We start from the raw sequence: 124788 nt of genomic DNA, 5'->3' as shown, positions 1-124788 counted from the left end.
TGAATAAGAAATCTGGATATCTGTTTATTGTCAACACAGATTGCCTACTACGTGCCAGGCATTGAGCTACATGCTTTATGGCGATGATCATCAATCCTCAAACTGTATTGAGACAGGCTGGGACCTGGGACCCTTTACTGCAGTGCTGCAGTGCTTGTACCTGGACACACCTCTCCTCAAGCAACAAAATACAAAGAAACTATATGGGACTAAAAATAACTGCCTGCATGCTGCAGTTGGGACAAATTCTGGACAAAAGATACAAAGAGACCAAAAACCCAACTACCACTTTTGAAGAGCCAGGAGCAAAAGCAGGGTACTGTGTGTGTGTCCCCTGAACACAACACACCTAAGGGGTGAGCAAAACACCTAAGCCACAACTCCAGCCTGATCCCGGACACACCCCTACCCTCAACCCATATAAAGAACAACCTCTCCCCGGCCCCAGCGAGCGAGCAAGTAAGGAAACCTGTTGTTTGTTCTCGCTCCCCCCGTGCTGCAGCAGGGGCCCCATAAAGCCTTGCCTGAATTTCTTGTCTGGCCTCTGATCAATTTCTATTGATTAAGGAGGCCAAGAACCCTGGTTGGTAAGAGTATGAGGTAGATATTGTTATTATATTAGTGAGAGATAAATATGAGAGTCGCCCCCAAGTCTGAGTCCAGAACGTGTTTTGTTGACACTCTACAGCCTCCTCCCAAATTTCCTTACACGTTGGAAGTAACCAAGTTATGGGCAACCTCGGAAGTGAGAAGTCCATCTCAGACAGTATATGCGAGAGAGAAACTGAAAAGTTACAGAGATTTTCCATTTAAACAACCTTTTACACACCTTCTCTCTGCACATGAATTGGGATTCATTACTAAAAGCTGCTTAACTCACTGTGACTTAAGAACTGATATACTGTCTTGGCCCCTGTACCACCAGGGAAATATCTGCCTTTAGGAGGGAAGTCATTTGAATTTAGAGATTTGAAAATAAAAAATAATAAAAATGTATATCATTCCAAATAAAGACTGTGTCCTAGATTCATTCTTTTGTCAAATGTCAGCCAGATCAGAAATTTTAGGTAGGAACCTTATTTGTAAAATAGTGGTTTAAGTACACACTTACTAAATACTATTTTCTATCATGTTAGGTTTCATCTGCTGTAAGCCTTGTTATGGTAAAACTGCTCACATTATTTCTTTCCATGGAGCTCAGAACCCCCATCTCGATACCAGGCCTATCTATCAACCTAACTAAATTTCCAAGCACAAGAGGCCACGGTGATTTTCTTCTTTTCTCCACCACCATGAGGTGGGAAATGGGGAGGGTAATTTTTTCTGGATTTAATGACCACACACTGTCTTAGAAAGCCATGTTCAAGGATTATTGAGAGAACATACCTGCCAATTTTTATGAGATATTGCCACCAACCTTGAATACTTTGAAGGAGTAGGTCCTGAATCTTAGGATATTTATTTATATTTATTTATTCTGGTCTTTGGATCTGGATTGAGCCCTTGTTTTAAGAGAATAAGAATTTGTTGGACCATTTGGAGGCCTGGTTCTATGTTATGTAGATGGAAATGTCTTCAGGCAGCCAAGTAGCTTTTCAATCTCTCCAGAGACCTGTGCAAAGTCCAAGTGCACCCAAGAACAAGTTTTGAAATGATACAAGAGCACCCTGCCTGACCTCTAGTGTTCCCTTTTGGTGGTAGGAAGGTGATAATGGTGAAGGAATAACAGTCATTCCAGGTAATGGGAGAGTTGATGCTCATATAATACATGGAGATAAATAATGTTTGTCTTGAACTGATCTAAGCCAAGTTGTGCACCTAACACTATTAGATTCCTTTTGATAAATATTAGTGACTTCTAATAGTTAGAGATGGTTGAGAAAATATATCTTTCCTTCCCCTGCATCGTTAAAATAAAAGCAAGTCTCAGACTGACTTCTGTCACACATATTTAGTTGCCAGCAGGTATGAAACAAGGGCACGAGCCCTTTTGTATGCCTAAAGAGTCCCTTGGGGGTCCTGACAAAAACTTGACATAAAAAGTTTACCTCAAGGCAAATGTGACCATATTCCAGCTAACCGTATTAATCTGAGTCATGTGATCAAAAATCTACTGGCTAAACACAGGACCATTAAGGAGTGAGATCAAGGTAGTCAATTGTCTGGGTCAGGGATGAAGGCTAGTCTAGATTCTTGTATCTTATCCACGCACCTTCCTCTGCGGTGTTTCAGCCTATCCACAGTTCGTCAACACCATTCATTTCACCAAAGAAACATAATCTCTAACATCTGTTCCACAACTTAAGAAAATTGCGATATTGAACATTCATAAATAGAGCTGAACCTTGTGTTGGCCACATCTGGAATACATCCTTTTGATGAAATACTAGCTAACCTTCCCTGGAGTGAGTACTGATTAGAGCACTTGACTACACCTAGGGAATAGACTTAAGCTAACATTACTGTGATGGAAGAATATTTTTAGAGTATAAATGAATATCAAAGATTTGGAGAAGACATTTTGTTTATTTAAAATTCCATACAACCTATTTAGTAAGTTCTTTCTCACTGTATTTCAAATATAGTCTAAGGTATTAATTTATATAATGCTAAGATCTTAAAATACAAAGTAAACAATATTGACACTTTCTTAAGAGTTAAAATAAAGTAGAATCTAGCCCATTTATTTACTACTCCTCATCTAATTTCTTAAGGAAATAAGACTGTGGTATAGAGAAAATAACATAAACTTTGGAGTCAGATAGTCTTGAAGTCAAATCCCGATTTTCCACTTTCCCACTGTGTGAACAAGGATACTTTGCCAAAGCAAAATCTCAGATTCCTCATCTGTTAAATGAAGATAATTTCTATGTCATGGAGTAGTGAGGATTAAATGGAATAACAAACAACATGTTCTTGGCACATTAGAGATAGATATTAAATAGGAATTATCATTATATGTATGATCAGGATGACTTTGAAAATAAAAACAACAAATTGCTAGTAGTCTCATTTTAAATAAGTGGCAGAGTAGGATCTACAATTCAAAAGGCTTAACCTCCAATATTGTTCTTTGTTCTGAGTGTGGCGCATTACTGTACTGGGTTTGTAAAGGGAAGTAGGGCAGAAATCTATTCAGTCTCTGACTGTAGAATACTCATGTTTTTGGCTTTCTTTTTTCCTGCCCTGGTTGCCTTTTTTAGAAAAATGTTATTGTTTAATAGCATTTCACCTATGGGAACTGTATCACAATTATAGCATAACAAAATGAGAGGAATATAGTTAATATCGAAAATAAGTTTTTATTGTGGTTGTGGTTTGTGGTTTTATTTAGCTTATTCTGTTGCATTTTGCTGGGTGCAGAAAATGAAATGTATGCCTATACCCAAATTTCTTAGGCTCTATTCCTTCTCTTAATAAACAAACAGATCAGTACTACACTCCTCTACTCCATGGGTATAAGAACCACTTCTCTGAGAGTCCTTTCTTGAGGACAGATCTTCAATACACTTGGAGTGAAAGACAGAGAATAAAATTGTTGGGCTATTGATTTACCAGCATGGTTTAAAAGGCCATGTCTTACAACAGTTTGCTTTAAAAGGCTATAATCTTCTCATGCGGAAACTCAAGACCTAATCTGTTAAAACCATTTTTAACATTTTAAAACCACAAACGACACAGCTTTGCTACTGATTCTCATTAGCCTGATGAGGAATATGTTGACCTGGGACCTTTTGTTTTAACTCCATTTGGGAAGGAGAGCTACCCAGCATGCATTAGTACAAAGCAGTTACAAAGGTCATTGCAGAAGTGAGTGCAATGATTACTAATATCCGTTTTGCCGTTTTACCTAAGCACAATGTGTAGCTGCTGTGTTATAGATTAATTGCAAATATTTTGAATGTGATATTTCTTTTTCTTCATAAAAAAGTACAGGTGAAGTGATTAAATAGTTGAGTTTGACAGCAAAGTAGAAATGCATTTTTCTATGTGACTATTATCAGAAGATAATGAAAAATAAACAATAGTAATGCTTTCTTTATCCATTCCCAAGGAGCTAAAAGAAGTTCCCCATTTCATGAAATTGTCCATGGTGGTCAGCCATTTCTTAAAATTACTCCCCGTGCAAAAATTACTCCTAAGAGTAAGAGTACACATGGGGATGGGATTCCTAAATTACTCTTTTAAACTTTGCTAGATCCAGCTGTGAATTACTCATAAAACTATGCACTCTCAGAGAAGACCTTAAAGATGTTCACCTAATGCAGGCACAAGTTTGCTGTTTAATTTTCTCTGTAGCATTATTTGCAAATTTTCCTTCCGTTTTCTCTGCAACCTCTGTAGTGGTGGAGAACATAGTACTTGGTGAGGTACCACCATGACCCTGGAGAATCACATGAAGCTGTGCAAAAAGCACTAGGCTTAGATATAATACTAATGCTGATTGATTATTACTAGCTCCGATGACCTTTGAACCTAGCTTTGCTTATCTGTAAAATGAGGGAGTTGAGGTACGATAGGTCTTGAAGAAACTCTTTACTTCAGATTAAATGGTTCTGTAATGTCAGTATCTTCAAAACCTCACTGTTTGTTTTTTCCAAGAATTTTCCAAAATTTCCAAAAATTTTCCAGAAGCAAAGATGAAAGCACTGCCATATCCTGCCCAGCCTTTCACAATGAGAGTTTTCTAAACTCTCTCATTGTCTAGCTTCTTTCTCCATCCCCTGTGATTCCTACAAACCAGAAATTAGAACTATTTTGGGGGTAAGTATACATAATAAGTGATGCTGAATATTACATTGTATCACAGCAGAAAGCTTATTTTCTGGTTGAGCAGCCATGGGTGTTGCTAAGATTAAACATTGGACTGAGGGACTGACAGACCGGTTGTTTTGTTGTAAAGTAATTTTCCCCCTTTGCAAGCCAGAGATATTCACAAAAGGGTTATATTTGCAATTTTTCATGTTCCCCATCAATCACTCACCTCATTGTTTTAGGTGATCAATCGTACCTGGATCAGTAATATCATTAGGGGTTGCAAAATGACAATTATGTAACCCTATAATTTCTTCTACCTTATTAGCTGGCCTTCTTCTGTGTTACTCCTTTCCCAAGCCAGGTAAATTACCTATGGGCTGTATCCCGTGACATCCAGCCTATTACTTTGCTTGCTTTTAAAATAGCACCATACTGCCTATGCACCTATTGGCATTCGACCAGATTTCTTTGTTGTACATATATTCAAATAATCACTCCAGGATGTTTTCAGTTGCATTGATTAACCTGCAGCCCAGTTTAATCAATCCACATATTACAGCAGGTCTCGATTCCAATTCATTGATTGTTTTAATTAGGCAGCATTATAGGGCTCATGCTATAGAGGACTTCACCCTTATCCTCAGCACCTTAAATGGGATTGCCATTTAGTGTGTGAGATAATTTATTTGCTAAAATATATGCTTGTGACTTATTTATAATAATACCATCTTTAAAATTGGAAATGACTCTCACCTGATAATCCCTCTGGATTTGTGGATCGGACATTCAGTTCTAAGTCACACATTTCTGTTTTTGTTTTTTAGGGAAGCAGCACCCACTGTGAAGGATAAGTTGTCTACTTAATATCTTTCATTTCAATAGATATATTTTATACCATAATGGATTTTTAAGAAAGACTTCAGGGCATATGTTAATGTAAAATTTTAAAGTCAATTTTCTCATCTCTGTAATTTGTTTGATTTGTCAATTAATCAAATAAAAAATAAGTTAAATAGTTACACAATGCACAGCTGATTTCATTAGTTTCCAGCCAAATTTGTATTATGACAATGACTTCTTAGGCAGGCCTAATTATTTTCAATTATGTAAAAGGTTTAAGGCACCAATGCATTCAAAGGACCTTTTATGTAGAATGACTCTCACTTTTTTTGGCTTCATGTGAACATAGGTGGTTTTCATTTCCATTGAAGTAGTTAATAGGGTTAACCAGACTTAATAGGAAATTTTTAAGCATGCCGAATGTTGACTTTTTGACAAATGGTCTCTCCATTTAAATTGCTCAGACTATATAATTGTGCAAAAGCAATTTCGGCCTTTTCAACAGCATAGATTCCTTTCCTTTCCAAATTATGCTTAATCATTTTCCTGAAAGTATTTGAACAAAAATCACCTCTTCTGCTATTTGTTCCAACACATTGCTTAGAGCTCAAAACATTAAATAGTAGAGACAAATTTAGGGTAGAAGACTGAATTCCTGTAGCGACTGGGAAACAGTTTTCTTTGACAGAAAATACTCTCTTCCGTTAAGGCCACAATGGATTAAGTTGTAATTAGTGTTCCCATTTTTGTGGAATTTCAAAAACAAGATGGCATGCTTTACCTAATAAACTGGCTTCCTTATTGGAAACATTTTAATTTTCCCGCGTAAGTTAGTGAGCATTTAAATCAAAAGAGTTGAGAAGGCAGCCTGTCACAATTTATGGACAGTCAAAAAAAGAGAGAAGGAAGGAGGTGAATAAACAAAAAATAATAATTTTGAAAATGCCTTAAGCATTGACATTGTCATAACTTATTTTGAAGACCAAGATAATTGGCTTCAGTAGACATGATATCGTATGCAAACATTTCCATATTTCTGACTTAATGAAAGTTAAAAAATGATGAAAATATAGTCCATTCTTACCACAGTTTAAATACTCTTTTTCTCAATGTTATGGCCATTCTCAGTTCCCACTGGCTAGAAGAAAAAGATAATGTGTTGAGTTTAATCGTAGGCACTACGCAAGACTATAAGAACTATAAAATATAACTGTAGGGTATATTATACTCAGGAATTTTGAAATATTTGAGGTGAAAGTAAATTTCTTCAATAAACAAAGATTTTCATCTAAACTTCAATGATTGTAAGAAACGAAGGACAACTGCAATGCAGGTAAACTCATCGTCATTTAATAGAAAGTAGATGGCTTTGGAGTTAGCCAGATACAGATTTAAATCCTGAAATTCCTGCCTACTATTTGAGGCAATTTACTTATCTCTGTCTAAACCTGTGTCAGTAGCCATTATTCTATCCACCTCAGTCAATCAGCTGAAAACTAAGTGAACTGATATTTATAGAAGAAATGAAGAAACTATGTATATGTTGGCATAAATAGTTCAATTAGGGAAATACCAAGACTTAAAATAAATTTCTGGCTTTAGAAGTGGAAAATGTGGTAAAATTCTAAGAATACTGGAAGAAAAAAAACAGAAAAATATGTATTTACCTTGATATAAAAAGAAAGGTGAAGAGTCCACAGCTTTTGTTGCTACAATGAATGAGAGATGGAATTTTCCACTTCTGCCTTCTATATGCCCATGCTGACACTTGCATAAATAAATTGAATGGATTTGTCTTTGCAATAAGGAGGTGAGTTGTGGTGGAAATAGACTATTATTGGATCAGTCTTACCAAGAGACAAATTTAGGATGCTCTGACAAATTTGAAAACATCTCCCCAAATCACATCTGAAGAATACTGATGCTTGTGCAACAAAATACACCAGACAATATGTGCTATTACAACATCTTCTTATAAACCTTGCTTGTATCCAATGGTTTATTCGCATCACAATAAATGGGACTAAAGTTTTCTTCTTTTACACTCTGTGCTTCTAATTGAAATATACTGAGGTTGTAAAAATTGTCACTGCTATATAGCAAGCTTATGTATTTTTGGTAATCAAAGTCAGGAAAGACAGAGTTGGACATTCTAATCTTTATCTTAGGAAGCTTTTAAAGAGTATTTTGGGGAGTAGCCAATGAATATCAATATGTAAACACTTTGTCTTTAAATATTTCATAAGGTAAAAATCTTAATCCAATTTTATTTCCTCTTTAGAAAGAAGCTTATTAGAGAAAACTTATGTTCATTTCTTTATGTTTTATATAGTAAAAATGGTATTTTCAAGATGCACAAATTAATTTTATTTTACCTTAAAATATTTTATTCCCTCAAAGCAATTACTATATATATTAATGGTAATTCTGTCCACAGTTTTGTTTCTTTGCTTATCATTTAATGGATTATTAGACATCTATTGACAATAAATTCCTTTGAATATCTTTCTGTTTATTTGGCCTCCCCTTAGAGTGGCCCATTGGCTTGCCCCATCTGATGATGTCCTTTCTGCTCTCTTGCTTGGTAACTCTCAACAATTACCAAGTGACAATAGGAACACCAAATTCTTTCTTCTCTTTTGTCTCTAACTTAATGTTCCCCACAATCTGAAAAAGAGTAGATATTTCATTTAATAATGAGTTCTAGGGTCTTATTAATTGTCTTAGATTCCTATTGCAAATTCTTAATTATACCTTAAACTCTATTATTTTAATATACTTTCTGTAGCAATTGACACTAGGAAATTTATCAACACAGAAAGCACCCAGAAAATGTGTATCCCAAGGAGTTTTGTTACACTATTTTCAACCAAAATGAATTAAGCAGCCCATCTGATACTGATATTAAAAACACTACAAATGAGGCCTAGCTTACTTTTCTAGAAAGTACCACCTACATGTTCTTTATTTTAATGCTGTCTTATAGGCTTAAATGTTTGATATCATATGATCCCAGGTCCACACTGCTTCTCATTATTTAGCAGGCTTGGGGTCATATGACATAGCTACTTGATCTTTGGGTTACTATTCTGATGAATTCTGAATTTTCACAGATCCAGCTTCTCTTCCTTCCTTCCTTCCTTCCTTCCTCCCTTCCTCCTTTTCTCCTGTCCTTTCTTTCCCATGTAATTCCCCTAATTAATCAAATTCACTGGTGCCATTCTTCAGAAAGCTTCAGACTGGGGCTATTTTCTGCCTTAGCATAATAATGGCTGGATACAGAAATCTATCACAAGACACAATATACTGACTAACCGACCTTTAGTCCAGACTATGCTGCAACTTTTACTACACGTGTCTGGGATTATTATCATTCCTGAATCAATTACTTGATTTTAGAACTCTTACTTTGTTCTCTAGCTCCAAACCAGAATTTCATTCATCAGGAGGATAACTTCATGTCTTTCCTACTAGTAGATTATTAATGTGCTTCTCACTCAGTGGTTTCAATAAGAGACCACTGGCTAGAGGAAACAGGATTTGAGATAAATTCTAGTAGTTTCACATGGCTACACATATTACCACATTACTACACATTACCGCAGACTTACTTAAAATAAGACAAATTTATTATCTTACAGTATCAATATTGGAGGTCAGAAGTTCAAAATGGGTATCACTGGGTTAAAATCAAGGTGTTGGTGGAGCTGCATTCCTTCTAGAGGCTCTAAGGCAATGTAGTGGGTTGAAATGATGACCTCCAAAAAGATATGTCCACATCCCAAACCCCATCTATAATCTGCACTAATATGGTAGCCACTACTCACATAAGCCTGCGGAGCACTTGAAATATGGTTAGTCCAAACTGAGGTACATCGTAAGTGCAAAATACACATCAGATATCAAAGACTTGGTATAAAAAAAAAGAATATAAATAATCTCATTAATAACCTTAGTATCAGTTACATGTTGAATTGGTAATATTTTGAAAAGATGAGGTTAAGATATATTATTAAAATTAATTTCACCTATTTCTTTCTACTTGTTTTAATGTGGCTACTAGAGCATTTGAAATTACACACGTGGTTTGTATCTTATTTCTATTGGACAGTGCTGGTTTATATCCTTGCTATAGTTCTTAGAAGCGGAGGGACTAATCTAAGTACACAGCAACAGCAAGGAACGTTCACCTCCTTCTGTTCTAATTTCCTGTACTCTTCCTTATTTTTCCAAATGAATTAGGCATTGGAGGTTAGACTGCTAGCGTCGGGGCAATGACTTTCTCTTCAGAGTCTCAGTATTACTGATTTGAAACTCAATAAAATGCAATCAGTAAATGAACGAATGAGTTGAACGAATGATCAGTTGAATGAATTTTTTGAATGAATATTGAGCAGCACCTACATCACACATTTAAACATTTGTCTTTATCACCGATGAACATTTATTACAGTATGTTTTGAGTATATATACATTCCACAATCTTGTGAATATATAATCGGAGAAAAAAATCATTTTTATTCAGTGAAGACACCACTCTAGCCTAGTGCAAAATGTTCTAACCTTACAATATCAAAAATGACATATACCCTAAATTATTCTCTCAGTTTCAATTAGTCATTTGCAACTTTTTTTCTTACTAGCTTATAAGCAAGTCAACTGAAGTAATACTACTTGTCAGCAACTTTGCATGAAAACAAAGTTCCCCAGACCCTTTAACATTTACTGGACATATTTATCAAATAATTATATGCACAAGAAATCTTATGGGAAGTTCGTATGACAAACAACATAAACCAACATTCATTGATTTAACAAATTTTTATGAGTGTGTCCCATGTACCAGTCACTATGCTAGTTCATTTTTATGCATAATTTCACCCAATGTTGTTTAGAATATTCTAATAAATCTTATCATCAATTCCACATTTTACTAATGAGGAAACTCGCAGAATTTAACTGACTTGTCCGTAGTGGCATACCTAGTGTGTAGAGTAGAAACTGTCAAAAGAAAATTTGGAGAGCTTTAGTTGATATGAATATTTTATTGAACAAGAAACAAACTGTTGGCAAACAGGGAGACTTCAAAACCAAAAGTGCTATGCTCTCAGCCGTTACAGCTCAGTTTACAAAGCGTGAATGAGGAAGTACGTTGTTTTCTATTGTGATTGGTTACTAGAAGTTTACATTCCTTTTAGGGTAGTAGCACTGCATAAGCTTGTTTGTAGCTGATTGGCTAGGAAGTTGCTTGAAAGAAAGCTTGAGTTTTGGTCGAGATCAGAGTCAGCATTTCAGGGAAATCAGGACAGTTTAAGTTTGGGTTACAAGGCAGTGGGTGGTTGGATACTCAGACTGTGGCTCCATTTTGGGTTTTCTTTAACAGCACAATTCAGTCTTCATGCTTATTCTAAGGCCCTTGTTCTACTACAAATTTTTGACATGCATTAAAAATTTTACATAATTTAAATACTTCTTTGATAATCATTTCCAGGAAAGCAATGTTACGTTTAAATATTAAATACATACTATGACCACTGTGTATCTTAGCAAATGGCTTCATCAGCAGTTGCAGAAGGTCTGGTCAGCAGTGACCAATGGCAGGAGGGTAAGTGAAAACTCACTTCTCTGAGGGATATCTTCAGTTTTTGCCATCTCAGTAGCCCTTCTCCACTCTTTGTTTGTAAGTTTTTATTACAGTCCCTAGAATTTCCTTTGGAAACCATACACATCATGTTTGAACTTAAGATATGTGAATTTCTGCTTCAAGCCACTGAGTTGTGACAGTCAAGAAAAATATTATGCAATGGAAAGAGAACTCAGCTAGGAAATGAAAATCATTCGGTCTAATCCAGGCTCTGCCACTAACTGGCTATAAGATCTTGGAAAACGTACCTATTTATCCAGATGTCTACACCCATAAAATAAGGGGGTTGGTCTCCACATGATCTCTCGGAGAAATCCAGCTGCTGGTTCTGTGATCTTGCCTAAGAGAAGGTCTGAAAATTCAACCCTCAAGGAACAGTTAGGAGTTTATTTCTATGAGACCCAAGGTGATTGAGAATCCAAACCAAGCAACTGTACCTCATTTTTTAAACTGTTTATTGAATAACAAAGAATCAGTATTGATTTGATTGATAGCAATTTATAATGAGAGAAGAAAAGAGAAGGTTATAGAATATCACAGAATCAATTCAAGAGAATTTGCTGGAGTTGAAGGACATAAGTCTCCAGATTGAAACCACGTTCTAAATGCCAAATAAATGTATGAAGAAGTCTGTTTTCTAGACAAGTATTTGTGTAATTTTGGTACCAAAGGAAGAAAAAAAGACAAGGTCCTAATAATTTCCAGAGGGAAATAGATATGTCATCAATAGGGGAGTGATCAAATTGGTACCAGCCTTCTCAGCAATAACACTGATGCAAGATAGTCATGGAGCAAAGCTTTCAGAGATCTGAAAGAAGCAGATGCAGGATGAGAATTCTATGTCTAGACAAATATTCAGTCAAATGTTTGGAATAAGCACATGTTTAGACACAAGTTTTCAGAAATATCACTTCCCACACACTCTTTGCTCTAGCAAGACAACTAAGTAATTCAAGAAAGGCAAAGATAAGTTCCAGGAAAGATCTCCTTCCCAAGATGAAATCCCAGGATGACCACCTGAAAGCTATCCTAAAAAGTGACTTGTCCAGATGACAAGTAAGGGAAAGAGTGTCCCAGGGGAAAGTCAGTAAAACAAACACTCTGTAGAATGTCTGATAAGCTAAACAGTTTAAATACAATGTTTGCATAAAGAGACATAGTGGACAAAAAAGGAAATTAGAAACTCTTGATAAATGAAAAAGCTGCCAAAAAATAAACTATTTGGCTTTCAAGTAAGCTACATTTACATAGTTTATTGATTTAATTAAATAGAGTGATTTAACTATACTAGGAAGTTGGTGGTTTAAGAGACAAAAGAGTAAATAAATAATTTCTAAAATTGAATAATTGAATAATAGCAGTACAAGACAGCATTCAGAGATATGGAAAAAACAAAAAGAATCAGCTAAGAACCAAAAGTCACAAACTTCCAGTTATAAAACAAATAAGTCCTGGATGTAATGTATAGCATGGTGACTATAGTTAATAATACTGTATTGTATATTTGAAAATTGCTAAGAGAGTAGCAATTTAATTAAATTGTTAATTAAAGCTTCTTATCATAAGAAAACCAAAAATTGTAACTATGTGAGGTGACAGATGTTAACTAGACTTATTGTGGTGATCATTTCACAATATATATGAATAGCTAATCATGTATAACTAAAACTAATATAATATTATATATCAATTATATCTCAATTAAAAATAACTAAAAGAAATAGCTGAAAGAATTAAACATGGTTGCCTGTATACAGCCAAACTGGAGGCTGGGGAAGAGCCTGTACCCTTTCATCAAGCTTTACTATATTATTTGGTGTTTTCACCATGTTCATGGGGTATTGTGATCTAAAATATTTTGATTTTTTTCACTGAAATTATGATATTAGGAAAGATTTTTTAAAGTACTTTTGATGTATGAACACAGAGTACACAATTCTCTATATAGTATGATCTCAATTTTGTAAAATAAATAAAATAAATACCTGATATATATATATATATATGTCTTTTAAATATATATCAGCTATTTGTTTTATTTATTAAAATATTGAGTTAAACATATATGTATTGTATATATTTTACTAAATTGGGTATTATATATGTTCAATTTACTAAAGTTTAATAAATAAAACAAATACAAGACATATAAAAGAAAAACATATATATATCAGATATTTCTTTTATTTTATTTATGTTACTAATTTTAGCTCATACTGTGAGAAATGTGTATTCTGTGATATAGGTATATATTTAAATATACGTATATATTTAAACTTTATATGTTTATTTATTTGAACCCCATATTTGATGACTGAGAACATTGAGAAAGCAGATGAGAAGAGTTTGGAAAGCAAATTTCCTGTGGAAGAAACTTCTGATGCGACCCTAGTCTTTAATGTCTAGGAGGCAGGGAATTTTGACATTGCTGGTTAGTAGAGTTTATACTAGGCCAGAGGTAGGTTTTTCCCTTGCAAAGCTAGCTTTGAACTGCTGACAGCAGCTAAGAGTCCAGAAGCATTAGTTACTAGGTATTTTGGGCTTTGCCAGGTGCCTGCAACTTTTTGCGGTTCTGACTCTAAAAGAATTTCTGTGGAGACAGGGCCAAAGGCGTGGGCCTTTAGCCAGCACAGATGGCCTCAGAATACAGGTTGCTGCAGTTTGACCTTAAACTTGTAGTGCAACCTGAGGGCCTCAAGAGCTATGCCTTCAGCAGGTGCTAAGGCCTCAGACTGCAGGAGGCTGTAGTTGATAGTGGTGCAGACACAGTTTGGCCTGCCATCACTGGCCAGGCTAAAGTGGACTCTTCCCTGCGTATACATGGCCAGTCAGCAAAGTTACACGTGTGACACAGAACACCAGGGACCTTCTAGCTAGAAAACATTAAAATACCACGTGGTTGAGGCTTAGGTGGCCGGAGGTCATGTTCCATTCTGCCTTCACGGTACAGGTTGAGACTGTGGAGGACTTGACCTTTAATTGTGTGTCTGGTCCAAAAGCTCAATATAGAAAATGAAAATAGAAACGGACGTTTGGGCAAGTTTCAAAACAATTATTGTAGCTGAGCATGTGGGTATCACAGCAGCCAGGGGATTTATGGGATGGAAGAGAAGAAGGAGATTGTCTGGACATCAGAGGACCATATGGCTGGGACACCTGCCCCCACTGGGACCTCAGGGCACCTGCCTCACGACAGCCTCAATAGCAGCTACAGTTGAGAAATTTTGAGGGTGTTTTTTCAGCTGAAACAAATGTGGCTCTAAGGTGAAATCCTTTTCTAAGAGGCAGGGTTTTTTTTTAAGCCGAATTAAATCCATTCCAAGAGGCAAAGGTACTCAGTAGGTACTCAGTAAATGTTTGTTGAATGAATAAATGATTCACATTTATTATTAAAAAAAAAAAAAGAGGCAAAGGAAGGGTGCCACTACACACAGGCACAAAATTCCTCACAGAAGACCTAGGAGTCAGTACTAACAATAAAGCTCATCCCCAGGACTGAAATGCTTAAAGGGAAAAGGAAGTTAAGAGGGTTTGAATACGTTGGGTGAGAAAGAAAGGATTCTCAGATAACACCTCGTTTGTGTGGAGGGCTGCTGCCATTGCAAACAAAGATGGCAGCATCGTCTCAAGGCCACCCTCCTAAGGAGATGTTAGGCTTCTGGAATGTCCCCCGCCCCACATATGGTAAATTCATAGTGACAGAATTCATCATTTGCTGGGTGATTCCTACCAATTACATTCACAGGGTGTGGATTCCAGAAAAGTAGACTGGCCGGCAATGCAGGCAAGCTGAAGCCAAGATGGTTACCATCTACCATCTGCCTTTCTTCCTCAGATACCAGTGTGATGGCCTTTGACAACACTATGTACTGAGTTTAGGGAACAGGATTGTTACCATGGATCACTGCTCTAGGGGTGAAGGTTTGGCTTATATTGTAAATTTAGTGGGTGTAGAATTAGGGTTACTTTTTGAGTCTTATTTTAAAGGGTCCTTTTAGAGTGAGAATGATGTGTCTTGACACTGAGCTAAGAATTTCTGAGGCCCTAAAAGATCCACACCCTTCCCAGGTTGTAGTTGATGAGAAAAAATAAATAAAACAAAAACCAACTCTGCTCATTTGTGGTGAACTCCTCTGACAGAACTGAGAAGAATTACAAATTGGGAAGGATGACTTTTGGACTTTTTATTTTTTTAAGTCAAAGGGATTTGATTTTGAGCCTTATTTCCTTTGGATTTAACTTGCAAGAGTATTTATTCTTTGAACTTTAATTTCTCCCTAGAAATTTAATATTGGCAGAGGGCTTAGGGGTAAAGTTAAGGCATCTTTATTGTTGGAATTTTATGAATAAGTCTTTATGCATTTTATTATTGGAGTATTATACTGTTACCATTTAATCTCATTGCAAAACTTCTGATAACCCGTATAGGACAACATAGCTAGACATAATTTGGCTTGAAAATTAGAATAATAATGGCTAACTTCTTGAGAATGTATTTGGTACTAGGTTGAATCTCTGCATCATATACATTAGTAACTACACATATGTTACAGAATAGTATATGTAATGTCATTACATATATATTACATAATAATTACATATATCTGTACATTTATAAAGACTAAACTTGGCTCATACTTTTCTCCTTTTTGAGAGCCAGCCTACTACAGGGATTTAAATTCTACTCTGCTCCTCAAGGGCCAAGTCATCCACTAGTGGAACTTGGTCTCCCCAGGTCCAAAATTTCCTGTGGTCGAGTGCGTAAGTGCATAATTTTGGACTTCAATTAGCTGGCCCTTTGGTTTATCACACAAAGCTATGTTCTCCGACTTAGTCTTTATCAGCAGTAGAATTATTATAGCCTTCACCTTCTATTCTTTATTTCTCAACTGATTTAAGAACCTGGGCAAGGAAGACGGGTGTCATTATTCAGCTCCTCTCAAATACGGCTGTAGTGTGTATGAATGTGCAATGCATCAATATTTAGGTACATATATAAATGAGTATATATGTATATATAACACACAAAAAGTATGCATTCACATATACTATATATATGCACATATGTATATATATAAACATTTACCAATGTGTAATGTATGTATACCTGCATATATGATATGTAAACATATATATAACAATGTACACTCACACATATGTATATACATAGTCATGTATATAAATTAAATATATCTGTTTTATCTGGATTGTGGGATTACTAGTAATATTTTATTTCTCTTCTTTACACCTGTATTTCCAGCTTTTTTCAATGTATATTCATAAATCAGAAAAAACTTAGTGTTTAAATGACTAAGTTCAGTTGTCACCATAACTTGTGTCCTGTTTCTTCCTCCTTTATACAGAAGTTACCCTTTTCTTTTCACAAAATGTCTTTATTAAACGACTGAGAAGGGCTTCCCTGGTGGCGCAGTGGTTAAGAATCCGCCTGCCAGTGTAGGGAACACGGGTTCGAGCCCTGGTGCAGGAAGGTCCCACATGCCGCGGAGCAACTAAGCCCCTGTGCCACAACTACTGAAACCCACGTGCCTAGAGCCCGTGCTCTTCAGCAAAAGAAGCCACTGCAGTGAGAAGCCCACGCACTGCAAAGAAGAGTAGCCCCTGCTCGCCGAAACTGGAGAAAGCCCGCGCGCAGCAACGAAGAACCGACGCAGCCAAAAATAAATAAATAAATAATAATTAAAAAAAAAAAAAAAAAAAAACCGAGTGAGAATGCATTTCAATGTATTTTACTTTATCTGACTTATACATTTTGCTCTTTGGTCACCCTGATTACAGTGGGACTTCCTTAAGAGGAAGAGTCCTGTCACCGTAATTCAATGCATATGACAGTATGCATTTTCTCCTGTGCATATAACAGTACGCCTTGCATACGGTGAGTACCCATTAAATACTTATTGAAATTTGATTCTACCACCCTTTCCAGGCAATTGGGTTGTACTCCAATGAAATAATTGCTGGAAACAGGAGAAAAACAATCCCCCCAGACACACACAATGAGGTAATTCCAGGCAATTGTCATGCAATAGTTCAATGCGTTTGTTAGAGAAGGCTTAAAAATAAAACCATAGTCCCTGTAGCAGCAGATTTAGATCAGGCTCTAAATCTGAGTTAGATCAGGTGCACCATATCTGATTCAAGGTAAAATAATGGGAACATGTTTGAAATCAAGCCTAGGCAGAGTGATTATGGAAACGTGGTGAGATGTGCTTAATATTTCCTCAGAGACCATAACAACGCCTCTTGCCAAATCAACAAATCCTGTTATCCTGTCTCTTGAGAGACTAGATGATTGAGTAACAGGCTGCAGTTGTGACATCTTTAAGCTTGGCTTCTGTTTGAGCAGAGCCTGTCAGGTACCACGTGATGTGAGGAGCTGATGAAATCTCCGTAGGACCCTCAGAGCCGCCGACGCCAGCCCTGGGAGCACATTGAAATCACTCAGAAGCTGTAAGAATGACTGACGCCTGGCTCTCTGTCCTCTCTCAGCCCCCCACCCCTGGCTTCCTACGTAATTGACCTCATGTGCAGCCTGAGTGTCCAGAGTTTTAAAAACTCTCCAGGTGATTCTAAGATGCAGCCAAGAGTGCGAGTCAATTCTTGAGGGTCTCTTGGAAGTCTTAATGCATTTTTTTTTTTTTTTCCTCTACCTACAGATTGTCCCAAATAGACACACCTCCTTCCTGGAGACTCAAGTGAAATCACACAGGTTGGTTCCTGGTTGGCCTGGAATTGTAAAGATAACTTTTTCACCTTAAAGCCTTCATTTCTAGTTTAATGGTGCTGGGTCACACAATTCTCCCTCTGAAGAAAAATGGGCTTTTGTTGCACAGTGTTAACCTGTTCTATGGATGTGAAAGAGTTGGGGATAAACAGTATGCTAAAAGTTAGGAAGAAAAATGTAAATCCTTTTAAGTATGAAGACTGTTTTTCCTGCCTCACATTAAATGGTTTCCTAGATTCTTACCTGTCACAGCTGGATTTTAGAATTCCTTGATTGAGAAAAAGTATAATATAAAAGGTATTATACATTTTAAAAACTGTAAAAAGGTATAAATGTATTTATTAATCAAGTAGGGAGCTACATTTTTTTTTAAGTTAAATGCATGCGTGTCATTCTAATTTTTTAGCATACAGAAAGTGTTTAGTACACGTGAGAATTCATGGACTTTTTACAATAATTCTGTGTCTCCTCCAGGGTTCATTGCCCAAAGACTTGGGTTGCTGTTCAATGTGTCTGCACATGGCAGTAGTTTGATTTGTCCATCTCACCATTTCTAAGACACTTATCACCATATAATCTGGCCCATGGTGGTACCAAGGTCTAAAAGGTCATTCTCATCCCTGTTCCCAGACCCCAGAGCTGTTCAGGCATCACGAATCAGTGTTTTTTTTTTTTTAACTACCACTGAAGAAGCTTTCACTGATCTGTTTTTATGCTTAGCCTGGGAGCAGTAAAAGTTATACTCAAGCTGTAAGTAGTTGGTCCTTAACTATCCTTTCTAACTTCAAACCGTGTCAGTGACGTTACATTTCCTGTTCGCCATAAGGGAATGAGAGACCTATCAGAGCAGTCATTTATGTGATGAAATATAACTATATTGTTGAGTAAAAGACAGCTATGGGAAGTTAAATAAACCTACAGTGTGTTAAATAAAACTACAGCTTGAAAGAAGTTTGCTAGTTAATGTAAAGAGCTGATCAAAGCTGTGATAAGGATGAAAATCAAGGACAAAATTGCCATACAAAGGGTTTGAGAGCAGAGACAGTACCCTTCCTTTAAATGCATATTAATCATGGGCATATGTAAAATGGAAGCTGCCCTAGTTCTATCTTCAAGGCTGTGGGTATCCTTGAAAAGCTTTTATCATTCTCATCTTTCTTCCTCCACAAAGATTGATGTTTACTTACTGTTGGGTAATGTTTAATTTGTATTTGGATCAGTTGTCAATGACACAAAATTTTAATTTTCACATAATTTTTTGAAGCTTGCAATCTAGGGAACAAATATATACCGAGTCTCAATTTCTTAAATGACTCTAGTAAATCATCTGTACTCGTGCCATTCCAGGGACCACCTAGTTAAATTGTACATTCTCCTTGCCCTAGGAAAATCTAATTTTCCAGGCAAAATTGATGAGCCCCAGATCTTGGGTGTTGCATTGGATAAAATTATAAATAAAATCATAGGTGCAAGTTTCAAAGGTATTTAACTAGAAAATTTCAATGAAGAAATTGTCACAGGTGATTTTGAGAGTGTAAAGCACTGATTTAACCATTATTCTGCTTAAAGGGAAAATAGAGACAATGAGAAAGTATTCACATACTTTTATGTCAAAAATTTCAGTTATATCTATGCTTATTTCATAGCCAGTTTTTATCAAATCTGTCTTCTGATCGAGGGAAACTTTTTCCCCCCTCCTAGTATACCTTCCCATGTGGAGGAGAGTAAATTGGTGCCACTCTTGGACCCTCTTTGCCCTTTTACTGACCTCAACCTAGATGAGCTAAGTGACTTATCTGACTGGTAATTAGGGAAGAACAAATGCCTTTTGTTCTTCTTGGAAGTGAACCTACCCACAAGTTAGCTTCTGTTTTCTGTGCTGTGAATCTTACCCAGGAATTCCCCTCCAGGTAGAGATAGTTGCCCCGGTCCAGTTGCCCATGGAAGGGTACACAGTTCTAACTATTTAGCTGTTAAGTGTCATGAAGTTCATTTGGCTCCCACAGAACCTCCACCTTTGGCTTTGTGAATATTGATGGTGATATACTGGCCTCCATTTGCTGCTTTATTTTTTCTTTTTCCAATTTATTCTGAACTCACGTAGAGAGAAGGAACACATACACTACTAGCATGTACTGAAAAAGGTAAAGAACTGTGTTATATTTGTAAGTTTGTTTTCATAATTTAAAAGAACCGTTGTCCTGTATTCTGTGTAACAAAACCACCTCAAAACTCAGTGGCTTGAAGCGGTTTATATTATTTGTCATGATTCCTTGCATTGACTGGGCTCAGTCAGGCAGTTCTTGCCTCACATTTCTCGCGTGGTTGCAGTCAGCGCATGGCTGGGGCTGGATGTCCACCATGACTTACAAGCCTGGCACCTCAATTGAGATCCAAGATCAGCTGTCTCACTCCACTGGCTCTTACACATGGCCAGGTAAGGGCTTCCTCACATAAGAGGAAAAGAGGGTCTCCTGGTATTTAGACTTCTTACTTTGTGATTGGCCTCTCCTAGCACATGTGATTCAAGAAAACAAGGCAGATGCTGTAAGGCTTCTTATGACCTAGACTTGGAAGTTATGAAGCATCATTTCTGCTGCATTCTATAGCATTTATGAGGTCAGTCCAGATTCAATGTATCTGGACTAGCAAGGGTACCAGTTCCAGGAGCCTTTGTACATAGACATGGGGGCTTAGCCACAAACTGTAATGTTGGAAACATAAATGTTTGTTATAGGAAACTTTATTTATTATGATGGTTATTAGAGAGAATTGTGTTCGTTCACTTAATTTTGTAATCGTTTGTTTTAGGAAGCTGAAATCTCCTCACTAATCTTATGGTGATTAAATGCCGATTATTTAATTCAATGTATTGTTGAAATTAATGTATTATTGATTTCATTCAGTGTATCATAATTTATTCCATCACTTAAAAGATTTTAATTTTTTTCCATTTTGAAAACTATATGAAAGACTTACTTGTGTATGTTATTTTTTAGTTAAAATAAGTAATTCTGCCAGCTTAATTTTAAAGCACAGCATGAATCTATTTCTTCCACAGCAAGAAAACCTTAAAAATGTAAAATGCTTACATGGTCACAAGATGATGGTCATCCCTGGAGCTGGGGATGCTATAACAGTCTCTAGAGTTGGACACGTGGAAAAAAGAACCCAGAGGGCAGAGTGTACAGTAGAATCTTGAATGAGCTAATAGCACTCCAGAAGCGTGTGTCTGGGTGAGAAGAAGACACCTAGTTCCAGCTGATTCTAACACCAGCAGGTCTATCCAATACCTGTTACATGGAAATGTTTCCAGAGCACAGCTCAGCTTCTCTGGAAGGACTGAGAAAGAAGGCGGGCCCCCAAAGAGCAACTGAGATTTAGGGTCAGTAAACAGGGGCAAGGCAGGAACCATGCTATTAAGACTGGAATTTATTGCAGGAGTATGGATGTCACAGTTTTATATAAGGCATTTATAGCCACTGTAATATATAAAGCACCAGATATTAGTGGTTTTTCATCATTGAACTTTATTTTTCACTTAAGTTTTAAATGAATGTTACTGATTGATGAGTGTCTCGCCTTCAAGCAATGATTCAGAAACAGATACTCTTTCCATCTTAAGACTGTCAGTTTTATCATGAAGATTTCAAGGTTGTCATGCCTCTCTGCATAAGCAGTCAAGGGACGAGAAATTGAATGAAGGGATCATGAGTAAGAGACTTTCATGGGACAGGGATGGAAGGGACACACAAAACTTCAATCACACATAACTCGGTGGCGTGGCCAAAGCCAGCTGGGAAAGAGAACACCAGCCAGAGATAATGGGGAACGTGATCTAGCTGTGGGTCCAGGAGGAGGAAAACGGGGCTTTGTTGAGAGGTTAGCCAGTCTTTGCCACACTCAGGACCTAGAATTAGTGAAAGAATCAGAGAGTCTTGGTATGGACCCTAAAGGGCTCTTGACATTGATATTCTTATGTTTCCTCTTTCTCTCTGGGGCAAGAAGAGCCCCACAATCTTGGGAAGGGCTAAATCAACAAGGAGGCTTAGTGATCCAGTCTTATAGCTTAAAAAGACAAAGTAATGCTATGGAGGGATAGTGCATCTACAAAATCTAATTCTGACCAACTCTAATTCTACTAATCAAGAGGATATGATTGGCAGATGACCTAGAGAACCCAAAAAGGGATCAAATAAGCACTGCTGAAGTATTGATATGAAATAGAGAATATGAAATAGCTGCTCATAGAGACAATGCCATCGCATAAGAAAATTGAAATTTGCTGAGTGCCTATGGAACTAAGAAGAAATTTCTTCTGAAACCTTAACATTTTTCCACCTCATTAATTTTCCTAGTGAAGACAGGCAATGCTGGTTGACCTATGGGCATTTATTTTACTTTGACTACCCACATCAGCCTTGATTTTGCTACCAGCAGGATAAAAAGCCACCACTGACATCAGACTTAATCTTCCATTTCATTCAATCAGCCTTAAGAGTTAAATAAGAGTTTTCTCTATATAACTTTTCCCTTTTATACTTTTTAGCATATATACATTTTATTTTTATTTTATTTTTAAAATTTTTTTCTGTTTTAAAAAAATTTTTTTTATTGAAGTATAGTTGATTTACAATATCATGTTAATTTCAGGTGTACAGCATAGTGATTCAGATATCTATCTATCTATCTATCTATCTATCTATATTTTTTCTTTTTCAGGTTCTCTTCCCTTATAGGTTATTACAAAATGAAGCCTATATGCATCTTAATTTTTATTTTAAATGTACTCCACTTCTTAGCTTTAAGGCATTGAAACTCTTCTACAGTCACTTGTCATTTGCTTTGGAAAAATAAATTTCCTATAACTTGGAATGACCCCTGTATACAAGAAGCACAATGGGACCCCAGGCAGAGGGACAACAGGGGCATCCCTATAGCCAGACTGAGCAATATCTTCATCTCAGAGCAAGGTGTGAACTGGCTTTTGCAACCCCTTCACAGGTCACTCATAAATCTGTGAGTCCCAGAATAAAGTAACAACGTAGAGAAGGACATGTTCCTTGTGAGACATCCAAAATGCCAGCTGGTTATTTTCTTAACCAGTGTTCATCGAATCCATTTGCTAAGCATTGTGGCTTTACAGCAATTCACGAGGGAGGAAATGGTTGCTTAATTGCCCAGAAGAATTTCCTAGAGATGCTTCAGTAATAACAACTTGTCTTTCTTTGCCCATGATCCATGAATAACAAAACAATTGAAAATGAAAGTCACACTGAAAATATGACAATGGCATCTCTAGTCAAAATAAAGCACAGCCTTGAAATAATTATTTGAATAAATCACACCCCTCCCCCTCAAAATGACCATAATTTCCATAGCTCAGTTTGAAGCTTTCTAGTACTGGAGAATAAAGTGTAACTTTATTTTCTTTACTTCATTATACGTGAACACATTCAGCCAAAGGGATAAAGTGTCAAGAAACACCTTTTTTATTCTACTCAACTATCTCCCACCCCAGCTTGTGTATCATTTTCCTTAGAGGTGTTGGGGGAGGGAAAATTTCCCCCTATGCTTTTGGGGTTTTTTTGGCTGGTCTGATAGTTAAATTGACACAAGAAAGATTAACAGGAGAAAATCAAATTTAATTTTGTACGTACGGAGGTCTCATAGATATAGGACCTAAGCAGTGACCAAGGCAGGCAGCTTTTATACTTTTTTAGACAAAGAAACAATACATTTGTAAGGAATTGACAAGGCAAGGAAACTTAGGTTTGGGTGCTTAATAAGTGAAGAATCTAAGCAGAGTTTGTTTACTCAACCTTCTGGGCCCTGAATTCCCTGTCGCTGGTAGTAAGGATGTCTCTGTACCCTCCTGGTGCAGGAAGGGTATTTTTCACATGGGAGGTTTTATGTCCTGCTTTCTGGGGACAAAGGAGAGTCAGAGTTTTCTTGCACTGGCTGTTTCTTAAGAAACTTTAGTTCTAAATAATCAATATGCCACTTTGGCATATTTGGGGGCGACTTGCCCTGAACCCTAACAGGAGTCCTGGATTAAGAGTCAGACTACTCGGGTTTACACTCTTTCTCTGTCCCCAGCTAACACTTTGCTTCTGGATCCGTCGCTCCATTTCTCTGACTCTTACCTATAAAGTGACGAAGATAGGATAGCTCAGATTTCCAATTAATCTTATGATTCTATAATTCTATTTTCTCCTAAGAGAAAGTTCCTAATTATTAGCATGAGAACACTTTGCAAGCTTTAAAAGGTATTATAAAATATTCAATTTTATTGACTGTGTTAGCATTCTATAATGTAGACCAAGTCAACAGGTGTTTGTTCGAGTATGACTAGAAAATGTGCTTTCTTTTGCCATTATGTTTTCAAACTAAATCTTCAGCCTCTTTGTCTCCAGTCTTCTCCCACCATTTCTAGAAATGTAAATTCACTGTCTTTTTCCAAAGAAACCCAGAATTGGTATCCTTGAGGATATCCTTAAGAATAATGGCCAGAAGAATCAGGCTTATCTATCTAGACTGAAATAATTGAGGTATGGATGTGAATTGGAACAAGAGGAAATGAATTTTCAGAGCACATAGAAATGTTTTAATATATTCCAGAATGAACTGTATTATTTTACCAAGGTATTGTTTGCCTTTTGATAGAGATAACACCCCCAAAATAAATATACCTCCTGTCACTTTTCTTGTGATCTGTAATGAAGGTGAGCTTCCTCATGATAAATGCGTATTTAACAGTAAGTGACAACAGTATTATCTCTCGTATTGTGTGCTAATAAGGTCACCTTCCAGACGGTCCACAGTCAGGACCTTCATTCCATGTAACAGTACAAAATTGGCTTCTTGGTGAAGAAAGTTAAGCTAAGAGAATTTTTCTGCAATTTCCAAGGGAAAAAGTGATGACGGTAATATCATCTTCATTTAATAGAAATTATGTTTGAAGCATTGAAACTTCAGCTTCTTCAGGAAGTACTAGCTCCTGAGTTCCCAGCGCTGTAGTAGATGTTTTTTATATATTATTTCTAATCTTCACAAAGATAGTTGAGCTATAAATTACTCCCATTTTATAGTTGCTGGAACTGGCACGTGGAATGTTTGTTTTCAATGACTCATAGTTAATAAATGATTGAACCAGGATTTATATCCAGAACTGTCAGACTCCAAAATCTTTCAACCTCTTGACCACTGCTGCCCACAATTGTCACCACCAGCCTTATGTGGCTTTTGTGACTTGTCCAAAGGGAGATTTTAAAGACTTAGAACTAAAAAATATAAAATATTTCATTAATAGAGCTATGGTCTGAATGTGTACTCCCCAAATTCCTATGTTGTAATCCTAATGCCCAATGTAATGGTATGTGGAGGGTGGAGTCCTCATGAATGGGATTAGTGCCTTTATTAAAGAGACTCCATAGAGCTTCCTCACCCGTTCCATCATGTGAGGATACAAAGACCTGGAAGAAGGCCCTCACTCAACCATGCTGGCAACCTGATATCAGAGTTCAGCCTCCAGAATGGTGAGAAATACATTCCTATTGCTTATAAGCCACCGGTCTGTGGTATTTTGTTATAATAGCCTGGACAAATAGAAATAGTTTTTATATTGATTACCTATTGAAATAATAATATTTTAGGTATTTGGGTTAAATAAAATATGTTATTAAAATCCATTTCATCTTTTCTTAATGTGGCTACTAGAAAATTTAAAATTATGTAATGGTTTCTATAGCCCACATTCTATTTCCATGGGCAGCCTTGATCTATACAACATTACTTTTTTTTTTAAATAAATTTATTTATTTATTTATTTATTTATTTTTGGCTGTGTTGGGTCTTCGTTGCTGCGCACGAGCTTTCTTTAGTTGCGGTGAGTGGGGGCTACGCTTCATTGTGGTGTGCGGGCTTCTCATTGTCGTGGCTTCTCATTGTGGAGCACAGGGTCTAGGTGCGTGGGCTTCAGTAGTTGTGGCACGTGGACTCAGTAGTTGTGGCTTGCGGGCTCTAGAGCTCAGGCTCAGTAGTTGTGGCGCATGGGCTTAGTTGCTCCACGGCATGTGGGATCTTCCTGGACCAGGGCTTGAACCTGTGTCCCTTGCATTGGCAGGCAGATTCTTAACCACTGCGACACCAGGGAAGCCCCAAAACATTACTTTTGTAAAGATCCAAAACACAGGTCGTATTCTCATCATTAAAATCTCAAAAGTTTTGGCCAAAACCAAAATTAGTGCTTAGAAACCTTTATTGAAATTAGAAATTTCTTCCTAATAATATCTGTTAATAAGGCTTCTAATTAACTCAAGTAATTCAAATTAGCTTAGTAAGTATAGTCATTACTTTTTAAATTATCTTAAGGCAAGGATCTGGAACTATTACTCATTAAAATTAATTTCTAAATAATCTGATTCACATTGGTAGGTTAAATACCATTAAAAAAAAAGATGATATCTCTGTTCCTTAAGGAATTCCTTTAAAGTAAAAAAAAAAAAAAAAAAAAGGAAAGAAAAGAAAAAACTGGTCCAGCTGATAGAGAAATTGTCCAAGATCCATGGGAGCTCAAGTCAATGAACCTGTAGCAAATGTATTGTTGGTTTTGAGGCCAGTGTTATTCAATTCTTCTTAAAATAGGTATCCATTAAAAATTCAGCCCCAATTTTGGCACATCATCTTGACTGGAATAGGGATTAATCTGAAAAATTCTCATAATTGAAGCAACGTCATAGAAATCCTTCCTAACATTTCTCACCTTCCTATATTCCCCTAACACTGAAAGGAAACACCTCTCACAAGCTGTGTTTCTTAATCAGACTTCTGGCTGCTAAGCAATAAGTTCCATCTTCCCCACCCTGGACAGCTGCTTCATCTGTGAACTTGGACTTCAAGCATCAGAGCTGTACTCATTGTTTACACATGCATAGCTCCTCTGCTTACACTCATCTATTGATTCATTTGGAATTATATTTTGAGAGTCCACACTGTGCCTGGGAATGTTGTAGGTGCTTGGGATGTGTCAGTAAAAATAAAATAATCTTCCCACCCTTCTGGAATTTTAAGAGTTATATTGTAAGAACTTCCTGGTCTGGATTATAAACACCATGGAAGATTCCAAAGTCCCAGGACTCCTGGAAGAAGAATCAGATTTATAAAATAAATGCATATTCTCATCAATCAGCTGGATTTATATCTGTTCGGTGGGCACGGAGTTAAGCCCTTTTATATGTATTATCTCAGGTAATAGGTGTTAAGCGATGTGTGCTGAGAAAAAGCCACAGAAAGATTTGAGTTTACTTGAAATGTTTTTGCATTCTGTGGAATTACATGACAAGCTTGTATAAGATATGAAGTTGCAAACAGCATCAGATTCTTCAAGTAACAGGCATCACGACAAATCAGTGGTCTTAGGACAGAGAAATGGAGAAACCAAAGAGGACCATATGGCTTGGAACACTACCCATGCCCTTTAACCTCTCTTTCAATAGACTCAGCTTAAAAGTCATGTGTAATACGCACATCATTGCCTGATGATCTGAAAAATGAAAGGGAAGACATTGTCCTAGCTGCATAGTAGATATCCCTAGTCTAGTGATACAATTGAATGATTTAGTCACAAGTTCTGGTCAGATCTTGTCTTGGCATTGACTGACTGTGTGACCTCCAAAGAGTGACTTGTGCTTCCGGAGCCTCTGAGCTCTCACTGGTAAAATAAAGGTGTTGACATGATTGCCAGTATCCTGTGCTACTAATCCTGTACATTACAGATTCACGGCAAATATTTCTCAAGTTTGACAAGAAAATATTTTATCAGTCTCACTCTCTCCTTCAGTAAAATCCTACACTAGAAAAGCAAAGATTTTAATGATTTATAGAAAAACACAAAACTGAAAATAAAAAATACTTCTTCATTTAAAGTAAAAGGAATCCAGCTTTGGAACAAGAGTTCTCTTGGTCATATTTTACAAAGCACTTCTTTTTATAGGGCCCCTTTCATTAGTTTCAATTAAGAGCCCGGGGAAAACATATTTTTTGAATTTTAATTATTATTTACATATATATATGGAGAGAGAGAGAGAGAGCGCTCAACTTTTATGGGAAAAGGTTAAAGGTATGAAGATAGTTCTATTCAGTCCTTCTGAATCCTTTATTCTTTATTTGTGTGAGGATAAGTTTGTACCAATTCCCTGGTGAAAAACGCACCGTGGAATTGAAGAAAGAAGGGAGGTCTGTTTGCTTTTCTGAGATGCTAATGCAGTCCCTAGGAAGTCACCTGTCAGAGGAGACAGTGATTCACTTGAACATTTGCCACCTTAATCTGGGATTTTATCTTCATTTTGCTAAGTTTTCATGTCACTGTTATTGTTAGGTTCTTTTACAAAGTTGCTTCATGAACTTTTATATGTGCCGCACATTGCTGTATCTATAAGGAAAAGATTTTGTCCATTTTGTTACCGTTCGTTCACTTGCTAACTTGAAATTTTCTTTGAAAAATAATTTTACTATTCTTATTTTTAACTCAGTGTTTTCATTTGTTTTGTGTTTGGCAATTCACATATATTTGAAATAAAACTACACAGAATTTTAGTCGAAGCAGAAAAATTAGAGCTACTTAAAAGTCCTAGCACAACACCCCTGTCACTTTGGCTGCCTGTCTTTGGCTACTGATATAAATGTCTGGTGGATGCAGATAAGGACAATATGAAATGCCAGGTAGAAGATTCACTAACCCCACAAAGGCAACCACGGTCAACAGCGATTGATGCCAGGCAGAGTTACTTAGCTTTGTTTAAAAGCATATTTATTATCTTAAGATAAAAAACACACGATCTAAGGAGATGGAGAATACAAAAAGTTACTGCTAAATTGTTTTGTGAAAATTATGAACAGATTATTGTTGCCAGCAGTATTACATAAAAATACTTTCAGAGCATTTTCTCCCACATTGGGAACTATCTTCTTTAATTGCAAATTTAATGTTTTCTTGCTTTTAAATGTGTACACCTTTGATTACTTGTGAACTTAAACGTTATTTAATAGGTTTACTTCTTCCTTTGAGAATTTCTTGCTCAGCTTTTTCTGATTTTTGAGGAGATTCTTATCCATTGGCGTGAGTTCTCTGAGTCTGTTTTTAATGGAGATAATATTTAGAAGCTAGTAAGTCAAATTATTTTCATTCTCAGAGATCCCTATTTTTTTTCAAATCACACCCCAAGTTTCCCAGTTAAATACACCTGGAGGATGTAGAACCAAATGTTTATTCCATGGATTTTGGAGAGAATTCCCATCTCTGTCCTTTATATGGGAGCTAATCCAGGAAGCTTGTTGCCATAGCATAGGAGACTATGACAAAGAGGATGAAAGTATCTTCCCTTCTGGACAAGAGACATCAGGAAAAGAGGGGACAGAGCAGTACAATAGGAAGAAGGGGTCTATCCCTCACTCCAAACCCTCAGTGACTCACTTTCCAGAAGAGAAATACTTTTGTCTTTAGAAATACACAGGTAGGCAGCACATGTAATTAGGCCAGAAATGTGTTCACATTACAGATACTGAAAGAGATCATAAGCCCCTTATGTTACCTACAAGTATTGTGATCTTCACAAGTCATTTTCCCTTCTGTGTTCTTTCCCAACTCTGTCTTCTATCATCTCACAGCATCAGAGGGGATGGAGTCCTCAGACTGGCCCTGACTTCCCAGCTTCCTCCAGTCTCCACTTGAAAGTGGTGAGGCTGTTTCTTCCTGGGACCAGTGCCTGCTGAGTGCAATTGGGTCCCCATTAAGCAGTTTGAGCTTCATGTGCTGGCATCCTTCACAGGAGTCCCTGATTCTGGCCATTTGTCCCTGGTTTCCAAATCCTTGCCTACCATAGCCTCGTTGACCAGATCCAGGTAACTCTCTGCCCTTTCAACAGGCATATGGGCAACCCTGGGTCCCTTGCTTGACATGCATAGGGTGGTGGGAGCCAGAAGCACTTCCTGAGACTCTTTGTCACTGTCAGATGGCAGTTCTGAGCCATCGTTCCAGTATAATGGTGGAAGCAGCCACGTGTAAGTCCTCTCCTGGGGTACTGCAGTTACAGGACCCCTACTGGTATATGAGGAGGTGAGCCTCTCTTCATATGGTCTACTCCTTAACTTTTTGAATGTTTAAAATTAGCTCTCCAAGAAGTAGACTCAAGGGATTTGGGGAGAGGGTGGGAGATAGTGATCAATCTTTAACAATTCTACCTTCCTTCTCTACTTGTACTTTCTTTGTCATTCTCATAATGCCTTGAGCCAGAAGGTGTGCACATATTCTCTCTCTATAGAATATCTCCCTTTACCCTCTAGGACTTCAAGATTCATGGCTGAGTATGTAGGTGCAGTGTCACTAATTGGAAATAGGCATTAACAAGGGCAAAAATAACAACTCCATCACATAATTAAGGATAAAAGCTGTATCTGTCATGTTTATAATAAATATTGTCCTAAAATTGCCTTTTCATTTTCATCGATGTTGTTATGAACAAAACTTTTATTTTTATGTAGTAAAATATGAAGATTTTCCTTTATTATTTTTTTAAAAATACTTTGTATGTTTGGGAAGTCCTCCTCTATTCTATTCCTCCTCTATTCAGAGGTCAGAAGAATATTCATATAAATTATGTATAGCATTTTATAATATTATTTTTGATATAAAGATATAAAATTTATTTTGATATATGGTATGAACTAAAAACCAAATGTTATAATCTTATAAATAACCATCTATTGTCCACCGACTATTTGATGACTAGTCCTTCCAACATTTGATGACTAGCCCTCCTGTTGATGTTTCCTTTATCACAAACAAAATTTTTTTTTAATTAATTAATTAATTTATTTATTTTTGGCTGGGTTGGATCTTTGTTGCTGCCCGTGGGCTTTCTCTAGTTGTGGCGAGTGGGGGCTACTCTTCGTTGCGGTGCGCGGGCTTCTTATTGCAGTGGCTTCTCTTGTTGCAGAGCACGGGCTCTAGGTGTGCGGGCTTCAGTAGTTGTGGCTCGTGGGCTCAGTAGTTGTGGCTCGTAGGCTCTAGAGTGCAGGCTCAGTAGTTGTGGTGCAGGGGCTTAGTTGCTCCGCGGCATGTGGGATCTTCCCGGACCAGGGCTTGAACCCATGTCCCCTGCATTGGCAGGCGGATTCTTAACCACTGCACCACCAGGGAAGCCCCACAAACAAAATTTTTATGAATTATATGGTAATCTATTTTGTATTATTGATATGTTGAATTTTAGCAGTATTATTCAGGTTTGATTTTCAATCTTTCTAATACTGGTTTTCCTTTTTTATATTAGCCTTTCTTTTTTATTCTTTAAAATGGATATGGTGTTAAAGTCTAAATAAATCTAGCTAGGATTGATTAGAATTACATTTAACCCAAAGGTTAATTTGGGAGGAATTTATTTCTTTAAAATATTGTTTTGCCATCAAGAAATATGGTATGTGTCTCTCTCTACGTATTCAATAAAGTTGTAGTTCTTTTTTATGTGTGTTATATAGTTCTTATAATGGTTATTCTAAATATTTCATATTTTTGCCAACATTTTATTGTGGCTTACAATTTGATTTTAATTGGTTATAGTTGATATGTTTAAATATATTCTTAATTGCCTCCTTTTTAAAATTTTCACTTAAAATTTTAAGTGAACAAGTCATATCATTTGCATACAATTATGTTCCTCCTCCAGTTCAATAGGTAACCTCTTATTTTTTATTCTTATTTTATTTTCATGTATTTCAGATGAGTTTTAGAAAAACCTTAGAGATGGAAGTTATAGCTAGAATCCTTGTCTTATTCTTGATTTTAATGAGAATATCTCTAACAGTACATCATTAGAATGGTAAACACTAATTTCTATGTAAAGGAAAGTTGACAAAGACTTCACAAATGTTTTAAGACCTATGTATGTGTATGTCACACACATACACATGCACGTACACACTGTTTAACCTGAGAGTTTTAAATGTACCCCCCCCAAATTTGGCATTAGTCCTAGAGAGTGACCATTGGTTCACTGAAGATGGATCCGCAAACTGAAGTGGGGTGCACTAGTTTCCTGTGGCTGTTACCACAAATTACCACTAATTGTGTGGCTGAAAACAGAAATCTAATCTCCTACAGTTTTGGGGAAGTCCAAAATCAAGGAACTGGCAAAGCCTCACTCCCTTTGGAGGCTGCCAGGTAGTTCTTTGCCTCTTCCAGCTTCTGGTGGCTAGCCGTAGGACTTGACCTGTGACTACGTCACCCCAGTCTCTGCCTCCATGGTCACCCTGCATTCTCCTCTTCTGTCTATCTTATCTCCCTTGCCTCTTTCCTATAAGGAGATTTCTGATGGTATTTAAGTCCCAACCAGATAGGTCCAGATAATCTTCTCCTCCAAGATCCTTAACTTAATCACATCTGTGACCATATAAGATAATATTTACTCTTTTGTCATATAAGGTAATACTTATAGGTTCTAAGGATTAGGGTATGAACATATCTTGGCAGAGGTGGGAAGGGTGGTCACCATTCAAGCCACTACATGGAGATAAATGAGTTATTGGCAAAGACCAGATATATCTTTTTCCTAGTGACAGAAAAGAGTAGAATCTTCATGCATTAGTCTCCTCGAGCTGCTGTACAAAATACCATACACTGGGTGGCTTAAACAACAGACTTTTTCTCAGAGTTCTGGAGGTTGGGAAGTCCAAGATCAAGATGCTGGCAGGGTAGATTTCAATATAAGACCCCTACTCTTGGCTTGTAAGTGGCTGCTTTCTCCCTTTTTGCTCACATGACATCTCCTTTTGGCATCCACAGATCTCTCTCCTCCTCCTCTTTAAGGTCACCAATCCTATCAGGTTAGAACCCTACCCTTATAGACTCATCTAACCTTAATTAGCTCCTATATACCCTATCTCCAAATATAGTCACTTTGAGGGTTCAGGTGTTAAAAAATTAATTTTATGTGGACATAACTGAGTCCATAACACCCCATACTTCCTATAAATCCAGTAAATGTTGTTTTATTAAATAAAACAGAGTCACTATTTTCTTTAATGTTGGGATACATTTGGATAAAATGTCAGTAAAAGAATGATTTCAATATAAAATAATAAAGCTATCCACTTTGGGGAGATAATCTGGTCATTCAATTTTTTTTCAAAAGACAAGAAGAGCAGAAGTGTATATACCTTATAAAACTTATGGTGTGAAAAGTATATGTAGAGCTTGAAAAATTAATGAAAATTTCACCAATATTCTGAATAGCATGGCTTAACTTTAAGGGAAAATCTCAAGCACCAAGAGCTGATTCTGATTAGAAGGCCAATGAAGCACCCATGAAGTATCACAGACTGACTGTTCCATTGTACAAAAATAAATAAATAAAAATAATTAAGTAAAAAGTTTAAAATTGGTGTTTGAATCAAAATTCCTGTTACCCAGTATTTTGTTTATTTTTTGTAGTAAAATTAGATTGTCCTTTCAAAAATTCCTTTTAGTTTATTTTGTTGAATTCTGCCTCTTGTTGATTAATTCTTGAGATTCCTTTGGTTCTCATGTCCTTATCTGTTATTGAAGACTCTAATTTAGTCATTTGCAGATGGATTCTTAAGTTCTCTGTTGCCTTTTTCTTTTTATTTCTTTTTTTAATGTTATTTCCTTTTGGTCTTCTCCTTGTTGTAAAACCCATCTTTAGTTACACACATACATGTACCTCATTTCCTTGTAAAAATCCAAAGAATTACAGATCAGACTAAAATTGTCTTTGAATCCCCACACAGATTTTGGTTCTGGCTCCCTTTCCCCAAAGGAACCCACAGTGTTTTACCTTCTGAATATGTGTTGTTCTCTGATTCATCTAGAGGATGCAGTGTGTATGTTCCTCCCTCTGTTCATTGTGTACACTTACTTATTCACGTACATAACCATCATTTCCTGAGGACTGGCTCCTACAATCTGGACACCTCACATGGTAAACTGAGCGACTTGTACATGGATGGGGGGATTTTATATTACAGATTCCTGATTCTAATCCCTAACTCCTACCTTCAGACAAAAAAGAAGGTTTAGTATACACAACAATTCTCAAGAATTTTACCATTACCCTTGGTATTGAAACTATAAATATTTTTCTCTTAGCTACTAATTTTGTTTTGAAAAAATTTAAAAAGAGAGAGATAGCAAGAAAGAAAGCCAAATTGTGATTGCCTATATTGGTAGCAAAACTCCTAAGCACAAAATAGTTGTAAGAGCACTTTAAATCATACAAGCAAGGAAATGGAAACTGGTTAAACAAAGTCATTAAGGCCAATGCCCACTGAAAGCAGACACAGTGAGCCCTGTAATAACTCCACTAAATGTTATCTCTAAAGAAAGTTGCATTCATTGTGTTTAATTTACCTCAAGTGCTTTTAAGAATAAATTCCCTTGTACTGAGTTTATGGAATGTGGAAAGTAAACAGTCCTTGGAGAGCATATTGGAGGCTGTTATAAGATACACATATCATCTTAAACTAAACCTTTAGCATCTGTTTCAGGCTCTGATTACAAATGATGAAACTGACAATAACTTTTACACTTACTCCATAAAAAGGAAAGGTGGTGATTAAGGACGTTGTGTGATCTTTATTCAATGCAAACTACATCTGCTGTGTTTTCTCTTATACCTGGCTGTCTGGAAAATAAGTCACTCTGCTTCCTCCAGAAGGGAAAGGGGATTCTTGCGTCCTTTGAGATATCTAACTTAGCTTCTGTGCTTTCCCTCTTTGAATCCTAAACCAGATCATTTTCTTTTTTTCATCGTAAACCAGATAAACTCTCTCATGTAAACAGTTTACCATTAATAGGGTTTGAAAATTCAGCTCCTGTCATAACCCACACATGAGAGATTTCAACCTTTTGAGGAATGATATCAAAGCCATTCTATATTTTGCTCAGTGGATATGCTCACCACCACCATATGCTTTTCTCCAAGTCCAGGGTTTTGCCATTTAGGTCAATTTCAATAACAGTAGTGGTTGAAACCTTTGCTGTACCTTGGAATCATCTGGAGAGTTAAAAAATAATACCAGTGCCTGGGTTGCTGAGGTTCTGATATAATTTTCTAGGATGCAGTGGGAATATCAGGTCTTTTCAAAGTAGCTAAGCTTGAAAACCACTGCATGTATAGCAACTCTCTGACTTCACTCATGTTGCTCATTTGAGATATTTCAAGATATTAATCATTCAATTAACATACTACAGTCTAATTTCAGCCCACTATTCTCCTCCCCCTTTCCCCTTCTTTTTCGTACTCACTACAACCTTCCAAGTTAAAAGTCTGTGGCATCAGTTGCTTTAATTTATCTGCTGATTGCCTGCACTAGACCTAGTCACCTAAAGAACATACATTTGACAAACTTATTGATTGTACAGCATTTACTAGTCTGGTAAAATCAACTTGCAGTAGGAAGTCCATCTCAGCTTTAGCTAGGATTTTGGTTTACAAAACACATAATACTGCAAATCTTAGGTGAATACAGCCAGAAATTTTGCTAAAAAGAAAGCATGTATACTATTTGGCAAAGATCCCAATGGCCGCAAAGAAAACCAAAGGAAGAAAATGATGACTCACAGACATGTTGGTTCAATGAACCAGCCTACAAGGTGGTTCAGTGAGTCTTCTGAAAACGTCTCCAGTATGAATCAACTCTTTGTTTCTTGATAATGACTGGAAGAGTCCAATGACACAAATATATTCTCACATGTTATTTCTGTCAGTTACTCATTGAACAGATATTTATTGCTCTTCTTGTATATATAAGACCTATTTCTAGCTACTTGCTGTACATGCATGAATTAGATATTCCACAGAGGCTCAGAATTTGTCAGGAAATGTGTGTGTGTGTGTGTGTGTGTGTGTGTGTGTAAATCTAGCAGGGATTCTAAAGTTAGATTGAAGATATTTACCGTAATAAGTAAATGTGTTGGGAATAGTAATAACTTGTAGAGGTTTAAAAAAGCATATGTAATGTTGCATTCCATTATATTTGTAAATTTTTTTTAAATCTATTTTTTAGTAAGTTCAACAAAATCTTCATGATATTGATAGGTTATAAGTGTTAAAAGGTCAAGAAAGATTGTTGTAATGTAAGACAAGTTATAATTATTCATCTAATGGGATTAAAAACAAGATAGAAATTGGAGTAGAAATAGAGTGCATCATTTGGGATACTCAGGGAAGGGTCCAACTAAGATGATGTTACAAACTCACCTTAGCCAATTTTGCCCATCAGTGAAGTTTGGTTCTTTGGGTAAATATCTAGTAGCCTTTGGTTGATTAGGGATAAGTAGGGCCTATAACTCCTCCCTCCCTCTATTATCCTACCAGGTGGCATATTAGGATGAAAACATATCTTAGACTAAATTCTGTTGAATGTGGGAACATTTGTTGACAAGTAGGGACAAAAGAATAATACAGCTTCTTCTTAGGGCTGAGGCAAGTACCACTCTCTGCCCTTGACATTGGATGAAAGTTCCACTTTGAAGGTAGAAACGTACATCTTCTGTTAGCAGGACTAGCCAGCTCCCAAAATGTAGAGGGATATGAGACCAATGGTCTCTAGAATTTAAATGCTGTACCAATGATATTACTTTAGTCAACAGAAGGGCCAGTTTTTTAATCCTATACTACAGTGTGGCTTTTTGAAATTGTCATAACTCGCCACCTATCTTGAGATGCACTGATTTCATGAAAAAAAATTTTTTTGACCATCCTTTATGCTGATTTACAAACTCTCTGGTATAGATTCAAACAGCAATATATGAGGTGCTAAATATCTAACTCTATAGTGTCAATTATTTATTAGGACACTTTAAGATGTTAACTAACCACCCATATGGTATAGATTAAAGACAACTTGGATAAACACATGCATCTGTTAACCAAAATTTTAGAAATCAAGACCTGATTGAACTAAAAAGGTGCTTATCTGGGGTTTGTTAGGACTGCAGCCCAGGAGACACAGATTCAAGAAGCACTTGAATTGTGTTCCACCAGACTACAAAGGGCAGGATACTTATAAAGACAAAAATTGCAAGGTTAGTTACATGAGTTGTTTATCAAGAATTATAATTGGAGCTGGCAAGAAGCAAGGGTGATTGTTAAATAAAAATTGGTGGGGGTCTGAAATGCTTGCATAGTTACAAGAGGAGACCTTGAGACCATCGGGTTGCAGTTGGCATGTGTCGTTCTGAATACAGCTGTGAGTGTCCTTGGATTTGGTGCAGATGTGTCTGAGATCAGATCCTTAATGGCTGCTCAATTCCTTTTTTGTATGCCTGAACCATGATTACTCCATTATAATTTCAATTTGTCATCACAGCTTACTTTTATATAAAGTATATTATCACACATGCAATAAAGTAGATAAAATATTTGAATTGAGATGTGAAGGGTGAGTAGGAACTTGCCAGTTGCACTGGGATGGAGAGAGCATTCTCTATAGAATAAATGGCAGGCTGAGGTACAGAGCAGAGAAGAAGCATGATGAAAGTGGTTTGGTACACTAGGTACCAAAGGGTAAGTGTGTAGGAGTGATTGATTGGTAAATAGTACTAGCTAAATTATGAAGACCTCATACACAGTGCTAAAGTTCTCCAGTCATTGGTGCTAAGGAGAGAAGTTGGTTATGGACCAGATGAGTGAGTTCCATATGGATTCCTCCCATTAAATACCACAGGAATCAGGCTTGGTAGGAAGGGTCTATTTGAAAAAGAAGTAGTCTAGTGTGGAGGTTACAAGGATGGGCTTGTCATTTACTAGCTGAGTTAAATCTCTTCTCTTAAGCTTCATCTTGTCATCGTAAAATGAGGATAACTATACTATCCACAGAGTTAAGAGTTGTTCTACTTTACAGATGTTCCAGGTAAATTATGGAACTGGTTATTCATTAGATCTATGTGCTGGGGAAGACCAAATATCACATTTCTTAAAATAGATCTTTCTTGGAGTATAATTGCTTCACAATATTGTGTTAGTTTCTGTTGTACAACAAAGTGAATCAGTCATATGCCTACATATATCCCCATATCCCCTCCCTCTTGAGCCTCCCTCCCACCCTCCCTATCCCACGTCTCTAGGTCATCACAAAGCACCAAGCTGATCTCCCTGTGCTCTGCTGCTGCTTCCCACTAGCTAACTACTTTACATTTGGTAGTGTATATATGTCAATGCTAATCTCACTTCATCCCAGCTTCCCCCTCCCCTCCGTGTCCTCAAGTTCATTCTCTATGTCTACGTCTTTATTCTGGCCCTGCCACTAGGTACATCAGTACCATTTTTTTTTTAGATTCCATGTATATATATGTGTTAGCGGTATTTGTTTTTCTCTTTCTGCCTTCACTCTGTATGACAGACTCTACGTTCATTCCCCTCACTACAACTAACTCAATTTCGTTTCTTTCTCTGGCTGAGTAATATTCCATTATACATATGTGCCACATCTTCTTTATCCATTCATCTGTTGATGGACATTTAGGTTGCTTCCATGTACTGGCTATTGTAAATAGTGCTGCAATGAATATTGTGGTACATGTCTGTTTTTGAATTATGGTTTTCTCAGGGAATATGCCCAGTAGTGGGATTGCTGTGTCATATGGTAGTTCTATTTTTAGTTTTTTAAGGAACCTCCATACTGTTTGCCATAGTGGTTGTATTACATTCCCACCAACAGTGCAGGAGGGTACCTTTTTCAGCACACCCTTTCCAGAATTTAATGTTTCTAGATTTTTTGATAATGGCCATTCTGACCAGTGTGAGGTAATACCTCATTGTAGTTTTGATTTGCATTTCTCTAATAATTAGTGATGTTGAGCATCTTTTCATGTGTCTCTTGGACATCTGTATGTCTTCTTTGGTGAAATGTCTATTTAGGTCTTCTGCCCATTTTTTAATTGAATTGTTTGTTTTTTGGATATTGAGCTCCATGAGCTGTTTGTATATTTTGGAGATTAATCCTTTGTCCATTATTTTATTTGTAAATATTTTATCCCATTCTCAGAGCTGTCTTTTCATCTTGTTTATGGTTTCCTTTGCTGTGCAAAAGCTTTGGTTTCATTAGGTCCCATTTGTTTATTTTTGTTTTTATTTCCATTACTCTAGGAGGTGGATCAAAAAAGATCTTGCTGTGGTTTATGTCAAAGAGTGTGTTTCCTATGTTTTCCTCTAAGAATTTTATAGTGTCCGGTCTTACATTTAGGTCTTTAATCCATTTTGAGTTTATTTTTGTGTATAGTGTTCGGTAGTGTTCTAATTTCATTCTTTTACATGTAGCTGCCCTGTATTCCCAGCACCACTTATTGAAGAGGCTGTCTTTTCTCCATTGTATGTTCTTGCCTCCTTTGTCATAAATTAGGTGACCATATATGGGTGGGCTTATCTCTGGGCTTTCTATCCTGTACCATTGATCTATATTTCTGTTTTGTGCCAGCACTATACTGTCTTGATTACTGTAGATTTGTAGTATAGTTTGAAGTTGGGGAGCCTGATTCCTCCAGCTCCATTTGTCTTTCTCAAGATTGCTTTGGCTATTTGGGGTCTTCTGTGTTTCCATATGAACTGTAATATTTTTTGTTCTAATTTTGTGAAGAATGCCATTGGTAGTTTGATAGGGAATGCATTGAATTTGTAGACTGCTTTGGGTAGTATAGTCATTTTCACAATGTTGATTCTTCCAATCCAAGAACATGGTACATTTCTCCATCTGTTTATGTCATCTTTGATTTCTTTCATCAGCATCTTATAGTTTTCTGAGTACAAGTCTTTTGCCTCCTTAGGTAGGTTTATTCCTCGGTATTTTATTCTTTTTGTTGCAATGGTAAATGGGATTGTTTCCTTAATTTCTCTTTCTGATTTTTCACTGTTAGTGTATAGGAATGCCAGAGATTTCTGTGCATTAATTTTGTATCCTGCTACTTTACCAAATTGATTGATTAGCTCTAGTAGTTTTCTGGTGGCATCCTTAGGATTTTCTATGTATAGTATCATGTCATCTGCAAACAGTGACAGTTTTACTTCTTTTCCAATTTGTATTCCTTTTGTTTCTTTTTCTTCTCTGATTCCCATGGCTAGGACTTCCAAAACTATGTTGAATAATAGCGGTGAGAGTGGACATCCTTATCTTGTTCCTGATCTTAGAGGAAATGCATTCAGTTTTTCACCATTGAGAATGATGTTTGCTGTGGGTTTGTCATATACGGCCTTTATTATGTTGAGGTAGGTTCCCTCAATGCCCACTTTCTGGAGGGTTTTTATCATAAATAGGTGTTGAATTTTGTCAAAAGCTTTTTCTGCATCTATTGAGATGATTTTATTCCTTAATTTGTTGATATTATGTATCACATTGATTGATTTGCCTATATTGAGGAATCCTTGCATCCCTGGGATAAATCCCACTTGATCATGGTGTATGATCCTTTTAATATGTTGTTGGATTCTGTTTGCTAGTATTTTGTTGAGGATTTTTGCTATGTTCATCAGTGATATTGGTCTATAATTTTCTTTTCCTGTGATATCTTTTTCTGGTTTTGGTATCAAGGTGATGTTGGCTTCGTAGAATGAATTTGGGAGTGTTCCTCCTTCTGAAACTTTTTGGAAGAGTTTGAGAAGGATCGGTGTTAGCTTTTCTCTCTAAACATTTGATAGAATTCGCCTGTGAAGCCATCTGGTCCTGGAGTTTTGTTTGGAAGATTTTTAATTTCAGTTTCAATTTCCTTACTTGTGATAGGTCTATTTGTATTTTCTAATTCTCCCTGGTTCAGTCTTTGAAAATTGTACCTTTCTAAGAATTTGTCCATTTCTTCCAGGTTGTCCATTTTACTGGCATATAGTTGTTTGTAGTAGTCTATTATAATCCTTTGTATTTCTGCGGTGTCAGTTATGATTTCTCCTTTTTCATTTCTAATTTTATTGGTTTGTGTCCTCTCCCTTTTCTTGTTGATGAGTCTGGATAAGCGTTTTATCAATTTTGTTTATCTTCTCAAAGAACAAACTTTTAATTTTATTGATCTTTGCTATTGTTTCCTTCATTTCTATTTCATTTCTTTCTGCTCTGACCTTTATGATTTCTTTCCTTCTACTGACTTTAGGTTTTCTTTGTTCTTCTTTCTCTAGTTGCTTTAGGTGTAGGGTTAGATTGTTTATTTGAGATTTTTCTTGTTTCTTGAGGTGAGATTGAATTGCTATAAATTTCCCTCTTAGAACTGCTTTTTGCTGTGTCCCATAGGTTTTGGGTCACTGTGTTTTCATTGTCACTTGTTTCTATGTATTTTTTTATTTCTTCAGTGATCTCTTGATTATTTAGTAGCGCACTGTTTAGCCTCCATGTATTTGTGGTTTTTACAGTTTTTTTCCTGTAATTGATTTCCAATCATAGCGCTGTGGTCAGAAAAGATGCTTGATATGATTTCAATTTTCTTAAGTTATCCGAGGCTTGATTTGTGACCTAAGATGTGATACATCTATCCTGGAGAATGTTCCATGTGCACTTGAGAAGAAAGTGTATTCTGCCACTTTCGGGTGGAATGTTCTATAAATATCAGTTAAATCTATCTGGTCTATTGTGTTTTTAAAGCTTGTGTTTCCTTATTTATTTTCTGTTTGGATGATCTGTCCATTGTGTGAGTGGGTTGTTAAAGTCCCCTACTATTTTTGTGTTACTGTCGATGTCCCCTTTCATAGTTGTTAGCATTTGCCTTGTGTATTGAGGTGCTCCTGTGTTGGGTGCATAAACATTTATAATTGTTATATCTTCTTCTTGGATTGATCTCTTGATCATTATGTAGTGTCCTTCCTTATCTCTTGTAAGAGTCTTTATTGTAAAGTCTATTTTATCTGATACAAGTATTGCTACTTCAGCTTTCTTTTGATTTCCATTTACATGGAATATCTTTTTCCATCCCTTCACTTTCAGTCTGTATGTGTCCCTAGGTCTGAAGTGGGTCTCTTGTAGACAGCATATATACGGGTCTTGTTTTTGTATCCATTTAGCCAGTCTGTGCCTTTTGGCTGGGGCATTTAATCCATTTACATTCAAGGTTATTATCAATATTTATGTTCCTATTACTATTTTCTGAATTGTTTTGGGTTTGTTTTTGTGGGTCTTTTTCTTCTCTTGTGTTTGCCACCTAAAGAAGTTTCTTTAGTATTTGTTGTAAAGCTGGTTTGTTGGTGCTGAATTCCCTTAGCTTTTGCTTGTCTGAAAAGCTTTTGATTTCTCCATCAAATCTGAATGAGATCCTTGCTGGGTAGAGTAATCCTGGCTATAGGTTTTTTTCTCTTTCATCACTAAGTATATCCTGCCACTCCCTTCTGGCTTGCAGAGTTTCTGCTGAAATATCAGCTGATAACCTTATGAGGATGCCTTTTATGTTATTTTTTGTTTTTCCTTTGCTGCTTTTAATATTTTTTCTTTGAATTTAATTTTTGTTAGTTTGATTAATATGTGTCTTGGTGTGTTTCTCCTAGCGTTTATCCTGTATGGGACTCTCTGTGCTTCCTGGACTTGGATGACTATTTCCTTTCCCATGTTAGGGAAATTTTCGACTGTAATCTCTTCAAATATTTTCTCAGACCCTTTCTTTTTCTTTTCTTCCTCTGGGAGCCCTATTCAAATGTTGGTACATTTAGTGTTGTCCCAGAGATCTCTGAGATCGTCTTCAATTCTTTTTCATTCTTTTTTCTTTATTCCGCTCCTCGGCAGATATTTCCATCATTTTGTGTTCCAGCTCACTTATTCATTCTTCTGTCACAATTATTCTGTTATTGATTCCTTCTTGGGTATTTTTCATTTCAGTTATTGTGTTGTTCATCTCTGTTTGTTTGTTCTTTAGTTCGTCTAGATATTTGTTAAACATTTCTTGTATTTTCTCAATCTGTGCCTCCATTTCATTTCTGAGATTCTGGATCATCTTTACTATCAGTACTCTGAATACTTTTTCAGGTAGATTGCCCCTTCATTTATTTCATCTTGTAGGTTATTACCTTGCTCCTTCATGTGTGACATATTTTTTGCCATCTCATTTTTTTTTCCTTTTTTTAATGAGTGGGATTGTGTTCCTGTCTTACTGGTTGTTTGGCCTGAGGCTTCCAACACTGCTGTTTGTGGGCTGTTGGGTAGAGCTGGGTCTTGGGGCTGAGATGAGGACCTCCTGGAGACCTCACTCCAATGAGTATTCCCTTGGGTCTGAAGTTCTCTGTTAGTCCAGTGGTTTGGACTTGGAGCTCCCACTGCAGGAGCTTCGGCCACACCCCTGGCTCATGAACCAAGATCCCGCAAGCCACACGGGGCAGCAAAAAAAAAAAAAAGGAGAACAATAACAAAGTAAACAATAAAATTAGACTAGGAAACTAACAGCAATGTTAGAAAAAATATAAAAATAAAAATATAGATCAAACAACAACCGGAATGTAAAACAAAATCACAATAGTAAAAAAAAAAGGAGAAAAAAGGTGGAAAAGGCCTTGGCTGTGGAGGGCAGTGTCTAAGCAGGGGTGAGGTTTGGGCAGTGGGCAGGGCCTATGCTTAGTACCCACAGGGCTGGAAAAGCTAGGGGTGTGTGTGGGAGGTGGGGCTTAGGCTCAACTGAACAGAAGGGGCCTCCTGCCTCTGGTCTCAGAGGGTGGGGTACCCCACCTGGGAGCCCAGCAGGCTTCCTGGGCTCAAGTGGGCAGAACAAATGCCCTTCTCTCTTCTGCTCCTCCAGTCTGGGAGGGCCCCTCCCACCTGCCTCTCCTGATCTCCCTGGCCTCCCTCCTATGCCCCCAGGACCCATGTGGCGTGGCCAGGAGGGGGCTTTGGGGGGCAGGGGACGAGCCTGGGAGCGAAGCAGTCTCCCTGAACCCGAGTGGGCGGGGCTAATGCCCTCTGCTCCTTTCCGCATAGGACCCGACCCGAGAGCCAGGCAGAGTTCCCCCACTGATTGGGCAGGAGAAACGCCACTTTCCCCGATCCGAACCCCTGAGAGTCCCTCCAGGGAGGGGAACTCTTCCCCCTTCTCAGCCACCCCTCAGGGACGCCAGTCCTGTCCAGCCTCCACTTCTCCTCCCCCCTCAGTCCTGCCACATCCTACCAGTTTGCTTGGGGGTTCTTCCCATCTCCTTGGGCGTTGGGGCCTCCCGCCAGCATCCGGCAGATGCCCTGGTTGTGGGGAGGTGTGAACTCTGCATCTTTCCACACCACCATCTTGACTCCTCCTTCCCAAATATCACTTCTTGAGAATAATCATTCTTGCTTCCTTGGCCCTCCACATGCAAGGGCTTATCAAGAATATTTCCTTGTTATTAGGCTATCAATTTTCACAACAGAATGTCAGTCTTATCCCAGATTTGGGGGTCACTAAACAACACTCAACAACATCACACAAGGGTTGCACTCCAGATATTTTTCTGAGTACAATCTGGAATTTATTGCTGCTTAATACTTACCTAAAGGTCAGTGAAGGGCAATAATATTTACAGCTGCTAGATTAGAATTTAATACATTTGTTTAACTCATGCCCCACTCCTAGTACATTTTGTAGAGATTTCCTCTAGATATTTTAAAATATATCCTTTGATTAAGCCAGAGGTGCAAACACCCAAGGTGTTTATAGAACTGTGCTTCATGTCAGGTGTAATACCACTGATCAACACATAGGAACATAAGAAACAGCCCTAGGAAACCTATTGCTATATTTATCCTTAGGATATTTTTCATTATATTGCAAGGTGTCTACTTTCTCAGGCCCCACAAGAACAAATTCTCTCTGGTCTCAATATCAAGACAAGTCATGGTTCTCCTCATTAACTAGATATATTTTTCCCTTTAGAAAACTGTGACTTATTTAGCCAATCACGTATGTCTCTTTGCATTTTCTGCTAGACCATTTAGAACCAAATTTGGGGCCCACTCGTGGCAATTGTACAGGGCCTCACTGGGTATATCTCAAATGGGTATTACTCTCACTCTTGGCTTCAGCTTATTTTTCTTACTTACATTTTTCTCTGTAAAGATTTCCACATCTGTCATTTCTTTATTTTGTAGTAGCATATGTACTTTATAATATGATTTAAATACTTCCTAGAAAAAATATCAGACAAATGTATATACAAATATATGTACTATTGCTAACTAAGGATCTGGGTTTATTCTTCAAGGCATTGGGACATTATCAACTATATTTTTGGTGGAGACTGACATCCTCAAGTTTGCACTATAGAATGAGTGCTCAGGCACCACAGGAAGAATGGACCGAGGGAGATGGAGTTAGTAATTTTATCAAAATATAGTTTATCTTATATCAGCATTTCCTTGGTGTTTGTTAAGAATGCACTGTCTGGGCATAAGATCCAGGACTCTGCTCTTGCAGTGGCATTTTGTTCCCACTTTAGTTTGAGAACCACTGAAAGAGTCCTATAGATCCATTAAGAGACCATTTTGCGATGCCAAGCAAACTACAGATGATGGGAATCTGAATAAAGGAAGTGACAGTGAACTTTGGAAAAACATCATTTTTGAGAGATGTGGAGTTCTAAACTAATTGTTTTTCCAAATTCCTAGCCTTGTCCCTATGGAGGTAAATACCCATGTCTACAGGGCTGCTTGAAATACTTTGGCAATTATAATGGTACATGTAAGTAACAAATGTGATATCAGAAAGGAAACAATTCAACCCAAGAGTTACTCGCTTTCCCTTTTGCTTCCAGTGTCCACTCACTGCTGGGTGTGGTCCTTCATCTTTTAGCTGAAACCTGTCAGAAGCGGTTCGCTTAGGGAAGCTGCTAAAATGAGAGAGACTAAGCTCTCCTTACAGGCAATGGAGTCCAGAAGATTTCAGATTCTACAAGAAACAATTTGCTATTATCAGAGTGGAACTCAACCAAGTTTTTACCCCTGAAGCTATAGGGGATGCCTCAGGCAGTGGGTGAGCAAACTGTCCTTAACAGTCTCAGATTTTGGTGAGATAAAGTCTAGTCACAGACGTGGAAAATGCAGGCAGGATTCTGAAAAATCCTGCCCATTTTAATCCTAAAAGATCCTTTTGTAGGAATGACTCAAGCGATTGCTCTTCAAAACTAGTGAGAAAGTTAAGAAATCACATTCACTCCTGCCAGGCCCACAGGGGGGTCCCTACAGGATTTTCTTTGTAAGTAACAGACTTTATTAGAAGTGACATTTTCTTTCTTCCCTAGGTGTTCTTTCACAAGAAGAGATGGCCAAGTCTGAATTACAGATAAAGCAAGCTTCTGACACTCCTACGTTTTCCCCCTCTTATTTTATATACACACTGCCTACTTACCCATGTTTGTGATGAAGTAAGCCTCATTCTTGTACTTCTGTAGATTGAGGGAATGTTTGAATGGCATAAAGGATATACTTTCTTCCTTTATTGTAAAATCTTTAAAACTGTGTCAGGGGCTCTCAGAGAAAAAAGAATATGAGGAAAGGGGATGGAGGGAGTGTTGGAAGAAGAATTGGTGGAAGAAAAGGACTATTTTCTTATGAAGACTTGAAAAAGCTTCATGACTAGAACAACAATTTGTTCATCCATTTGTTTTTCTCTATACTTTCTTAAGGAGAAATATCCAGTTTGAAGACAACAAAAATTTAAAGCAGAGATGGAAAAACAAATGAAGTCTTTTAGTCTCTATTTTCTGTTGTCTAAATCCTGTGCTGGGGGTTGGCGGGGTCGGGGGGGTGCACATCCTCAAAAAAACCACCCAGTGGAGCTAAATGGCACCCCACGATCAGTATCCAGTAAGTCAGGAAGTGCAGCGTTCAAAGGACTAATTCCCATACCATCATCAAGCTAATGAGACTGGAAGAGACTAGTTAACATGCCAAACCCCTAAGCCAGCTGTTTGAGGGTAAACCACCAGTAGCAAGGTGACAGAAAGCTATCTCCCACTCATAAGCTAATGCTTCTTCAGCCCTTCAATAAAAGGCTGCACCGCCGAACAGAGGACTGCAATTTATTTTCTCCTAGAAATATACCAAAAATTGCCTTTTAATTATTTGCTACATTTTCAGAAGGAACTACTATTTCCCAAGCGGTAAGAACCATTCTTTTGACAGAGAATTCTAGTTGATTTCCCAAACTGCTGACTTCTTAGGCAGAGAGGCCCAAATAACTTTAATTCTAGAATTTGGGAACACAATTCTAGTAGTGACTAGAATTCTTACTGCGGACACTGTTCTCCTCTCAAGGATCCCTGGATTCTTGCCGTCTGTATGATCGACACTTAATAAACTAATATGTGAAATAGCGGTTAGCATTCTCCACTGTGTTGGCTTAGATCAGATTCCCACCCGGGATGTGTAAAAGGAGACGTGGAGGATCTCTATATGATTTTCATTAACAAGGCTCCTACCTAACATTTTCGAGCCCCTACCATGTGCCAGGCAATATGTTTGTTGCTTTGTATGCACTTTTCATTTATTTTAAAATAAACTGTAGAAATGTGATGATTTGTCTCTAATCTAATCAAACTTTCAGATACATCACGATCACGGGGGGGGGGGGGGTTGGTTTTGAAAACACAGACTTTGGGGTTTCTAACTCAGTAGGTCTCTGGTGGAATCTGAATATTTGCATTTCTAAAAAGAAATTTGCATTTCTAAAAAGATTATCTGGGGAACCACTCTTTGAGGATTACTGCACCCTTACATGGGGTTATCCAAATTACGTACCCAGATAAAGACCACAGAGTTAACTGGAGGAGGTGATTCTCATACACGTTGTGTGCTTCAAAGTTTAAAAAAATTTAAAAATTTTGTATTTATCTAAATTACAACGAACGTAAGGTTAACCAAAATATAGTGTCTCTTTCCTCTGGATGCGGAGAAAAGAGTGTTTCCATCAATAACCTGTTAGGTGAAATTTACCAAAGGCTCTTTGATGAATTACATTTGAGAAATGAGCTTCTATTTAATATATGTCCAGAAAAAAAAAATTGAAAACCTGAGGTCCAAGAAGGGGGGAACAGAAGGAGAGAGACTTAGGTAGTAACAGTGTTAGAAAGCTGTTTCTGGAGGCAGAGTGGTCCTGTTGCCCTATAAAAGTCCTTTTGAGCTGAAAACTTATGTATTTCCCAAGCTGACGTGTTAGGCAATAAATCAGTCTGTAAGGAGGTTAGCATTGCCTAGAGATACTCAAAGATATGAGATTCATCAAAACTTAATTTCTTTTCCCTTAGCTATCTTGAGTTTTGTTTTACTTTGCAGTTGACTAGATCTTGGGTTCAGATCTAAAGCTCTGGTGATTTATTAACTCTGTATGTGTGTCTGGATAAAGACGGAAACTGCACATAAAAATGGAAACAGACATGCTTGGCTGGAGGGAGAGGTGTTATTTTTCAATTGCTCCTCTTCCCAGCAGGAGGGATGTGAGGTTTGAATTTCAAATCAGTCTGACTGTCTTAAGGCAAATATCATCACACAGTTCTGGGGAAGGGAAAGACGGAGACCCAAATATCACTGGAGTACCTAATAATACCCACCTCAGAGGTCTGTGGTCTTCTCTGTTTTCATAGCAACCCTGTGAGACGGTAATCACGTTTCATTTCCACAAACAGGAAACTGAAGCTCTGGAGGCTGATGACTGCCAGATAGCACCCCGTAAGATGTGGCAGAGGAGTAATTTGAGTGCAAATCTCTGTGGCTATAGATACATGCTCCTGCCTTTATACTCCATGGGCAGGATCTATCAGAAACTCCATCCATTTCCCCTCAAGAGGCAGGGTTGAAATGTGTAAGAAGTGTAGTGCTTTAAGACAGCTATTGCAACCCACCCTGCTGTACCTTTGCACTTGTCCTAGCTTCCTGTTCTGGTCTACATGGATTCTGTGAATTCTGTGGGAATCACAGGCTTTTGATCTAACTCTTTACTGGCTTAAATAGGAATTCTTAAAATATATGTGAGAAACTGCAAGAGAAATTTTAAAAATGTCTGAACCTCAAACCACAAAGCTGACTCAGCAAAACTGTGACATTGGGGTGCATAGGGCAAAAAAAGAAGGGGAGTGGAGAGACAGAGCAGGAAGGAAATGGGAAAGTATCCTGTGTGGAATTATTAGTTTTGTCTTTTTAAGTCATACTAGAGAAATTTGTATGAATATCAGAAAAGACACAATCTTTGATGGAATGGAAAACATAAACAAGGACAAAAGAGATAAGTAAATTGATGGAATGATTAGAAATAAGGGGAAAAGAAAATAATAAATTAATACATAGTGTATTAATACATACAAGTAAAGTGAAATAAATAAAATCAAGTAAAGTATTACCCTTTAATAGGGCAGACTATAATATTTAAATTTTTTTTAAAAATTATGCTGTTTATAGAGGACAAAGTATTAAATCTGAGTTGAAATTAGAGATGGGAAAAGAGATATTATTCAAATGTAGTTGCAACCACAAAAAAAGCAAGAGTGTCTATATTAATATCATATAGGGAAGAGTTTAAGGTTATATTCACTTACCAGAATAAAGAGGGAAATTGTATAACTATGAAAAGCAATGTTTATGAAAAAAAGAGCATTAATCTGAAATAGTCCTACACAAATATAAAATTAAAACTATTTAAAAAGCAAAGGGGACTTACTAAAAATAGATGTCAATATAGTTTTTTTTACATAGAACAGATTTTATACGTAAGAAGTAATAACACTCAACTGTCAAATTTACTAGTTATTTATAGAACTCTAACTTGAGTAAAAAGTATTTTGTGTATATTCATTGAACATCTAAAAATCCTGTTTACCAACTTAAAAACAATAAACCTTAAATTTAGAAAAGTATAAATCTTACAGACCAATTCTCTAATCCTGAGGATATAAATTTAAGGGGGGGGGAAATTTTATTGCATAAAAATTAGAAAATTAACTTTGAGATAGTGGTTGAATCAAAGAATATTTAAACCTAAAAGGACAAATTAACAAAAAAATATAAAGGAGGAATTGTTATTACAAAAATCTAGTGGACCTATCAAAAGCTCTTTTCATAGAAAAATACATAACATTAGACTTAAATATTTGCATTATTAAAGATGAAAGATTAAAATTGAAATAAAACTGTATTTTGTCAGTCAAGATTTTGAGTGGGAATCATAAAAATTCACAGAATCTACTCTAGTAAATAGAAAATAAATATATAAAAGCACTGTGATGGTTAGTTTTATGTGTCAACTTCACTGGGCCGTGGGGTACCCAGATATCTGGTCAAACATTATTCTAGGTGTTTTGCTAAAGGTGTTCTTGGGTGAGATTAACATTTAAATCGTAGACTAAGTCAAGCATATTGCACTTTCCAATGTGGGTGAGCCTCGTCCAATCAGTTGAATGCCAGAATAGAACAAAAAGCTGACCTTCCCACAGGTAAGAGAGAATCCTTTCTGCCTGACTGCCTTTGAACAGGAACACTGGTTTATTTCCTGCTTTTGGACTCAAACTGATGCACTGGCTCTTTCTGGATCTCCAACCTGCTTGAATTACACCATTGAGACTGGAATCACACCATTGACTCTCCTGGTTCTTGGGCCTTTGGACTCAGATTGGAACAAAACCATTGGCTCTTCTGGGTCTCCAAGCTTTCTGATATATCATGCAGATATTGCAACTTGCCAGCCTGTATAACTATGGGAGCTGATTCTTTATTATAAAACTCTTTATTTATATATGGAGAACCCAGGCTAATATTATTACCCAGACTAATACTATTCCCAAGGATAGCTCTGAGAATCTCTACGAGGCCCAGAGAATCAGGTTTGGAGGACACACAATCTGACCCTCAAATTACACCACTGGGCTTCTCCAGTAAAACCCTGTTCACTCTGTCAAGGGGTAGAAACTCCCAAGTTTAAACCTGAAATCTTCCACATCCACCTATGTCACTGATGTGCTGGAAACCTGTTGCCTCTGGTGTAATATAATATTGTACAGGTGCTGTCTTGACCCAGTATTGAAGTTGTGACTAAAAACTCTCAATTTCCCTTTTTGGGCAGTTTGTTAAGTCCCTAACTCCACCACTTCCCTTCTTGGGCTCCCATTCTCTGGGACCATGAGGCACAACTTACCAATTGCCCCTGGACCAGGTATCAAACAACTTGACATCCCTCAATGCCCCAGGGTCTGTGTAATTATTCAGATTGGTTGATGCCCAGGAAGTCCAGGAAACCAATCTATCCTCACCCCATTCCATAATAAGCCTGCTCCTACAGTTCCAGTTTGCTGTTACTCCATCCCCTCGTGTGGCAGCCTTCTCCCATTTGGAGCTGTAAGTAACAAAGCGTTCTGCCTTTCATCTCTCTGAGGGTCATTGTGTTTTATCCTGTCATCAAAAGGACCTTTAAATCTTATAAAACATCTTTTCAGGTCATCCTCCCCAGGAAGGAGTCCATGCCATGACTGTATTTAACATCAGTATCCGCTAAATTGGATTCTCATTTAGGTAATTCTAACAGGTAACATCTATGTCATCTGCCTGCACCCTTGCAACAAGAGAGGCTGGATATAAGTTATAATTTTAACTCTAATTTGAAGTGTCTTCTAATTCAGAGACTTCTCAAATATAGGAATGGTGCCAAAGGGGCTAGGTAGATTAATAGATGATAAATACCTCTCTGGATATCTACCTTAAATATTTTCATTAGATAACATGTAACATAATAATGCAAAAGAAAGAAGGAGAGGAAAATAATAAAATAAAATCTGGAATTAATAAAACAGCAAAAGTAGAAATAATAAATACCAGATCAATTCTTTGAAAATTATTTAAAAATTAAAGTCACCCTCAGATGGTGATTAGACTTATCATGGTGATCATTTTGTAATGGGTAGACACACTGAATCACTATGTTATGCACCAGGAACCAGCATAGGGTTGTAGGTCAGTTATACTTCAAACAAACAAACAAACCCAGAAAAAGAGATCAGATTTGTGGTTACCAGAGGCGAGGTGGGGTGGGTCAGGGGAGGGGGAGTTGGATGAAGGCGGTCAAAAGGTACAAACTTCCAGTGTGAGATAAATAAGTACTAGGGATGTCATGTACAGCATGATAAATATAATTAACACTGCTGTTGCATATGAGCATATACATGTGTTACATATGAAAGCTGTTAAGAGAGTAGATCCTAAGAGTTCTTGTCAGAAGGAAAAAATTTGTTTTCTTTTCTTTTGTATCTATATGAGATGATTGATGTTTGCTAAACTTATTGCGGTAATCATTTGTAAGTCAAATTATTATGCTGTACACCTTAAACTTATACAGTGCTGTGTATTGATTATATCTCAATAAAACTGGAAAAAAAATTGAGTCACCTTTTATAAGGCTGATTAAGGAAAAACTGGGATATGTACAAGATTAGAAAAGCAAAATGAGACATAATCACAGAAAAAGGGGAAATTAAAGTAATATTAAGATAATTCTCCATAGAACTCTATAACAACAAATTTGAAAACCTACAGAAAATGAATGATTTCTTAGTGAAATTTAAGTTATCTAACTTAAATATATTAATTATCATAGACAAGATCGAAAATGTCATTACAGATATACCGATATAAGAGGCCCCAAACTAGGTAGTTTCACACCTGTCTTCCATCTAAGCTTTAATTAGTATACATTTCCATTATTATTTAAGTTTTCCCAAGCAATAAAAGAATGTAAATGTCACCAAGAAATTTTATAAAACCAGAACAACTTTAATATCAAAAGCTGATACCCCCAAAACATATTAGTCTTATTATTTAATATAGATGCAAGAATTCCAAGTAAATATTAACAAGGAGACTACAGCAATGTATCAAAATAGTAATGCACAATGAGTAAAAAAGGCTTATTTTGCAATGCAAGGGTAGTACAATTACTATGAAATCTTTTCAGAGAACTTATTACATCAACAAATTATGGGAGAAAAATGATGTGATCAGATCAATAGATGCTGAAAAAGCATTTGATAAAACTTAGCAGTCATTCTCAGTGAAACTTCTGAGAAAAATAGAATGTCACTTAAATATTGCAAAGATTTTTTTTACCAAAAACTAACATCCAATCATTCTAAAGAGCAAAACTGAAACTATCTCAATTAAAACTGTAAACCAGTCATCAGGAATGCTTGCTACTGATATCTCAGAGGTACTAACAAATGAAATAAGATATTTTAAAATGTATAAAACATTGGAAGAGAGAAAATTATTTTATTATTATTTTTTAACCAATAGTTTAATTGTGTAACAGTTAAGAGATACAAAAACTTCCAGGATTGATAAAAGAAGTATGTTATGTGGCTGGTATAAGTATACAAAAATCAATAGAGTTTTCTCTATAGGTATAAACTCCTAGAACTAGAAATGAAAATAATATTCACACTAGCAACAAAAACCATATAGTGCTTAGGGCTTAATTTAATAAGAAACATGTCAGACCTATAAATTTAAAACTATAAAATACTACTGATGAAAATAAAACAAAATCTGAATAATTGGAAAGTCATTCCATGTTCTTAAATAAGAATTTTTGATATCCTAATATTAAACTTCCCCAAATTAATAAATAAATGTAAAGCAATTTCCATCAGAATGCCAACAAGAGAAGGATGAGGGAGGTGAAGGATTGGATCCGATTATTTAATGAGGAAATCTAAATGCCAGAGATAAACCAAGAAAAGTAGGACAACGAAGAATAGAGAAGGGAAAAGTTTTGCTTTACCTGCTATTTGACCATGTGATAGAGTCATTTTAATCACATTAATATTGGCATGGGAATAGAGAAACAGATCAAAGGAAAAAGGCAGAAAAGTCTGTAAATCAATCTTACATATTTGAAAATGTAGCATGAACAAAAAGAGGAAAAAGTTATTTCATTTGAGTAGGAAGGGTAAGACTTTGTTTAATAAATGCTGTCTACAACAAGTAGGTATCAATGTGAAAGGAAGTAAAGGTGAATCTCTTTCTCACATGATTTGCAATAATTCCATCTGGATTCAAAACTTACGTTAAAGCAAACTATTTAGGTGGATCCAAACGGGAAAGGGATGAAGACTTTAATGTTAAATCAAGTCTGAATATCTTATTAGTATCTAGGAATGAAAACTATATTTATCTAATTGAGTCTGCATTTGAGAGTTAAAAGTGACCTCAGTTTTCATCCAGGGGCAAGGAAAGATTAAACCCTCTAAATAAATGTTAAAAGAAAAGTGAGAAAAGAAAGATTTTATAGATAGAAAGATTACCTGTCTTCACAACTAGAATGTAAGCTCTATGACACCTAACACTTTGTCTTATTTACTGTCGTTAAAAAAAAAGGAATTAAATTTTCAATGTATCTTAGAATTTTTTTATAATAAAGCATATAATAACTAACTGTATTCACCTGTTGCATAGATAAAATGTCTTCTGTAACATAACTGCATAAATTCTGGTGGCATGGATTTAGCATTTTGAAGGAGAGAGATACTTTTCAGAACCAGACTAACGTGAAACGTCAGTGCCGGAACAGTGGGGAAGGAAATAGTTGCTTAACATTATTCTTTCCAGGCATCTTGTTTGCATTATTTTACTTACATATCACAACCATTTTATATATAGTAATACTACTATCCTAATTTTACAGATGAGGAAACAGGCTGAAACAGGTTAAGTAACATCCAAAGTCATGTAGCCAATAAATAACAGAGTAAATATTCAAACTCAGTTCTGTGTGGCTTCAAACCGCAACTTTACTGAGCTGCTGATTTTACCAAAGTCTGAATTATTTTAACAAGAAGATGCCATCTTCAATTTCATATCTATAGCTGTTTTCAGATGTTTCAACTGTCAGGGCTTTTTAAAGCTTGTTGGGAAATTCGGCATGGACAAAATCGGAGCCCTACAATTCCACTTCCTGGGACTTGGACTGTGTTGTGTTTGTAGGATGGTTTAACAATAAATGACTCAAGTGGAAAATCGATAGTCAAGAGACCATGTTGAGATACAGCCTTAATTCAAAAGAAATTGCTGAGTTCAGTGTAATCATACGGAAATGATTTTCTTCTTTTTGTTTGCACAACCAGCGTGAGTGGCTTGCCCTAAATCTTTCACTAAATTTATGTACTTTAAAGTAGATTCTATAACTCTGATGGTCTTCTGATACATATCAGATGGGATCTTAGCAGGCATCCAGGTGATAACAGATGAAGTGTTTAAAAGATCGGGAGTTTAAAAAGTTGGGCAAAGATCTGAATAGACATTTCTCCAAAAAAGACAAATAGTCAATGACGTCCATGAAAAGATGCTCAACATCATTACCCTTCAGGAAAATGTAAATCAAAACATTATCACTTTATAACTCCCTATTCAATATATTTATTTATAACATTTACTATTTAATATTTTCATTGGGGAAGGGACCTTTGTCTAATTTGTTTACTGATACGTCTCAAGTGCCTAGAACAGTGCACGGCAAGTAGCAGACATTCCAAAAGTATTTTTTGAACAAATGAAGTTTACAAAGACCGTAATTTTAGCCTTGCACAATTGTGTTTTGTAGTTGTATTTAGCTGTCTTTTTCCTTTGTGAAACCATGCTTTCTGCTGTTGAGAGCTAGTATTGTGCCTTATTTATCTTTGCAACTCTATAATGTTTCCTAGTAATTGGCATATAGTAGATGTATCTGTTATCTATGCCTGTGTAACAAATTACCCCAAAACTTAGTACCTTAAAACAATCCCCACTTATTACTCCTCATGAGTTCTTGGGTTATTTGGGTGCTTTTGCTGCTCTCAGTTGGGCTCACTTATTTACCTCCAGTTAGCTATAGGATGGGTAGCAACTTGCTGATCTTGACTGGGCTCCAGACATCCCTGGGGCCAGGGCTGAGACACCTGGCTGACTGGGCTGGTCCCTGTGGTCTCTCACCCTCCAGCAGGCTAGAGTGGGCTCCTTCATAGAATGGACATTTGCAAGACCTCCTGAAGCCCAGGCTCAGACTAACAGAACTGCACTTCTGCTGCTGCATTTTATTGGTCAGAAAGATTGACGAGAGCATCCTGGATTCAAGTGTAGGGGAAATAGGCTCCATGTCCTGAAGGGAGTTGTTGAAAAGCCACATTGCACAGAGGCTTAGTACAGGGAGGAGAATAATTGCAACATTTTTCTAAATAATCTATCAGGTTAGGCAAGCAAAAGATTGTTATACAAAATAATAATAATTGTAGCTAACGGTGCAGGATTGCTCTCTTCTAAGTCTTATGCTAAGTGTTTTATAGACTTTAGTTTATTGCATTCTCTGAAAGTCCCTTGAAGGTAGATGTTATTATTAATAGTATCTCTGTATTTCTGGTGAAAAAACCAAGGTTTAGAGAAGCTAAGAAACAAAGGTGTACTAAACGAATATAGCAGATTAATGAATACCATCTTCCGTTGGGGTGATTCCCAAAAGACTGTGGATAAATTTTTAGACCTTGGAACTAGGTAGAACAATGTTTCCCAAACCTATTCAAACATAAAAGCACCCTGGGGGCACAAGTTCAAAATACAGAACCTAGGCTGTATCCCAGACATCCTGAGTTGGAAGCTCTAGGGAAAGGTCCAGGAATCTGCGCTTTTAACTAGCACTTAGGTGACTCTTAGTGATGAGCAAATTTGGGAACCACAGAGCCAGAACACTTTCATAAATAAATAACTCCAGGCCATCAAGAGAAAAAAAGAATATTTCCTCTCTAATTTCTTAGTGTGTACAAAGAACAATTAAACCCTGGTGCTCTAGTCACCACTCTTCCTGGGTCAGAGTACATCATTTTACTTACATATATATATATATATATATATATATATATATATATATACATATACATATACACATACCTAAATATATACATATGCATATATGTATGCATACATATACATACATACACATGCACAGATACATTCCTCCACACCCCAACAATGTGAGACTGTTTCGGACATTTGGACCCAACGCAGAACAGGACACTTATGAACATCAGTAGGAGCCAGTGTTCACATGGCCATAATCAGGGTGTCAGGGTGAAGTCAGAGCTACTGAACCATGCAATGGATTAATTGGGTGGAAAATAAGGAAGTCTGCCAGTGTTTAGATTTAACACAAATTAAAGATATGGAAATCTAAGCTAAAATCTTTTTTTCTGTCCCCACCAAACAAGTTCTGCTCTTTGGGGAGTTTTAGAATCTTGTTCAGTGATGGGGTGAGAGTATGTTCCTGGAAAGCCTGAAGTAAGACAGTGTACATCACTACTCCTTTGCCAAACGGCTCAGCACCAGCGTATGCCCAGCCTTTTGAGGACCTGTGTTCAATAGCTTCTGATTTCTCCAAACTTCATTTTTCTCTGCAAAAATGAGGCAGTGCAAATTAAACCCTCACAGGAGTGATTCCCACAGGAATTCTGTGGGAGCTCTGTGGGTGGGTGCCCCTGACCTCCCACAATTTCACTCTTTGTCATAGGGTGGTGTGGCAGAAGACCCCACAAGCGGAGGGTACAGTTAACATTGAGGGAAAGGGAGAAATGGAATCAGTTTTCCTGAATAAGAGGAAGGTTGAGAGAAAAGCTCTTTCCTTCTTTTAGGTCACCGTTACCTTCTATTTGATGTGTTTTCTTTATAATCACATTCTAGTTAAAATAGCACCACTGTTTTCATTAATCACAACTCATTTTTGTCATCTTTTTCTTTTTCCTTTTTCTTTGGTTGACTCTAGTATTCATTTTCTGAATTCTCAAAATACACCTTAGCACAACTGATTTTGACGATTTCTTCTTTTCTAATATTAATATTTAAGACTATAAATCCCTCTCAAAGGATCACTTTGACCACAACTCATAGGTTTTGCTTTATAAACTGAAATTATCTTCTATTATCATACAATCCTAGGAATTATTTATTTCTCTTAAACTTTCATTTATTATGTAACAGTTTTTAAAAAAACTTCAAATATATGGGAAAATATTTTTCTTTCATCTTTTGAAAAATAGGTTCTAACTTAATTATATTGTCTTTAGAGCTCATGATCTGTTAATATCTATGGTATCCTTGAAATGTATTGTGTTCATTTCCTTTATGATAAAATGTCATAAGAAACCTTCCATATATGCTTGAGAGATATATGCATTCTTTAATTGTTGGCTGCAAAATTGGACATATGTGTACTCGTTCAAATTTGTTAATCATGTTCAGATCTATATACTTCCTGATTATTTTCTGTGGTTTATCTATCAATTGAGAACAATATGTTGAAATCCATGATGATGGATTTATCCATTTCTCCCTTAATTATATTTCGGGCTTTTTAAAATTAGGAGCATCATGTTTTAAATTGCTGGAGCTTCTTACTTCATGGAAATTTTTATCATTGGTGAATGATACTCAATCTTTAACAAATACTTCATATATTAACATCCATTTTATCTGATATTAATTTAGCTACACAAGCTTTCTTTTAATGGATATTTGTCTGATGTGTCTTGTTATTTATCTTCGCTCTCATTCTTTGAATGTTCTTTTTCTTCCTTATCCATTCTGTCAATATGTTTTTTAATCTGTTTACATTTACTGTAAACATTGATGAATTTGTATCTGTTTCTGTCACTTTAGTTTCTTATTTAAAGTTTTTCTTATTGTATCTAAGTTTATTTTTCTTTCTTTTTGACTGGTACTTTTTTTAATGGCAAGAATTTTAGCAAACTCTTGCATTTTTTGGTACTTATTCACCACTCTGATCCCTCTTTCATATTCTCTAGTCTTTCATTTTGCAGTTATTATAAACCTGTTTCCTCTTTTGGGGGGTTTAGTAAGACAATATTAATTTTAACAAGGTTCTGGATATATTTTTTTCATATATCTCTTATAGTATTTCCTGGATTTGTTTTTTCTCTTTTTTATGTAATTTATCCAAAATCATAAGTCAGGGAATATTTTTATCATGTCCCTGTAGTTGAATGACAGTTGTCAAGAAGCAAATATTTTCATGTTTCTGAATGGCTAGGGATTTCTGAGTGAAGGAAACAGAGTCCTTGGTTAAAGGACAAACACTGATATTCTAAAGCTGGCTGAATAGATAGCAAAAGAACTCTGTGGAGATTTACCTGCTTAGAGATATGTGCTTACATTTCAAAGGGGGACAAACCACAACACCAGGGAGACATTTTAAGAGTTGTAAACTGAGATGATTGTTGTATTTTTCCCCTAGAGAGGTTTATATACAGTCTAAAAGGTAAGAACCCAGGGACTTTCCACTTCTCTTCCAAGAAAATTTTGTTTACATTAGGGAGATTAAGTTTATCTCCCTCTCTAAGAAGAAAAGGTGATTGATGATCAGCTAATCCAAATAAACTCCCAAATTAATAATTTCAGGGTTCCTCCTCTGCACCCCGATATGTGCAAGGTGATAGCTGGCCCTCAGGCATAGCCTGTGGCGTATGAGACACAGGGGAATGGGCACAGTTATTACCTTAAGTAATAACTCTGATCTTTGCTCTAGTAACCTCATGTTTATTTTCAGAATAAAATTAAATGTCTTTAAGTCTTTAAGAGTTTAGCCATATGTCACATTCTAGTTTTTATAACTTTTTCATGAATAGTTTTGAAAGAGTATTTTATTGTTTCCTCATATCCATTTTTTTGTAAAAAAAATATTATCAACCCAATTCTTATTCCTTTATATGTGATCTTTTGCTTCTGTCAGCTTTGAAAATTTTCTCTTTGTCTTTGATACTCAAACATACCATTTTAGTGTGGCAGAGTTTTTCCTTAATTCTTTTATTTGGTCTTTTAGGGTCTTTTAGGCTGAGGGATTTCATATTTGGGGGAAGGGGTTGAAGTTTATTTCTCTGTGACTCAATTCTAATTATTTTATGTTTTATAACTTAAATAGCTAGAGTTTTAAAAAAATTTAATTCTTGTTTAATATTGCTAATATCATCCCTTACCTCTTTTCATATGTTCATTAGTCTAATTTTAAAGTCTTGGTTCTTTTGTTTTTGTATTTTTGCTTTAATGGAATCTTTAATGCAGTATGTTGCTTTTCTTCTTAATACTTGGAGTCTTCAAAAGTTTTATTATATTGTCCTGTGAGCTCATTTTCCCACTGTGGTACTGACTACACTGTCAGGTGGTACATGTGGGGGCAAAGCCATCTCCAGTCCCGTGAGCCCCAATGAGCCCATGGAATGAAGGGTTGATGAGCCGTAGGGTTTAAAGAAAAATAAAACAACAAAACACTCTTAAGTTACCCCCAAATAATTCTTTTATTTCCCATAGATAAATGTATTAGAAGAAGTGCCTCTTTAAATTGCAATTCACTAGCCCTTGGAAAATTTGGAAAGGAAGGTGTTGGAAAATGATTATCTAAAATTAGTTCTTCCTCTTTTCTTTTTTTCTTTTTTTTTAATCTGATGCTCATGGCACAAGGCTTCTTATCTGGCATGAATTTACTTTTGATGACAGCTCAACTGGAGCTTTGAGTAGCAGCAGGTGCAGGGACGGGCACTCTTTGTCCCTAGGCAATGTCAGGAGAGAAACAAAAGCAGAACTCCAACAGTTCCTTGAAATGTTATCCTCCCACAGTCTCACCTGGCTGTTTCTTTCCCCAGGTAAAAACCACATACTTACACAAGGCTTCAAAATAATCCTTGTCACACCAGGAGATTTTAAATCATTTTATACATTTATTTTTTTTTTCTTTGTTTCCCCCCATAGTTGCTCAGGGATTGACCTTGGGGGAGAAAGCCAATAGTCTTGCTGGTTCAACATTTTAGTGGGAACCTGGACCCTGGAAGCTATCTTAAAAAGGAATGTTGAACCACAGTTTTTAAATTAAACTTTTAATTTTGACATGATTATATATTCACATGCAGTTGTTAAGAAATAATACAGAGAGATGCCAAGGACCCTTTGTCCAGTTTCCCCTTATGGTAACATCTTGCAAACTACAGGACAATATCACAATATCACAATCAATATCAATTGATATTGATACAGTTGAGATCATTACAGTAAAGAAATTTCCATCACTACAAAAATCCCTCAAATTGCCGTATTATAGCTATACCCAGTTCCTTTCCATCTCCACCCCCCTCCTTAACTCCTGGTAACTACTAATCTTTTCTTCATTTCTATAATTTTGTAATGTTAAGAATGTTAGATAAGTGGAATCATACAGAATGTAACTTTTTAAGATTGGCCTTTTTTTTCACTCATCATGATTCTCTGGAGATTCATACAGATTGTCACGTGTATCAGTAGTTCATTCCCTTTTATTGCTGAATGGAATTCCATAGTTTGGATATTTTACAGTTTGCTTAACCATTTATCTGTTGAAGGACATCTGTTAGCAGGTTTTAGCTATTACAGATAAAGCTGTCATAAACATTCATGGACAGGCTTTTGCATGAATATGTTTCCATTTGTCTCAGATAAATGCCCTGAAGTACAATTTCTAGGTTATATGGTAATTGTACATTTGTTGTTTTTCTTTTTTTAAGAAACTGCCAAATTATTTTTCAGAGTAACTTATGCCATTTTACGTTCCCACCAACAATGTGTGAGTGATCCAGTTTCTCCACATCCTCACCAGCATTTGGTGTTCTCACTGTTTCTATTTTAGCCATTCTGTTAGATGTTTAGTGATTCTCATTGTGGTTTTATTTTGCATTTCTCCAGGGGCTAATGATAGTGAACAACATTTTATGTGCTTTTTTGCCATCTATTTGTCCTCTGTGATGAAATGAGTCTTCAAGACTTTTGCTCTATTTTTAACTGAATTATTTGACTTTTCACTGTTGAGTTGTCGTATTCTAGATATTCATATCATATTATAGACATTAGTCCTGTGTTGGATATGTAATTTCCAAATATTTTCTGCCAATCTGTGGCTTGTCTTTTTATTTAAAAAAATCTTTGCATAACAGTCATTTACTAAAATGGCCACTAAAAATTCGAGAGCAACCCTCTTTTCCCCTTTTCATCTTAAAGACTTGAGCACCTATTTGTACAAAATGTCCCACTGATTTTTGCAGGTGATCTTCAATATTCAAATTAGCAAAGCTATAGAGGTTGTCATTTTAGGGATCACAGACAATTTCAGCACTTCAGGGATGAACTAAAAATTTTCCCTGGGGAGATCCTTTTTTATATTGGAAGGAACCACGTTGATAAAATATTTTCCTGGGAAAACTCTACACTGGCAAAATATCAAAAAGACTAAGCATTAGACCACGATATTTAAAAGTTGTGAGTCTAGTAAAACAACACAAATACTATGCTTCAGACTGAGTTGTTGAATATCATAGGCCTGGGACGTGTCAGAACTGAATATTGACCTTAATTTTAATATTTTTATATCTTGGCTTGGGGCCAGATAAAACTATTTAAGGCTTTGGATTAAGAGCTGTTCAAAAACAAACAAAAAAAGTCTTCATTGTTGTCGTTATTGTCTTCCTAGTTTTTATTTAAGATGAGTGAGACATGGAAACTACCAACAAGTTGAGGACTGAGAAAAAAGGCTCACAGAAAGAAACACTCTAGGAATGGGTATTGGTATAAAATTATGGAACTATTACTACTTGATATCCAGTTTTAAATTTTCTATGTAATGAGTCCATTATTATTATTCTTATCATTATTATTATTATTAAGCCTTTAATACAGTTTCATTAAATACTCCAGCCTGACATGAGTGATGTTTGAGGGAAATTAACGTGGGAGTTATTCCCCCAGTGAAGCAAAACTTTGCAGAAAGAAAACAACTGCCCATAGTTTCATGTCTGGCATCCCCGGGGTGACCACCAGAGAAGCTTACTGAAGGAGCCAGAACCAGAGTACCATGTAAAGAAGAGTTTGTGTTATCAATATTGGCACATGGGCTGTCACTCTGTTCCCTGGAATGGAGGGAGAGAAAGTCCCTTAAAGTCCAAGAAGGATTTTCAGGTTATACCTCCTTTTCTTTATGTGATTTTAGCATTTTAGCAACTTGGACCATATCTCATTTCTATTAACCAGCCATAACAGCTCCCAGAAAACTACAAGCCCTTTTCAAAGGTCACAGCATTGGCATAACTGTTGTTTTCCCTATTGAATACTTAAGAGTGAAACAGAATTCTAATTGCAAATTGCAAGCTGTTTTTAAAGATTCAGGCTTTTCATCTTTTGAGATAGAAAACAATTACATTGCTTGTCCCCAATTCTCATTTTCTGCTCTCCTCTTGACTCTGGGATTTCTGCCAAATATTTCTTTCCTGTTAGCTTCCCATTAATGGGGACTTGGCTTTGTGATTGTTTGTGTTACTCTTGCAAACATGCTGGCCTGATTATGTTTATAGGAATTATGAGAAAAGCAGCCTCTCATCATTATCAATGCAAGGGTTTTCTGAGAAATATTCAGTGCTCTTCTGTGAAATGTGGAAGGTAAGACTAGTCCTTAAATAGGTGTAGTAATTAACAAGAGTAATATCAATCTCCTTGCAAGCTCAAATATAATGAACGCTTCATTTCACAGGCATGATTCTCTGTCATCTGGTGCAATGAAAGGCAAAGAGTTCTTTTTTTAGTTTATTAGACTTCAATTCATTTTCTAGAGGTGTTATGAAATAGTCAGGCTCATAAATATTAGATAAGCCTATTTATTTTATCAAGTTTTCTTGCATTTGCCCTTCTTTTTGTCAAACCTATTCATTAACCCGTCCTTCCTTCTGGGCCACCCAACTTGATCTTACCCAGCATGTACTCATTGAAAGTTACTTTCATTTTTTAGGAATCAGATGGCAGCATGACTTAGGTATTGCAGACTACAGTATCAATTGTGAATAGTATATAGTATCTATCTCCATTAATTCACAGAACGTTTTATAAAGCTACAATTCTTAGCCTATGGAAGAACCCTGTTCCATGATACTTCATACCTCAAAGAAGCACATGTCTCTTCACTGGTTTAATTAAAATGAATACAGTGTGATACGTCCCCACTGAAAACTATATTACCCATTATTTTATTCTGGTGTTACTATGGTAACTGTATAGCACAATCTTTTCATAAATATGATTAATTCAGTAGAACGAGTCAAATGACCTTTTGTCATAAGTTATCAATGTTAGAATTAAGATTGCATGAGTAAATTTTATTTCTGATTCAAGTATGTTTTACAATTATAACCATGTATACCCTGCAGGATACTATATACAACTGTTTATTACCAATAGAGTTTTTATCACTTTGATAAGAAAAATTACCTAAAACTTCAAAATAGAACAAAAGGTTGACTGTGCTTCTTTATAACGTCATGGCGGAGCATTGCCTAACCGATGTACCTAAGAATTATATCATTTTCTAGGGATGTACCTTTGTTTGAGTCACTGATTAAGGCCCAGATGGTGTCAAATTACATGCTAATTTTTGTCTGGAAGAGATATAAATGATTTCTATCAGCTAGAAAAGATAACTAGAAAGATTATGATTTTATTACCCTGTAGGGCATTAACTAGTTTTGTTTTGCTCTTAGAACACTTATTTCAGCATGCCTCTTTCTATGAATTATATGAACTTGTTCTTCAAGTGACCCTTGAAGCAACTTTATCTATGCATATCTTAGTTTGCTCCTCCAGAGTGAATCAAAAGTGGCAATAGAAACTTACCTTTGCCGACTTATTTTACCCTGTTTTTCCCTGGGCTGTTTTGTTTTTATTTCTGGTTCATGGATGACTTTGGTTCTGGTTCTCGTTTGCAAAAAGTCAATAAGTTATTCCCTATAAGTGGCGACAATATTTAGGAATCCAGTTTTGTGATCTCTACTGAAATGTTGGGCATCTATTCTTTAAAAGTGAGAAACTACAGGAAATCTGGTTTGTAGCCTTCCGTGTATATGTTTTAAGTGTCCCCTGACCACCCACATGTTCAATGATTCACTAGGACTCATGGGACTCAGGGCCTTAATTGTACTCATGGCTATGGTTTATTACGGTGAAGAGACACAAAGCAAAGCCAGAGAGTTAAAAGGACTCACCCAACGGGGTCTGGAGGGTCCAGACACAACTTCCAAAGCTCTTCCCAGCCAGGGTTAAACAGAACATGCTTCTTCTTTCAGCTATGAACTGAGGCAATGTGTATGAAGTCTTTCTGGTTAGGGAAGCCTGCATAATAGACAGAGCTGAGAGTTTTTGTTGGAAGCTGGTCATGCAAATACTCTGTACCTGTACTACCAGCCACAATTACCAAAATCTCAGACACCAAGAAGGAGAGCAGGTGTTCATCATAAACCACATTTTTACAAACAACCTAGGCAGACTGATACAGCACAGTTCAGGCTCCAAGCATGCAAAACAGCCTTATCAACTAATAATGAAGGGAATATTCCAAAAGTCAAATTCCCATGTGAAGCCAAGGTCAACCCCACAAGCAGGCCCTTCTAAACAAATGTGCAACATCAAGCCTACTGTGCTAATTTTTTCCCTGCATAGTATACTTGCCTATATTTAAACTTATTTCAATTAAGAGATTATGTCATGCTTATAGGACATCATTTTTGAGATCTAGATTTTGGGATCAGAACCAGTGAGATTTTGTGCCCTGAATTTACTTTTGACCTATGACTAATGTTGATCTGAAGTTGCATGCTGTCTATGGACTGAATTGTTTCCCCCCAAAATTCAGATGTTGAAGCTCTAACTCCCAAGGTGATGGTGTTTGGAAATAAGGCTTTGGGAGGTAATTAGAGTTAGATTAGGTCATGAGGGTGGGGCCCTTATGATGGGATTAGTGCCCTTATAAGAAGAGACACTAGAGAGATTGCTCTCCTCTGCCAGGTGGGGACACAGGGAGAAGGTGGTCTTCTGCAAGCCAGGAAGAGAGCCCTCACTGGAACCCAGCCATGCTGAAGCCCTGACCTTAGACGTCCATTGTCCAAAACTGTGAGAAATAAATATCTGCTGTTTAAGCCACCAGTCTATGTTTTGTGTTATAGCAGCCTGGGCTAAGACGTTACCTGTGTGTCCATCTGCCAATAATTGAGAAAATTCTTTCCCTCTTATTGTGTGGAATATTTGAAATATTTTCTTATTTTCAAAGTGTATTAATAAGCAGGATTACAAATTATCTTAAATTAGAGATCTTTGGTTCTGATTGGATTATAGAAACAAATAAAGTATAATGTCATTTGTTTTTATTTTATTTTTTTAATGCTACCTTATTCCAGTTTTGAGGTCCTGGCTAAAAGCCAGACAGTTCCCCTTTTTGAGCTACTGGTTAAGTCTACACAGCCACCACTTCCCTCATGGGGCTTTCAAACTCCAAGTCACTATACGTCATTCCTAATCACTCTGGGGCCAGGTACCAGACAACTAGGGACAACCTCTATGTACCAAATGCTGCCAAAATTATTCAAATTAGCCAACCCACAGGGAGTCTGTGAAACCTATGTAACCCCACCAGGGTTGCCATATTTAAGCTTCCTCATACAGTTCCAACTTGCTTTCATCTCTCGCTAGGTGCAACCTCCTGTGTGGCCTGCCTGGCAGCTTTCTCTCTCTCTCTTTTTTTTAATATATCTTTATTGGAGTATAATTGCTTCACAGTACTGTGTTAGTTTCTGTTGCATAACAAAGAGAATCAGCCATATGCATACACATGTCCCCACATCCCCTCCCTCTTGAGCCTCCCTCCCACCCTCCCTGCCCCACCCCTCTAGGTCATCGCAAAGCACCCAGCCAATCTCACTGTGCTATGCTGCTGCTTCCCACCAGCCAACTATTTTACATTCAGTAGTGTACATATGTTGATGCTACTCTCACTTCGCCCCAGCTTCACCCTCCCACCCTGGCAGCTTTCTCTTGTTTCGAACTATAAGTAACAAAGAGTTCTATTTCTCATCTGAGTGTCATTGTGTGTATTCTGCCATTGAAAGAATATCATAAAACATAAGTTTTATATAAATACTTAAAAGCACAAGAATTTCCAGAAAAAAGTAAAAGTTCTGTTTCTTTGTATGTGCTCTTATGGAGTCCTCCCCATACAACAGAGATTAAACCTTAATTCTCTAAGTCATCCTTTGCATGTAATTTATTAACTTCCCTCTGTTGCACCCACAGTGGTATTAGCTATGCACCATCCTTGAGAGAATTGAGAAAAAAGTTACTCAACAATCTTCTGTGTCCTGTGCTTCAAATGAGGAATCCCAAGCTTTCAAAGGGAAAAATAAAACTTGTCTCGGGGGGGAAAAAAAACAAAAAACAACTTTGCTCAGAAGTGTTTTTATATAAGGATTCAAGTTTATATGCTCAAAATGAATCCTTGGGAAAATGAGATAGTTGGCTCTTTGGGGGTTTAAAAACAGCTCTATGTAGTTTTCCTAACTTTTATCAGGGTAAAGTAAATGAAAAAACAGTTTTTTTAAGGTTTTGGTTTGTTTTCTCATGAAGAGGCTGCTAATATGAATGTCCTAAAAGTCTATATTAGTTTATTGCCCAGATTAACTAATATTCTTCCATATTAATTTTTAAATTATAAAATATGTAAAATTATGTGTTCAATTAATTGAATTATAATTTGGGCAAACTTTTAAATATAAATAATGATTGTTTATGCCAGTGGTCCCCAACGTTTTTGGCACCAGGGACCAGTTTCATGGAAGAAAATCTTTCCATGGACGGGGTTGGGGGCGATGGTTCAGGTGGTAATGCGAGCAATGGGGAGTGACGGGGAGTGGCAAATGAAGCTTTGCTTGCTCACCTGCCGCTCACCTCCTGCTGTGCAGCCCGGTTCCTAACAGGCTGCTGACCAGTACCCGTCCACGGCCCAGGGGCTGGGGACCCCTGGTTTATACAATACAAAGATATATTGTACAACACAGGGAATATAGCCAGTATTTTATAATAACTATAAATGGAATATAACCTTGAAAAATTGCGCATCACTTTGTTGTACACCTGAAACATATTGTGCATATTGTACATCAACTATACCTTAGTTTAAAAAAAAAGACAAAAATAAATAAATAAATAAATAAATAAATAAATAAACACAAACTAAACAAATTATTGTGGGGTTTTTTTTTTTTTTTTTGGTCAACTTAAACAAAATTTTTAAGAGATTAGTTAAATTTAAGACCTTGATTAATATCAGAATTAATTAATAGATAACCTTTGTTCATAGACATAGATTATAAGAAACATAGAACAATGAAAATTTGTTCAAGGATAAGGTTTATTTTAAAATATTATAGTGTCTATACCTTTGAGATGTGTTAATAAACATCTTTATTTTTGCCACTGTAAGAGTGTAAAAGAATGTGACTTTTGACGTTTTATAATGTGTGCTCCTGAACTTTTCTGATCTGCCAAAATGCTTATATAAGAGAGTTCTCAATTACCTACCTCTCATTTTTGCTGTGAAGCAGAACTTGATACTTTGGTTAAAAGTGGCAGTTAACATGGATGGATGAGAATATATGCAGAAAACTGACAGAAAATAAATACAACTTGTATATACAAGGTAATGGAATGCATTTTTGTATATTTTAAAGGAGCTAGAGAATAGTTTTGTCCTAAAATAAAATTCCAGTTTATTCTAGAATATGAAAGACTGTAGTGGATGACAAAGTTTGAGTGGCTATAGCAAGTTGTTTAAAGAAAGTGAGTTTTCTTTGACTTGGATTATAATACCCAAAAGGATGTGTCTGAAAAGAAGCAACGCAATGTGTTGGGGCAGTTTTGATGGGTCTGTTCACAAGGGGGATAGAAGGTTTATGAGTTCTTTATTGTCAAATATTATATTAATGCAATACCAGAATTCGGATTTTCTCTCTGCTAAAATTGATCTTGAAATATTCAGCTTCTCTTAAGAAATAATAAAATGTTACTCTTTAGCTTTTATATAATTTTCAGACAGCAGAGACTCTATAGCTCATCAGAATAATTTTTTGTTCTGCTGTCTTTGTAATGCCCTTGATTATTTTTGTTTTAAAAAAACAAAGAACAAAAATTACTTCGGAAAGAGGGAAGGGATCTTACAATTAGGTTAATTAGGTTACCTTACAATTAGGTTAATTAGGTTACCTTTTGCTATATCTGTTTTAAAATATTTTTTTTGACATTGTGTTTACTAGGTAGCCAGGCTATAACCATTTTTTTAGACACTTATGTTCCTCTCTTAACCCAGTGTCTAATCTCCTTTAACGATTCTTTTGATTTTGCCCTTCTAAAATCAGATCCTATATTCAGAAAATTTTTTTTTCAATATATCTTTAATACGTAAATAATGCGTGGGGTTTTCCAGAGGCCCCTAGGTACCTACAAAGATTCTTCTTTCATCTTATTAAAGGAGGAATACTAGTAATAATTAGGTTGTTTGATGTGCTCAACATTTCTTAATTAGCTTAACACTATTGTAAGAGCTGTTGGGAATAGGTGTCAAATCAGGAAAAACTATACCTTCCCTAAGTTAGTTTCTTACAGGAAAATACTATTAATACAAATATGTTTCAGGGCTTATCCACATTACTGAAAGAATTGGAAGGCTCCAGGATTGAGGCAATGCCTTTATAGTTCATAGTATGTTTGACCCACAGGGGAAACCTGGATCAAATCCATCCTTAAGATATCATTATATATTATGACCCAACAGAGAATATTATTCCCATTAAATCTCATAATGTTTTACTCTAATAAATTAATCACTGTCATTTAGTCTTATCATCAACAGATGGTTTATACTTTTCTCTCATGTTTGCCCAAAGGCTCATTATAAGCTACAGTCTAGAAATGTGCTCCTCAATAAAGAAGCATGTTCTTAGGGCATCAGAGAAAGACAGTACTACTCACTGATACTTCGAGGGAAAGGATTTTGAGTAAAGGCTTCTAAGCCAACATCATTTAGACAGGAGACTGATTAAAAATGTCAAGAGCTCTTTTTAATCAAGAAGCATACAACTTCATGAAACCAGACTGCTGACCAAGAGCCAATGGAAAAATAATTGACTAAGTAGGACTGAATGAACTGATGAGGAAAATTTAATTTTGGTTATTCATTTTGGAATATTGTTGGTAATATTTTTCAATGTACTATTTTCTGATAGCTATATGAGCAAGCAATTTCTATTAATGTTTTTGCAAATTGAAATGATACTTTTAAAAAATGCTATCTTTTTCTCACTGATCTACCTATCAGTGGACAGGAGCAGATACTGTATCTCTACTTTTCATGACAATATAATTATTTACATAGATCTACTAAGATTCTGTTCTTTTTTTAAACCAGAGTATAATTAAGAAAATCAGTTGTACAATCAAGGATATGGCTAGAGTATCATATTTGAGACTAAATCTTATTTATTCACACATTAAAAAGCCCACAATTAAGGAAAAGGGGTTGTACCTTTCATATGACTAATGTCTACATAGCCCCTCCAGGATACTGGTCTAAAAATAGGGTCCTTGCCTTACAGATATTAAGGAAGGTCATTTCCTGACAGTTCAGGAACCTCAGCAGATTCTGAATATCTCAAGGAGAAAGGAATTCATCAACATTACCTGTACTGCAAGCAAAACTTGGTGGAGATGACCTCTTGTGTCTGGTTCATAACTTGAAAAAGAAAGTTAAATATTGGAAGCTTTTAAAAGTTCATTCTTATATTTTTAATGAAATCTCCACACAGTTAAATTCTGTGGATTTAGTAGTCTTCCAACTTTATATAACTCTAGATTAGAAGACCATTTAGAAAGGATATGTACATGTGTTACTTAAAGCTTCTTGTCAAATCTATATAGATGAAACATGAGACCAGCCTTTCGTGATAAACAGTATAATCTCTGATGATTATTTATGATCACAAGGAAAGTCTGTTCAAAAAAAAAAAAACCTACCCTAATATTATTTGTAAATAAGGGAAAAGGGTGACTGCATGCCTTTTCAATGTCACACTGGAGCATTGCCTAATAGACCCACCCCAAAATTATTTCTCTATATGGTATGCTTAAGTTGATTCACTACTTAACCCATGATTAGGCCTGTGCAATTATGTGTTTACTCTAACAAGGTTTTAACCAGAGATTTTTTTCTGTTTGTTCTCAGAGAGTTGTCTGTTAGAGATGCAAACAATTGATATCTGATAGAAAAGGTTACTATTTTATTGCCCTGTAGGACATTAACCAGTTTTATGTCTAACTTCAAGTTATTTCAACATGCCATTCTAAGTTGACTATATAAATCTCTCTGATGCTTTTTGATGTAGCTTCATTGTTCTACTGGTTCCCTCATTAATGAGTTAAGTATATTTGACATGTTTTCACTATATATTTATGTGATTCATGATTTTAACTTTTTAAAAATTATACTTTGAATAACATATTAGTTTGCAAAGGTAGCAATGCAGACATAGTTATTATTCCCTAAATATCATATTTGTAATTTAAGTAGGGTGCCACCTAGTATATGGCAAACATAGCACTTGATTGTTTTAAATTTTTGTAAATATGTAGACATCTTTATTGAAGTAGCCAAACATAATGTTCATCAATATATTTGGAATGTGTGCAATATTTAATTAAAGACACATACTGTTAATCTGGTGTTCTAAGTCTCTCCTCTTTTTGGTGTATTACTGACAGCAGAATCATAAAATAATACTACAACATTTATTTTATCATAGCCTTCCAATGAAGTCTTATTCTCTACAAATATTCAATACTTACTTTTGTGTGGAGTCCTGTAAAAAAGACTTGGGGCTATTTTTATCTCTGTTCTCTGGTTTACCTTTCTAGATGTTATCTGTTTTTCAAAGCTCAGTTCAAAGCTCTGGGTCTGTTAAACCAATCCTGAATCTTCTTAATAAAGTTATCTGCTGTTTAGCTCTAATCATATACTTTTATATGATTGGTTAGCAGTTCTGTTGAAATTTTTGTTCATATGTTTCCCTTAGTTGATGTTGAGTATCAGGAGAGTAACTGTGTCTAATAAGAGAACACAGTTTGACCTATTTTACAAAGTCTACTAAACTGAGTCAATCACTGCCCTTTCAAAGCATTCTATAATAACGAAAGCCTCCCCGATCATGTTATTAACCATATGCTACCTTATGACAGCTATTAGATCTTTCTCTTTCACTAATTTTTAAATCACACAGAGTCATTTAGCATTTAGTCCTTTCCTCCCCTTTTTCTTTTCAAATAAACTTTAAGGTCATTAAAAGCAAAATATGGGACATACCATATGATTTTTGTATTCCACAAGACATCACCACATTGTCTTTCATAATAGCAAATACTCAGTAAATGTCTGTCGATTTGGTTTTGCCTCTTGAACACTGTTAATTTTGATTTTTGCCATATTTAAGTAGAACACTATTGTATAAATTGCTCATAAATATTTTTTGTGGGACATGTACATTGTTCCGAATATAAAGCTGGCTTTCTCAGTGTTTTTTTTTCTGATTATTTATTTATTTATTTATTTTTATTGAAGTATAGTTGATTTACAGTGTTGTGTTAATTTCTGCTGTACAGCAAAGTGAATCAGTTATACATATACATATATCCACTCTTTTTAGATTCTTTTCCCATATAGGGCATTACAGAGTATTGAGTAGATTTCCCTGTGCTATACAGTAGGTTCTAATTAGTTATCTATTTTATATATAGTAGTGTTCTCAGTGTTTTCTAGAAGTATGCAAAGATGTCAGTATAACTCTTTGCTGGTTATAATCTCAACTTTCAAACACAGCTCAATCTGGGAAAAATTTAAAATGCTGCTTCAAGCCCATTTTAGTAGATTAATTTTCTTCCATATCCCATGCTAATATTAGACCCTGCTTCATTCCATACAATATAAACAGAATTCTTTGGCCAACATATGTCAATAGTGTGAATTCTACTAGTTACAGTTTTGCCTTGTTTTTCCAGTCGGCAGTTTCTATCTATCCCAACTATTTTCTCAGCATATTTCTAGCTGGTAGATGGCTATTAATGAATATGCATCACTTATAGTGATTATTTTCCCACTTACAATTTTTTGTAGCCTACCTTCTGACAATTTTTAAACGATTTTGAGTTAATAAATACTAACCATAGAGTTTCAAATTTAAAATCTCTTTTAAATCTTTTCCAATTAATCTTTCATCCTTACTATTCTACCAAAGCTGTATTCAGCAAAGTCACCAATTTCCTACAATGTGCTAAATCCAATGATTAATTTGTCATCGTTGTCGAACTTGACCAACCGGCAGCGTTTGCTGCAGGCGATCAGTTCCTCCTCTTCACGATCAGTATACCTCGTCTGTGTTTGTCCTACCTCCCTGGCTCACACTTCTGCCTCATGTCTCTGATCTCTTAATGCATCGGTGCCCCAGGGAACTGTCTATTTTCTACTTATCACCTAGGAAATTTCATCTCATTTAATATCACAGTTTTAAATGTCATCCTGGACCAAAAATTCTGTTCCTCTCCCTGAACTTCTTTCATCCACCAATAGGCATCTTCAATTTAAAATGTCCAAAACTGCCCTTGAGATCTTCCTTCTAAATGCATTCCCCTTATAGTCTTTCTCATCTCAGTTATCGGCAGTGTCCCCCTTCCAGCTAGAGTAGTTTCCTTTCTCCGTGGTTTCACTGTCTGTGATTGCAGTTACCATGGTCAAACGCAGTCCAAAAGTATTAAATGGAAAATTCCAGAAATAAACAATTCATAAATTGTAAATTGTGCACCATTCTGAGTAGTGTGATGAAATCTCCCGCCCTCCCGCTCTGACCCACCTGTGACATGAATCATCCTGTGTCCAGAGTATTAGTCACTTAGTCGCCATCTTGGTTATCAGATCAACTGTCAAAGCTTGCTATCACAGTGCTTGTGTTCAAGTGACCCTTATTTTACTTAACAATGGCCCCAAAACACAAGAGTAGTGATGCTGGCAATTCAGATATGCCAAAGAGAAGCTGTGTGCTTCCTTTAAGTGAAAAAATGAAAGTTCTCAATTTAACAAGGCAAGAAAAAAGAATTGTATGCCGAGGTTGCTAAGATCTACGATAAGAAGTCTTCTAACTGTAAAATTGTGAAGAAGGAAAAAGAAATTTGTGTTAGTTGTGCTGTCGCACTTCAAACCACAAACATTGCAACCACAGTGGGTAAGTGCATAGTTTAAGATGAGAAAGGCATTACATTTGTCCAATAAGATATTTTGAGAGAGACAGACCACATTCACATAACTTTTATTACAGTATATTATATTTTGTTATTTACTGTTGTTCATCTTTTATTGTGCCTATAAATTAAACTTTATCATAGGTATGTATGTACAGGAAAAAAACCATTGCATACATAGGGTTTGTTTGTTAGCCTCATCCCTTTGCTAAACTGTAAGGTCCCTAAAGGCAAGGCTACTGAATGGTTTCTTCATTGCTCTATTTCCAGTATCAAGTACCCAGTATACAGAGTGGATCAAGATGTGTTTATGGGATTACCTAATTAATTAGTAAAAAAAAAAAAAATCACATAGGACCAAACGACAACAAGCTTTTATATAAATATATCTGTATTTTCCATGCTGATATGGTGACAGTTGGAAATAATGAGAAACCATCAAAAATTATGACATATTTGTATGTGACATTATGTTTAACTGAAACTATGTTTATCTTATTTATATATGGGTCAATTTGCAAAAGATTTATAACAGCTGTTTCAGTTTGGATGTTGACAGGTATTTGAATAAATCTTAAATTGTTGATGGAACAATCAGCCCATCCTCTAAATTCTCATCTGGCCATGCAGGAAACATCCAATCAGCAGGACATCCATTCTAAATTCAAATTACCTCTAAGGCAAATTATCTCTACATTGGCACTCATTTCAATGTCATTACACTTCCAGAAATTTCTTTTTCAGGTACTAAAGTGACATCTCCAATGGTTTGTTAATAATTATTTTCTCATGCTCTGGACTCATGGAGGAACAACGATCAATCATCATTCTCATCTTAAGAGAGTTAATGACCATCAATAGATGTATTATTGCTATTGTTCCTCTTACAGCTAATATATATGTATAATATATATACACATACACACATATATACATATATATGCATACATATTTATATTTTGTATTTAAATCCTCAAAATTACCAACTGCCCTGTAAAAATCTTTCTCCTCCAAGCATCAAATATTGCTCTAACATTTAGAAAAGGCATTGGAGGAGCTTCAAGATGGCGGAAGAGTAAGACGTGGAGATCACCTTCCTACCCACAAATACATCAGAAATACATCTACATGTGGAACAACCCCTACAGAACACCTACTGAACGCTGGCAGAAGACCTCACACCTCCCAAAAGGCAAGAAACTCCCCACGTACCTGGGTAGGGCAAAAGAAAAAAGAAATAACAGAGACAAAAGAATAGGGACGGGCCCTGCACCAGTGGGAGGGAGCTGTGAAGGAGGAAAGGTTTCCACACACTAGAAGCCCCTTCACTGGCAGAGACTGCGGGTGGCGGAGGGGGGAAGCTTCGGAGCCATGGAGGAGAGCACAGCCACAGGGGTGCGGAGGGCAAAGTGGAGAGATTCCCGCACGGAGGCTCGGCGCCGAGCAGCACTCACCAGCCCGAGAGGCTTGTCTGCTCCGAGAGGCTTGTCTGCTCAGCCGCCGGGGCGGGCGGGGCTGGGAGCTGAGGCTCGGGCTTCGGTTGGATTCCAGGGAGAGGACTGGGGTTGGCGGCGTGAACACAGCCTGAAGGGATTAGTGCGCCACAGCTAGCCGGGAGGGAGTCCGGGAAAAGTCTGCAGCTGCCGAAGAGGCAAGAGACTTTTTCTTACCTCTTTGTCTCCTGGTACGCGAGGGGAGGGGATTCAGAGCGCTGCTTAAAGGAGCCCCAGAGACGGGCGTGAGCCGTGGCTCTCAGCGCGGACCCCAGAGACGGGCATGAGATGCTAAGGCTGCTGCTGCCGCCACCAAGAAGCCTGTGTGCGAGCACAGGTCACTCTCCACACCGCCCCTCCCGGGAGCCTGTGCGGCCCGCCACTGCCAGGCTCCCGTGATCCCGGGACAACTTCCCCGGGAGAACGCACGGCGCGCCTCAGGCTGGTGCAACGTCACGACGCCTCTGACGCCGCAGGCTCGCCCCGCCTCCTCCGTACCGCTCCCTCCCCCCGCCTGAGTGAGCCAGAGCCCCCGAGGCAGCTGCTCCTTTAACCCCATCCTATCTGAGCGAAGAACAGACGCCCTCAGGTGACCTACATGCAGAGGCAGGGCCAAATCCAAAGCTGAAACCCGGGAGCTGTGTGAACAAAGAAGAGAAAGGGAAATCTCTCCCAGCAGCCTCAGGAGCAGCAGATTAAATCTCCACAATCACCCTGATGTAACCTGCATCTGTGGAATACCTGAATAGACAACTAATAATCCCAAGTTGAGGAGGTGGACTTTGGGAGCAACCATATATATATTTTTTCCCTCTTTCTCTTTTTGTGAGTGTGTATGTGTATGATTCTGTGTGTGATTTTGTCTGTATAGCTTTGGTTTTACCATCTGTCCTAGGGTTCTGTCTCTCCGTTTTTTTGTGTTTTTTTTGTTTTATTTTAGTATAGTTTTTAGTGCTGGTAATCACTGGTGGATTTGTTTTTTAGTGTGGTTGCTCTCTTCTTTCTTTCCTTTTTTTTTTATTACTTAAATTTTTTTTTAATTTTTACTAATTATTTTTATTTTAATAACTTTATATTACTCTATTTTATTTTAATTTTTTCTTTTTTTCTTTCTTTTTTTTCTCACTTTTATTCTGAGCCTATGGGTGACAGCATCTTGGTGCTCCAGCCAGATGTCAGGGCTGTGCCTCTGAGGTGGGAGAGCCAAGTTCAGGACATTGGTCCACCAGAGACCTCCCAGCTCCATGTAATTTCAAATGGCAAAAATTTGAAATTATTTCAAATAATCTCCATCTCAACGCAAAGATCCAACTCCACTCAACGACCAGCAAGCTACAGTGCTGGACACCCTATGCCAAACAACTAGCAAGACAGGAACACAACCCCACCCATTAACAGAGAGGCTGCCTAAAATCATAATAAGGTCACAGACACCCCAAAACACACCACCAGACGTGGACCTGCCCACCAAAAACACAAGACCCAGCCTCATCGACCAGAACACAGGCAATAGTCCCCTGCACCAGGAAGCATACACAACCCACTGAAACAACCTTAGCCACTGGGGGCAGACACCAAAAACAGTGGGAACTATGAACCTGCAGTCTGCAAAAAGGAGACCCCAAATACAGTAAGTTAAGCAAAGTGAGAAGACAGAAAAACACACAGCAGATGAAGGAGCAAGGTAAAAACCCACCAGACCTAACAAATGAAGAGGAAATAGGCAGTCTACCTGAAAAGGAATTCAGAGTAATGATAGTAAAGATGATCCAAAATCTTGGAAATAGAATGGGGAAAATACAAGAAACGTTTAACAAAGACCTAGAAGAACTAAAGACCAAAAAACAATGAAGAACAACACAATAAGTGAAATTAAAAATTCTCTAGAAGGAATCAATAGCAGAATAACTGAGGCAGAAGAACGGATAAGTGACCTGAAAGATAAAATAGGGGAAATAACTACTGCATCGCAGAAGAAAGAGAAAAGAATGAAAAGAATTGAGGACAATCTCAGAGACCTCTGGGACAACATTAAATGCACAAACATTCAAATTATAAGTGTCCCAGAAGAAGAAGAGAAAAAGAAAGGGACTGAGAAAATATTTGAAGAGATTAAAGTTGAAAACTTCCCTAATATGGGAAAGGAAATCGTTAATCAAGTCCAGGAAGGACAGATCCAAGGAGAAACACGCCAAGACACATATTAATCAAACTATCAAAAGTTAAATACAAAGAAAAAATATTAAAAGCAGCAAGGGAAAAACAACAAATAACATACAAGGGAATCCCCATAAGGTTAACAGCTGATCTTTCAGCAGAAACTCTGCAAGCCAGAAGGGAGTGTCAGGACATATTTAAAGTGATGAAAGGGAAAAACTTACAACCAAGATTACTCTACCCAGCAAGGATCTCATTCAGAATTGATGGAGAAATTAAAACCTTTACAAACAAGCAAAGCTAAGAGAATTCAGCACCACGAACCCAGCTTTACAACAAATGGTAAAGGAACTTCTCTAGGCAGGAAACACAAGAGAAGGAAATGACCTACAATAACAAACCCAAAATAATTAAAAAATGGTAATAGGAACATACATATCGATAATTACCTTAAGCATAAATGGATTAAATGATCCAACCAAAATATATAGACTGGAAGAATTGATACAAACAGAGGACACATATATATGCTGTCTACAAGAGACCCACTTCAGACGTAGGGACTCATACAGACTGAAAGTGAGGGGATGGAAGAAGATATTCCATACAAAAGGAAATCAAAAGAAAGCTGGAGTAGCAATTCTCATATCAGACAAAATAGACTTTAAAACAAAGACTATTACAAGAGACAGAAAAGGACACTACATAATGATCAAGGGATCAATCCAAGAAGAAGATATAACACTGGAAAATATTTATGCACCCAACATAGGAACACCTCAATATATAAGGAAAATACTAACAGCCATAAAAGGGGAAATCGAGAGTAACACAATCATAGTAGGGGACTTTAACACCCCACTTTCACCAATGGAAAGATCATCCAAAATGAAAATAAATAAGGAAACACAAGCTTTAAATGACACATTAAACAAGATGGACTTAATTGAATTTATAGGACATTCCAACCAAAACCAGCAGAATACACTTTCTTCTCAAGTGCTCATGGAACATTCTCCAGGATAGATCATATCTTGGGTCACAAATCAAGCTTTGGTAAATTTATGAAAATTGAAATCATATCAAGTATCTCTTCTGACCACAATGCTATGAGACTAGATATCAATTACAGGAAAAAATCTGTAAAAACTACAAACATATGGAGGTTAAACAATACACTACTTAATAACCAAGAGATCACTGAAGAAATCAAAGAGGAAATCAAAAAATACCTAGAGACAAATGACAATGAAAATACGATGATCCAAAACCTATGGGATGCAGCAAAAGCAGTTCTAAGAGGGAAGTTTATAGCAATACAATCCTACCTTCAGAAACAAGAGACATCTCAAGTAAACAACCTAAACTTACACCTACAGCAGTTAGACAAAGAAGAACAAGAAAACTCCCAAAGTTAGCAGAAGGAAAGAAATCATAAAGATCAGATCAAAAATAAATGAAAAAGAAATGAAGGAAACAATAGCAAAGATCAATAAAACTAAAAGCTGGTTCTTTGAGAAGAAAAGCAAAATTGATAAACCATTATCCAGACTCATCAAGAAAAAAAGCGAGAAGACTCAAATCTATAGAATTAGAAATGAAAAAAGAGAAGTATCAACCGACACTGCAGAAATACAAAGCATCATGAGAGATTACTACAAGCAACTACATGCCAGTAAAGTGGACAACCTGGAAGAAATGGACAAATTCTTAGAAAAGCACAACCTTCTGAGACTAAACCAGGAAGAAATAGAAAATATAAACAGACCAATCAGAAGCACTGAAGTTGAAACTGTGACTAAAAATCTTCCAACAAACAAAAGCCCAGGACCAGATGGCTTCACAGGCGAATGCTATCCAACATTTACAGAAGAGCTAACACCTATCCTTCTCAAACTCTTCCAAAATATAGCAGAGGGAGGAACACCCCCAAACTCATTCTATGAAGCCACCATCACCCTGATACCAAAACCAGACAAATATGTCACAAAGAAAGAGACCTATAGGCTAATATCTCTGATGAAGACAGATGCAAAAATCCTCAACAAAATACTAGCAAACAGAATTCAATAGCACATTAAAAGGATCATACACCATGATCAAGTGAGATTTACCCCAGGAATGCAAGGATTCTTCAATATACACAAATCAATCAATGTGATACGCCATATTAACAAACTGAAGAATAAAAACCATATGATCATCTCATAGATGCAGAAAAAGCTTTAGACAAATTTCAACACCCATTTATGATAAAAACCCTCCAGAAAGTAGTCATAGAGTGAACTTACCTCAGCATAATAAAGGCCATATATGACAAACCCACAGCCAACATCATCCTCAATGGTGAAAAACTGAAACCATTTCCACTAAGATCAGGAACAAGACAAGGTTGCCCACTCTCACCACTATTATTCAACATAGTCTTGGAAGTTTTAGCCACAGCAAACAGAGAAGAAAAAGAAATAAAAGGAATCTAAATTGGAAAAGAGAAGTAAAGCTGTCACTGTTTGCAGATGGCATGATACTATACATAGAGAATCCTAAAGATGCTACCAGAAAACTCCTAGAGCTAATCAATGAAACTGGTAAAGTAGCAGGATACAAAATTAATGCACAGAAATCTCTTGCAATCCTATACACTAATGTTGAAATATCTGAAAGAGAAATTAAGGACACCCTCCCATTTACCATTGCAACAAAAAGAATAAAATAGCTAGGAATAAACCTACCTAAGGAGACGAAAGACCTGTATGCAGAAAACTATAAGACACTGATGAAAGAAATTAAACATGATACAAATAGATGGAGAGATATACCATGTTGTTTGATTGGAAGAATCAACATTGTGAAAATGACTATACTACCCAAAGCAATCTACAGATTCAATACAATCTCTATCAAACTACCACTGGCATTTTTCACAGAATTAGAACAAAAAATTTCACAATCTGTATGGAAATACAACAGACCCCGAATAGCCAAAGCAATCTTGAGAAAGCAAAATGGAGCTGGAGGAAACAGGCTCCCTGACTTCAGACTATACTACAAAGCTACTTTAATGAAGCCAGTATGGTACGGGCACAAAAACAGAAATATAGATCAATGGAACAGGATAGAAAGCCCAGAGATAACCCCATGCATATATGGTCACCTTATCTTTGATAAAGGAGGCAAGAATATACAATGGAGAAAAGACTGCCTCTTCAATAAGTGGTGCTGGGAAAACTGGACAGCTACATGTAAAAGAATGAAATTAGAACACTCCCTAACACCATACACAAAAATAAACTCAAAATGGATTGAAGACCTAAATGTAAGGCCAGACACTATCAAACTCTTAGAGGAAAACCTAGGCAGAACACTCTATGACATAAATTACAGCAAGGCCCTTTTTGACCCACCTCCTACAGAAATGGAAATAAAAACAAAAATAAACAAATGGGACCTAAGGAAACTTAAAAGCTTTTGCACAGCAAAGGAAACCATAAACAAGAAGAAAGGCAACCCTCATAATGGGAGAAAATATTTTCAAATGAAGCAACTGACAAATGATTAATCTCCAAAATTTACAAGCGGCTCATGCAGCTCAATATCAAAAAGCAACAACCCAATCCAACAATGGGCAGAAGACCTAAATAGACATTTCTCCAAAGAAGATATACAGATTGCCAAAAACACCTGGAAGAATGCACAACATCATTAATCATTAGAGAAATGCAAATCAAAACTACAATGAGGTATCATCTCACACCAGTCAGAATGGCCATCATCAAAAAATCTACAAACAATAAATGCTGGAGAGACTGTGGAGAAAAGGGAACCCTCTTGCACTGTTGGTGGGAATGTAAATTGATACAGGCACTATGGAGAACATTATGGAGGTTCCTTAAAAAACTAAAAATAGAACTACCATATGGCCCAGCAATCCCACTACTGGGCATATACCCTGAGAAAACCATAATTCAAAAAGAGTCATGTACCACAATGTTCATTGCAGCTCTATTTACAATAGCCAGGACATGGAAGCAACCTAAGTGTCCATCGACAGATGAATGGATAAAGAAGATTTGGCACATATATACAATGGAATATTACTCAGCCATAAAAAGAAACGAATTTGAGTTATTTGTAGTGAGGTGGATGGACCTAGAGTCTGTCATACAGAGTGAAGTAAGTCAGAAAGAGAAAAACAAATACTGTATACTAACACAAATATATGGAATCTAAAAACAAATGGTCCTGAGGAACCTAGGGGCAGGATGGGAAGAAAGACACAGAACTACTCGAGAATGGACTTGAGGACATTTGGAGGGGGAAGGATAAGCTGGGACAAAGTGAGGGAGTGGCACTGACATATATACACTACCAAATGTAAAATAGATAGCTAGTGGGAAGCAGCTGCATAGCACAGGGAGATCAGCTCGGTGCTTTGTGACCACCTAGAGGGGTCGGAAAAGGAGGGTGGGAGGGAGGGAGACGCAAGAGGGGAGAGATATGGGGATATGTGTATATGTATAGCCGATTCACTTTGTTATAAAGCAGAAACTAACACACCATTGTATAGCAAGTATACCCCAATAAAGATGTTAAAAAAAAAAGGCATTTAAACAAAAAGAAAATATTAAGTGATTCCTCAGAATATTAGATCTCAGCATTAATGGATATAAGGATTTGTTTTCCTAATTGTGACACTAATTGTAATTGTCTGAAAAATGACCCCAGTTACTATCACAGGAACATTAAACTTAATAGACTTTTTCTCAACATTACCTTCATTGGCTAAAATCATAGAATCTTAGAATTGGAAGACACTTTAAAGTTACCTAATTTAATGTGTGAATGTTTTTATTAGATGGTTTAAGTGATTCTGTCAGCTTATGCCGAGCTGACACAAAGGAAAATGACAACTGGAAAGAGATGTCACACAAATAGCTCAACTTTGGAGAACAGCTATCACGCCCTGAATAAAATATGTCCTTTTAAGCTTTGTCCATCTCTGAGAGCAGAGAGAGAAAATTCAGTAAAAAATTCACATCTCCTTGTATTACAGTCAGAAGGATACTTGTGTCCCTTGATAGTTTAACCCAACCTGAAGCTTATTTGTATTGTATTTGATTTTCTTCTTCCTCTTGGAAATAACAGGTCCCAAAGCAAAAGCAGAAAAAAAAAATCAAAAAACATAGTAGTAACTGCATAGAGGAACATAGGCTATCACAACACCCCAAACACCCCCATTTTTGCTCGTTCCTCACAGGATTATACACAACTCTTGGCTGTCAAAAGTGCCCAACAGAAGCTCGAGGGCTTTAGGGAAGCAATCTCACTTAAAGACACCAGGGAAGATTCCACATATAATAACTCACACGTTCATGTTTGTATTTCACAACTAATTTGATGATGGTGATGAATTGTCTCTGCCAGACAACGTTCTAAGTACTCTTCAGTATTAACCCATTAGTCTCCTAACACTCATATGAGAGCAGTGTTATTGTTTATTCCCATTTTACAGATGAGGAAACTAAAGCAAAGGAGATCAGGAACTTGATAAGGTCAGACGATTCAGATGCTGTCTTACATAACTTTTTTTCTCATATGAGCAGACAGAATCCCTATTCTTTGAACTTATATCACAGCAATAATGTTGTTCATTTGATTCATTGGCTACTTATTTCTCTCTTTTAGTTGTTTAAACATCCATTTCTTAAATAGTGGGGTTGTTCTATGGACCAGAGATTGTGCCTAGAGTCTCTTCTGTCTCTAAGCAGATAGATATTGCCCCAAAGTTAATTTTCTTCTTAAAATAAACTTTTATTTTAAAGAAATTCTGTTCCATTGATCTATGTGTCTTTCTGTCTGCCAGTAGCATACTATTTTGATTACTGTAACTTTGTAGTATACTTTGAAATCAGGGAGCATCACACTTCCAGTTTTGCTCTTCTTTCTCAAGATTTCTTTGGCTATTTGGGGTCTTTTGTGTTTCCATACAAATTTTAGAATTATTTATTTTAGTTCTGTGAAAAATACCATCAGTATTTTGATAGGGATTACATTGAATCTGTACATTGCATTGGATAATATGTTCATTTTAACAATATTACTTATTCAATCCATAAGCACTGTATGTCTTTCCATTTGTTTGTGTCATCTTCAATTTCTTTCATCAATGTCTTATAGTTTTCAGAGTATGAGTCTTTTACTTCCTTACTTTGATTTGTTCCTAGGTACATTTTTTCTTTTTGATGCACTTGTAAAAGGGATTGCTTTCTTAATTTATATCTCTAATAGATCGTTATTAGTTTATAGAAATACAACAGATTTCTGTATTCTGTAACTTCACTGAATTCATGGATGAGTTCTAATACTATTTTGGTGGAGTCTACAGATTTTCTAAATATAGTATCAAGTCATCTGCAATCAGAGCCAATTTTACTTCATCCTTTCTAATTTGGATTCCTTTTATTTATTTGTTTTTCGTCTGATTGCTGTGGCTAGGACTTCCAATACTATGTTGAATAAAAGTGGTGAGAGTAGATATTTTTGTCTTGTTCCTACTCTTAGAGGAAATGCTTTCAGCTTTTCACCATTGAGTATGATGTTAGCTGTGAGTTTGTCATATATAGCTTTTATTATGTTAAGATATGTTTCCTCTATACCCACTTTATTGAGAGTTTTTTTAATAAATGAATGTTGAATTTTGTCAAATGTTTTTTCTGCATCTATTGAAATAATCATATGATTTTTATTCTTTTCAATTCTTTATATTCATTAATGTGGTGTATCACATTGATTGATTTTCAGGTACTGAACAACACTTGTAGCCCTGGAATAAATCCCACTTGATCATGGTGTATAATAATTTTAATTTTTTGTTGAATTCAGTTTGCTAGCATTTTATTGAGAATTTTTGCATCTAAATTCCTCAGTGATATTAGCTTAAATTTTTCTTTTTTTTATGGTACAATTTGTCTGGTTTGGTGTCAGGATGGTGCTGGCTTTGTGGAATGAGTTTGAAAAGTTTTGGAATAGTTTGAGAAGGATAGGTGTTAACTCCTCTTGAAATGTTTGGTAGAATTCACCTGTGAAGCCTTCTGGTACTGGGTTTTGTTTGCTAGGAATTTTATTTTTTATTACTTATTCAAGTTGATTACTGGTAATCGGTCTGTTCATAGTTTCTATTTCTTCCTGATTCAGTCTTGGGAAATTGTACATCTCTAGTAATTTATCCATTTCTTCTAGTTTGTCTGTTTTATTGGTGTATAATTGATCCTAATTTCTTATGATTAATTTGTATTTCTGTGGTATCTCTTGTAACTTCTCCTCTTTCATTTCTGGTTTGATTTATTTGAGCCTCTCTCTCTCTCTTTTGATGAATGTGGCTAAAGGTTTATCAACTTCGTTTATTTTTTCAGAGAACCAGCTCTTAGTTTTATGGATCATTTCTATTGTTATTTTAGTCTCTATTTTGTTTATTTCCACTCTGATTTTTATTATTTCTTTCCTCTACCAACTTTAGGTTTTGTTTGTTTTTCTTTTTCTAGTTTCATTAGCTGTATTTTTTGTTTCCTAATGTAGACTTGTATCAATATAAAGTTCCCTCCTAGAGCTGCTTTTGCTGTGTCCCATAGCTTTTGTATCATTGTGTCTCTGTTTTCATTGTCCCCAGGTATTTTTGGATTTCCTCTTTGATTCTTCAATGACCCATTTGTTGTTTAGTATCATGTTGTTTGGCCTCTATGTGTTTGTGTTTTTTGCTTTATTTCCTTGTAGTTGATTTCTAGTCTCAAAGAGTTGTGATAGGAAAAGATGCTTACTATGATTTCAATCTTCTTAAATTTACTGAGACTTGTTTTGTGGCTTAGTACATGATCTATCCTGGAGAATGTTCCATGTGCACCTGAAAAGAATGTGTTCTGCAGCTTTTGGATACAATGTTCTCTCTCTCTATATATATATCCGTTTGGTCTAATGAGTCATTTAAGTCCAGTGTTTTCTTTTTTTTTTTTAATATAAATTTATTTATTTATTTATTTTTGGATGTGTTGGGTCTTCGTTGCTTCATGTGGGCTTTCTCTAGTTGTGGCAAGCAGGGGCTACTCTTCATTGCAGTGCATGGGCTTCTCATTGTGGTGGTTTCTCTTGTTGTGGAGCACAGGCTCTAGGTGCATGGGCTTCCATAGTTGTGGCATGCGGGCTCAGTAGTTGTGGCTCGTGGGCTCTAGAGCACAGGCTCAGTAGTTGTGGTGCACAGGCTTAGTTGTTCTGCAGTGGGATCTTCCAGGACCAGGGCTCAAACGTGTGTCCCCTACATTGGCAGGTGGATTCTTAACCATTGTGCCATCAGGGGAGTCCTAAATCCAGTGTCTTCTTATTGATTTTCTGTCTGGGTGATCTGTTCATTGATGTAAGTGGGGTGTTAAAGTTCCCTACTATTATGTATTACTGTCAATTTCCCCATTTATGTATGTTAATATTTGTTTTATGTATTTAGGTGCTCCTTTGTTGGGTTATAGCATCTTGTTGGAGTGATCCCTTTATCATTATATAATGTCTTTCTTTGTCTCATAACCATTTTGTTCTAAATCTATTTTGTCTGATATAAGTATTGTTACCCCAGCTTCTTTTCATTGCCATTTGCATGAAATACCTTTTTCTATTCCCTCACTATCAATCTGTGTCTTGAGAGCTCAAGTGAGTCTGTTGCAAGAGCATACATAGGAACATATAAACCTTTCAACTGACATACTTATCCCATTTATATTTAAAGTAATTAATTATTGATAGGTATGTATTTATTGCCACTTTGTTAACCATTTTCAGTTTGTTTTTGTAGTTCTTATTTATTCCTTTCTTTTTCTTTTGCTCTCTTACCCTGTGATTTGATAACCTCCAGTTCTTTTCTTTCACATTCCCATGATAGTGCTAGGAGATGTATACTCTGACCTTCAATTAACTTGCCAGCCTTCCCACAGAACCTTTCCCTTTATTACTTAACTCTTACTTGCTCTAGTTCAATTATCTAAAGCTTGCCTTCTTTTGAAAATTTTCTATCCTCAAACATCTTTATAGGGTATATGATTTTTCAGAAGAAATTTTTAAATCCATACTGTGGACGACATTGTTCTTGGGTACAAATGACGTCAAGCACACGAAGTATTGTCAATATATTAGAGACAGGAAGTAGAGCAAGTATCAGTGTCTATCATTATTACCTCCGATATAAGTGAAAAGAAGTTTACATCTACCCATTAATTTGTTACTACATTCCCAGAAAATGACTGGATGGGTTTTCTCCAGTTTGGTCTGACTTGAAATACAGAATACAAGGTGTCTTGACATCACTCATGGAGTGGAAGAATAACAAAGAAGTAGGTTTTCCTTTTTTCACTGAAATAAGGTTGAGTGGAGACCCATGTGGTTATCAAACAGGAGAAACATGCCATGCTGTTAACATGAAACATGCAGTGGAAAAAAACAAGCTTCAAATCACAAGTGATGAGAAGAGATGCTTTGAATTCCAAACCATGAATTTTCAATCAAACTACTTCTCACATGGGAAACTCTAATTCATTGCTCTAGAGTGAGTTGAGTAGAAATGTATTTTACTTATTTATTTATGCTTCCTTGACCATCTGTCAAAGGCTATAGCTCTCTCAAACAATAAGGGATAGGCCAGAATTTCTACCATTTATCTAATCACAATATTTCAGGAACAGTGTGTAGGTCCTGAACTTACAAATTGTTTCTCATCTGAATATTCCTATAGCCCTGTGCATTAGGTGGTGTCATTCTCTTTTTATTGATTATAAAAACAAGACTTAAAAAATAATCAGTGTGGTCTAAGTCACTGCGTATGGTTAGTAAGCAGATTTGGTATCTGGCTCCAAATACCAAGTCTATAACCACGTTGACTCTAGTTAATGAGCTAGATAGAGTTCTTTTTAGAAGAGGGTTGAAGCATAATGCTGTTTATATGTAGCAAAAATAATCCACTCTGACTCTGGAGGAGTTAGTCTTGTAGAAACAAGACTTTGATTCTGGCACTGTGAGTTAGCAAGATGGCCTAGATTTGCATTTATACACACAAGAGCCTCTGCCTCTGCCTCAAGCTATTGATATTCTTGTGCCCAAGAATGTAAGATGTCCATGGGTGGAGAAAAATTGGGTTGTGGTCTATTCTTAGGATAAATCTCATTTTTCCACTTTTGCCCCTCACTTGCTGTACAACCAACTTAATCTAATATCCCTCACCCATCCTATGAACTTAAATTTTACTAAAATTTTAAGTAATATTTGTGGACATCTGAAGAATTTCTAAAGGATTTTGACATCATCTGACGTAATGCTTAATACAACCACCTAAAGCTATAGTTCTTTATATCAGACAACATACACACAAATGTCCTAGAAGTGTTATAGCTTCTTTTCTCTAATATTTTCTCAGATATAATATTTTATTTCTATTTTTCAGAAAATTCAACTCGAAGTTCTTCTCCAGGGAAATAATTAAGTCAAAACCCCAAGTCATTTTGTATAGCACCCCAGAAACTAATGGATTACTGAGAAGATAATTGTTTCATAAAATAACTTTATAATAAAAGCTGCCACAATATCCAATTTGAGTAAAGTACATTAACTATTATGGAAATAACTAAATATAGAATAAACAATGGTGACTTATTTCCAAGATTACATTGGAATAGCTCAGAAATCATAACATTGCGTTTATATTGTTTTAGAGGTTATCTGAAGTGATAGCAAATGATAAAAAAATAAACCTTTAGACTTTAAAGTCTAGGTTTGAAGTGGGGTGAGCATCCTTTTTATTACACCTTGTGTTTTGAGGGGTCCCCAAGACCACTCCCAGGTCTGATGATTCATTAGGAGGACTCACAGGACTCAGCATATAGTTGTGCTCACGGTTGTGATGACTATGAAAGGACGCAAAGCAAAATCAGCAAAGGATAAGGCACATGGGACAAAGTCTGGAGGAAACAAGGCACAAGCTTCCAAAAGTCCTCTCCTAGAAGACCCACATAAGATTCACTTAATTCCTCCAGCAGCATGTGTAAAATGTTGTCTACCAGTGAAGCTCATTAGAGACTCAGTACCCAAGGCTTTCACTGGGGGCTAGTCACCTAGGCACCCTTTGTCTAGCACATGCCAAAATTTCAGATGCCTAAAAACAAAGCAGGTGTCCAGCATAATCCACATTATTTATATAAACATTTCAGGCACAGTTCTGGGAATAGTGGGAAATCCTCCCCAAATCAAAAGTCTCAGGTGTGCCAAGGGCCAACCTTGCAAGTTGGTCTAACTTGCCATCCTGTTTAAAGATAGTAGCAGTCTCGGACCTGCTGTGCTTACTGTTTCTGCACACCTTGCTGGCTTGAAAGTAACGCTACTTCCGGCCCCTGTGACTCACTCACTGGCCCAAACAGAATCCAGACAGAGAAACTGAAATTTGTTGGGAAAGAAGAGAGAAGATAATCAGGCTTCTCAAAGGAACATCTGGAGGTGATAATTACTGTGCTACTTCCCCAGGGAGAGGCTTGAGCCCCCAGTAAGCTACTGCCACTTCACAAGGCGTTTACACCTAGAGCTATACCTAATGATGACAGCTGAAAAGTGAGGGACACTGACCTTTCTCAAGTGCATTTGTGCTTGGAAGTAATAATTAATTGTAAAAGATTCAGATCACCGTGCTGATGTCATTCGGCATGAAATCACCCTTCTCTTTATTAGGACCTGAATGATAGTCATTTTTTTCAGTCCTCAGGAGAGACACTAGGTAACTCTTGGTTTGCTGCCTGGCTTCACTGTTCCAGGGCAGCTCAAGCTCTTAGATCAGCAAGGATACATTCCAATTGGCCAACCACAGACTCTCGGCTCAGAGATAATATGAGCTAATTTAGTTCTTCATGATGATATGATAATACTCTTTCTCAGGGGTATGAAATGGAAATCAGTTCCCGTGTAAAATACCAAGAGGGAGGAAACCGTGGAACCGGAAAATAAGTTTGGCTCTTTGAAGTTAAATTTTGCTCTTTTTCTATAAACCCTAAAACTGTATTTGCATGAAGCTTGGATTAGGAATCAGCGGGAAAAGGTAAAGGCAAAAGAATGCCTGCAATTACCACTGTGACAGTTCTGCATTTTTCCCTGGAGGCCAGTGCAGAAGAAGAAGAAAATGGATGACAATTTGCTAATTATCCTGAAGTGTTTCAGAAGGGTCTGATTTTATGCTAAGGAACACAATTAAATTCTTGGAAATACTCTCTCCAACAAGAACTTCTCCCTGGGGAGCTTAAGAAGGAAAGAGAAAGGATTTAAGAGTGAATTTCTGTAAATTGTTCTTATAATCTCCATTCCTACCTTATAGGCTTTGAAAAAAGCAGAAGATAATTTGGGGAAAAATGAAAACATACATCTGTAGACAGTTTCTCAAATACTTTATAGAGACTTTAACCTTGCCTTTTAAATAAGATTCTGATTTACATTCAACGTCCCTTGCTTTCTTTGTCTTTCATCTCAAGCAATAAAAAAATAAACACAATATTTTACAAAGCTCTAACACAATATCCAAAATTTGCGTGCTCATCTATTCATCTAAAGTCTAAAATATTAGAGGAGTGTTTGTTCATTAAACAATGTTAGAGGAATTTTATGTTTACATTATTTTGTGATTTTAAAGATGGAATTCGTGCAAAGGATCGTTATTCACGTGACTATACAGGTGCTTCTCATTTCACAGCTGCTGCAATTTTTCTTCTGATCGTGACACCATTGTGGGTGCTTCCCTTAGACTTACTTTCATGTTCTCAATAATGTTTCTCCTTCAAAAGAAATATTTCATAGCTGGTGACTGCACTAGGTACCCTTGATGTGTAACATCTTTCCACTGAAAAATCTAAGAAAAACATTTTCACCTGGCTTAATTTTTACAAAGACATAATAAAAAAGTATTTTCAATTTGATTCAAGATTTATATAATTATTCATTTTATAGCTGTTCCTGTCAATGCCAAAAGTAAAGCTGGAAGTGAGGAGGAATATGGATTCGGGTTACTTCAGATTAATTTGTGGCACTGAAACGTGTGTACAAAACTAAGCGATTTAGACAGCCCTAGTTTTAGAACAGCTAAACAAAGAATATTGAAAAACCAAGAGAGACAGCTGGGTGACAGTGCAAACTAAAGCATTATGTACAGACTTTGACCAGACATGAACTAAGTCTGGATCAGACTATATCTATAGAAGCTAAATCTTCAGGTTGAAAATGTTCGTGAGGTGCCAGCTCTCTAGACATTCTTTTACCAGCTATACCTCCTACTGGGGATCTAAAGATTCGATTTCTTTTCATACTTTGTCCAAATTTAGGCTCAATCCAAGATTCTCGAACCTACTTTCTTACTCTGTATTGGCAGATTATTACATTTTTCTCCTCTTAGAAATGAAAGTCAAAGACACTGACAAGTTTAGGCTCAGTGTAAGACAGAAAAAGTTCTTATGTCAGCAACGGTTCTTGAGAGAATTGAATCACGTTCCTTAATTTAAAATGAAAAGTGGTTCATTTTGTACTGATCAATGCAACCTAGCAAGAAAATTGTTATTAGTTTTAATTATGTCATTTTTCTTATGAAAGATCAAGAAGGTAATCCAATAGTAATTCAATCACTTCTTCCCCTGACCCCTGAGCAATTAGCCTTTTTCTGACTCGGTTTTAGAAAGAAGTAAGCCAGTAAGGGTCAACCTCTAATCCTACAGTATTTCCATGGGAGAAACCCATTAAGTGAAGGCCTATTTCAAATAGATGGGAACGGGGGAGGGACCTAGGGGAAGGGGTGCCCTCAGAACTACTACATAATTTGTGAGGCTCAGTGCAAAATGAAAACACAGAGCATCTTGTTCAAAAATGTTAAGCATTTTAAAACAGTGATGGCAGACCCCTAAACCAAGTGCGGGGCTCTCCTGAGGGTGGGTCCTTTTGTGTCTGTGCAGACTGCACGCCCCTGTTTATACGGTATCTGGACACATATCTGAAACCAATCTTCCTACAGTTTAGGGTCTGTCATAGGGTCTGGCTCTGCGTGTAAAATTTCCTTCTCCAAATTCCACTCCCTCCTATCAAGGATATAAATCCTTTTCCACTCCCTCTTTTCTGCCTAATTACTTGGGCCTTAATTTGTTAAGAATTCAACATATACATTCACATGCAAATTTTAAGTGCCTCTCATTGCAGTGACCAGGAGCCAAATTCACATCTCAGATAACCCAATTGAAATTGGTGTTCAGCCCACATCCCTGGCTCTGCTTGAACCTCAGGGTGTTTCAGAATAACCCCACACTGAGTCATAAATGAGTAATTCAGTATTGCCAACTCCTCTTCCTTTCAAAACTCCAGTCAAATCAGGACTTATAAATTCGACTTGACACACTGATAAAGATTTTAGGGAAAAAAATATTGAGCAGGGCAATGGGAGCTTTTCTCAGCTCAGGTTAAACCAGCTTCATCTCATAAGAATACTGGCAATCAAATTTGTGCCTGCCTTTCTTAAAAATGTAATGAGAATGCAGAGAGAAGTATAATAAAAGGGATGGGGATTATTTATAAAAGTTTTAGAGTAAATCTTTCTGGGTCAGGAGATTTGCCCAGTGGGAAGAACTTAATACAGAAGCATAACTCTTTAGAGAGCTCCCGCTCCAGGGAATTTCCCCCACTCCCCCAACCAGTGGGAGCTTGAGGAAATGAAAAATTTCAAAGAGATGTTAGAAGTGGATGGGCAAAATCCAATTTGATCTCCACTGTAACGGTATTATACCATTTTTGCATTAAAGAATAATATCCATAATGTCAAGATTATGCCAAGTACTCTATAGAAGGCTGCAAACCTTGAGGCAGTCATCGCCGACTTGCTTCCAATTGTGCTTGGAACCACGCACACAGATACGCCAAGAAGTGCAGTGTCAGCAAAGCTTTGGGGCTGACAGTTTGGAAAAGTAGGCAGCTTTGTCCCACCTCAAAAATACAGAAACCACTTACATATGTGAGAAAAAATGTAGTTTAGAAGTTGAAGACTTTGTCTAGCAAAAGTGTGTGGGTATACTAAAAGTATGAAATAATCATTAATTTAGCTTCCTTGATCGAAAATATATATGTATATTGCATGTATATATGTGCATATATATATATACATGTATATATTTTTCAGTGTAGTGTGTATATTTTTTGAGAGAAGTCATATAGAGAGTTACTGAAAAAGTAAATAGACTTGCAGTCATAGAAAACAGACTTATTTTATGGTTACTAAAGGGGAAGGGGGGTTGAATAAATTAGGAGTTTGGGATTAACACATACATACCACTATACATAAAATAAGTAACTAACAAGGACCTACTGTGTAGCGCAGGGAACTATCCCTATCATGATATCTCTATCGTTATAGGTTATCTTCCAATAACCTATAACGGAAAAGAATCTGAAAAAGAATATATATATATGTATGTATATATATATAATTGAATCACTTTGCTGTGCACCTGAAACTAACGCAATATTGTAAATCAACTATACTTCAATAAATATTTAAAAAAAGACAGTTACTGAAAATGTGTAGATGTCCAGCAGAACATCCACATGTGAAACACAAATTTCGCTTTTGTACCAATTCATGCTGCTCCTATCCTTATATCCTTGCTTCTATCTATACAAAAAAATCAGAGACCTAACTGGAAGTAGGTTTTATCTACTAGCAGTTAGGTTTTTTCTCACATGTCAAATCTATTATAGTGGCTTCCCGGGGAGCTGTATTGAGAAGAATCATGTGTCTGTGTCTGAGATCATCAGGAAAGATTACACTGATTGATTAGTGATGTCTCTCATGGCCCACAGGGAAAGCTTTACTATAAATTTTTCACCTCTGTTCTGGACTTAACCAAGTTCGGGGAAATAGATGGAAGGGGATGGATTCATAGTTCAGGGCAGATGGAAGGCGTGTGGTGACCCTGGAGGTATATGATTTCCCTTCAAGAGTGATCCAGTGGCCACACCTTTGGGATTCACTGAAGTGTTCTCACTTAGGTCCTGAGTTACCTGGCTTCTCCCAGCTAATGAATGAGCATGGCTGGGGTACTAGAGCCAGATAGTTTCTACTCGATATGGGACTCTTCTAAGCAACAAACGTTGCCCTGAAGCTCTTCATTGGCCTGGCCTAGACTTTCTTGGAGATACACTGCAGTCTGAGACTCTTCTTACCCAGTCCTTCCTTTTCTTCCTCCTTTGACAAGCATCATACCTGAGTGTCATCCGAGAGCTCTCTCTGTCTACTTCTGTCTCTCTCTCCTCTCTCTCCCCTTCAGCCTTCACAGGAATTGTCTCAATTGACATCCTGCACTTCTAATTCTGCCTACAGCATCTTATTCTCAGAAAACAAGAACTGACACACTTGGGATAAAAATTAACCCTACACTTGGCCGAGTAGCTAAGTGTAAAATCTATTCCCTTCCTCTCTTCCCCATTTCAATAAAATTTAAGTAACCTTGATATCAGTTGATGTATAGTTTAACACAGAGGCTCCTCTATACAAAACTTTCATGGAAACAAACAAAACTATGTGCTCAAGCAATACACTGCTTCGTCAGTGTGCTAATAGTCCAATAGTGTGGGATGACTTTGGGCTTAAGGACCATGGATTTGTGTACATCTTACCCAACCTGATTGTTTGTGAGTGGTGAAGCTTCTTCAATGATTAGAGTGAGTGCAGAAAAAGGAAACAGGATCTATCTTTCACTCCCAGTTAGTTCCTGACATTAAGCTTGGAGTTTTATCTGTATTTATTGTGACAGAAATCATTTCTGTATCTCTTATTGTTGGCTTAGGGGGCCTCGGTTTTGAATCTGATAAAGTATCTTGTATTTTTTAGCATGATTTATACCTGAATATATATTATATAAACCTAGTCCTTATAATCATGTAATCACTAAAAATCAACATTGGGCCGACAAGTCTAATCAACTCCAAATAGACAAGTTAACATTAACTCAGTGGATAGCACAGAAGCTGTCATTTCTTCTTTATTTTCCATGCTCACACTTCTCCATTACTGGCCTTATTATTTATTAGGCTGGCTAAAGATGGAAGGGAATTTCCCACTTGGGTTATTTTTCCTGCTGTGATATGTCTTCTTGTGCTTGGCCTATAGTCAGCTTGATTCCCACCCTTCCTTCAAGAACCTGTAGGTCTTGCCTCTCACTCCAACAATACAAACCTATGTGATCTGTTCCGATTACACTACAAGCTCTATTTCTGTATATATAAGCGTAGCTCTGAAATGACAAAGTCAAACCCATTGTGTTCAGTCAGTTCTTTAAACTATGAGTTCAAGGTATTGGCAATGTATTCTTCTGCAGAATACATTGATTTTATAAAGGGACATTGGCTATGTATGCACTTTAAACAGCAAAGACTTTTCGCTGTATTTGATATAGGATATATATTTTAATCTAAATATTCATGAGTATTACGGATTGCTTCTCTTTACACTTTGTTCCTCGATGTTTACAGTCTTATAAAAATCTCAAGCAAGGATACTGAAGGAGAGGCACCCTGAGAAAAAAGCTAGCAAACAGTATCAAGAGAGAAAGCTTAGTCTCTTCTAAATTTCAACAGATTACTTCAGATCTGCTAAAGAAAAAATGTCTAACTTAGGCACATGTGTTATAGAAAGATGAAGGAATAACTTCACCTTCTAGTGAGACAGCTTAATGATCCATTTCTTAGGTAACAGCAGGATATTTTCCTGTTAGGATTTTAAAAGCCTCTTCTACTTGGTGAGTCAGGGTCTTAATAGTGTTGGCTGTTTTTTAAATTAGTCTAATTAAATATGTAAGATGTGATGTCAGGCAAAAAAAAAATAAATAAATAAAAAATAAAAGCCTCTTCTTTCTTTTTCTAGTGAATGATTTTTTTTTTTCATTCCTCCCATATTATTTCAGTTCACTGCAGATTCTTCTGAAATGCTTTTCATAGGATTGAATCTCAATCTGCTTCTGGTGAATCCATCTAAGAAATCAGAAAATAATGAACCTCTATAAGCTTGGTTTCAGATCATATTTTTGGACTCATCACTAATGTAAAGAATACTGGTTAGAGATTAAAAGGATCAGACAGGTTCCTGGGTAAGAGTTGACTTTGCTTTGTAATTAAAGCACAGATAACAGTTTCTATAGGAAAAAAAAAAAAAACAAACTTGGGTAGTTTTGTTCTCTATCTATAACGCACTTCTGGAATTTTGATTTATCTATCCATATTCATTTGATGAGGCCTCCATTTAAGGGTAGATACATCATTTTTTAGGCCACACAATTTTTGAACATTTTTATTTAATTTGACCATGACAATTTAATTTTTAAGCTAGTTGAATTCAACTGTGAAAATCTATAGTCATTATTTAGTTCAATTTATTAGCAGAAGTTTAATTCTACAGGGAAATACATCTCTAGGATATGTATGATTAAAAAGGATATCAGCAAATTAAGTAAGTCTGAGATGCAGTCCTTAAAGCTTTTGGTTTCAAAAATATGGAAATATATGGTCATCCATTAAACCAATAATGAAAGCTACCTAAAAGCATAGAGTGTCTATTTCAGCTATCAATATCATGCACAATCTTTCCTTAGTCTAAAGGAATGAATGGTAAAATGAATGCTTTGATATGATTCTTTTGCTGTTAGAGTCATATAGAATCTATTAGGTTCCGCATACAAAACAGAATGTCCTTACAGTCAAAAGGCTGCTTTTTTACTTCACAGAGAATTGAAATTGCAGATCTCAACAGCAAACTCCATGCTCACCTTCTTTACTGGGTTGCAACTTGTCCAAGGTTTTAGCTCCTCATTCCTGGTTCTCTGCTTTGGGTTCATACCCAGTTTCATCCATCTGCCAATGTATGATCTTGAGTAAGTTCGTTCCCCTCTCTAAGCTTAAGATTCCCTATCCATAAATGGCATTAAAATGCCAACCTCAGATATAGAGAGAGTGATTTTTTTAAAAAAACTGCCTAAAGTGTTTAGCAAAGTCACCAATAAGATTCTTTTTTAAATAAATTTATTTATTTATTTATTTATTTATCTATCTATCTTTGGCTGTATTGGGTCTTCGTTGCTGCGCGCGGTCTTTCTCTAGTTGTGGTGAGCGGGGGCTACTCTTTGTTGTGGTGCACAGGCTTCTCATTGCAGTGGTTTCTCTTGTTGCGGAGCACGGGCTCTAGGCATGCGGGCTTCAGTAGTTGTGGCACACGGGCTCAGTAGTTGTGGCTCATGGGCTCTAGAACGCAGGCTCAGTAGTTGTGGCACACGGGCTTAGTTGCTCTGCGGCATGTGGGATCTTCCCGGACCAGGGCTCGAACCCACGCCCCCTGCATTAGCAGGTGGATTCTTAACCACTGCACCACCAGGAGAGTCCCACTAATACGATTTTTAAATGACACTGTTTTATACTTTTTTAAGCACAATAATCCACATATAGATACTGCCCTAGAGAAATAACCTAACATATAAAAAAGTGTTTCGTACAAAGACGTTCAGTGGTAATATTAACAGAAGTAAAAAACGCATAAAAGTGTGTAATTGCTAGAGAACTGTTAAAGACTGGTAAATAAAGGTAATTTTATGCAATCGTGGAAAATGATAGCCATAAGTTAATACATAAAAAAGCCAAGCACAGACTAAATTCATTGTATGATCAAAATATTTAAGATTATGAATGTCCAGAAAAAATATACCAATATTACATCACTGATTCTCTTAAGATGGTAGATTATAGCTGAATCAGAGGTATTGTTTCCTCTGTTTTTCAGAAGTTCTATAATGTAGTTATATGCTTTTTATGAGTAAAGATTTTACCAAGCACCTCACCATCATTCTTTGAGGCATGGAAGCCTGGGATGGTGAAAAGAGAAAGCTCTCTTCCCTGAACTGGCTTTACAGCTTTGGAGGTAGCTGTCGTGGAGGGAGCTTCAATATCAAGGTGACTGGGAGGCAGCCTTAATTGAGAAGGCCGAGGGTGAGGTCCAGGTTTAATCCTGAAACAGGTAGACCAGGTCAGAAGAGTTCTTCAATATTATTTCTACTTTTGGAAAAAAAAAGAAAGAAAAAATTCAAGTTTCTGTCAGCTTGCTCCATCACCATTATGAAAGCCCAAGAAGTCTTAAGTACTAAGAAGTGAGCACCTGAATTGTAAATCTTTGAGCAGCAATATTTCAGATGGGTACCTTGGGATTAGTTAATTTCACACATATAGCTTTAAAAAAATCTTCAACTACTCAGCAATTCTATCTATTTAGCTTCACCCAGCCTCTAACCTCTACCAACTCATGGTCCACGGTTATTAGCCCCAAGTAGCTAGTTTTTCCACTTTGCTTTTACATTTGGTCATCTCATTCCTAACTATCACCACTTCCTTCTTTTCACATCAATTTATTCCTTGCTCTTTTAAGTACACTTCAGGACCACTTGCCCTCTGCTGTCTGGAACCCCTATGCTACTGGAATACATTTATTTGAAAAAGATTTAGGAAACTCATTTCTCCCTAACTTCTAATAATTTTTGAAATGAACATTCTCCCCACCCTCAGTTCTGATGCATCAAAAAAATTAAGGGATATAGCCCTTCTTCCCACCTGCTATTTCCAGATGTTTGTTTTGCTTCCTTTGACTTACAACTTTTCTCTTCAACTTCAAAATATTCTTATCACTGTTAAGGATTCTCCTTGTGCAAAAGCCAGGGCTAGGACAGTCATTCCTTCTCAACATTTTGTATTTATTTCATTCTTCTTCTTAGAATTTTTGGCAGCAAACTTAAAAAGGAATTATGAGATCCAAACAACATTTAAAAGAAAACATGTATTACAAAGCAATCACCACCACAGTACTAAAGCATTTCCAGTCTTTATAAAAGCATCCACTGCTAATGGCCCATTTACTGGATCACCCTTCAGAACCGTATTATTGTTGGAATAGAAGGGTTTAGTCCCAGGCTGAGTTATTTTCCTCTTCATAAGATAATAAGGCAAAGTTGTAAAATTTGCCGGAAAACAAGATCTTTCATTGGTGACCATCTGATGTCACACTGGGACTTTTCCAAACTATTTTTCTGTAGCAGGTCTCCTAGACTGAGCTGTTCAAAGTTCTGTGTCACACGTTAGGATGTAGATTCATTTCAGCACAACTTTTACCCGTTAATCAAAATATGGAGATATTTGAGGATGACATTAGCCAGATGGCAGAATAGGAAGCCCCAGATCCTTCCACAGAGACACCGATCCAATAACAACACACAGACCAATTCCCTTTGTGAGAAATCCAGAAAACAGTTAAGAGGCACCTGCACCCCAGGTGAGTGTGAAACAAGCCACATCAATTCCAGCAGGAAAATTCATGGCCCCCACTTACCATAGTCCCTCCCACAAGCTCAGCGCAGCACTTTTGGGAAAAAACTCTCAGCTCCTGGTTTCTCCATGGGGAAGGAAACAAGACTAAAACATACATCCAACGTGCAGACTTTTCAGGGGGCTGCCCAAGAAGCTGGTTTCTGTCTTGCCTGAATCTAAGAGCTGAAAGGAAAGGGTGTCATGCTGGGAAGCTAAGAATAAAGGTATCGACTAACACCCACTCACCCACTATAGCTCCTGCCCCTGGTTCACTGTGGAGGATCAGGGGGAAAAAAACCAACTCCCAGCTTCTCCCTGGAGAGAAAGAGTTAGAACACGTGTTCTGACTTTTTTGGGGGACTGCCCAAGGGACTAATTTCTGTCTCTCCCAGTTCAAAGAATTGATGTGACCTGGCATACTGTAGAAGCCTAGGGACCACTGAGAACAAAAAGCTGGGCAGCTTGCAGCAGCTCCAGAAAACCCGCATTAAAGGTAAATGTATAGACAAATATAGAATATTGTACTACTGTAACTGCAGTACTGTAGACAGACACCAGAGGGATCAAGAGATTATGAGCTCCTGAAAAAGAAATCAGCAAACCCCTCGAATTGGAAATTTACATGCACAAGTCCAGAGGAAACACATCCATTTCCACTGCAGCATTATTCACAATAGCCAAGATATGGAAACAACCTACATGTCAGTAGAGAGATGAATGGACAAACAAAACATTGCATAGACAAACACTGGAGTATTATTCGGCCTCAAGAAGAAAGAAAGAAATCTTGTCATATAATACAACATGGTGAAACTCGAGGACATTTTACTAAGTGAAATAAGCCAGTCACAGACAGATACTGCATGACTGCACTTATATGAGGTACTATCTATGGTAGTCAAACTCATGGAAGAAGAAAGTAGAATGGTGGTTGCCAGGTGCTGAGGGGAGGGAGAAATGGAGAGTTACTGTTCAGTGGTGCTATGGACTGAATTTCTTCCCCCCCCCTAAATTCATATGGTGAAGCCCTAATCCCCTATGTGACTGTATTAGAGGTAGGACTTTTAAGCAGGTGATTAAGGTTAAATGAGGGCATTAGAGTAGAGCCCTAATCCGATGGGATTAGTGCCCTCTAAGAAGAGACACCAGAGAGTTTGCTCTGTCTCTGTCTCTCTCTGCCCTTCCCCCGAGAAAAAGAAGTCATATGAGCACAGAGCAAGATGGTAACCACCTATAAGCCAGGAATGAAGTCCTCACCAGAAACCCACAATGCTTTGCTCCCTGTTCTTGGACTCCCAGCCTCTGCAACTATGAGAAAATAAATGTCTGCTGTTCAAGCCATCCAGTCGAATGTATTTTGTTACAGAAGCCTGAACTGACTAATACAAATGGGGGTAGAGTTTCAGTCATGCAAGATGAACAAGTTCTAGAAATCTACTGTACCAAAATGTGCATGTAGTTAACAACATTATACAGTATACTTAAACATTTGTTAAGAGGGGAGAGCTCATGTTAGGTGTTTTTTTACCCAGTTTTTAAAATGTAGTGGTATTTCTATAAAGCCTGATGTTGCCCCAACATGTTCCCTTTCTTTAAGCCCTTGTCCTTTTCCTAAACACAACAGTTTAAGCCTTTTTACCACCTTCCAGCCCAGGTTTTATCAATTATCCCCTACATTTTGTCATTATTACTTATATTTTATTTTATTGTTTTTGTATCACCTTTATTTACTTTTCACTTCTAAATATTAATTAGAAGTAATAGAAACACATGGCATAAAATCCAAAAGATACAAAAGAGTATACAGTAAAACCTAAGTCTTCTCCTGCCTCTGTTCTCTGTCTTTCAGCCACCAACTGTCTTCTCAGAGACAACCCCCTGTTTCTTGTACAGTCTTCCAGAAGGAGTCTATGTATAGACAAGCATAAATATATTTTTCCAGACTAATGATAACATATTAAACACAGTGTTTTGCACCATCTTCTTTTCATTTAAAACCTTGCTTTGGAGCTTATTCTATATAAGTACATATAGGTCTATCTCATTTTGTTAAAGACCAACATTAAAAGACCTCATTCTTTTTTTGTTCTTGTTTTTTGAACGAAACATTTTTATTCTACTGAAATAGCCACTCTTTGCACCGGGTTTGATATGAGAGAATAGGCAAAAATTTCTTCAAAGTGTCCTCAGAGACATGAACCGTATCCTTTTATAAATAAGGAATCATGAGAAAAATATTGCAATTAGTCTTTATTTTTTCAGCCTCTTACACTCACAGCCACCTTCACCTATATTGTTAACAGCAAATGTGATTATGGATAGTGTGAAATAGAAGAAATAACTATTTAGATGCCTTTCTCTGTGGACACTGACCTATATCTCAAATGACCTTGTGTCTCCTGGTTTTCCTTGTCCAGAAATCTCAAGGACAGCCGTGGCCTCTGACCCAAGCAGGGTCTGATCCCAGATCACTCTGGCAGGACTCAGGGAAAAGACCTCATTCTTTTATAGACCAAGGTACATCTATAACAGTGGTTCTGAGACTAAGCTCTGAGTTCAAATCCCAGATCTACCATTTACTAACTGTATTACCCTGGGCAAGTTACTTACCTCTCTGTGCCTCAGTTTCTTCGTCTATAAAAGGAGGATAATAGTCATCTGAGCTCACAGCTTTACTGAGAGGAAATAAAATAATACAAATAAAACACTTCAAATGGTGTCAGATTGTAAGCACTCAGCATTTTTCTGTTATATCTATCCCTTTCCCTATTGAAAGACATTAAGTTATTTCCAATATTTTGATGTTATAAAGAATTCTATAATAAGTATTCTCATATAAAGTCATTCTGTACTTATGGAAGAATATCTGTAGGATCATTTCTGAAAGTAGAAATTTCTAGGTCAAATGGAACATTCATTTTATATATTCCTACATATTGTCAAGCCACCCTCCGTTCAGACTATAATAATTTATTCTCTACCCCCAGTTGTATGCCTCTTTCCTCTCACCATTGCCAACGTGACGGTTAAAAAATGATATTGCAGCATAATTCTAACTTCAATTACCTTTTTATGTTAAGCATTTTTTCATGTGTTTAAGAGCCTTCTGCATTTCCCTTGCTCTTTTTTTTAGGATCAGTTCATTCATATAATTGCCCCATTTTTTATTCCTTTCCTTCATGTAACTATCACATTTTGCTAAAGAGTAAGTGGCCAGTGCAGAACCTCTGACTCACTTCCCTTTCCATTGAAATTGCAACCTCTGCCTCTGCTTTGCTCAAAAGCTGCTCCCAGGAAGTCACCAGTGACCTCCTAATTACTCCATTTAATCGTGTCTTCTCAGTCAGAATTCTTATTCTTTCTGCAGTTTAGAATGCGCTTGCCTATACCCCTTCCTGGGGCGTTCAGGGGACTTCTGGATCACACACCTCTCCTCCTCCTTGGAGCCCCCCACCTGCTTTCCAGTTCTCTGAGGGTGACCATGAGGGGCCACCTGCCAGTTAAGGCTAAGGGTCACCATATAACTTATCATCCAAACCAGGATACTTTTTAGACTAAAAAAGGTGCTTTTAATAATCATTCCAGGGCCATAATTATAAACAGAAGGATCTGTTTATAACCAGGACATGTGCTGACTCTAACCAAGCCTCTTAACCATCTTTCTGTCAACTGGTTTCTTCCTTCTCGAGTATCAGAGCTTTCCTTTACAGCTTTGGTGATTCAGTTTTGCCACGTATTTCTGGGACTTGCATTCTGCTAAGATGAGGTGAGGAGTAAAGTCAATTCATCCCAGTATCTTGCTTCCGTGCTGTAACTCAAATCAAACATTGAATCACTTGGAATTTTAAGAATTGTTCTCCTAAGAACTTTGGGAGTATCAGGGAGAGGAAAGCATACCTGTGTCTGAAACAGTGACCCAGTAGCTAAGTGAACAACTTCAGATGAAGCATGCAGCTAGGGTAGATGAGCTGAGCTCTTAAAATTGGATACTCAAGGGCACTCTGGAAACTCAAAGTGGCCGCATCTTTCCAACAGATGACATGTTTCATTTTAAGCCATCTGAAGACACTTGTATTGTGATTGCTCATCTATCAAAACCACTGCAGTTGTTTTAAATTTTCTTGAACAAAAACACTGGAAGGGATTCGCCCTCTGTCCAGACAAGGAGACACTCCTGTAACAGGCGGCAGAAGGTGGACCTCTGACGGGCACGCAGCACCATGGACATTGAACTCCTCCTACAGGCAGGCAGCCCGTCCATCCTCCAGACCTATGAGTGATGCGGCTGCTTGGGAGGTTTTGTGCAGGCTGGAGAGGAGCTGCACCAATCTGTCTCTACCTCACCTCTTTCTACATCCATATATAAACCTGGCTTATGGGGATAACCTTGTGTTCTTTGCATAGTTCATAATAGGGATTTTTGTGGCTAGAGGCAGAAAGGTGTGCTATAAAGGCTATGCTTGTGGAACAGGAATCCAGAAGGTGGACAGCAATTCCACTTTATAAATAAATTTTATGGGGGGGGCAATGTAGGGCCTCTGGCTGTAAGCCAGTTTCCTCACCCTAATATAAAATCCTTCACAGATACCAGCCTAAGGGCAGGAGAGGTCAGAGGAAATAAATGGAGACAGAGGAAATAAACCTTCAAATACAAAGTTGATTGTCTCAAGATATAAGGTCAGGTCCCTCTATAGTTTGGTGTAAATCAAAATCCTCATTTACTCATATGCAATGAGAATCTCGCAGACATCAGGCACACGGGCTTGTCAGCAGACCAGGAAAGAGGGGTCTGGAAATTGTAACAGAGAAGAGCAAACCTGACCCCATATTGGATTCATTCCTTTGGCTGTGACCCTTGAGCTCTGTTGCTTGTGCTTAGTCATGCTGGCTCTGCTAGACTACCTTACACACCTTCTATCTTTGCTCTTTTTAATCTGTATCCTTTCACAATAATAAACTATAACTATGAGTATAACAACATCTGAGTTCTCTGAGTCCTTCTAGCAAATCACTGAACCTGAGGGTAGCCCGGGACCCCCAGCACAATACTTCTTAGTGGCTTATTTAGAATTAGGGGGAAACCTAAAAGCATCCAGGTTACCCAAAGTGTGGTAAATGGACATGCGAAATAATCACAGTAATTAGCATTGTATTGATAATTTATAGTTTACAACATGCTCTCTTTTGATCCCCCCAAAACTCTAGGAAGTGGGTATTCGCCTCATTTTTTTTAGATAAAAGACTGTACTAGTTATTTATTACTGTATAAAAAATTACCTCAAAACTTATTGCATTGAAACAACAAACAAGTATTATCTCACTGTTTCTGAGAGTCAGGAATCCCACAGCGGCTTAGCTGGATGATCGTGACTCAGGATCTTCCACAAGGTTTCAGTCACCTGAGGCTGCACTGCGCTGTAAAGCTTTGATTGGAATTCCAGGCTCTGCTTTGGAGAAGACTCACTCTAATGGCTCTTGGCTGGAGCCCTCCGATCCCTGGTGGCTATTGTCTGGAAGTCTAAAGTTTCTTGCCATGTAGGCTTCTCCACAGAATTGTCTGAGTATCCTCAAAACAAGGAAGAAGGTTTCTCCCAAAGCACTCACTGCCTAAGGCAGAAGCCACCGTCTTTATAAGCTAATCTTGAAAGTGACCTAACATCATTACTGCCATACACCATTGGTCACACAGACGAAACCTGGTTCAGTGAGGGAGGGGATTACACAAGGGCTCATCTTGGGGTCATCTTGGAGGCTGACTACCACAGGAAGTGAGAATTTAGCTTACAAGTGTTAAGATCACACTGTGAGAGGCAGAGCCAGAAATTGAATTCCTGTCTTTTGACTCTAAATCCTTGGAGGTTCTCCCACAATTGACCTATAAACGTTCCCTTTGGCTATAGGGAAAGAGAAGTAGATGAAAAGCTAATTTAATCCTTGCATCACAATTCTCAGTGAATGTTACTATCTCGTTTTATAGATCAAAAGAAAGGTTCAGAAAAGTTACATTTTTCTTTTCCATATTCTATTATTCTAAATTACCTCCGTATCATGCTGCAAGAGCAAAATGTAAAATAAATCACCCATCTTGTTCCTTCATTTCTGTACTTGTTATTTTTTACCTAATTTGAAATATCAGTGATTGTACTACTAGGAAAAAAGAATGCTGCTGATAAAATAATGAAAAAATGCTTTAATGAATGTCCTGCACAATTCATGAATTAGTCGCGCTAGACTCTCATTGCCTTGAAATTTCTTTCATCTCTTCTGAGGGACTTGTCAATTTCTTCCGACTTCAGTTACACTGCTTAGAATCTAATAGACAATCCTTTTGCACATATCTCATTAGGAAAATATAATACAGCTTCATTATTTGTCAGTATTTTATTTTTTAAATCCTTGGTTGTTGCTCTGCAAAAAAAAATCTATAATTTAGTTATTCCACCAGCAATGAATATTTGTGTCACTGAGAGAAAATTTGTTTCTTGCTGTACTGTTTCTGTCTCTTTCTGCTTACATACCAACTTTCCATTCAATACCAATTATACTTCACCTGCAGTAGGATACAATGTACGTATCAGTAAGTTAATGCAAGTGATGACAAAAAAGAACAGTTATGACCAAGTTGTGCACACCCACCTGGCTGGGAATAATGGTAAGATACCATTGATTCTATATGTTGTTTCTAATATGTTGAAATATGAAAACCTGTCTTAGAATCAATGAAATTCTATTTTTGTCCAAGTTTTACTCCAACAATGATTGCTGGAACACAGCCATTAATTTCAAGGTGCAATTCAATCTAACTAAAACCAAATCACACCTCTTTTACCTCACTTATCATATCCTCAAGCAAATTTTACGTTACATTATGTTTAGTGTCTCTCAAGAATAAGTGAGAAATCAATTCAAAATACTACATTTGAAGTTTAAAAGAGAGTTAGAGAGTCAGCCATCAAAATAGTTTATTTCAACATGCCCTGGACCTCCACTGACAGAGTCTGACAAGGCTTATTTGGATAAAATGAAAAATAGAAACAATTGTCTTTGCAAACCAAGAGCTTGTGAATCTCCTCTAACCAGCGATGTCAATAAATGAGAGTAAATGCTCAGAAAAACCTCAAGAATGTTTTCTGAGAACTAATGGAGTGAGATGGGTTGAGAGGCAAATGCCATGTGTAGTTATGTCACCCTGATAGAGTCACAACACTTAGGAGACATCTTTCATTTATTCTACAAGCATTTGCAGTTCAGCTGTGTACATTTTAGACACAATTTGTATTCGTTTTCTATTTGCTGCCATAACGAATTACCACAAGGTAACTGGCTTAGAACAACACAAATTTGTATCTTACAATTCCGGAGATCAGAGTCTGGCACAGATGTCGCTGGGCTAACATCAAGGTGTCAGCAGGCCTGTGTTGCTTTCTGGTGGCTTGAGGGGAGAATAGATGCCCTTGCTTCTTCTCTCTCCTAGAGGTCACCTACATTCCCTGGTTCACAGTTTCCTTCTCCATCTTCAAAGCCGCCAGTATTTCATCTGCCTCTGCCTGTGCCTTTCTGCCATAGTCATATCTGTCTCTGACTCTCCTCTTTCATCTCCGTCGTCCATTTTTAAGGACTCATATGATTACATTGGGCCCATTATATAATCCAGGACCTATTATATTTCAGGTCCCGTTTAAAGGTCAGCTGATTAGCAACCTTAATTCTCCTTTTCAATATAACCCAACATATTCACAGGTTCAGGGGTTTCACATGCTTATCTTTGGGGGGGCCATTATTCTGCCTAACAAACATACTACTTTTGCTCTTAAGGTTGCCTATGATTTAATTTACAAAGTCATCTCAAAAGTTTCAAACTTATCTTAGAGTGCTAGAGATTTTAGGCTCATTTACTTCACCAAGTGTATTTTTAGCACTCACTACTGTTTTCATGAAAGACCACCAGACTGTCTTAAGATAGAGCAGTTTCTTTCCTGTTATGGACTTTCTGGGGAAAAAAATCACTTCACTTCTCTGAATCATATTTTCCTGTGCATGACATGTGGATAGTTGTACATTTCCTACTTATCTCATGCAGTTATGATAGGATGAGCAAATATAGGTAACATATCATATTGTCATTGCTATAAGACAGCATGTCTGTTAAAGTAGTAATAATTTAAATGTTCCAATTTAACCACTAGTTTCTTACCTCAGAGCTTCAAGATACTAAATGTTATAGGAGTTAAAGGCTCATGAGAAAATGTCTCCTGTGTTTTCAAAGAATGAACTATTGGATAAACACAACATTTCGTTTATGTGGAAAATGTTTTTAGAGAGCCCTAAAACTCCTGGAATCCCCATGGTGCTTCATTTCAGAGGATCGGGTTTAAAATAGACTGTCTGTATTACAGATGTAAATTGTGTGACAGCTATGATTGGCTACATCTTCCACTTTCTGCAGGTGGCACTTTTTTTTCCCCTTTCCATACCGACAATTGTATCAAGGAAGGAGACCTGTTTAAGTGCGAGGGTGAACACAGGTGGGCCAGGGCCTACGGTCCTCAACTTAAGGGCACACTTTCATTTTCAATGCAATTAGCTATCTAATTGAGCATCCAAATTTAGCAGTGCATTTGCATGTGCAATTAATTATGATTTAAAGCACTCTCAGTTAATGATTTCTTTTCCATTATCTACAAATGTAATTACTGAAGGATGGATTGAGTTTGGAAATCATTTGGGAAACTGTTTTTGCACCGCTGGGGCCCAATGCTGTAAGTGGTAACAGTGAAAATCAGAATACCACACCCACAGGCATAAAGCTGAAAAGGGAGTTATTTAAGGGGAGGGCTGTAGGACAGGACCAGATTGCTGATTTGAGTGTATGGTAATCTTTTTCTTGCTTACGGGAATTAAATTATAGTCACCACATGATTTCACTCAGACAGAAAAGAGATAAACCCTGGTTTTGCAAAAGTAGATTTTAGACGGAAAAACCCTCACATTAAAAACAAAGAAAATCTAAAAGGAGACAATACCTAAATAATTTTTCAAATATCGCAAAATTAATTTCTAACTCATCCTAGGAACATTTGTATAGTTTTCTTGATTAAAAGAAGTAAAAATATAACCTTAAAAAAACCGAGATAAAATTCAAATTAGGAGCCAATAAAAATTAACAGAGAGCAGATTGAAAGCCTAGTCATTGGGGAGAATATAAAAATTTTGAATAAGCAGATTGTGTACTTTCCATTGGCTGAACAATTAAAAAACTCTACTCTTGTTTCCTGAGGAAAAACATTAAGCATTTGCTCACCTGAGGTTTCTGTAAATATTTCACTGTAAACCTGATCACAGGTTTGCAGTGAAAGAAGGAATTTCAAGAACTATTACAGACTCCGAGTTCTTGTATTTCTGTCCCCAAAGAACACAAAGAGCCTGAAGGATGGAGAGACACTTGCTTGGGTTGATCTCCACAGAGCTGTGGAGCAGGGAGCCTGACCTCCTTTCTGGGAGCTGCTGCAGGGAAAGCAGTCAGGGAGAAAGGGAGGAGTACTTCATAGAGTGAGGGGAGGTGCGGAACGGTCAGGAAGATGGTGTGAAAGAAAGATTCTCACTTAATCATGATCTTATTAGGGTTTTAATTGTTTTAAATAAATTGTTTTACATAAATAAATGTATTTAAAATTTTATTTTTAAATTATGTTATTAAACTACTAATTTAAGAATTAAATTTTAAAACAATTGTTTAAAGTAAATGTTTTAATTATTTAAAATACAACATATATGTATATATATACACACATATATGAAAGAAAACCAAACAGAACAATAAAACAATAAGTAAAAGTCTTCCTTCTCACTCAGACTCCTGGTTCTTCTCCCCAAAGGTGACCACAGTTAACATTTCTCATGTACTCATCTACAAAATATATTACAGGTTAAAAATGTATACAAATTTTTGTTTCATACTATAATTAATCTCTGTTTGGCTCCTTGCTTGTTTTTTCATATTAAAGAAGCTTTGATTTCCTTGCATATTAAGACATCCAGGTCTACCTCCTTCTTTCTTATGGCTTCTTTAGAATACTGTTGAACAGGCGTAAAATGATAGATCTGACCATTCTCTTATGATGAACATCTGGGTGGGTCTAGTTTTGTCTTTTATATGCAATAGTTCAAAAAATGTTTATATAATAACCTTGGCATACTTTGGTGCGAATATATAGAGAAAAAATTTCAGAAATGAAATTGTTGTGTCATATATACATTTTAAATTCTAATAGGTATTGGCAAATGCACTTTTAAAATAGCAATATTTGGCATCACCAATAGTGTCTGAGAATTCTAATTTTCCCAACACTTTACCAATCTATTATCAATATTTTAAAACTCTCCCCAAGCTAATGAAGAAAAGAATATTGTGTTTCAATTTGCATTTTTGTAATTATTTTTTTTCATGTGCTTATATTGGCAATTTGGTATTTTTTTGTGAATGGCTTATTTGTATTTTTCTTTTTTTAAAAAACAATCTTTTCCTTATTGATTTGGAAATTCTGATATTCTGAACCTTAATCTATTTTCTGTTCTGTATGCTACAAATACTTTCCATTCTATTTTTGTCAGTTGGTTCTTGCTCATAAAATCTTGTGCTCTGAAATGCTAAGGTACCTCTAACTTTGTACTGTTCATTGTACTTAAAAATTATTTGCAGAAATGATTTGAGGTCTAGGAAAAGGAGGCTTTATCTGAAGAGGATTTACAAATGTTTTACAAAGTTCCCTGAAGGTGTTACTAGGCAGGACAGTTTTACACCAAGTTCAAGGCTTGAGTTTCCCATTCTCCCCAGACTATAAACGTTGGCTTACTTAAGAGGTCTGTCTTGCTTTTTACTGTGTAACAATTTATTATGGGGCAAGTCTACCCTAAAATATACATTACACTCCCCATCTTATGCAGACCCTGGGCTTTGACGTCTATTTTGCCTCCTTTAAACTTCATGGACCTAAACACAAAGTTTAAATTTTTAGAAATGGCAAACATTCATAAAGCAAAAAAACTTCTGGGTTCTGCCTTTATTTCTGGAATCCCTGCTTTGTCTTCCCTTCCAGTTTTTTTCTGATAATTTCTTACTAGGTGTCAATTATTTTATACTTTTCAAGAAGATTCATAAAGTAATTTATGCAGCTTTTTTAGCTGTAAGCAGTATGAGGTTTGTCTGAATAACTTTGTTTTCCACTACCTTAACTGAAAGTCCTCTGCTTTTATCATTATCAATTGTACCATTCTACTCAGAAAAGGATGGTGATTTTTCTGCTCCTTTTCTAGTGTTCTGAGCCTAAAACAAAGTGTACTTATTCTCAAGGTTTTTTTCCTTGTGAATGCATTTAGGTGTATGATTCTTCCTCTGAGTGCCCTTTTGGCTGCACCTACCGGTTTTGAGATGTAGTTAATTTTAAATACTCTGTGTGATACTATAACATAATGATGGATACATGTCATTATACGTTTGTCCAAACCCATAGAATGTACAATACCAAGAGTGAACCCTAGGGTAAATTATGGATTTGGGGTGATTATAAAGTGTTGATATAGGTTCAACAATCCTAACAAATGTAATACTCTGCTGGGAGATGTTAATAAGGGAGGAGGTTATGCACTTGTGGAAAGAGGGGGTATAGGGGAAATCTCTGTACCACTCTCTCATTTCTGCTGGGAATATATAACCGCTCTTAAAAAATAGCCTTTTCTAAAGCAAACAAACAAACAAACACTACCCAGGGTACACAGAAGTGAGAGGTGGATCTGATATTTGGAGTCTTTTGGTCACAAGGGCATTTGTTTTTGACAGCTCCTTGAGTCTAGAGCAAATATTAGCAAACTTTTTATGCAAAGCCCCGGGTAGTAGATATTTTAGCCTTAGAGAGCAGCATATAGTCTGTTGCATATTCTTTTTGGTTTTTTTACCACCCTTTAAAAATATTTTTTTAAAAATTTGGAAATAGTGGTGAGGATTTCACAACATTGTGAATATAATCAATGCCAGTGAATTGCACACTTAAATGGTTAATAAAAAGTGGACCAACTTTATAAAAGAGAAAACGCCTCTCTGCTCCTTCACCTCCTGCCATCTTGAAGCAGCTAACAGGGAAATCTCGGAAGGCAAGGGCTGAGGATGGTAGAGCAGTAAGATGGAAGAAAGAAGCCTGATGAGATCATCACTAGAAGACCTACCTGACAATCAGGACTACCCGTTGTGGATTTGACATGAGAAATAATTTTCTATCATTTAGGGGAAGTTATAAGTTTAATATGTATACTACTATAACTATATGGTATAATTATAACTGCACATATTACTGTAATTACAATTATGCATATATGCATCAAATAAATGAGAGCTAAAACAAAAGGAAATCCAGAATACACCTTTCAAGAGACTTGATCTTGCCATTGTCAAACTAGTGCCTAAATAAAAAAGGTTTAGTTTACAGTGTTGATTTTTATATCTGTAAGTTTTCTTCCCTGGGATGAGTTATTTAGCCTTTCTGAGCATCATGTTTTCAAGATTATAATGCCTACTTCTTAATGCTGTTTAAGGATTATAGAAAAACATCCCTTAAATTGTACGTGGTGCAAAACAGTCCCTCAATATGTGTTCCCTCCCTCTTACAGCTTTGGAGGCTGCCGTACTGTCAGCCAAGACCAAAATTACCACAGTAAAATAAGGAGAGAAACATTTCTTCATTCATGATGTCCTGGTGTAGTGTGATATAGAATCAATGCCACCAATACTTTTTTCCAAAATTAGAGGTGAATCAGAAATCTATCTTTATTAGTTCATTGTAGTTCACTATCTCACCTAAATTAGGTTAAAACTTTAATTTTCTAAAACAAATGAAGTGTAAACGTACAAGTGGAAATAAAATCCATACCTTAATAAAATATATTTCATTTAAATGTTCTTTCATTTCCTACTTACTCTCCAGGGCCTCTTAGGATACAGCCAAACTGGAACCCTTAATTATAAGTAGCCATGTGGAATTGCTTAATCAGTGCTGACTTACAACAGAATGCATAGACAAACCTTATTCTCATAATTACTTTCCAAATGAATTCCTAAGTATGTATATCTCAGTGTATCATGGAATCTTCCTTTTGATTTCTCTAGATAATATGAGTTAAACTGGTTAGAAATAGACCTACGTGCCTAAAGTATACAGACACATGTTTTTATGAGAAGTAAGAATTTATTTCTAACACAATATCTACCCTAGAGGTTTCCAAGCTCTCTAGAAACTCGTGAGCTTCATGAAGCCCTGGAATGAGGGCCACAGGGGTATAAATATGCCAAGATTATGGTGCCTTGAATCTAAAGAATCATATGTATTTTTAAAAAACTTTAAAGGATTTTGTAATGAAGAGATCTAAATGATGGTCTAACCAAGCAACAGTGAAGAAAAATATTTATGTAGTTTGATAACAGTCTCTATCTCTTGCTAGGTTTGTTGCCTCTAAATAGAGTTATCTGGCAGATGTTGAAAGGAACTGTTTTAGCTGGGTTAATTCCCCCCAGGGATGTTTACCTGAGTAAAGGAGAATACTGTTATTTCCACTCACTGATGGTTTCCTTTATATAAATACAACCTTTTGCTTAATACTATTTGCATTAGGCCAAACATGATTGTTAGGGTGTGCTTATTCATAATTAGGGAACTGATGTATTCAATTTATATCCCCAGGCTTGAGGAAAACCACACTCCTTAAATCTTTTAGTTCGTAACTAAAACCTTCTTAAGGCATAGGTATCTTACACATTTCTTTGATTCTTGACAGCAGTCCTGGTATTGAATTCCTTTCCAGTAGTGTTTTTATATTTTTTCATTGACTTCCATTTATCAGCGACATAAATAGACTATTCTTTAGGGAAAAAAAAAATGTGACTCAGACCAAGATTAAAGGCTTTATTCAGATGATAAGGATCAAGGAACACCTGAAGACGGGTAACTCCCCAAGTGGAAGCAGGTTGGAGTTTTAGAAGGTGAGGACAAGATTGGGACACCTGTCCCTGTGGTTTGGCTCTGGTGGCAGTTTTGTCTTTTAACTGCTGTGAAACTTAAAGTTGGAAGCTTTCTGAGTTTCGTGCTTCTGCTCAGGACTGTTTGTGGAATTCCATCCCAAAACCTGTCATAGCGGTACTCTCCCAGAATCGTTTTTGCAAGCCTTTCAGTTTGCTGGTTGAGCAAAAGATGAGGGGGAGTTTATGGAGGTAGCGAAAAACAAGAAAGGAAGAGATAAAAGAAAGAAAAAAGAAAAGAGACAAAGGAAAGATTGGGGACTTTCCATTATATCTGTTTTAATCCTTTTATATAATATAGAAAAGGAACATGCTTCATTCTATACATGTCTTCAGTCATACTTTCCCTTGTTTTTCTTATCCACAGTAAGAAGCAGGAAAAGATCCTTACCATGTGACATGTCTACATATCTACAGTGTGAACAAACTAGATAACTTTTCCAGTTACATTATCATGATTTCCTATTTTATCCTTCCTACAGACTACCCGTCTTTTGCGTTGTTCCTGAGGTCTCTTTTCTATCTTCTACTTAGAGTTATTGCCCTGATTTATCATATCACGCTTAGCTTTACACATTAGTTCTTCCCTTGAGAACATTGCTAGTACCTTGAAACTTCCATAGTCTCCCTTTTGACCTAGACTACTTTCTTAAGAACTTAGGAATTTAAAAGATCTCAGCAATGTTAGAGCATGACCTTAAAATACACATTTCAATGAGACATACCTTTTTAAATAGAAAATACTGCCTTTCCTACACATAGTAATATCTGCATAATTTACACTGATAATGTTAGAGTATCATACAAGTCCTTTGAAGCTTTCAACAATGATTGGGCCATCTACATTTAGAAGTTAAAAAAATTTTAACATAGCATATTTTTCATGCAAATGAAACATTTACAGCTTTGTAGGAATTCAAACACACAAAAACTATCTTGGAACTACTGATTAACATATTGTCCCTCTTTATTTCAATCTCCTTTCCAGAAAAATATGACTTACACGCAGGGGACCAAATGTGAATGAAAATCAAGAATTATGAATGTTATTTCTTTCTTTGGGATTCATAATTTATTGGAATTTTCTGTACCTTGAAAAACAAAAATCTCTGAGAGAAGATGCTTTGGCAATTTTTAAGCTTCTTATGCTAACAGAGATGCACATGCCATCCTTAAGGATTTATTTGTGATTAATTTATACTGTAAGCAATGAAAGTACCTTATCATAACATTAATTTAGATATAAATCATTATACTCTTCATTCCAGAGCACACATGTCTGACCATCAAGCAGATGGACCGAGCATTTTGTCAAAGTCCAATAACTATTCAGTCAATCAATTTATTCGCTTGATGGTTAACCTGACCAAGAAGGCTGTAAAACATTCATTTCACACCCTTAAAGTCATTCACAAGAAACTAATGGTTTATATATCCTATTTCAAGAGGGAGCCTTGAAATTTACACACCTGAAATGGAGAAAGAAGCAGCCTTTTGGTAATTGGAATGTAAACCTCAGATGCATGAAAGAAAACTATTTGTTGGGTCACAATATGCATCAGAGCCATGCCATGAAAGCCCATTATCTGCATTATCTTCTGTTCTCTTCTTTCCATTGTTTATAGCTTGACCTTGTGCTGCCATCCATTGAATTTTCATAAACGGAACTGAACAATGTTGGTATTGCCATCAAGGACGGGCATGGATGACCTAGAAAATGCAGGTAGTTGATGAGTGGGTAGAATAAGGAGTATATGCCTTCAGGAAAAATAAAACTATCTGCTATAAGTCAGTTCCTAAGGATTTGTGACAGTTAAATAATATCTGTAATAGTTAAATAATATTTATGATAGTTAAATAATCTTTTCAATTTCAGCCTACATTTTCCATACTCCAACTTAGAATTGCACATTCTTTCTGACTAAATGTTTTCCTGAGGTCCAATTGTTTGGAGTTCGTTAGTTTGAATTATGAAGACTGAAGGAAAGAATAAAATTTTTCTATTTCATTAGAGGGCACTGATTATATGACTACTGACATGAAAATAAACTGCTTCTCAATACTTAGAACTAGAACATAGTAAATAATACTATCAACGAGATTTATGTCTAGACCTTCAAAGATAGGGAATTTGGACTAGAAGCCCTAAAGTTTTATTTTGGTTTTAGTGACGAATGGAATTTTGGACCATTAGGTTGGACCTGTTTTAAGATCTCAATGATTTGCCAACAGCATCAAGCAGCAGTAAGACATCTTAGTGGTCTTTAATCACTACAGAAGGAAGGATAGAAGGAAGGACAGACAAAAGGAGAAAGGGAAGGAAGGAAAAAAGGGAGGGAGGGAGAGAGGAAGAAAGGAAGGGAGGAAGGAAGGAAGGGAAGGAGGGGGAAAAGGGGAAAGGAAGGAAGAAAAAGAGGGAAGGAGAGAGGTCAACATGCACAAATCAGCACCGTTCTCTAAACTATGGTTTTAATATTGAGCTTGCATAAATTCACAGAGGATAAACTTCCATAAGTTTACATCTCTGAAGGCAAAAGTATTCTTTCCATTCTCCACACTTCTCCAAGTAGAAACAGTGTAGCTCACCATGCAACTGCTCAAATACAGTTCCATGGACATGATGCCACGGGTTCAAGTGTCTCTAAGGCAAGCAAAGAACCTCCAGAATTTAAGAATCATCCCAGTTTCAAAGCACTTGCTCTTTGTTCTTGCATTTCTGTCCCCCATTCCAAATACACTTTAGTTCAGTGATAGAGCCAAATGGCCTCATTCCCCTCAGACTGACTCTTAAAACGTTTCAAATGGGAAGATGAAATCAAGCACCTTCATTCTGAACCTTTCTTTGGTGGGAGGTTGGCTAAAATTTGGGAGTAAACTGGGCTTAGCCTTCAGAGAAACAAAGTGTGCACTGAGCACGATTAATAAAATATTGTCTAAAGAAGCTTAATATTAAGCTGAGGAGATCATCTGGGTTTTGGGGGGGAATGAGGAATTGAGTTTTTTTTGAAATTTGGGGGAAATGAATACTCTCCCTCCAAAATTCCATTTTACTTGAAAGTTCACAACCTAAACTGTTGCACATTTCAAGCTGTTTGCTGAGTCTGGAAGCTTTGTGATTCAGATTAATCCCATGGTGACTGCCTCCACCCCCATTGTTTTCTTTATTAAGAAGCAAAGATTCCCATATGTTTCCATGTAAGACAGAATGACTCAGGCGTTTTATGTTTAATGCACCCTTGGATAGCTGCTTTAGATTTTATATGCTGGTGCAAGAGCACAGCAATCGACTGTGACACCGTCTGTTGATGAAATATAGAGAATGGCCTGGGAGACAGAGAGTTTTATGTTCTGGTTGAAAATATGCAGAATATCTGAATCTGTTCAATGCTGTTTTTTGCCAATATCTCTCAAATGGACTCTTGCTTCCAACATTAAATCTAACCAAATGGTAGCTGCGATGAGATTGCCTTGACCAGTGTAGAGATCAGATGCAAGATGCTTATCCCCAATACTCCTCAGCAGCCAGCAACATATTTACAAGAACTCATGGTTGGCACAGAAAGGAAGAACTCTGTGAAAGGACTTCCATTTCTCAAAATGAGGTCTGCCAACATTGCCTACTGCAATATTCTTATCCTTATGGCCTATGCCTTCAAGATCTGTAGGGAGACTCTGACATATGTAGCTTGTACAGGCCTCCTGATGGCAACCCAGGGAGTTGCAGTGAGACAAATGCACGTACCCATCTCCATTTCCATACATGAATTTTGAAAAATGTGCTTCATTAGTGAGTTTTAGCATGGTTCACTAGACCAAAAGGTTTCATTCTTGTCAAAAACTTGAGAGTTCATTCTCCATTCATATCTTTAAAAATCCATGGTCACCAAGTCCTATAGACTCTACCCTCTAAATATAATATTTCTTACTTTGTTCTCTTCTTTGTGTAATTTCTTAATGAAGTCTCAATAGCTCTGCCCGTTTATGGTAATGGATTCATAACTAATCACCTGCACCCGGTGCCCTCTTCCCCTTACCCATTACCTATAAAACCACTATCCAAACTGGTGTCAAAGTAAAAAATTGCACTGGAGAAAATCTAATAAGCAAGGAAGGCTTTATTCAAGAATATTGCAATAGGGGCGAGAGACTGAACTCAACTCCACTGAAACAAAAGCCTGGTGAGTTTTGAAGAGCTAGGGTGGGAGGAATTGTAGGACACCCTGCCTGCCGTTCAGAACTTGCTAATTGGCCTTACCCAATGGAAAAGTTAAGTTTCTCCTATCTTCATTACAGGAGGTAGTTTTGGAACAAGTAGCCCATGGAAGTTAGGTTCCTACCCTCCCTCAAAGGCTGGGAGATAGAGGAGCTATCTTCCTCGATGATTACATTCCAAACGGGTGGCTCCCAGGTCCTTGAGAAAGGCATTCCTTCCTTGGGTTGTAAAACTGGAAAGAGGCTTTTAAGAAGATTTACAGACATTTCAATTTGTAATTGCAAATTCAAGAATTTGCAATTACAAATTTTCTAAAATAAATGCTCTAAAAAAGGGAAGTCAGGGCCCTAAAGACCAGAAGAAATCTGTCTAAAGTTTAGTCAAGCAAAAGGGAATATTAAGGCCTTCTTGGTCACTGGCATCAGACGAATCTTTCTAAAACACAAATATGGACATATTAGTTCCATGCTTAAGAATCTTTGATTTCTGTTCTCATGTAGGATAAAAGTGAAACTCTGAACTTGTCCTATAAGAACTAGTTCTCATCATCTGATACCCTAACTACTGTTCTGGGCCTCTGTGCTTCAGACATATAGGAGAATCTGCAAATCTCTAAATATAGCATATCCGTCTTGGCTCTGTGCTTTCATGCCATCATACATGCTGTTCTTTCTATTGGAGACACTTTCCACTTCCTTGTTTTCCTACCAAAGTTCTTTACTCCTTCCAGGATGGCATAGCAAATTTTCTGTAACTCTGGCATGGACTTATAAGATGGCATTATCATGGGCTGGTTCTCAGTCTCTTGAGAGCTGGAGTAGGAATAGGTGGAAGTTGTGTATTTTTCATATTATATCCTTATCACCCATTTTAGTGCCAATTACCTTGAAACTACTTCTTTAATATGTTTCAGCTAAAGATTCAGTTCTTAGAAATAACACCAGGACCTACAAATGGAGCTCCTACATGTTCTCAGTGGTATCAAATTACCATCTTTTGAGAATAAATTTTTTTTATTGAAGTATAGTTGATTTACAATGTTGTGTTAGTTTCAGGTGTACAGTAAAGTGATATATATATTCTTTTTCAAATTCTTTTCACTTATAGGTTATTACAAAATTACCATCTTTTAAGGATAGAATTTTTAAAAATAATAATCAAGTATAATTTGGAACTATATTTGAATAAAGAATATGATTAAGCCAATCTTTAAAATCTGTAATAAGTATTTTTCATGTATTTTTACAATTAGTCCTTAAGGTTTTAATCAAAAAGTATATCATTTAAATGAGGACCTACATCCAAGGACTTACAAGGACAACTCTGAACTACATAAATGAGATTGATTTGTTGGTTAGCAAATTTGTCTCAGCACTATATTGATATTTGCAAAGCAGCTCTGGGTAGGACTATGTCCTCTGTGAGTCTTAGTGAATATATGTTGCCTAAATATTTTAGAATAACCCATTGTTTAAGGCATCACAGCAAAATAGAAATTGTCCCCTGGCTTGGAAAGTTTAACATATTTGAAACACTATAAAATCATGCTCTGTGTGATAATGAATCCATTAGTCAAGGTTCTTGTAATGCTCAGACACTTCCCCACTGTACAGCTGCTTTACACTTGCTAGTGAATGATCTTCTGGCATTAAGTATGTTTAGTTTAATTTAAAATTGGGTTCATATCTGTGAACATGAATTATTTAAATCCCTAAAATCTTTGGGGCAGGGGGAATAAGTTTTATTTATTTATTTATTTATTTAAATGAGGTTAAACAACTATTTATTTTTCCTGCTTAAATAACCATTTATTTTGAGTGCTATCAAGCTGTGATCTACTTTGATAATGGCATAAAGCCTGATCCAAAATTAAATGCTAATATGAGACTGCTGATATTATGCTTTATTTCTGATAAAGAAAGGTGCCAGCCTTATGACTGAATTTCTTCTCTTATTTTATGTCTCTCTGGATCCAAGCACCACACACCTTCTATACACTTAATATAAATGATGCTGCATTTTGGTCATATTATAGAAATCTTATGGATTTTTTTTTTAAGTGACTAATCAGTTGACTTTTTTTTTTTTTTAACATCTTTATTGGAGTATAATTGCTTTAATGTGGTGTGTTATTTTCTGCTGTATAACAAAGTGAATCAGCTATACATATACATATATACCCATATCTCCTCCTTCTTGTGTCTCCCTCCCAACCTCCATATCCCACCCCTCTAGGTGGTCACAAAGCACCGAGCTGATCTCCCTGTGCTATGCGGCTGCTTCCCACTACCTATCTATTTTACATTTGGTAGTGTATATATGTCAATGCCACTTTCTCACTTCGTCCCAGCTTACCCTTCCCCCTCTCCGTGTCCTCAAAGTCCATTCTCTACGTCTGTGCCTTTATTCCTGTCCTGCCCCTAGGTTCTTCAGAACCTTTTTTTTTTTTTTTTTTTTTTTTAAGATTCCATATATATGTGTTAGCATATGGTATTTCTTTTTCACTTTCTGACTTACTTCACTCTGTATGACAGACTCTAGGTCCATCCACCTCACTACAAATAACTCAATTTCATTTCTTTTTATGGCTGAGTAATATTCCATTGTATATATGTGCCACATCTTCTTTATCCATTCATCTGTTGATGGACACTTAGGTTGCTTCCATGTCCTGGCTATTGTAAATAGAGCTGCAATGCACATTACGGCACATGACTCTTTTTGAATTATGGTTTTCTCAGGGTATATGCTCAGTAGTGGGATTGCTAGGTTGTATGGTAGTTCTATTTTTAGTTTTTTAAGGAACCACCATACTGTTCTCCATAGTGGCTGTATCAGTTTACATTCCCACCAAGAGTGAAAGAGGATTCCTTTTTCTCCACACCCAGTCCAGCATTTATTGTTCATAGATTTTTTTTTTAATATTTATTTATTTATTTATTTTTGGCTGTGTTGGGTCTTCGTTTCTGTGTGAGGGCTTTATCTAGTTGCGGCAAGCGGGGGCCGCTCTTCATCGCGGTGCGTGGGCCTCTCACTATCGCGGCCTCTCTTGTCGCGGAGCACAGGCTCCAGACGCGCAGGCTCAGTAGTTGTGGCTCACGGGCCCAGTTGCTCCGCGGCATGTGGGATCTTCCCAGACCAGGGCTCAAACCCGTGTCCCCTGCATTGGCAGGCAGATTCTCAACCACTGCGCCACCAGGGAAGCCCCCAATGCACCCTCTTGAGGCCTACACCTGGGGTTTCTATACCTGGTCCTCGGTACACTGATTGCAAATATTCATTCCCTTGAGCACAGTTTATGTTTGTTGTTGAAGATAAAGCAAAGATGACTAATAAATGAAATGAATCCTTAGGGACAAGTTGGCTCTGCTGAGAAAAAAGCATGGCCTCCTGGGAAAGCAAGTTCCTTCAAACAGGGAAAGTCTAAAGCCCAATCAGATGCCTTGGTGAGTTATGATCGCATTGCGGTGATAAAGGGTTATACTTTGTCGTATCTTTTCTGGCATAGAACTCAGAAGACCTGTGAGGAGAAAGGGTTCTTATGCTTTGCAAACCTACTCAGTCTTACTGAGTAGAAGGGAAAAATTGTAAATGGTCATTGTAGAAGGGAAAAATCCTTTCTACAATGACCATATCACCCATCAAAAAGCCATTCAACTGAAAAGCAGGAAATGGCATCATTGTGACCATTTAAATGAAGTCTGTGGCTGCTGTTAGCTTTCTGTTTCCAAGGTGAGCCGCTTTGGTGATCCCCACACTCTTAACCTGTGAAGCACTGAAAAATCAGGCCCACGTGACCAGCAAAGACAATAACCACTTAAAAGAGAACTGCCTTATGTCTGCAGTTTGAATTGAGTGCCTCTTTTATAGAAAGTGTGATATTTTTCTTATTATGCTGTGGTGTGGAAAACAGGTCTGTGGTTTTCACTCTTTTTGTTTTTTTAATTAATTAATTAATTTATTTTTGGCTGTGTTGGGTCTTCGTTTCTGCGTGAGGGCTTTCTCTAGTTGTAGCGAGTGGGGGTCACGCTTTATTGCGGTGCACGGGCCTCTCACTATCGCGGCTTCTCATTGCGGAGCACAAGCTCCAGACGCGCAGGCTCACTAGTTGTGGCTCACGGGCCCGGTTGCTCCGCGACATGTGGGATCTTCCCAGACCAGGGCTTGAACCCGTGTCCCCTGCATTGGCAGGCAGATTCTCAACCACTGCGCCACCAGGGAAGCCCTCACTCTTTGATAAACTCTGGGACACCAAGAGCTTACATTATATTGAAGAGTGGATTTCTTTTCCGATGAGATGTTTAAAGCATTGCTATTAATAATGCTGTGTATAACAGCTGCCTCTATTTATTCACAAATACAGCACAAACATCTTACTTGTCAAAAGGAGGGGATTTTCTTTTACTATAAAAAGATAATTAATTCAGGCTGAATAAACTTAATGGCACATTTGCCATCTGGGCAAAGCAAACAAAACACCAGAATCGAATTGGGTGAAGAAAAAATAATCAAAATATGGAATAAAAATACCTGCTTAAACTTTGTTTTGATTTCCTTAACAACAAATAATTTTCCACCCCAAGTATTATGCTCATGATTCTTTGAAAGGAAATCTACAGACAATAGGGCATAGAAAAATACACAGCTGAATGTGGACAACATTTTCAGCTGATTTCTCTGTTTCTTTTTGGTTTCTTACATATCAGAAACGTAAGCAAATAGGTTCTGCCTCTCTTCATCTATACCCATGAGGGATGGAAATGCTTATCAAAAAAAAATAATATAGATAAAAGTGCTTCGTGAATGTTTAAGAACCATGAAAGTGTAAGAGGACCATTATTACTTGCATCAACCTCCATGTGCCCTTAAGAGAGCAGAATCCATTGACACACTCTGGGGGGCTTTGACTTTATTAAATCAACTCAGGAAACTGAACCTGGCTGATGACCATGATCTTTAAAACCCTTGAAAAGATGGTACTTGTCACTGCACTGATGTTCTTGTCTCACCTTTAGGCTCTTAGTTGTCACTAAGATTCAGAAATGTTGCTTCTTTCTTATCATCTCCTTAAAAAAAAGTCAGCTTTTGTCTCTTCTAAGCCATTGTATAGCCTGATCCCATGGGTCCCTTATTACGTTAGTGAAATTGTGCTTTTGAAGCTTTCTCTCTCTCCACCTGGTCATGCCTATCTTGCCTCTTTCCACTTCCCGTTCTAACTGTGCCCTGTCGCGCTATCATTATATCCTGGTGCTTTCCTCTACCCCATTTTTCTTAATGAGAATGAATGGCCTCCCTTTTATCAAATAGTTCTCATTAAAGAGTGATTTAGAAAGTCCTTCCTGCTGTTCACATTTGGACTACAGGTCAGTTCTGACTGTCCTCAGATCCCAATTCTGGACATATATGTTATTCCTCATGACGTTGGCCTCTCAAGTCATAGGTACTGCAAACAGGTTTCTTGTTTTTGACAGTGAACAAATAATTACTTGCTAAAGTTTATTTCTATTAGGAGTTGCAAGGAATTCATTAAATGACTGCAATCATGAGGCCCACATAAGATGATGTTATTAGAAATAATTTTATTATGCTGGCATTTAGTGGTAAGGAGATGTTGACTCCAACTCTTGTCTCAACGGCAAAAGCAATGCCACCTATATTTTTTTACACATGTCAGAATAAGAGTCCCTTTTTTTTGGAGTATAAAGAAAAATCTTTATCAGAGCCTATGAGACCAGTTGATACTTACCTTAGCAACTTCTTTCAGGGCTTTCTCCAACTTTAGACACTCTGGCTTTCCTCCTGTTCTTTGAATTTGCCATCATCCTTCCTGACTGAAGGTTTGTCAGGCTATCTCTCTGATTGACTCTTTATAATTCATAGCAGAGCTCAGATATCACTGTCTCACAGAAGCTCTCTGACATCTTAAATGCATCTGTTCTTCTCTTCAAGTGCTTGCCTGGTACCCTTCATAGAACTGAAAATACCTGAATAAGCACTCGAGTGATTAATTTGATAATATGACTTTCCTGCTGGAATGTAAACCCCTTGAGGGCTGAGATTATGGCTATCTTATTAACAGCCGTAACTACAGCACCTAGCATAATGTTCACACACAGTAGGTTTTCAACAAATGTGGTTACAATATGATTGATGGAGGGAATTCCCTAATGATAATGATGATGAGGACGAGCCAGCTGGAGGGTGACCCTGGATTCTCTGATGATAACATTCTGGGAATGTTGACACAGTTTGTAAAAACTAAAGGTATAATTTTCAATTCTGCTTCTGTGTAACAATTTCCTCTTTAATTTTTCTAATAGTTAACTTACTTTGAAATCCAGGATTAAAGAAATAAAATGTAGGTCAAAATCAGGACTCCTTATTAATGATTCATTAACTTTTCTTCTGTGTTGCATCAGGTAGATTATACAATTAGGGGACTTTTCAGTAAAGCTAAAGTTTACCTTGCATAATAAATTATTCAGTGAAGATGAACTTTAGTCATCAGACACATTCAGAAGCATTGAACCAAATCTCTATGGAAATGGGATTTCTTCCGGGCAAAATATTTATACATGACGTGCATATGTTAATCATGACTCACATATGAATGCAGAGAGCTTACACTAAGCCTGATATAACACAGATGAAAGAGAAAAAAATGCATTCTCAGTATTTGTGTGGGAGGAGGAGAGGGATCAATCACATTCCTTGATTTTTATATCATATGTCAGTTTGAACTTAGGGAACATTGACTTCGATGGATAGAAACAGTAACACATCAAAACATATAAGGCCCCTCTCACAACAACAGCAACAGCAGCAAAAGAAAATAATCTCATTGATTCTTTGTTCTAAGATAAAGAATGAGAATCTATAAAACTAGGCTTGTGATTGGGTTTTAAAATCTCTGGGCTCACAAATTATGTATTGGTTCTCTTCGTATTTCCATGTCGTCTGCCTTCTAGTCCTTTTTGCTTATTGCCAGGGAGAGTGTACAAATAATAGTCTCTCATACACCTTCTCCTTTATCTGAAATTAAGGAAAGGTAAGAATATAATTCATCAATATGACTTTGGGCTGTAAACCTGATTTTTATTAGGCTTGCTTTTACTATTTGAGGTCCTAGGTCTATGAATTAGTGCTTTCTTTATTATATGTAATATAAGACAAATACCTTCAGCATTTAGGGCAGGTGAGACATAAACACAGCATCCCAGTCTAGGCAAATAACATTCAGCTGGTTAATTAAGGAGACCAGTTCAAGATGGGAAAATTTTGAAACACAAATGAAAG

At 36.9% G+C, this 124788-nt stretch overlaps 3 long non-coding RNA genes across 3 annotated transcripts; 2 read left to right on the top strand and 1 right to left on the bottom strand.

Annotated features, from left to right (window-relative positions):
* The first annotated feature begins 17114 nt into the window (after positions 1-17114).
* On the top strand, positions 17115-72428 carry LOC309661637. Its single transcript, XR_014264125.1, has 4 exons — positions 17115-17823; positions 17917-17969; positions 20316-20421; positions 65823-72428. It is a non-coding gene; the product is annotated as an uncharacterized lncRNA (long non-coding RNA).
* On the top strand, positions 54235-61504 carry LOC309661645. Its single transcript, XR_014264133.1, has 2 exons — positions 54235-57483; positions 58701-61504. It is a non-coding gene; the product is annotated as an uncharacterized lncRNA (long non-coding RNA).
* Positions 72429-92512: 20084 nt separating the features above from the next.
* On the bottom strand, positions 92513-96884 carry LOC309660924. Its single transcript, XR_014263724.1, has 2 exons — positions 95726-96884; positions 92513-95607 (listed from the first exon to the last, which is right to left on the bottom strand). It is a non-coding gene; the product is annotated as an uncharacterized lncRNA (long non-coding RNA).
* Positions 96885-124788: the final 27904 nt, after the last annotated feature.

The sequence above is a fragment of the Balaenoptera physalus genome, assembly GCF_965194825.1.
Source record: "Balaenoptera physalus genome assembly, chromosome: 5".
NCBI lineage: Eukaryota > Metazoa > Chordata > Mammalia > Artiodactyla > Balaenopteridae > Balaenoptera > Balaenoptera physalus.
Note: the sequence above shows the minus strand (reverse complement) of the source record. Positions and strands in the feature narration are given on the sequence as shown.